Source organism: Coregonus lavaretus, assembly GCF_964263955.1.
Source record: "Coregonus lavaretus genome assembly, chromosome: 10".
NCBI lineage: Eukaryota > Metazoa > Chordata > Actinopteri > Salmoniformes > Salmonidae > Coregonus > Coregonus lavaretus.
The window spans coordinates 1,450,827-1,565,826 of record NC_139997.1 but is presented as its reverse complement, the minus strand read 5'-3'; the positions used below and the strand labels follow the sequence as shown (position 1 = coordinate 1,565,826).

Here is a 115,000-nt window from a genome sequence, read left to right as displayed (position 1 = left end):
CACCCACTGTGAAAGTTGGTGGAGGATCGGTGATGATCTGGGGGTGCTTCAGCAAGGCTGGAATCGGGCAAATTTGTCTTTGTGAAGGACGCATGAATCAAGCCACGTACAAGGTTGTCCTGGAAGAAAACTTGCTTCCTTTTGCTCGGACATTGTTCCCCAACTCTGAGGATTGGTTTTTCCAGCAGGACAATGTGCCATGCCACACTGCCAGGTCAATCAAGGTGTGGATGGAGGACCACCAGATCAAGACCCTGTCATGGCCAGCCCAATCTCCAGACCTGAACCCCATTGAAAACTTCTGGAATGTGATCAAGAGGAAGATGGATGGTCACAAGCCATCAAACAAAGCCAAGCTGCTTGAATTTTTGCGCCAGGAGTGGCATAAAGTCACCCAACATCAATGTGAAAGACTGGTGGAGAGCATGCCAAGATGCATGAAAGCTGTGATTGAAAATCAGGGTTATTCCACCAAATATTGATTTCTGAACTCTTCCTAAGTTAAAACATTAGTATTGTGTTGTTTAAAAATTAACATTAACTTATTTTCTTTGCATTATTCGAGGTCTGACAACACTGCATATTTTTTGTTATTTTGACCAGTTGTCATTTTCTGCAAATAAATGCTCTAAATGAAAATATTTTTATTTGGAATTTGGGAGAAATGTTGTCAGTAGTTTATAGAATAAAACAAAAATGTTATTTTTACCCAAACACATACCTATAAATAGTAAAACCAGAGAAACTGATAATTTTGCAGTGGACTCTTAATTTTTTCCAGAGCTGTATATCAACGAATTGGCGAGGGCACGAGAACAGTCTGCAGCACCCGGCCTCACCCTACTAGAATCTGAAGTCAAATGTCTACTGTTTGCTGATGATCTGGTGCTTCTGTCCCCAACCAAGGAGGGCCTACAGCAGCACTTAGATATTCTGCACAGATTCTGTCAGACCTGGGCCCTGACAGTAAATCTCAGTAAGACAAAAATAATGGTGTTCCAAAAAAGGTCCAGTTGCCAGGACCACAAATACAAATTCCATCTAGATATTGTTGCCCTAGACCACACAAAAAACTATAGATACCTCGGCCTAAACATCAGCGCCACAGGTAACTTCCACAAAGCTGTGAACGATCTGAGAGACAAGGCAAGAAGGGCCTTCTATGCAATCAAAAGGAACATAAAATTCGACATACCAATTAGGATCTGGCTAAAAATACTTGAATCAGTTATAGAACCCATTGCCCTTTATGGTTGTGAGGTCTGGGGTCCGCTCACCAACCAAGAATTCACAAAATGGGACAAACACCAAATTGAGACTCTGCATGCAGAATTCTGCAAAAATATCCTCTGTGTACAACGTAAAACACCAAATAATGCATGCAGAGCAGAATAGGCCGATACCCGCTAATTATCAAAATCCAGAAAAGAGACGTTAAATTCTACAACCACCTAAAAGGAAGCGATTCCCAAACCTTCCATAACAAAGCCATCACCTACAGAGAGATGAACCTGGAGAAGAGTCCCCTAAGCCAGCTGGTCCTGGGGCTCTGTTCACAAACACAGACCCCACAGAGCCCCAGGACAGCAACACAATTAGACCCAACCAAATCATGAGAAAACAAAAAGATAATTACTTGACACATTGGAAAAAAAATTACAAAAAAACAGAGCAAACTAACTTAATACTCCTAACTTCCTGCCAAATGTATGACCATATTAGAGACACATATTTCCCTCAGATTACACCTACCCACAAAGAATTCAAAAACAAATCCATTTTGGATAAACTCCCATATATATTGGGTGAAATACCACAGTGTGCCATCACAGCAGCAATATTTGTGACCTGTTGCCACAAGAAAAGGGCAACCAGTGAAGAACAAACACCATTGTAAATACAACCCATATTTATGTTGATTTATTTTCCCTTTTGTACTTTAACTATTTGCACATCATTATAACACTGTATATAGACATAATATGACATTTAAAATGTCTTTATTATTTTGGAACTTTTGTGAGTGTAACATTTACTGTTCATTTGTTACTGTTTATTTCACTTTTGTTTCTTGTCTATGTCAATTGATTTGGCAATGTTTCCCATGCCAATAATGCCCCTTAAATTGAATTGAGCGAGAGAGAGAGAGACTAGACCCAACCAAATCATGAGAAAACAAAAAGAGAATTACTTGACACATTGGAAAGAACAAACAAAAAAACAGAGCAAACTAGAATGCTATTTGGCCCTAAACAGAGAGTACACAGTGGCAGAATACTTGACCACTGTGACTGACCCAAACTTAAGGAAAGCTTTGACTATGTACAGACTCAGTGAGCATAGCCTTGCTATTGAGAAAGGCCACCGTAGGCAGACCTGGCTCTCAAGAGAAGACAGGCTATGTGCACACTGCCCACAAAATGAGGTGGAAACTGAGCTGCACTTCCTAACCTCCTGCCAAATGTATGACCATATTAGAGACACATATTTCCCTCAGATTACAGCGATCCACAAAGAATTCGAAAACAAACCCAATTTTGATAAACTCCCTTATCTACTGGGTGAAAAATCACAGTGTGCCATCACAGCTGCAAGATTTGTGACCTGTTGCCACAAGAAAAGGGCAACCAGTGAAGAACAAACACCATTGTAAATACAACCCATATTTATTTTTATTTATTTTCCCATTTGTACTTTAACTATTTGCACATTGTTACAACACTGTATATATACATAATATGACATTTGAAATGTCTTTATTCTTTTGAAACTTCTGAGTGTAATGTTTACTGTTAATATTTATTGTTTATTTCACTTTTGTTTACTATCTACTTCACTTGCTTTGGCAATGTTAACACACGTTTCCCATGCCAATAAAGCCCTTAAATTGAAATTGAATTGAAATTGAGAGAGAGAGGGGGGGAGACAAGAGACGTGAGAGAGACAAAGAGGTGAGTGAGAGAGACAGAGAGAGAGAGAGAGAGAGAGAGAGAGAGAGACAAAGAGAGGAGTGAGAGAGAGAGAGAGAGAGAGAGAGAGTGAGAGAGAGAGAGAGAGAGAGAGCGGAATGGGAGGAGAGATAAAAGAGAGGGAGGGTAGGGAGAGAGGGATGTTGTGTGTGTTGAAGACAGATTGACGGAGGAGAGAGAACAGAGATCATACACTGGGGGGAGTGCCCTGTAAGGTACGTCCTTTGTACCTTTAGATACAGGTACATAATTGTACCCCAGTTCATACCTCAGATAGCACCTTTCCTACAGTTCACAGGTACAAAAGCTTTTAGAAAAGGTACATTTTGCCTTTACAGGGAACTACCACAGTTGTCCTCTGTAGCTCAGCTGGTAGAGCACGGCGCTTGTAACGCCAAGGTAGTGGGTTCGATCCCCGGGACCACCCATACACAAAAATGTATGCACGCATGACTGTAAGTCGCTTTGGATAAAAGCGTCTGCTAAATGGCATACTATTATTACAAAGCAAAAAAAAATCTTGACAGTGGCAAAAATGTACAGTAACTTTACCATAGACCACTTAAACTGGTAGAACACTTCCACTCACGGGTGGCCAAAAATCATTGATGGAAACCGTGTCTCTGATTTTCAAGCAGATGTAAGTTTCAGGACTGAGACTGGACCATTCCGGAACACTCAACACCTCCTGGAAAGTCATTCTGGTGTGTCTGGCAATACAATTTGTGTAATTGTCCTGCTGAAAAATAAAACTCTATCCCAGGGTTAGATTTTTTTCAAATGTTTTACTTTCATATTTATTTTGATCCTGACAAACTTCCCAGTCCCTGCAGTGACAAGCATACCCATAACATGATGCTGCCACCACAATACTTTAAAATACAGACGGTTTCACTCTGTGACGTGTTGAGCGATCCTGACTGGTCCAATCACAGTCCTGTCTGAAATTAGCTTGAAATTCAGAGACATGGTTTGAATATTCTATTAATTTGGAAAATGTTCTATAATTTTATTTCACTTTGAAAATGTGAAGTAGGTTGTGTAGATCGGTAGGAAAAATATATAATTTTATCTCTTTTAAGATTAAATTTTTAGGCAGCAAAATGTGAAAACTGTGCAAGGCGTGTGTAGATATGCACTAGGCACTGTACACAAATAAATTTACGACAAACAAGCTGCATTCAGTGGAAACACAAAACCATGTTGCCTTGCTGACAGTAGGGAGGGAGGGAGGGAGGGAGGGAGGGAGGGAGGGAGGGAGGGAGGGAGAGGAAAACAGGGGCATGGTGGGGGAACAGAGGGACAGGGAGGGAGGCTCTAAGGTCCAAATGGCACCCTATTCCCTACAAAGTGCACTACTTTTGACCAGAGGCAGGGAGAGGCTGGTAAGCTAGGAGACCGGGCAGGGAAAGGCAGGGAGGTCAGCTAGCTCCAGTGTCTGTGATATCTATTATTGATGCTGCTAGCTGGACTGGCCCCTTAGTCAGTAACCTGACACCACTGGCCAAACAAAGGCAGACATACACGTCAAACTGGAAAGACGAGCCTCAGCCCAGTCAGGCCTGCTCAGTACAGTTTACCCACCATGCAAGACAAGTGGTTGGGTTTTCACAGCGTGTATTTATTTCCTATGTGTGTGTATGCGTGGGGTTATGGAGGGTGGGGGTATGGGGGGGGTGGGGGGGGTGGGGGGGGTAGGATGGGAGAATTATTCCATGAAAATAAGGTAAGTGTTCATCCCCAATCCCGTAGTATGAGGACAGAGAAGAGGAAGATGAGTCCTATACAGAGATATTAGACAGATAAGAGGAAGATGAGCCACATCAGCTAGCTTTAACATGGAGCCACATCAGCTAGCTTTAACATGGAGCCACATCAGCTAGCTTTAACATGGAGCCACATCAGCTAGCTTTAACATGGAGCCACATCAGCTAGCTTTAACATGGAGCCACATCAGCTCGCTTTAACATGGAGCCACATCAGCTAGCTTTAACATGGAGCCACATCAGCTAGCTTTAACATGGAGCCACATCAGCTAGCTTTAACATGGAGCCACATCAGCTAGCTTTAACATGGAGCCACATCAGCTAGCTTTAACATGGAGCCACATCAGCTAGCTTTAACATGGAGCCACATCAGCTAGCTTTAACATGGAGCCACATCAGATAGCTTTAACATGGAGCCACATCAGATAGCTTTAACATGGAGCCACATCAGCTAGCTTTAACATGGAGCCACATCAGCTAGCTTTAACATGGAGCCACATCAGCTAGCTTTAACATGGAGCCACATCAGCTAGCTTTAACATGGAGCCACATCAGCTAGCTTTAACATGGAGCCACATCAGCTAGCTTTAACATGGAGCCACATCAGCTAGCTTTAACATGGAGCCACATCAGCTAGCTTTAACATGGAGCCACATCAGCTAGCTTTAACATGGAGCCACATCAGCTAGCTTTAACATGGAGCCACATCAGCTAGCTTTAACATGGAGCCACATCAGCTAGCTTTAACATGGAGCCACATCAGCTAGCTTTAACATGGAGCCACATCAGCTAGCTTTAACATGGAGCCACATCAGCTAGCTTGAAGGAGCTTTGGAATCCCAATGACAAGTCTATGTATGTTAACCATAACCCTAACCCTATTTTTTATTTTATTTTATTTCACCTTTATTTAACCAGGTAAGCCAGTTGAGAACAAGTTCTCATTTACAACTGCGACCTGGCCAAGATAAAGCAAAGCAGTGCGATAAAAACAACAACACAGAGTTACATATGGGGTAAAACAAAACAAAGTCAAAAATACAACAATTTTTTTTTTTATATATATATATATATATACAGTGTGTGCAAATGTAGCAAGTAAGGCAATAAATAGGCTATAGTGCAGAATAATTACAATTAGTATTAACACTGGAATGATAGATGTGCAAGAGATGATGTGCAAATAGAGATACTGGGGTACAAATGAGCAAAATAAATAAAAATATAGGGATGAGGTAGTTGGGTGGGCTAATTACAAATGGGCTGTGTTCAGGTGCAGTGATCGGTAAGGTGCTCTGACAACTGATGCTTAAAGTTAGTGAGGGAGATAAGAGTCTCCAGCTTCAGAGATTTTTGCAAATTTGTATTAACCCTAACCCATAAAGCACAAACAGATCCAACAAGCGTCTGCTGTCTGTCGTATCGTAACCAAGGTCAAGCTGAAGGCTCAGGGGAGTAGTACAATGGTGCATCCCAAAGGGCACCCTATTCCCTGTGCAGTGCACTACTTTTGACCATGGCCTGTGGGGTGCCCTTTGAGACGGAGTACTAGGTGTGTGAGAGGGTGGGAGACAGAGACATCTCTAGTCTCTGTTGACAGAACACAATGGGCCCTGGACCTCAACAGTCCTTCAGGGGAGTTATCAACAATTAGACACTATCACACCACCCGAGGCCTACTGCCTAACAACACCATTTACCGACTACCGAGGTCTACTGCCTAACAACACCATGTACCGACTACCGAGGTCTACTGCCTAACAACACCATGTACCGACTACCGAGGCCTACTGCCTAACAACATTTACATTTACGTCATTTAGCAGACGCTCTTATCCAGAGCGACTTACAGTTAGTGCATACATTATTCTTTTTAATTTTCATACCCCATGGGAATCGAACCCACAACCCTGGCGTTGCAAACGCCATGCTCTACCAACTGAGCAACCTCCCTGCCGGCCATTCCCTCCCCTACCCTGGACGACGCTGGGCCAATTGTGCGCCGCCCCATTGGTCTCCCGGTTGCGGCCGGCTACAGCAGAGCCTGGATTCGAACCAGGATCTCTAGTGGCACAGCTAGCACTGCGATGCAGTGCCTTAGACCACTGCGCCACTCGGGAGACACCATGTACCGAGGCCTACACCATGTACCGAGGCCTACTGCCTAACAACACCATGTACCGAGGCCTACTGCCTAACAACACCATGTACCGAGGCCTACTGCCTAACAACACCATAACAACACCATGTACCGAGGCCTACTGCCTAACAACACCATGTACCGAGGCCTACTGCCTAACAACACCATGTACCGAGGCCTACTGCCTAACAACACCATATACCGAGGCCTACTGCCTAACAACACCATGTACCGAGGCCTACTGCCTAACAACACCATGTACCGAGGCCTACTGCCTAACAACACCATGTACCGAGGCCTACTGCCTAACAACACCATGTACCGAGGCCTACTGCCTAACAACACCATGTACTGAGGCCTACTGCCTAACAACACCATGTACCGAGGCCTACTGCCTAACACAGACTAGGGGGTAATAAAGCTCCAGGAGCAGCAGGTCAGGTCATCTGATCCAGAATCAGGCCTGATAGAGGTAGTCAGGTCAGGTCAGGCCTGATAGAGGTAGTCAGGTCAGGTCAGGCCTGATAGAGGTAGTCAGGTCAGGTCAGGCCTGATAGAGGTAGTCAGCTCAGGTCATCTGATCCAGAATCAGGCCTGATAGAGAGGTAGTCAGCTCAGGTCATCTGATCCAGATAGAGGTAGTCAGGTCAGGTCATCTGATCCAGATAGAGGTAGTCAGGTCAGGTCATCTGATCCAGATAGAGGTAGTCAGGTCAGGTCATCTGATCCAGATAGAGGTAGGCAGGTCATCTGATCCAGATAGAGGTAGGCGGGTCATCTGATCCAGATAGAGGTAGGCAGGTCATCTGATCCAGATAGAGGTAGGCGGGTTGACCTGCTTGGTCCTACTGCTGTATTATCTGACCCCAGACCAGATCCTACATTCCAAGGTGGAGGAAGACGCCCCCAAATCCACCTTCACTGAGCTCAGAGCAGAAAGGAACTACATGATTTGAAGAATTGCTGATTCACCAAAAAAACCTTGGCCCCTTTTAGGATGAAGATTAACATGCCGGGTGAGGTTAACATGCCGGGTGAATTAACATGCCGGGTGAAAGAAACTCCAGTTGCAAATCCAAACAACAAGGATGTGTCCCAAATGGCACCCTATTCCCTATATAGTTCACTACTTTTGACCAGAGAATGGCACCCTATTCCCTATATAGTTCACTATTTTTGACCAGAGCCAATTGGGGGTCAGGAGGGGCATAGTGAACTGCCATGACAGTGAGGCCCTTTCTCCTGTCTTCCTTCACCTTGCCAGAGGAGGGAGGACAGGTGCAGACAACACACCTGGGACAAGAGAGAGACAGAGAGAGAGGACACCACAACACCCCCCTCTCTCTCTCTCTCAGTACTGCAGTGAGGCCTGGCACATAGCTGACATTCCACTGATCTGAGCCCTGGGCTGTGGAGAGAGGAGAGAGGGGGAGAGAGGAGAGAGGGGGGAGAGGGGGAGAGAGGAGAGAGGGGAGAGGGGAGAAAGAAGAAGGGGAGAGAGGGGGAGAGAGGAGAGAGGAGAGAGGGGAGAGGGGAGAAAGGAGAAGGGGAGAGAGGGGGAGAGAGGAGAGAGAGGAGAGAGGGGGAGAGAGGAGAGAGGGGGAGAGAGGAGAGAGGGGAGAGAGGGGGAGAGAGGAGAGAGGGGAGAGAGGGGAGAGAGGGGGAGAGGGGAGAGGGGAGAAAGGAGAAGGGGAGAGAGGGGGAGAGAGGAGAAGGGGAGAGAGGGGGGGGAGGGAGAGGGGAAGAGAGGAGAGAGGGGGAGAGAGGAGAGAGGGGAGAGAGGGGGAGAGAGGAGAGAGGGGGAGAGAGGAGAGAGGGGAGAGGGGAGAGGGGAGAGGGGAGAAAGAAGGGGAGAGAGGGGGAGAGAGGGGAAGAGAGGAGAGAGGGGGAGAGAGGGGGAGAGAGGAGAGAGGGGAGAGAGGAGAGAGGGGAGAAAGGAGAAGGGGAGAGAGGGGGAGAGAGGGGGAGAGAGGAGAAGGGGAGAGAGGGGGAGAGAGGAGAGGGGGAAGAGAGGAGAGAGGGGAGAAAGGAGAGAGGGGAGAGAGGGGGAGAGAGGAGAGAGGGGGAGAGAGGAGAGAGGGGAGAGGGGAGAAAGAAGAAGGGGAGAGAGGAGGAGAGAGGGGAAGAGAGGAGAGAGGGGAGAAAGGAGAAGGGGAGAGAGGGGAAGAGAGGAGAGAGGGGGAGAGAGGGGGAGAGAGGGGAGAGAGGAGAGAGGGGAGAAGGGGAGAGAGGGGGAGAGAGGGGGAGAGAGGAGAGAGGGGAGAAAGGAGAAGGGGAGAGAGGGGAGAGAGAGAAGTATCTTGAGTAGCTTAAGGGCACTACACTCTACGCACTGTAAGGAATACAACAGCTGTAGACCTTACAGTGAAATGCTTATTACAAGACCTAACCAACAATACAGTTTTAAGAGAAACAAGTGTTAAGTAAACAATAGATAAGTAACAAATTAAAGCAGTAAAATAACAGTAAAAATATCAATAGCGAGGCTATATACAGGGGGTACCGGTACAGAGTCAATGTGAAATAACAGTAGCGAGGCTATATACAGGGAGTACCGGTACAGAGTCAATGGGAAATAACAGTAGGGAGGCTATATACAGGGGGTACCGGTACAGAGTCAATGGGAAATAACAGTAGGGAGGCTATATACAGGGGGTACCGGTACAGAGTCAATGGGAAATAACAGTAGGGAGGCTATATACAGGGGGTACCGGTACAGAGTCAATGTGAAATAACAGTAGGGAGGCTATATACAGGGAGTACCGGTACAGAGTCAATGTAGTTAGTTGAGGTAATTGCGGTAATATGTACATGTAGGTATAGTTAAAGTGACTATGCATAGATAATAAACAGAGAGTAGCAGCAGCGTAAAAGGGGGGGGGGGGGGGGGGCAATGCAAATAGTCTGGGTAGCCATTTGATTAGATGTTCAGGAGTCTTATGGCTTGGGGGTAGAAGCTGTTGAGAAGCCTTTTGGACCTAGACTTGGCGCGCTCCGGTACCGCTTGCCGGCCGTGCGGTAGCAGAGAGAACAGTCTATGACTTGGGTGGCTGGAGCCTTTGACCATTTTTATGGCCTTCCTCTGACACCGCCTGGTATAGAGATCCTGGATGGCAGGAATCTTGGACGCAGTGATGTTCTGGGCCATACACACTACATTTTACATTTTAGTCATTTAGCAGACGCTCGTATCCAGAGCGACTTACAGTTAGTGAGTGCATACATTTTCATACTGGCCCCCCGTGGGAAACGAACCCACAACCCTGGCGTTGCAAGCGCCATGCTCTACCAACTGAGCTACAGGGGACTCTGTAGTGCCTTGCGGTCGGAGGCCGAGCAGTTGCCATACCAGGCGGTGACGCAACCAGTCAGGATGCTCTGGATGGTGCAGCTGTAGAACTTTTTGAGGATCTGAGGACCCATGCCAAATCCTTTCAGTCTCCTGAGGGGGAATAGGCTTTGTCGTGCCCTCTTCACGACTGTCTTGGTGTGTTTGGACCATGATAGTTTGTTGGTGATGTGGACACCAAGGAACTTGACTCTGTCAACCTGCTCCACTACAGCCCTGTCGGTGAGAATGGGGGCGTGCTCAGTCCTCTTTTTTTCCCCTGTAGTCCACAATCATCTCCTTTGTCTTGGTCACGTTGAGGGAGAGGTTGTTATCCTGGCACCACACGGCCAGGTCTCTGACCTCCTCCCTATAGGCTGTCTCATCGTTGTCGGTGATCAGGCCTACCACTGTTATGTCGTCGGCAAACTTAATGATGGTGTTGGAGTCGTGCCTGGCCATGCAGCCATGGGTGAACAGGGAGTACAGGAGGGGACTGAGCACGCACCCCTGAGGGGCCCCCGTGTTGAGGATCAGCGTGGCGGATGTGTTGTTACCTACCCTTACCACCTGGGGGCGGCCCGTCAGGAAGTCCAGGATCCAGTTGCAGAGGGAGGTGTTTAGTCCCAGGGTTCTTAGCTTAGTGATGAGCTTCGAGGGCACTATGGTGTTGAACGCTGAGCTGTAGTCAATGAATAGCATTCTCACATAGGTGTTCCTACGTATATACAATCCGTTCCAAAAATGTAGCCACTCAAATTACATAGAACTACGCAGAGAGCGACGCAAACAGAGCTCCATGGAACACGGAAGTGGTACAGTACGGAACAGTGGCCCTAGCAGCCTCCCTCTACCCTTCCTCTCTTAGCCTGCTAGCCTAAACACTCTACCCTCCTCTCTTAGCCTGCTAGCCTAAACACTCTACCCTTCTCTCTTAGCCTGCTAGCCTAAACACTCTACCCTTCTCTCTTAGCCTGCTAGCCTAAACACTCTACCCTCCTCTCTTAGCCTGCTAGCCTAAACACTCTACCCTCCTCTCTTAGCCTGCTAGCCTAAACACTCTCCTCTCCTCTCTTAGCCTGCTAGCCTAAACACTCTCCTCTCCTCTCTTAGCCTGCTAGCCTAAACACTCTACCCTCCTCTCTTAGCCTGCTAGCAGCCTCCCTCTACCCTCCTCTCTTAGCCTGCTAGCCTAAACACTCTACCCTCCTCTCTTAGCCTGCTAGCCTAAACACTCTACCCTCCTCTCTTAGCCTGCTAGCCTAAACACTCTACCCTCCTCTCTTAGCCTGCTAGCCTAAACACTCTACCCTTCTCTCTTAGCCTGCTAGCCTAAACACTCTCCTCTCCTCTCTTAGCCTGCTAGCCTAAACACTCTACCCTTCTCTCTTAGCCTGCTAGCCTAAACACTCTACCCTCCTCTCTTAGCCTGCTAGCCTAAACACTCTCCTCTCCTCTCTTAGCCTGCTAGCAGCCTCCCTCTACCCTCCTCTCTTAGCCTGCTAGCCTAAACACTCTCCTCTCCTCTCTTAGCCTGCTAGCAGCCTCCCTCTACCCTCCTCTCTTAGCCTGCTAGCAGCCTCCCTCTCCTCTCTTAGCCTGCTAGCCTAAACACTCTCCTCTCCTCTCTTAGCCTGCTAGCCTAAACACTCTACCCTTCTCTCTTAGCCTGCTAGCCTAAACACTCTACCCTCCTCTCTTAGCCTGCTAGCCTAAACACTCTCCTCTCCTCTCTTAGCCTGCTAGCCTAAACACTCTACCCTCCTCTCTTAGCCTGCTAGCCTAAACACTCTCCTCTCCTCTCTTAGCCTGCTAGCCTAAACACTCTCCTCTCCTCTCTTAGCCTGCTAGCCTAAACACTCTACCCTTCTCTCTTAGCCTGCTAGCCTAAACACTCTCCTCTCCTCTCTTAGCCTGCTAGCCTAAACACTCTACCCTTCTCTCTTAGCCTGCTAGCCTAAACACTCTACCCTTCTCTCTTAGCCTGCTAGCCTAAACACTCTACCCTTCTCTCTTAGCCTGCTAGCCTAAACACTCTACCCTTCTCTCTTAGCCTGCTAGCCTAAACACTCTACCCTTCTCTCTTAGCCTGCTAGCCTAAACACTCTACCCTTCTCTCTTAGCCTGCTAGCCTAAACACTCTACCCTTCTCTCTTAGCCTGCTAGCCTAAACACTCTACCCTTCTCTCTTAGCCTGCTAGCCTAAACACTCTACCCTTCTCTCTTAGCCTGCTAGCCTAAACACTCTACCCTCCTCTCTTAGCCTGCTAGCCTAAACACTCTCCTCTCCTCTCTTAGCCTGCTAGCCTAAACACTCTACCCTTCTCTCTTAGCCTGCTAGCCTAAACACTCTACCCTTCTCTCTTAGCCTGCTAGCCTAAACACTCTACCCTCCTCTCTTAGCCTGCTAGCCTAAACACTCTACCCTTCCTCTCTTAGCCTGCTAGCAGCCTCCCTCTCCTCTCCTCTCTTAGCCTGCTAGCCTAAACACTCTACCCTCCTCTCTTAGCCTGCTAGCAGCCTCCCTCTACCCTTCCTCTCTTAGCCTGCTAGCAGCCTCCCTCTCCTCTCCTCTCTTAGCCTGCTAGCCTAAACACTCTACCCTCCTCTCTTAGCCTGCTAGCCTAAACACTCTCCTCTCCTCTCTTAGCCTGCTAGCCTAAACACTCTACCCTCTCTTAGCCTGCTAGCCTAAACACTCTACCCTCCTCTCTTAGCCTGCTAGCCTAAACACTCTACCCTTCCTCTCTTAGCCTGCTAGCAGCCTCCCTCTCCTCTCCTCTCTTAGCCTGCTAGCCTAAACACTCTCCTCTCCTCTCTTAGCCTGCTAGCCTAAACACTCTACCCTCTCTTAGCCTGCTAGCCTAAACACTCTCCTCTCCTCTCTTAGCCTGCTAGCCTAAACACTGACAGAACAGAATACCAACAGAGAACTAACAATGCTCAGCAGTCAAAATAAAGGTGGGTGAGAACACAACCCTGCCACAATGTAGAAACACAACATGGAGTCCCTGAACACAGCAGTATTGCATGGAGGTGTGTAGATAATGATGTGTTTGATACAAATAATAAGGCCTTATAAATAATGAAAGTCAGTGTGTTCATGGTCGGATCGATTCAAAGCTTGGAAAGAAAGCTTGAGAACTTGGCTGCTGTGACAAGAAGAGAGAGAGAGAGAGAGAAACAACAGGATTTCATAGTCTTATGATTGTGCCATTCTTCACTAACTTAAACAAACGCAAAAGGAAATGTAGAAAGAAAGTTTGTGAAAATAAAGAAAAGTAATTTGAAAATGACATGAGGAGAGACTAATAACTGTAACAGCTGTTTCATGTTTTGGTTAAAAACATCCCCCTGTCAGTCAGTTCCCTGCTCTCAGGAAGTGTCCCAAAAGGCACCCTATTCCCTATGTAGTGCACTACTTTTGAACAGGGCCCTGTATAGGGAATAGGGTGCCATTTGTGATGATGGGACCCGACCAAAGTACTGCACTACATAGGGAATAGGGTGCTATTTGGGCCGCAACACTTGTGTACAAAACCTTAATGTGTTTGGACCCCTGAAAGAGTATCTGCTGTGAAGGCAGCAGCTACTGGGGATCCCTAATTAAAACAAATACTCTGTGATTAATATCTTGCACACATAGCAACATGTTAGGAGGAACACAGTAGCTAAATGCCAAAGCTAAATTATTCTGTGTCACACAAGTAACCATTGTTTTACAGAGAAGATCAATCCTAACACAGTTTCTCAGAGTATAAGTAGCCCAGTGATGTTCTGTCTCAGGCCGGCCGGACACATCCACATACAGTTTTTGATTGAACGTGATAAAAGCTATGCCTAAAGACTTTGAGCTGTCTGTGGACAAAAGCTGACAACAAAATAGGGAAATTATGACTACTAACAGTTGGACAAAAGTCTCCCTTCCTCTTTTTGGTTATGAAGAGAGACGGCACAATTTATGAATAAAGACCCCCACTTTAGAGACGTACAGTTGAAGTCGGAAGTTTACATACACTTAGGTTGGAGTCATTAAAACTCGTTTTTCAACCACTCCACAAATGTCTTGTTAACAAACTATAGTTTTGGCAAGTCGGTTAGGACATCTACGTTGTGCATGACACAAGTAATTTTTCCAACAATTGTTTACAGACAGCTTATTTCACTTATAATTCACTGTATCACAATTCCAGTGGGTCAGAAGTTTACATACACTAAGTTGACTGTGCCTTTAAACAACTTGGAAAATTCCAGAAAATGATGTCATGGCTTTAGAAGCTTCTGATAGGCTCATTGACATAATTTGAGTCAATTGGAGGTGTACCTGTGGATGTATTTCAAGGCCTACCTTCAAACTCAGTGCCTCTTTGCTTGACATCATGGGAAAATCTAAAGAAATCAGCCAAGACCTCAGGAAAAAAAAATGGTAGACCTCCACAAGTGTGGTTCATCCTTCTGAGCAATTTCCAAATGGCTGAAGGTACCACGTTCATCTGTACAAACAATCGTACGCAAGTATAAACACCATGGGACCACGCAGCTGTCATACCGCTCAGGAAAGAGACGCGTTCTGTCTCTTAGAGATTAACGTATTTTGGTGCGAAAAGTGCAAATCAATCCCAGAACAACAGCAAAGGACCTTGTGAAGATGCTGGAGGAAACAGGTACAAAAGTATCTATATAAACAAGTCCTATATCGACATAACCTGAAAGGCCGCTCAGCAAGGAAGAAGCCACTGCTCCAAAACCGCCATAAAAAAGCCAGACTACGGTTTGCAACTGCACATGGGGACAAAGATCATACTTTTTGGACAAATGTCCTCTGGTCTGATGAATCAAAAATAAAACAGTTTGGCCATAATGACCATCGTTATGTTTGGAGGAAAAAGGGGGTTGCTTGCAAGCCAAAGAACACCATCCTAACCGTGATGCACTGGGGGTGGCAGCATCATGCTGTGGAGGTGCTTTGCTGCAGGAGGGACTGCAAAGCCCAGTGGTATTCCCCAACAGTATCAAAGCCATAGACCAGGAAGTAAAGCAGCAGCTCAGATTACTCACTCAGAGTGCACCCTATTCCCCATATACTGTTGATCTAGGGTTTCAAGCTCTGGTTGATTTAAAATGTAATGATATTTAGTGACGTTGAATTGTGTTTAGTTGTCATCGCAACCAAATATCAACATTTGAAGGAGATGTATCTTCTGCTTGGATAGTTCCATCTGAGCCACTGATTTAGTCTGGCGTTAATTCAAGTTTTGTCTACAAATTAATAATTGATATGCTGGATTCACATCTCCATCTCAACCAAAAATCTAAGTGAAAGAATATGACTAAATCAAACCAAACTTTATTTCAAGTGCATTTGAAGTTTGATTTAATGTGAAAACGGTGCAAGGGGTGTGTAGACTTTCATCAGGCACACTAGGTCGTAATCTCATTGATCAACATCTCTACCAAATATGATTCAATTATCCACATTTTAATGGCCCAGTGGCATCCCAGCTCCAGCTCTCTTTCCTGCCTAATCCAACCAGGAAGAGACACAGAGACAAACCAGGAAACAAAACCAGGAAACAGTCACAGCAGCTTCCTGTATCTACAGCTGCAAACATACACAGCAGCCTGTGGGGGGGCTGGGTCATACTGTTCTGTTTATAATGGAAACATACACAGTGTACAGACACATTCCTAACATTGAGTTGCACCCCCCTTTTGCCCTCAGAACAGCCTCAATTTGTTGGGGCATTGGACTCTACAAGGTGTCGAAAGCGTTCCGCGGGGATGCTGGCCCATGTTGTCTCCAATGCTTCCCACAGTTGTGTCAAGTTCGCTGGATGTCCTTTGGGTGGTGGACCATTCTTGATACGCAAAGGAAACTGTTGAGTGTGAAAAACCCAGCAGCGTTGCAGTTCTTGACACACTCAAACCGCTGCGCCTGGCACCTACTACCATACCCCGTTCAAAGGCACTTCAATATTTTGTCTTGCCCATTCACCCTCTGAATGGCACACATACACAATCCATGTCTCAATTGTCTCAAGGCTTAAAAATCCTTCTTTAACCTGTCTCCTCCCCTTCATCTACACTGATTGAAGTGGATTTAACAAGTGACATCAATAAGGGATCATAGCTTTCACCTGGATTCACCTGATCATTCTATGTCATGGAAAGAGCAGGTGTTCCTAATGTTTTGTACACTCAGTGTATAGGACACTACCCATGTAGGGTTAGGGTTAGGGTTAGGGTTAGGGTTAGGGTTAGGGTCATATAGGGCTCCCAATATATGAGGGATCTATGAAATCGTTAACAGCAGAGAGAGTCAGGAATTGCAGTCCCATCAGAGACATGACGGTGCCATCATCACCCAGGGGCCATTTATCAACATCTCCATCTGTCTAGAAGGCTACACAATCACACCCCTCCCACGGACCACACCCCTCCCACGGACCACACCCCTCCCACGGACCACACCCCTCCCACGGACCACACCCCTCCCACGCACCACACCCCTCCCACGGACCACACCCCTCCCAAGACCACACCCCTCCCCAAGACCACACCCCTCCCCCGGACCACACCCCTCCCACGGACCACACCCCTCCCCAAGACCACACCCCTCCCAAGACCACACCCCTCCCACGGACCACACCCCTCCCACGGACCACACCCCTCCCACAGACCACACCCCTCCCACGGACCACACCCTTACTGTTAAACGTAACAGTAGATACATGTTAAAAGAGAACCATCTACTTCTTGTCATTTATTGTCCCACTATAGGTTATGAATGTATTATCTGCAGCACCAGACCTCTGTTCTTTCTGCACTTCACTAACTTTACTTCTGCATCTTACTAACCTGGGATGAGTCCCAGATTGCACCCTATTCCCATACATAGGGCTCTGGTCAAAAGTAGTGCACTATATAGGGAATAGGGTGCCATTTGGGACACAGCCTAACCTAGGGATGAAGGGGCTAAGATCCCATTAACTTGTTCTTCTATATCCACAGGCCCTCACACTGCTACTGTGCTGAGCAGGGCTACAAGGCCACACACAAGATAGCTAGCTACAAGTTTCAAGTGGAGAGACTTAGTATCCAAACAGAGGGTCTAGCTAGCATAGCAGCTTAATTAGGGACAGGACATAGCAGTTTAATTATTGTGTATGAGGGACATAGCAGTTTAATTATTGTGTATGAGGGACATAGCAGTTTAATTATTGTGTATGAGGGACATAGCAGTTTAATTATTGTGTATGAGGGACATAGCAGTTTAATTATTGTGTATGAGGGACATAGCAGTTTAATTATTGTGTATGAGGGACATAGCAGTTTAATTATTGTGTATGAGGGACAGGATATAGCAATTTAATTATTGTGTATGAGGGACATAGCAGTTTAATTATTATGTATGAGGGACATAGCAGTTTAATTATTGTGTATGAGGGACATAGCAGTTTAATTATTGTGTATGAGGGACATAGCAGTTTAATTATTGTGTATGAGGGACAGGATATAGCAGTTTAATTATTGTGTATGAGGGACATAGCAGTTTAATTATTATGTATGAGGGACATAGCAGTTTAATTATTGTGTATGAGGGACATAGCAGTTTAATTATTGTGTATGAGGGACATAGCAGTTTAATTATTGTGTATGAGGGACAGGATATAGCAGTTTAATTATTGTGTATGAGGGACATAGCAGTTTAATTATTGTGTATGAGGGACATAGCAGTTTAATTATTGTGTATGAGGGACATAGCAGTTTAATTATTGTGTATGAGGGACATAGCAGTTTAATTATTGTGTATGAGGGACATAGCAGTTTAATTATTGTGTATGAGGGACATAGCAGTTTAATTATTGTGTATGATGGACATGGCAGTTTAATTATTGTGTATGAGGGACATAGCAGTTTAATTATTGTGTATGAGGGACATAGCAGTTTAATTATTGTGTATGAGGGACAGGATATAGCAGTTTAATTATTGTGTATGAGGGACATAGCAGTTTAATTATTATGTATGAGGGACATAGCAGTTTAATTATTGTGTATGAGGGACATAGCAGTTTAATTATTGTGTATGAGGGACATAGCAGTTTAATTATTGTGTATGAGGGACATAGCAGTTTAATTATTGTGTATGAGGGACATATCAGTTTAATTATTGTGTATGATGGACATAGCAGTTTAATTATTGTGTATGAGGGACATAACAGTTTAATTATTGTGTATGAGGGACATAGCAGTTTAATTATTGTGTATGAGGGACATAGCAGTTTAATTATTGTGTATGAGGGACATAGCAGTTTAATTATTGTGTATGAGGGACATAGCAGTTTAATTATTGTGTATGAGGGACAGGATATAGCAGTTTAATTATTGTGTATGATGGACAGGACATAGCAGTTTAATGATTGTGTATGAGGGACATAGCAGTTTAATGATTGTGTATGAGGGACATAGCAGTTTAATTATTGTGTTTGAGGGACATAGCAGTTTAATTATTGTGTATGAGGGACATAGCAGTTTAATTATTGTGTATGAGGGACATAGCAGTTTAATTATTGTGTATGAGGGACATAGCAGTTTAATTATTGTGTATGATGGACATAGCAGTTTAATTATTGTGTATGAGGGACATAGCAGTTTAATTATTGTGTATGATGGACAGGACATAGCAGTTTAATTATTGTGTATGAGGGACATAGCAGTTTAATTATTGTGTATGAGGGACATAGCAGTTTAATTATTGTGTATGAGGGACATAGCAGTTTAATTATTGTGTATGAGGGACATAGCAGTTTAATTATTGTGTATGAGGGACATAGCAGTTTAATTATTGTGTATGATGGACATAGCAGTTTAATTATTGTGTATGAGGGACATAGCAGTTTAATTATTGTGTATGATGGACAGGACATAGCAGTTTAATTATTGTGTATGAGGGACATAGCAGTTTAATTATTGTGTATGAGGGACATAGCAGTTTAATTCTTGTGTATGAGGGACATAGCAGTTTAATTATTGTGTATGAGGGACATAGCAGTTTAATTATTGTGTATGAGGGACATAGCAGTTTAATTATTGTGTATGAGGGACATAGCAGTTTAATTATTGTGTATGAGGGACATAGCAGTTTAATTATTGTGTATGAGGGACAGGATATAGCAGTTTAATTATTGTGTATGAGGGACATAGCAGTTTAATTATTGTGTATGAGGGACAGGATATAGCAGTATAATTATTGTGTATGAGGGACATAGCAGTTTAATTATTGTGTATGAGGGACATAGCAGTTTAATTATTGTGTATGAGGGACATAGCAGTTTAATTATTGTGTATGAGGGACATAGCAGTTTAATTATTGTGTATGAGGGACATAGCAGTTTAATTATTGTGTATGAGGGACATAGCAGTTTAATTATTGTGTATGAGGGACATAGCAGTTTAATTATTGTGTATGAGGGACAGGATATAGCAGTTTAATTATTGTGTATGAGGGACATAGCAGTTTAATTATTGTGTATGAGGGACATAGCAGTTTAATTATTGTGTATGAGGGATATAGCAGTTTAATTATTGTGTATGAGGGATATAGCAGTTTAATTATTGTGTATGATGGACAGGACATAGCAGTTTAATTATTGTGTATGAGGGACATAGCAGTTTAATTATTGTGTATGAGGGACATAGCAGTTTAATTATTGTGTATGAGGGACAGGATATAGCAGTTTAATTATTGTGTATGAGGGACATAGCAGTTTAATTATTGTGTATGAGGGACATAGCAGTTTAATTATTGTGTATGAGGGACAGGATATAGCAGTTTAATTATTGTGTATGAGGGACATAGCAGTTTAATTATTGTGTATGAGGGACATAGCAGTTTAATTATTGTGTATGAGGGACATAGCAGTTTAATTATTGTGTATGAGGGACAGGATATAGCAGTTTAATTATTGTGTATGAGGGACATAGCAGTTTAATTATTGTGTATGAGGGACATAGCAGTTTAATTATTGTGTATGAGGGACATAGCAGTTTAATTATTGTGTATGAGGGACATAGCAGTTTAATTATTGTGTATGAGGGACATAGCAGTTTAATTATTGTGTATGAGGGACATAGCAGTTTAATTATTGTGTATGAGGGACATAGCAGTTTAATTATTGTGTATGAGGGACAGGATATAGCAGTTTAATTATTGTGTATGAGGGACATAGCAGTTTAATTCTTGTGTATGAGGGACATAGCAGTTTAATTATTGTGTATGAGGGACATAGCAGTTTAATTATTGTGTATGAGGGACATAGCAGTTTAATTATTGTGTATGAGGGACATAGCAGTTTAATTATTGTGTATGAGGGACATAGCAGTTTAATTATTGTGTATGAGGGACATAGCAGTTTAATTATTGTGTATGAGGGACATAGCAATTTAATTATTGTGTATGAGGGACATAGCAGTTTAATTATTGTGTATGAGGGACATAGCAGTTTAATTATTGTGTATGAGGGACATAGCAGTTTAATTATTGTGTATGAGGGACATAGCAGTTTAATTATTGTGTATGAGGGACAGGATATAGCAGTTTAATTATTGTGTATGAGGGACATAGCAGTTTAATTATTGTGTATGAGGGACATAGCAGTTTAATTATTATGTATGAGGGACATAGCAGTTTAATTATTGTGTATGAGGGACATAGCAGTTTAATTATTGTGTATGATGGACATAGCAGTTTAATTATTGTGTATGAGGGACAGGATATAGCAGTTTAATTATTGTGTATGAGGGACATAGCAGTTTAATTATTGTGTATGATGGACATAGCAGTTTAATTATTGTGTATGAGGGACATAGCAGTTTAATTATTGTGTATGAGGGACATAGCAGTTTAATTATTGTGTATGAGGGACAGGATATAGCAGTTTAATTATTGTGTATGAGGGACATAGCAGTTTAATTATTGTGTATGAGGGACATAGCAGTTTAATTATTGTGTATGAGGGACATAGCAGTTTAATTATTGTGTATGAGGGACATAGCAGTTTAATTATTGTGTATGATGGACAGGACATAGCAGTTTAATTATTGTGTATGAGGGACATAGCAGTTTAATTATTATGTATGAGGGACATAGCAGTTTAATTATTGTGTATGAGGGACATAGCAGTTTAATTATTGTGTATGATGGACAGGACATAGCAGTTTAATTATTGTGTATGAGGGACATAGCAGTTTAATTATTATGTATGAGGGACATAGCAGTTTAATTATTGTGTATGAGGGACATAGCAGTTTAATTATTGTGTATGAGGGACAGGATATAGCAGTTTAATTATTGTGTATGAGGGACATAGCAGTTTAATTATTGTGTATGAGGGACATAGCAGTTTAATTATTGTGTATGAGGGACATAGCAGTTTAATTATTGTGTATGAGGGACAATACGGTGTGAGATAACATAGGAATAGTCTGTAGGGTGAATACGGTGTGAGATAACATAGGACTAGTCTGTAGGGTGAATACGGTGTGAGTACGGTGTGAGATAACATAGGACTAGTGTGTAGGGTGAATACGGTGTGAGTACGGTGTGAGATAACATAGGACTAGTCTGTAGGGTGAATACGGTGTGAGTACGGTGTGAGATAACATAGGACTAGTCTGTAGGGTGAATACGGTGTGAGTACGGTGTGAGATAACATAGGACTAGTCTATAGGGTGAATACGGTGTGAGTACGGTGTGAGATAACATAGGACTAGTCTGTAGGGTGAATACGGTGTGAGTACGGTGTGAGATAACATAGGACTAGTGTGTAGGGTGAATACGGTGTAAGATAACATAGGACTAGTGTGTAGGGTGAATACAGTGTGAGATAACTAGAGATAACTAGTGTGTAGGTGTAGGGTGAATAACTGAATGAGTTCGTCAAAAGCCATAGCTGATTGCAGCATATCTTCTATTGCTAAACAGGTTTGTTGGACATTGAATAGTGATATTTACTTCATATTCATTAGTCATTCTTCATATATGCACACTGGACTCCCCCAACACACTAACACACACTACACTGACATTCTGACACACACACACACACTACATACGCTCACACACACACACATACACACACACACACACTACATACGCTCACACACACACACATACACACACACACACACACTACATACGCTCACACACACACACACACTACATACGCTCACACACACACACATACACTACATACGCTCACACACACACACATACACACACACACACACACACACTACATACGCTCACACACACACACACTACATACGCTCACACACACACACATACACTACATACGCTCACACACACACACACACACTACATACGCTCACACACACACATACACACACTACATACGCTCACACACACACACACACACACTACATACGCTCACACACACACACTACATACGCTCACACACACACACTACATACGCTCACACACACATACACACACACTACATACGCTCACACACACATACAAACACACTACATACGCTCACACACACACACACACACACACACTACATACGCTCACACACACATACAAACACACTACATATGCTCACACACACACACATACACACTACATACGCTCACACACACACACACACATGAATAGTGAGGCCAATCACACATAGACAGTCTTCCACACATGCTGCTGCTACTCTGTTTATTATCTATCCTGATTGTCTAGTCACTGTTACCCCTACCTACATGTACAGTGAGGGAAAAAAGTATTTGATCCCCTGCTGATTTTGTACATTTGCCCACTGACAAAGACATGATCAGTCTATAATTTTAATGGTAGGTTTATTTGAACAGTGAGAGACAGAATAACAACAACAAAAATCCAGAAAAACGCATGTCAAAAATGTTCTAAATTGATTTGCATTTTAATGAGGGAAGTAAGTATTTGATCCCTCTGCAAAACATGACTTAGTACTTGGTGGCAAAACCCTTGTTGGCAATCACAGAGGTCAGACGTTTCTTGTAGTTGGCCACCAGGTTTGCACACATCTCAGGAGGGATTTTGTCCCACTCCTCTTGGCAGATCTTCTCCAAGTCATTAAGGTTTCGAGCCTGACGTTTGGCAACTCGAACCTTCAGCTCCCTCCACAGATTTTCTATGGGATTAAGGTCTGGAGACTGGCTAGGCCACTCCAGGACCTTAATGTGCTTCTTCTTGAGCCTCTCCTTTGTTGCCTTGGCTGTGTGTTTTGGGTCATTGTCATGCTGGAATACCCATCCACGACCCATTTTCAATTCACCCCCAAAGTATAATGTTTCCACCTCCATGTTTGACGGTGGGGATGGTGTTCTTGGGGTCATAGGCAGCATTCCTCCTCCTCCAAACACGGCAAGTTGAGTTGATGCCAAAGAGCTCCATTTTGGTCTCATCTGACCAAAACACTTTCACCCAGTTCTCATCTGAATCATTCAGATGTTCATTGGCAAACTTCAGACGGCCTTGTATATGTGCTTTCTTGAGCAGGGGGACCTTGCGGGCGCTGCAGGATTTCAGTCCTTCACAGCGTAGTGTGTTACCAATTGTTTTCTTGGTGACTATGGTCCCAGCTGCCTTGAGATCATTGACAAGATCCTCCCGTGTAGTTCTGGGCTGATTCCTCACCGTTCTCATGATCATTGCAACTCCACGAGGTGAGATCTTGCATGGAGCCCCAGGCCGAGGGAGATTGACAGTTATTTTGTGTTTTTTCCATTTGCGAATAATCGCACCAACTGTTGTCACCTTCTCACCAAGCTGCTTGGCGATGGTCTTGTAGCCCATTCTAGCCTTGTGTAGGTCTACAATCTTGTCCCTAACATCCTTGGAGAGCTCTTTGGTCTTGGCCATGGTGGAGAGTTTGGAATCTGATTGATTGATTGCTTCTGTGGACAGGTGTCTTTTATACAGGTAACAAACTGAGATTAGGAGCACTCCCTCTAAGAGTGTGCTCCTAATCTCAGCTCGTTACCTGTATAAAAGACACCTGGGAGCCAGAAATCTTTCTGATTGAGAGGGGGTCAAATACTTATTCCCCTCATTAAAATGCAAATCTATTTATAACATTTTTGAAATGCGTTTTTCTGGATTTTTTTGTTGTTATTCTGTCTCTCACTGTTCAAATAAACATACCATTAAAATTATAGACTGATCATTTCTTTGTCAGTGGGCAAATGTACAAAATCAGCAGGGGATCAAATACTTTTTTCCTTCATTGTACATATTACCTCAACTACCAACACTGCTGCTACTCTGTTTATTATCTATCCTGATTGACTAGTCACTTTTACCCCTACCTACATGTACATATTACCTCAACTACCAACACTGCTGCTACTCTGTTTATTATCTATCCTGATTGACTAGTCACTTTTACCCCTACCTACATGTACATATTACCTCAACTACCAACACTGCTGCTACTCTGTTTATTATCTATCCTGATTGACTAGTCACTTTTACCCCTACCTACATGTACATATTACCTCAACTACCAACACTGCTGCTACTCTGTTTATTATCTATCCTGATTGACTAGTCACTTTTACCCCTACCTACATGTACATATTACCTCAACTACCAACACTGCTGCTACTCTGTTTATTATCTATCCTGATTGACTAGTCACTTTTACCCCTACCTACATGTACATATTACCTCAACTACCAACACTGCTGCTACTCTGTTTATTATCTATCCTGATTGACTAGTCACTTTTACCCCTACCTACATGTACATATTACCTCAACTACCTCAACTACCTCGTACCCCTGCACATTGACTCTGTACCGGTACTCCTTGTATATAGCCTTGTTATTGGTATTTATTGTGTTACTATTTTCTATTTTTATTTGCAAATGTTCTTACTTTTTAGGGAAAGGGCTCGTAAGTAAGCGTTTCCCCGTGAAGTCTAAACCTGTTGTATTTGGTGCATGTGAATGTGATTTGAGTTGATGTACTGTAGGTTGTGTAAAACATTTATATCTGAGAGTGACTATAACACAGAACAATCCCTGTAAGAGTTATCAGGTTTAATAAACAAGACAGGGCCAAAGTTATCCGGTTTAATAAACAATAAGGGGCCAAAGTTATCAGGTTTAATAAACAATACGGGCCAAAGTTATCAGGTTTAATAGGCAAGACAGGGCCAAAGGGAACTGAACAAAAACTAGTTTGAGCAGTCATTATTCAACCACGGTTCAATATTTGTTCAATATTTAATATTCAAAAGATTTGGTGCAAATTTGTTGGGTTTAACACCTGGCACCAGTGTGTTCATCAGACACAATATGACTTATTTTATAAAGATTAATTTATTTCTGAACTCAAGACTTAACATTAACATACACATGTATCACTGTGCTATGACGACACACATTCTACAATAAATGGACTGTTGTGTTTTGGTTCACATCAAGAGGGGGATGAGGTGGCAAAACCACTAGCCTTCCCACTACGGGGCGGCAGGTATCTTAGTGGTTAAGAGCGTTGTGCCAGTAACCGAAAGGTCTCTGGTTCTAATCCCCGAGCCGACTAAGGCACGTAACCCTAATTGCTCCTGTAAATCGCTCTGGATAAGAGCGTCTACTAAAATGTAAATGTTCTCACACTTTTCAGTATAGGCCTATAGAATAGCCTGCCTTATCACTGATAGTTGTCATACAGTGATTTGTGATGTACAATCACGGAAATCCCCATTGACGAAGCTCACACAACACACCTCGGCTCACTGCACATTGGAATCATCGGCTACATTTAATGCAACTTTTATATCCATATCCTACACGAGTTCCTGTAAGTGGTTTAACTCTAATGGTCCACTTCCACTTCGTTACATTGTTGCATTGTATTTGTTCCATTAGCTCACAAAGAGAGGGGACAGAGGCGAGACACAGAACGCCGTCTTTTGTTTCGGGAAGAGAAGTCAAGGCAGCGTGGCAGACTATTCGAAGTTGGGAGTTGGCATAGAACTGTTACGAATTGTCTTCCCAAACTGTACAGTCACGGTCAACAACTTGGCTATAGCAAGTCGGCTTGTATGATACGAAACAGCGTTACAGGCTATGACTATGTCACTGCTAATTTATTACATGCAGATATTTGTAAATGAATTATAGCGTAGCCTAAACCCAATCCAACTGTTGGATAATTGGGCGTGTGAAGCCTATCTAAAAGTATTTATTAAAATGTTGTAAGGAAATGGTTGGTAGGAAGATTGTATAAAGCTATCACCCAGCCCCCCCCCCCCTTTTCCTCGCACACGAGTTGTAAACAATGATTTAAAATAGCTCCTATTCAGTTGTTAAAACATATTTTTAATACAATGTATATCTATGCTTAGATCACATAATAATTTTACTTTAAGAGTTCTCTTCAAACAGGTTCTAATTATTCTCTAAATGATGCTTTACGTATCAGAGCGTTCTGTTGTTTTCGCGAACAAGACAGAAACGCCCCTTACATATCTTAAAATGGCAGCAAATCTTTAATCTAATGTTCATTTGACTGTGCCTTTGTGAGCTACAGTATTGATAATCATTATGCACGACTAACACGTATATGAAAAGCAACTCAATCACTGAAGGAAAATGTGTTTTCTATCACTTTCTCAAATCAAACTCAGATAATGGAACAGGCAAACACCCATGCGCGGTAAACACACGGGAAATGGGATTTCCTCTACATTCTATAGTTTTTCCAGCGACGTGAAGTCTTTACTTTAATAGAATAAAAACATTAAATCGGTCTAAACACTTTAAAAAGAACCAAAATGTACGGTTTAATTGTCTGAGAGGGGTTTGTTTGCGCCCCCTACCCTCCCCTCCCTTACCGCGTTCAATTCTCTAAATGTTATTCTATCCGTAATAATTCCACACTATAGGCTTCATGAAAACAGTGCGAGGTGTTACGCAAAAAACGTTACATGCGTGTGTGTAATCGGCAAATATTGTAAAGAAAAAAACAACATACCCATCCATTGCACAGAGGAAACAGTGTAGAAAGGACAGTGGACGCTCGGGAAAGTGAGGAAATAGGTTTGGGTGTTGTTACTAGTGCCTGGTATAGCTCTCGCCCCCACAACACAGAAAATGTTCTCTCTCATACGCACAATGGCACGCTTCCTGTTCCTGACGTGAGCACTGAAATACACAGACATGTACAGACGCCTGCCTGCCTCGCTGTACAAAATGGCCTCCCCTCTCAGGCAGCTCCAAAAGAGACGCACCTTTGTCACTTTCAACAACGAACGCGCATCCATGTAGGCCTACACCAATCTGCGCCCTAGCGCGCCATCACCGCGCACGCAGCTTGGATAGAAATAAGTCTAGAATATATCTGTGCCCGCCATGTAAGAGAGATAGAGGGAGAGGTTATCATGTAGGGAAAGATTGGAGTCTAACCACTTGTCTGCTGCACACTAGGAGTTAGTTGAACAGGGATAATCTTGTTCAACGACAGGTATTAATTAATCAAGTTAATGGATCACACTGATCCAAGACTCTCCACTTTATTCAATCTTCCACACTAATTTACCCATGAGAGACACCATACAATCATACCACTTATTCTTATTTGAGGCTTGAAGAAATGGTTTATCAATTATGGTTAAAGCCTATAATAAACATGTATATTAGATAATAAAGGAACAATACACATATCCTGATCACAGGTTGGTACTAACAGGGATGTTGCTATGATCTTGCTTTTGTCTTGCTGTGTGGGTCACACACACACACAGACACACACACAGACACACACACAGAGACACACACACAGACACACACACACATACACACACACACACACACACACAGACACACACACAGAGACACACACACAGACACACACACACATACACACACACACACACACACACACACACACACACACACACACAGACACACACACAGACACACACACACACACACAGACAGTCAATGATAAACATTCAATTCATTTGAGTATGTGTCAGCCATGTACTACTACGTTTAGGCCTAGATCATAGAGGCTGTAGAGGTTGACATGCAGCACAGTGGGCACTGCAGCATGTAGAAACTTGTTGCACCAGTCTGACTAGAAATACAGGAGTCTTGTATACACACGCAATTAGAACACCACTTCAATGCAAGGGAAAGCTAGTCGTCGTCGTCCCCCCCTCCCCTCCCCCCACTCTCTTTCTCTTTCTCTCTCATCCTGTGTGTGTGTGTGTGTGTCTGTGTGTGTGTGTGTGTGTGTCTGTGTGTGTGCCCCACATCACATGGTCACTGCAAGACCATGTGACATTCATTGACATTAATCAGAGGATTGCATTACTTGTATAGCGCTGAAAAATATATTTATTCAGGTTATAGCCTGCCCCACAGGATATCTCGTCCATGAGTTGCTCTATAAACATGGCACACAACCTCCAGCAGAGGGAGCCAGTGCTGAGTGTTTTACATTTTACATTTTAGTCATTTAGCAGACGCTCTGATCCAGAGTGACTTACAGTTAGTGAGTGCATACATTTTCATACTGCTTTGTGTTTCTACCGGCTGATAGCTTATAGGCTTTTTTGATTCATTCATATTTAAAACATGATCTATTGTTCGAATCCCAAAGCCGACTAGGTGAAAAATCTGTCGATGTGCCCTTGAGCAAGGCACTTAATGCTAATTGCTCCCGTAAGTCACTCTGGATAAGCGTGTCTGCTAAATGACTAAAATATAAATGTAAAGTGTAACACATTAATAAACAGTTATGGCTAAAATTGTGAGATAGTCATTCAGTGCTTGCCAAATTGTGAGCCTATTAAGGGAGAGGTCGAAATGTACACAATATTTACCGGAGGAAAGTGGGGGAGGGTCATGCTTTTTAAAATTCAGTCAGGGGGAGGTGTTTAGTATTTTTTATTTATTTATTTTTGGTCCAGGGGAGGGTTATGTAATTTGTAATGAATGAAATGTCATATTGCTCAGGGTTTGAGAATGAGTTGCTTATTACAGTGTTCCTGATTCTGCCCCTCTTCCCTGATTCTCCGCTGGGCCTAGTGTGGTCTCAACAACATGATCCATCCACTAGGCCACCTAAATGATTGGGATCATCTGGTTACCACAAGTCTTTGGAATACATTGAGGTCGTTGACAAAACAGACCATGGAACGCCTTTTCACATTAAGGTCTGCAGTGGGTCTGTGTAAATTGTGGGATTATATTGGAGACAGGTTTATAGCAGTGAATGTGGTCCTCTGAATGTGGTGAATGTGGTCCTCTGTAGCTCAGCTGGTAGAGCACGGCGCTTGTAACGCCAGGGTAGTGGGTTCGATCCCCGGAACCACCCATACAAAAAAAAAAAAAAAAAAAATGTATGCACGCATGACTGTAAGTCGCTTTGGATAAAAGCGTCTGCTAAATGGCATATTATTATTAATGTCATCCAGTACTTAATTTGAGCCGGATCCTGCCGGAACAGGATCCGGCACCTCTCCGTTTTGGACTGTTTTGTTCCAGAACCTATTTGGCCGGATCCGGTACCTCTCCATGCATGACAAATAATTGTCACTTTTTACAATGTAAAAATTCGAATAAAATAGATCAAAGTTCATTCTAGTTGCCTCTTCCTTAATTCTCCTGCCCCCACAAAAAAAAAACGTTATGTGAAAAAGTAGGCTGTGCCTAATATTCTAAGAGTTGATTTGGATTGGTCTGGCGGGTTATGGTTTGCGCAACATTGTAACCTATGTTTGAGACAAACGCATGGCTGTGGGTTTCTCTCACATAACTAGAATGCGATGCAATTTCTATAATCTATCTCTCTCTGTGCTCTGATATACATGAGCCTGCAACTCGCATCTCTCCAGCGTTGCACTTCATCATTTATTTCCTTATAGAATCATAGCATATATATATATATATATATATATATATATATTCGAGGAAAGAAGCACCTTGCTCTTGCTTGCTGGATATGAAATAGGCTACAGCATTCACAATGAACTGCTGGGGAAGTTTGAATGTCGACAGCTTCTCTGGTGTGATGTGATCACATTGGCTGGTGATAAAAAATGAAATAAACGGGAAATCCTCTAGCTAAAGAGACTGGTATTCCGGCTACAACGGCTCTTACATTGTCACTACATGTGAGGAGGAGCAGGTACATTTGCCAAAGTTATAGAATGACTGCTGTCTGTTCAGAAATAAATGAAATCATTCAGAATAGCCTACTACGCCATGAGAAGGCCTAGAATTTAGCCACAGAGGATCAATAGCTTCCTTAAAATATATATCCTAGCTGTGGATTGTATCCCAATAACAAGGCATAGTCTACAGTTGGGAACGCGCCGCAAATCTGTCAGAGAAAAAAACAGACAATGCAGACAAAACAGGCCTTTCGCAATATTTCAAATACAATCGAGGGAAAACACCGGTTGGAAAGCAGATGGCTCCAGCTGAAAAGAGAAGACTCTACGCTGTAGGCTACCAAAATATTTGATCAACTTCCAAATATTGTTTTACAAAAGAGAAAGAGAGAGGCATTTGGCACGAGCGCTGAGTGAGATGCACATGATCATTGGGTGAGTCAGTGAAACTGGAAAGCATTTTTAGGACAATCATTTTCTCATATTGTACAATATGTGTCTCCACACACCTAGATCTGGGCTATTGATGGATTCAGGACAAGGTCGTTTTTATTGATCTCAGATTCTCCGTTCTTCAGTGTCAAAGTAGCCTGCAGTTTCGATCATTTGTGCGGTATTAAAAAAAGATTCTGCCAAAGTCTCCAGTCATGTAAAATGACGTAGATTTGCATGAAATGGGTTTATAAAAGGGAAACATTTCCCCCGAACCTAGGTTACTAAAAATGTTCCCCCACGTGTGTGCAACTTCTGTAAGTGCCTCAACTCTACTGCTCTATGCCACTACGCAAATGCGATGGTTTATTACAGGGGTGCCACTTTGGTTTTAGAAGTGGGGGGGACATAACCTGGTAGGGGGTCTGGGGGGGTCCTTACTTTTTGGGCATCTAAAGCTAATTTCCTGCATTTTTACACAATCCAATATGCCTTTTTAGAACAAAAAGTAAGCAAAAAGGCCCACAGTCATCAAGCTAGGTAAGAGATCGTTATTGAATATGTTTAAGTGATTAATAAGACTGAACTAGATCAAAGGTAATTCAATAGTAAAAAAAAAACAATACATTGCCAAACTGACTAATAAAACTAACATTGCACTGAAAAAACGTAAGAATATCAATCTTCAATCGTTGATTCAGGTCTAGTGTGATGGAGGCAAAAATAATAGCTAACATTAGCAAACTTTTGGCCAGCACTCTCTCGAACGGTACATCAACTGGCGCAAGCTAGCCAAGTTAATTTACTTCTGAAACGGGACAAAACAAAGGTTACAAAACATTTCCATACAAACAACAGCTGTCAGATAGTAATAATAGCCACCTCATATCGCTATCTGACAGATAACTAGAGGCTAGAGCTGTGGTAGCTACTAGCTAGCGTAGCTTATTCATTCACCTCAGTCGAGAGGGGATGAAACGTTAGCTAACGTTACATATCAGCTACAATACTAGCTCAGCACTGCGAATAAACACTAGTTTAGATTTTTCTGTTAAGTTATACAGCAGTTACCTTGCCAGCTACATCAGTCAACTAAAGAGTAACCAGTTTCTGCTCTGCTTGCTTTTACAACTCGACGAAAGAGCGCAACACCTACACATTGAACTATGCTCAAGTCTCCCGTGCTGATCCAGCCAGCCTTTCAGAAGCTTGGCCTTCACACAGCCTACCCGACCGCTCGGAAGCGTCCGTCGCCACTTTTTGTATCACATTGCAATGATAAAACTGGGGGGGGGACAAAAATGCAATTTCAGAATGTGTGTGTGGGGGGGGGGGGGGTGATATGCTGTCAAACACAACCATAACTGACAAATAGTTTAGTAAGATAGTTAGCTAGTTAGTTAGATGAGTTGATAACGTTAGTTAACAGTCGCTCACAGCAAACAGGACTCTCAGTGATGATATAGCTACTTTAACAGGATATGTTAACTAACGTTAGCTTGGTAGATTATAGCCACGTTAAATGTTAGACAGAAATAAAAAGCTAGTATACGTCTATGAAGAACACCAAAGATGCTAAATGTTAGCCTGAGATTCCTTACCATCATCTTTGCCAAGACCACACAAACACAGCAGCCATGCAAACAGTCTTGAGTGGCAACACATTTGCCGAATTAGCTGACACGCCCACTACGGTTGCTCCTCCCACTGCTATTGACACGCCCACTACGGTTGCTCCTCCCACTGCTATTGACACGCCCACTACGGTTGTTCCTCCCACTGCTATTGACACGCCCACTACGGTTGATCCTCCCACTGCTATTGACACGCCCACTACGGTTGATCCTCCCACTGCTATTGACACGCCCACTACGGTTGATCCTCCCACTGCTATTGACACGCCCACTACGGTTGTTCCGCCCACTGCTATTGACACGCCCACTACGGTTGATCCTCCCACTGCTATTGACACGCCCACTACGGTTGTTCCGCCCACTGCTATTGACACGCCCACTACAGTTGATCCTCCCACTGCTATTGACACGCCCACTACGGTTGATCCTCCCACTGCTATTGACACGCCCACTTCCAGACACTCCAAGGATGAAGTTACCCATGACTCGAATTAAGGCATCACGTCAAGATCTGCCCATCTGCACAACGTGCTCGGAATAACGACAATCTCGAACGTGCCAATTATTTGTGTTGACAATGGCCGTGTTCGAAAGGATCAAAACCGTAATGTATTATAGTTAAATTAAAGTTAAATTGTGACTGACTGCTCTACAAATAATTATGAGTAGTTATTTATTTTATTTAAAAAAATGTATTTAACCTTTATTTAACCAGGTAAGCCAGTTGAGAACAAGTTCTCATTTACAACTGCGACCTGGCCAAGATAAAGCAAAGCAGTGCGATAAAAACAACAACACCACAGAGTTACATATGGAATAAACAAAACGTACAGTCAATAACACAATAGAAAATCTATATACAGTGTGTGCAAATGTAGTAAATTATGGAGGTAAGGCAATAAATAGGTCATAGTGCAAAATAATTACAATGTAGTATTACCACTGGAATGATAGATGTGCAGAAGATGATGTGCAAATAGAGATACTGGGGTGCAAATGAGCAAAATAAATAACAATATGGGGATGAGGTAGTTGGGTGGGCTAATTTCAGAATGGCTGTGTACAGGTGCAGTGATCGGTGAGCTGCTCTGACAACTGATGCTTAAAGTTAGTGAGGGAGATAAGTGTCTCCAGCTTCAGAGATTTTTGCAGTTCGTTCCAGTCATTTGCAGCAGAGAACTGGAAGGAATGGCGGCCAAAGGAGGTGTTGGCTTTGGGGATGACCAGTGAGATATACCTGCTGGAGCGCATACTACGGGTGGGTGTTGCTATGGTGACCAATGATCTAAGATAAGGCGGGGATTTGCCTAGAAGAGATTTATAGATGGCCTGGAGCCAGTGGGTTTGGCGATGAATATGTAGTGAGGGCCAGCCAACGAGAGCGTACAGGTCAGAATGGTGGGTAGTATATGGGGCTTTGGTGACAAAACGGATGGCACTGTGATAGACTACATCCAATTTGCTGAGTAGAGTGTTGGAAGCTATTTTGTAAATGACATCGCCGAAGTCAAGGATCGATAGGATAGCCAGTTATACGAGGGCGTTTAGCAGCATGAGTGAAGGAGGCTTTGTTGCGAAATAGGAAGCCGATTCTAGATTTAACTTTGGATTGGAGATTCTTAATGTGAGTCTGGAAGGAGAGTTTACAGTCTAACCAGACACCTAGATATTTGTAGTTGTCCACATACTCTAAGTCAGACCCGCCGAGAGTAGTGATTCTAGTCGGGCGGACGGGTGCAAGCAGCGTTCGATTGAAGAGCATGCATTTAGTTTTACTAGTGTTTAAGAGCAGTTGGAGGCCACGGAAGGAGTGTTGTATGGCATTGAAGCTAGTTTGGAGGTTTGTTAACACAGTGTCCAATGAAGGGCCAGATGTATACAAAATGGTGTCGTCTGCGTAGAGGTGGATCTGAGATTAACCAGCAGCAAGAGCGACATCATTGATATACACAGAGAATAGAGTCGGCCCGAGAATTGAACCCTGTGGCACCCCCATAGAGACTGCCATAGGTCCAGACAACAGGCCCTCATTCATGACGCAAGGCAGATCAGTCTGCAGTCGCCTGCACTGTCAGCTGCAATGTCGAACAACTGACTCATAGCGACATAGAACCGGGATCGAGAAGAAGGTTGTGTGCAAAATCCGAACGAGATTGCAGAGAAAGAAACCAAGTGTTGTAGAGGAGACGAAAATATCAGAGATATAATAATTATGTACACTATATATAGAAAAGTATGTGGATTATTATTATTATATTATTAGGTGGAGGTCGCTTGCTACAATGGTATCTTTAGCCTAGCTTTTAGCTAGCTAGTTAGCTGCTCTGCAGTGCAAGCTAGCTTGACTTGCTATAAAGTTAGAGAAACAAGTTTAGGAAAAAGTAACTAAACAAAACATGTTTTATTGTCACCTTGTATGAAAATATCATATTTTGCAATCTCCCAAAATAAATGCGTTCTCTGACGAGAGACAGGCTCTTCTCCATCTTGCGTTACAAACACTACACTTGTCCATTCAATAGCGGAGCAAGACTTAGTGAATGCATAATGAAATACACTATAAATACAAAAGTGTGTGGACACCCCTTCAAATTAGTGTATTCGGCTATTTCAGCCACAACCGTTGCTGACAGGTGTATAAAATCGAGCACACAGCCATGCAATCGCCATAGACAAACATTGGCAGTAGAATGGCCTTGCTGAAGCGCTCAGTGACTTTCAACACGACACCGTCATAGAATGCCAACTTTCCAACAAGTCAGTTCGTGAACTTTATGCCCTGCTAGAGCTGCCCCGGTCAACTGCAAGTGCTTTTATTGTGAAGTGGAAACGTTTAGGAGCAACAACAACAGCTGCAAAGTGGTGGGCCACACAAGCTCACAGAAAGGGCCCGCGTGCTGAAGCGTGTAGCGCGTAAAAATAATCTGTCCTCGGTTGCAACACTCACTACCGAGTTCCAAACTGCCTCTGAAAGCAACGTCATGGGTTTCCATGGCCGAGCAGCCGCACACAAGCCTCAGACCACCATGCGCAATGCCAAGCGTCGGCTGGAGTGGTGTAAAGCTTGCCGCCATTGGACTCTGGAGCAGTGGAAACGCGTTCTCTGGAGGGATGAATCACGCTTCAACATCTGGCAGTCCGACGGATGAATCTGGGTTTGGCGGATGCCAGAAGAACGCTACCTTCCCCAATGCATAGTGCCAACTGTAAAGTTTGGTGGAGGAGGAATAATGGTCTGGGGCTGTTTTTCATGGTTCAGGGTAGGCCCCTTAGTTCTAGTGAAAGGAAATCTTAACGCTACAGCATACAATGACATTCTAGACGATTCTGTGCTTCCAACTTTGTGGCAACAGTTTGGGGAAGGCCTTTTCCTGTTTCAGCATGACAATGCCCCCGTGCACAAAGCGAGGTCCCTACAGAAATGGTTTGTCGAGATCGGTGTGGAAGAACTTGACTGGCCTGCACAGAGCTCTGACCTCAACCCCATCGAACACCTTTGGGATGGATTGGAACGCCGACTGCGATCCAGGCGTAATCGCCCAACATCAGTGCCCGACCTCACTAATGCTCTTGTGTCTGAATGGAAGCATGTCCCTGCAACAATGTTCCAACATCTAGTGGAAAGCCTTCCCAGAAGAGTGGAGGCTGTTATAGCAGCAAAGGGGGGGACCAACTCCATATTAATGGCCATGATTTTGGAATGAGATTTTCGACGAGCAGGTGTCCACATACTTTTGGTCATGTGGTGTAGATTTTCCATGCAATTTGTTTTGCTTTTTGGATACAAAAATTGTGCTGGGCAATTTAGCTAGCTAGCCAGCCAACTAACGTTACCTATGCTAAATCGTCCAGCAGAATACCAAAAAGAAAACTAGCTAGCTAACTGTCCCATATGGAAAAGTAATACATGACCATATATGGCCTTATACAGTGCCTTCGGAAAGTATTCAGACCCCTTGACTTTTTCCACATTTTGTTACGTTACAGCCTTATTCTAAAATTGATTAAATTGTTTTTTCCCCTCATCAGTCTAAACACAATATCCCATAATGACAAAGCAAAAACAGGTTTTTAGAAATGTTAGAAATGCTAATTTATAAAATATAAAAAACGGAAATATCACATTTACATAGGTATTCAGACCCTTTACTCAGTGCTTTGTTGAAGCACCTTTGGCAGCGATTACAGCCTTGAGTCTTCTTGGGTATGATGCTACAAGCTTGGCACACCTGTATTTGGGGAGTTTCTCCCATTCCTCTCTGCAGATCATTTCAAGCTCTGTCAGATTGGATGAGGAGTGTTGCTGCACAGCTATTTTCAGGTCTCTTTAGAGATGTTCGATCGGGTTCAAGTCCGGGCTCTGGCTGGGCCACTCAAGGACATTCAGAGACTTCTCCCGATGCCACTCCTGCGTTGTCTTGGCTGTGTGCTTAGGGTCGTTGTCCTGTTGGAAGGTGAACCTGTCGTGGAATATTCTAATCAAGTGAGAGAGACTTTGTCATTTCTTCAAACAATCATCTTTATTCAATATCAATTTAATTATTGCAATAATGAAGCTGGTCGACCTCAACCACTCCGAAGTGTGTGTTGCCGAGAGTTTAACCTTTACAGAAAATGCTGGTTCTTATATAGCTGACACTAAAAATGCTTTAGTCATGATTGGTTCCACCCCTCCCATGCAGATCGGGGGCATCATAAGCAACTTTGGGTTTATCGTGTGGCTATCTGCAACTGGTGTTGTTTTAACCCCTAACCTTAGTTTCCCAAATACAAGGATGAACAGATACTATCTTTATCTCGGTTACACCCACCACATCTTGTCTATGGAATGCTGTAGATCAATTGTCAGCGCAAGCTACCTCTAGTGACCATACGTCCAGATTAGCTGCAGGGAGTTAGAGTGGAGACCATAAAAACACAGCATTAGTAGAAAAGAAATGTATTTATTTTTTATTTATTTATTTATAGTATTAATATCAAACAAATCAGGTAAATACGTAATTTTTCTCTCACAAACCTTCGCCCTAGTCTGAGGTCGTGAGCGCTCTGGAGCAGGTTTTCGTCAAGGATCTCTCCGTTCATCTTTGCCTCGGTCCTGACTAGTCTCCCAGTCCCTGCCGCTGAAAAACATCCCCACAGCATGATGCTGCCACCACCGTGCTTCACCGTAGGGATGGTGCCAGGTTTCCTGCAGACGTGACGCTTGGCATTCAGGCCAAATAGTTCAATCTTGGTTTCATCAGAACAGAGAACTTGTTTCTCATGGTCTGAGAGTCTTTAGGTGACTTTTGGCAAACTCCAAGCGGGCTGTCATGTGCCTTTTACTGAGGAGTGGCTTCCGTCTGGCCACTCTAACATAAAGGCCTGATTGGTGGAGTGCTGCAGAGATGGTTGTACTTCTGGAAGGTTCTCCCATCTCCACAGAGGAACTCTAGAGACATTTACATTTACATTTACGTCATTTAGCAGACGCTCTTATCCAGAGCGACTTACAGTTAGTGAATACATATATTTAAAAAAAAATTATACTGGCCCCCCGTGGGAATCGAAACCACAACCCTGGCGTTGCAAACGCCATGCTCTATCAACTGAGCTACATCCCTGCCGGCCATTCCCTCCCCTACCCTGGACGACGCTGGGCCAATTGTGCGCCGCCCATGAGTCTCCCGGTCGGCTGCGACAGAGCCTGGATTCGAACCAGGATCTCTAGTGGCACAGTTAGCACTGCGATGCAGTGCCTTAGACCACTGCCCCACTCAGGAGACTCAGGAGAGCTCTGCCAGAGTGACCATCGGGTTCTTGGTCACCTCCCTGACCAAGGCCCTTCTCCCCCGATTGCTCAGTTTGGCCGGGCGGCCAGCTCTAGGAAGTGTCTTGGTGGCTCCAACCTTATTCCATTTAAGAATGATGGAGGCCAATGTGTTCTTGGGGACCTTCAATGCTGCAGACATCTTTTGGTACCCTTCCCCAGATCTGTGCTTCGACACAATCCTGTCTCGGAGCTCTACGGACAATTCCTTCAACCTCATGGCTTGGTTTTTGCTCTGACATGCCCTGTCAACTGTGGGACCTTATATAGACAGGTGTGTGCCGTTCCAAATCCTGTCCAATCAATTGAATTTACCACAGGTGGGCTCCAATCAAGTTGTAGAAACATCTCAAGGATGATCAATGGAAACAGGATGCACCTGAGCTCAATTTAGAGTCTCATAGCAAAGGGTCTGAATATTTATGTAAATAAGGTATTTCTGTTTTTTATTTTAAATTTCAAACCTTTCTAAAAATACAGTTTTATTTCAGTTTTTTTATTTGTAATACATTTGCAAACATTTCTACAAACCTGTTTTTGCTTTGTCATTATGGGGTATTGTGTTTAGATTGATGCTGAAAATTGTTTATTTAATCAATTTTAGAATAAGGCTATAACGTAACAAAATATGGAAAAAGGGAAGGGGTCTGAATACTTTCCAAATGCACTGTTACGGGAGCATTATTTCAGTGATACTTGTAGTCATGGTAATAAAACATCAGAACAAACGACACAAAACACAAACGTTAATTCAATTGTTTTCTCTCATCGCTTCTCAATTCAAAATAAAACAAAACAAAACTCATTCTGATTGGCTGGGCCTGGCTCCCCAGTGGGGCGCCTCTGCCCAGTCATGTGAAATCCATAGATTAGGGCCTAATTTATTTATTTCAATTGACTGATTTCCTTATATGATCTGTATCTCAGCAAAATCTTTGAAATTGTTGCATGTTGCGTTTATATTTTTGTTCAGTATAGTTAACATCTACAGGTAGGTAGCTAACGTTAGCTAGCTACCTACCTAAAGCAGGCAAATAGCTAGCTAGTTGAACTCAATTGTCTTATCTTCCCTGGACTCTAACCCGGACGCTTATAAGAAATCCCGCTATGCCCTCCGACGAACCATCAAACAGGCAAAGAGTCAATACAGGACTAAGATTGAATCGTACTACACCGGCTCTGACGCTCGTCGGATGTGGCAGGGCTTGCAAACTATTACAGACTACAAAGGGAAGCACAGCCGCAAGCTGCCCAGTGACACGAGCCTACCAGACGAGCTAAATTACTTCTCTGCTCACTTCGAGGCAAGTAACACTGAAACATGCACGAGAGCACCAGCTGTTCCGGATGACTGTGTGATCACGCTCTCCGTAGCCGATGTGAGTAAGACCTTTAAACAGGTCAACATTCACAAGGCCGCAGGGCCAGACGGATTACCAGGACGTGTACTCCGAGCATGCGCTGACCAACTGGCAAGTGTCTTCACTGACATTTTCAACATGTCCCTGTCTGAGTCTGTAATACCAACATGTTTCAAGCAGACCACCATAGTCTCTGTGCCCAAGAACACTAAGGTAGCCTGCCTAAATGACTACCGACCCGTAGCACTGACGTCTGTAGCCATGAAGTGCTTTGAAAGGCTGGTCATGGCTCACATCAACACCATTATCCCAGAAACCCTAGACCCACTCCAATTTGCATATCACCCCAACAGATCCAAAGATAACGCAATCTCTATCGCACTCCACACTGCCCTTTCACACCTGGACAAAAGGAACACCTATGTGAGAATGCTATTCATTGACTACAGCTCAGCGTTCAACACCATAGTGCCCTCGAAGCTCATCACTAAGCTAAGGACCCTGGGACTAAACACCTCCCTCTGCAACTGGATCCTGGACTTCCTGACGGGCCGCCCCCAGGTGGTAAGGGTAGGTAACAACACATCTGCCACGCTGATCCTCAACACAGGGGCCCCTCAGGGGTGCGTGCTCAGTCCCCTCCTGTACTCCCTGTTCACTCATGACTGCATGGCCAGGCACGACTCCAACACCATCATTAAGTTTGCCGACGACACAACAGTGGTAGGCCCGATCACCGACAACAACGAGACAGCCTATAGGGAGGTCAGAGACCTGGCCGTGTGGTGCCAGGACAACAACCTCTCCCTCAACGTGATCAAGACAAAGGAGCTGATCGTGGACTACAGGAAAAGGAAGGCAGAGCGCGCCCCCAGCCACATCGACGGGGCTGTAGTGGAGACGGTCGAGAGCTTCATCCAGGAACTCTATACCAGGCAGTGTCAGAGGAAGGCCCGGAGCGACCAAAAGGCTCCTTAAAACCTGGGACCAAAAGGCTCCTTAAAACCTGAGACCAAAAGGCTCCTTAAAACCTGGGACCAAAAGGCTCCTTAAAACCTGGGACCAAAAGGCTCCTTAAAACCTGGGACCAAAAGGCTCCTTAAAACCTGGGACCAAAAGGCTCCTTAAAACCTGGGACCAAAAGGCTCCTTAAAACCTTTTACTGCAGTTGGCTAAATCAGGGTCACACAGAGTGATTCTTGGTTGTCTCAAACAAATCTACTTTGAAAGTATACACCTCACACACATGGTTATGGACTTAAAGAAATAAGACACCTGTACCATGTCAATATTGAGTTGAAATGTATTACATTTTGACTTTGCATCCCAATATTACACTTTATGTACATCACAGAAGACTGAAATATAACAAAACTGTTTGACATAGAAACACTGGATTTTCGTCTGTTTTATTAATTCTGAAATTCTTACTTACTTTTTTAGAGAGGAGAGTGAGAGTGAGAGTGAGAGGAGAGGAGAGGAGAGGAGAGGAGAGGAGAGGAGAGGAGAGGAGAGGAGAGGGGAGGGGAGGAGAGGAGAGGAGAGGAGAGGAGAGGAGAGGAGAGGAGAGGAGAGGAGAGGAGAGGAGAGGAGAGGAGAGGAGAGGAGAGGAGAGGAGAGGAGAGGAGAGGAGAGGAGAGGAGAGGAGAGGAGAGGAGAGGAGAGGAGAATACAAAAGGAAAATGAGAAGTAAAGTAGAAGTGGAATCTAGTAAATCCAAACCTAGTTCTGATTCTTATTTGGTCAGAGGTTTTGGATCGATGTTGTTACTTGTGAGAACCGTTTGAAGTCTTGATGAAAATTGTGGATGCGTTAGATAAAGTGGGCTTATTTAACATTTTTTTGTGTATCTATGGAACAGAAGGAGCGTGCTCTGCGCCTCAAGAAGATATCAGATTGGAATGTGTCGTGTGTGGATCTTTGAAGCAGGGCGCCTATCAAGGGTGTTATCTCTTGGGTGGCGCTAGAAGTAAATGAAAAGGATATACGTGAAGAATTGGATCAAGTGGTTGGTGCACAGCGACTGATCCGCATGGTGGATGGAGTGAGGAAGCCCTCTCCATCCATTCTAATGTTTTGTGATAAAGAGTCTCTCCCTTCTCACGTGTATTTGGGTTTTATGAGATTCCCTGTGAGAGCCTCCGTGCCCAAACCCATGCAGTGTGATAAATGCAGATAATTTGGTCATGTGTCAAGTGTATGTAGACGGGAGGAGTATCGTATGCCCGCTGAGCCTAAATGCTGCAATTGTGGTGGTGAACATGCACCCGATTTTTCTGAAGTGTCCTGTTAGGGTGACGGAGACGGAGGCGGTGTCCAGAATGTCTCCTATCCGGAGGCGGTGAGAAGAGTGGAAGAAAGGAGTGCAGTTGAAGAACCAATGGTAGCAGGAGTAGAGGCACCAGATGATGTTCCTTGTCAACGGAGGGATCCTGACATGTTGCCTGTTAAGAAGGTGGACTTTGTAGCGTTTATTGCATTGGTTATCGAACTGCGCAGCGCAAACAGACAGGAAATCTGAGAAGATAGGAAGGAGTGTTTTTTGGGAGTCAGGGATTTTACAGCAGAGGAATTACAAGGAATCCTGTCGATAAATGCTTCGTTCTCACAGGCACCTGAGCCTGTGTAGGGATGAGATTTGAACTGTGACTAAAGAAGTGGGAGTTAAAAAAAAAAACGTATGTTTTGTATTTTGTAGGATTTTGTAGGATTGTGTACTTTTGGTGGATAAAGTTGTGTGTGTGTCAACTGTAGGGGTGCCCATGTTGCTGGGGATTGGAAGTGTCCGGTGCGAGAGAGGCAGGTTGAGGTGGCCAGTGAGAGAGAGGCAGGTTGAGGTGGCCAGTGAGAGAGAGGCAGGTTGAGGTGGCCAGTGAGAGAGAGGCAGGTTGAGGTGGCCAGAGTCAGAGTAGTGCAGAAGGTGTCGTATGCTGAGGCAGTGAAGAGAGTAGAGGAGGATGGGTCAAGGGTGAGGGATCCTGAGAGGATCCCAGTGAGTTGTAGATTTGTGTCAGCACAGAGGGATAGGAAAGTATTTATTTTCCCCTTCCTTTTTATTTTTCTATCACAAATGTACCGTGATTGAACATACACTATCGCACAGTAGGTGGCGGCATGCACAAACAAACATGTGCGAACTCCATGATACCCAAGAAGAAGAAGAAGCAGAAGAAGCAGAAGAAGAAAACATCTCTAACTGGGGTAAAGGCCACTTTGCCTCTTTCATGCCGTGGCCAGCAGCTGTTTGACACATTGTTTCCGGCTAGTTTTAGCAAAGTTGGAACCGGTCTTGCTCCTGAACTGAACTGAATTGAATAGTCCGTTCACATACTCTGCATTAAAAACACATCTGCAGAGAAATCTGACGATTCAGAATGTTGCAAAACACAGGGTAAGTAACGTCAGCTAGCTAGCCCGCTAACGTTAGCCTCTTGGCTACATAACATAGTTGTCTAGTTTTCTCCTTCAAGCTTTTCGTAGATGAAGTCGGTGGCTGATTACTTTGCATGTAACTAATTAGCTAAGCTGTGAGCAAAACATATGACGAGCATTACGAAATACTTTTGTCCAGAACTTTGCACAAGCTGTGTTGAAATGTGGTTAACCAGGGTTAGCTTATAAGCAGGTCAGCTGGCTACGCAGTCCAACCAGCCAGACAGTGAACTTTTCTGTTTGTCTTTCACACGCATGATCTTATCCTGTACATATCACCGTTACAATGTGTACCTACTAGTTATGTAACGTTAGCTATGTATTTCAAACAGCTAGACTGAGATTGATTTGACTGGTTGTAAACTTAGCAGGTATTGTATCATGTCACACAAAGATCTGATGGGGAGGGAGTGAGATTCAGGGTAAAGGTCACTGGAGTGAAACAGACCAGGCCGGGGTTTGGGGTTTGAGAAGTCAATGAGAGAATTAAAAAATATATATTCCTTAGTAGTACATTTTCTCGAAATCTAAAGGCACAACCTAGATTCGACCCAATGTCTTAAGCAGTTGAACATGTTATTACTCCAACCTGGTGAAAGTGACAAACTGACACGTTTTAATTTTAGTCAAAAAACAACTTTTATATCGTCTTTGATTTGACGGGCCTGCACATGCGCACTTCGGCGAGAGACGACCTTAACCGTGTTTCTGCGCATGAGCAGTGGTAGCCAAAGTCGCCCATGACATCGCCTACAAGTGTGATCGGGGATTTGTATTGAAGAAGCAGTTTTGGCACATCTTCATACTGTACTGTCTTTGATAACACCTCCTCGTCGTTGAATGAATGACCTCGTCGTATTCTGCTAAATTGTTCCTGGTCCTTGAGTTCTAGCCAGAGTGACCATCTCTTTGTGCTATCATGCCAGCTCCTTTGCTGTCTGACAGACTGGCACGCAGGCAACTTGAATTGAATGAATGAATGAATTGTGTTAAAATCAGTTATATGGAACCCAACCCAACCCAGGTAGACTCTTGGTAGAATTCCACATGTTGCTTTCACTAATTGAGGAGACAAGGATGGAATTACCTCCCGGAAGGTGTTCCGTGTGGATTTATGCTTGATCTTCTCATTTCCTACATCCTGACCTATGTAGTACAATCTAGTGGCAGCGACAGTCCTGAACCTAGCCTCCTAGCCTGCAGAACAACTAGTGGCAGCAACAGTCCTGAACCTAGCCTCCTAGCCTGCAGAACAACTAGTGGCAGCGACAGTCCTGAACCTAGCCTCCTAGCCTGCAGAACAACTAGTGGCAGCGACAGTCCTGAACCTAGCCTCCTAGCCTGCAGAACAACCTAATCTAGTGGCAGCAACAGTCCTGAACCTAGCCTCCTAGCCTGCAGAACAACCTAATCTAGTGGCAGCAACAGTCCTGAACCTAGCCTCCTAGCCTGCAGAACAACTAGTGGCAGCGACAGTCCTGAACCTAGCCTCCTAGCCTGCAGAAGCAGCGACAGTCCTGAACCTAGCCTCCTAGCCTGCAGAAGCAGCAACAGTCCTGAACCTAGCCTCCTAGCCTGCAGAACAACCTAATCTAGTGGCAGCGACAGTCCTGAACCTAGCCTCCTAGCCTGCAGAACAACTAGTGGCAGCAACAGTCCTGAACCTAGCCTCCTAGCCTGCAGAACAACTAGTGGCAGCGACAGTCCTGAACCTAGCCTCCTAGCCTGCAGAACAACTAGTGGCAGCAACAGTCCTGAACCTAGCCTCCTAGCCTGCAGAACAACTAGTGGCAGCAACAGTCCTGAACCTAGCCTCCTAGCCTGCAGAACAACCTAATCTAGTGGCAGTGACAGTCCTGAACCTAGCCTCCTAGCCTGCAGAACCAACAGTCCTGAACCTAGCCTCCTAGCCTGCAGAAGCAGCAACAGTCCTGAACCTAGCCTCCTAGCCTGCAGAACAACTAGTGGCAGCGACAGTCCTGAACCTAGCCTCCTAGCCTGCAGAACCAACAGTCCTGAACCTAGCCTCCTAGCCTGCAGAACCAACAGTCCTGAACCTAGCCTCCTAGCCTCCTAGCCTGCAGAACAACTAGTGGCAGCGACAGTCCTGAACCTAGCCTCCTAGCCTGCAGAACCAACAGTCCTGAACCTAGCCTAGCCTAGCCTCCTAGCCTGCAGAACAACCTATTCCTTTGCTGTGTGTGAATTACAGAAAGCTAGCGGGACAAACCCTGTTCATTACAGGGGCAAGTCGTGGGATTGGGAAAGCCATCGCACTTAAAGCTGCCAGGGACGGTGCCAATGTCGTCATAGCCGCTAAAACCGCACAGGCCCACCCCAAACTACCTGGAACCATCTACACAGCTGCAGAAGAAAGTGAGTACAGCTTGACTTTAGCTTTTTGTTTTGTTTATTATGGCTTTAAGCTTGAAAGGCCTCCTGTAGCTCAGTTGGTAGAGCGTGGCGCTTGCAACGCCAGGGTTGCGGGTTCGATTCCCACGGGAGGGGCCAGTATGAAAAATGTATGCACTCACTAACTGTAAGTCGCTCTGGATAAGAGCGTCTGCTAAATGACTTAAAATGTAAATGTAAAACACGAAATGTTCACAGTTTTGACCGTCCTTTGACACGCAACGTTCTGTTTCTCATCCTTTAGCCCATCCCAGTTTACATTCTTGAGCTTCACGACTGCTAAAGTATGTGATAATAAGTACATTGGTATGTGTTGCTTATTCCTGTGTGTGTTGCTAGTCGAGGCATTGGGAGGCAAAGCGTTGCCTTGTATCGTAGACGTCAGAGATGAGAAGCAGATTGGAGATGCAGTGGAACAGGCCGTGCAGATGTTTGGAGGTGAGCAACAACAACAACAACAACAACAAGCCCCAAATGAATGGAAACGATAAGCACAGAATAACCAAGATAATCAGTCAATTAGACGGTGTTTAATATCGGTTAACACAGAACTAAAGTATTGCGTAATTGGTTGTCTGCTCCATTAAGTTCTGGGTCCATACGTTTTTAGAAGGGATTAAGAGATGCTAGAACCAGGAGCTCCACCCTCTCTGCAAGTTACTGGCCGAATGATCCCCTTCCCAAATTCAAAATATGCTAATACCTGCGAAATCGTGATTTGTCCAAATTTAAATAAGTGACGAAAAACTCGGAACATCGGAACTACAGCTGCTCGCTAGCCAACGCGTTCTGTTCTTTCCTGACCAATTCTACTGTACCAGTTATGTTTACGTAGATCTGTCCATGAGATTAAACTGTACTTATATTTTATTTTATATTTATTGTGGTTTAGGTGTATAGCTGGATCTATATGTCGTGGGACGTGATCTCGACCTTGAAATTAGTCTACTTTTGGAGGTCTGAAAAACATCTGACAGACTTTCATTTATGAATAAAATGTCCCTTTAACATGATACGTCTGTGTCCAGGTATTGATATCCTGGTGAACAATGCCAGTGCCATTAACCTGACGGGAACCCTGGAGACGCCCATGAAGAAAGTGGACCTTATGCTGGGGGTCAACCTCAGAGGAACCTATCTGACGTGAGTTCATTGGCCAAAACATACTAAACAGGATGGCCGGGTCAACTAGGCCTACATCTATGTAACCTTTTGATTGTGTGCTATTTGCAGTCTTGATTTCTTCTAGAAAACTCTTTAAGTATTGGTATTGGTAGCCTAGCGGTTAGAAGAGAGCCAGCAACCGGAGGGGTTGCCAGTTTGAATACCGGGTCTGGTGGATATCATCTTAGTACCTTTGTAATACAGGAATATCAGTTGACTACCTACAGTGAGGGAAAAACAGTATTTGATCCCCTGCTGATTTTGTACGTTTGCCCACTGACAAAGAAATGATCAGTCTGTAATTTTAATGTTAGGTTTATTTGAACAGTGAGAGACAGAATAGCAACAAAAAAATCCAGGAAAACGTATGTCAAAAATGTTATGAATTGATTTGCATTTTAATGAGGGAAATAAGTATTTGACCCCTCTGCAAAACATGACTTAGTACTTGGTGGCAAAACCCTTGTTGGCAATCACAGAGGTCAGACGTTTCTTGTAGTTGGCCACCAGGTTTGCACACATCTCAGGAGGGATTTTGTTCCACTCCTCTTTGCAGATCTTCTCCAAGTCATTAAGGTTTCGAGGCTGGCGTTTGGCAACTCGAACCTTCAGCTCCCTCCACAGATTTTCTATGGGATTAAGGTCTGGAGACTGGCTAGGCCACTCCAGGACCTTAATGTGCTTCTTCTTGAGCCACTTCTTTGTTGCCTTGGCCGGGTGTTTTGGGTCATTGCCATGCTGGAATACCCATCCACGACCCATTTTCAATGCCCTGGCTGAGGGAAGGAGGTTCTCACCCAAGATTTGACGGTACATGGCCCCGTCCATCGTCCCTTTGATGTGGTGAAGTTGTCCTGTCCCCTTAGCAGAAAAACACCCCCAACGCATAATGTTTCCACCTCCATGTTTGACGGTGGGGATGGTGTTCTTGGGGTCATAGGCAGCATTCCTCCTCCTCCAAACACGGCGAGTTGAGTTGATGCCAAAGAGCTCCATTTTGGTCTCATCTGACCACAACACTTTCACCCAGTTCTCCTCTGACTCATTCCGATGTTGGCAAACTTCAGACGGGCATGTATATGTGCTTTCTTGAGCAGGGGGACCTTGCGGGCGCTGCAGGATTTCAGTCCTTCACGCATAGTGTGTTACCAATTGTTTTCTTGGTGACTATGGTCCCAGCTGCCTTGAGATCATTGACAAGATCCTCCCGTGTAGTTCTGGGCTGATTCCTCACCGTTCTCATGATCATTGCAACTCCACGAGGTGAGATCTTGCATGGAGCCCCAGGCCGAGGGAGATTGACAGTTCTTTTGTGTTTTTTCCATTTGCAAATAATCGCACCAACTGTTGTCACCTTCTCACCAAGCTGCTTGGCGATGGTCTTGTAGCCCATTCCAGCCTTGTGTAGGTCAACAATCTTGTCCCTGACATCCTTGGAGAGCTCTTTGGTCTTGGCCATGGTGGAGATTTTGGAATCTGATTGATTGATTGCTTCTGTGGACAGGTGTCTTTTATACAGGTAACAAGCTGAGATTAGGAGCACTCCCTTTAAGAGTGTGCTCCTAATCTCAGCTCGTTACCTGTATAAAAGACACCCGGGAGCCAGAAATCTTTCTGATTGAGAGGGGGTCAAATACTTATTTCCCTCATTAAAATGCAAATCAATTTATAACATTTTTGACATGCGTTTTTCTGGATTTTTTTGTTGTTATTCTGTCTCTCACTGTTCAAATAAACCTACCATTAAAATTATAGACTGATCATTTCTTTGTCAGTGGGCAAATTTACAAAATCAGCAGGGGATCAAATACTTTTTTCCCTCAATATATTTAATACAGGGATATCAGCTGACTACCTTTGTAATACAGGGATATCAGCTTTTAACTGTGACTTGAGGTTAGTAGGGGTGCCAGGTAGGTCATGCCTACCAGAGAAAAGTTTGATTTCTCCTTTTATTTTGTGAGTTGGTCACATATGTCTGTGATGTCTACACCAAGGAAAATAAACTTTCCATAAACCCTTCAAAACATTAGAAATAACTTAAAAACAACTGTTTTTGCATTGGTTGTATTACCAAAATAAATGATCATACACAATAACATCACAATAATCTCAAAATAATATCTTAGGTTCACCTTGTAAATGTCCCGTACCGGTAAATGTCCCGTACCGGTAAATGTCCCGTACCGGTAAATGGTTGAGTGAACCCAACTGACCTCAGTCACGCAATTGTCCATTCATAAAGTAATGCATAACACCGGTCTCATTCATACAATCAGATTGCAATAAACTCCTGTTCCACACACAATAAAGGTTATCAGAAATCTCAGTAATCTTCACCTACAACACATAAACCAACACGGTGTAAATCACGTTAAAACAAATGAAATACCGGTTGTAGTCAGTGGGACAGTCAGTCAATCCAATCCGCCAAAACAGATCTCCAGCGGAGAAAGGCCACGGCGGTAAGTAGTCCAACAATATAAATGAGTAGATCCGATCCTCTCGCGACGCGGCTATAAAGCCCACTTTTTAAATGTAACGAAACAAACGGAGTAAAGGAGCTTCGGAACTGAGGGTTGAAACTTCCTCATTTGCACCACTTCCTCTTTTGCACCCCAACGTTTGCGCAGCTGATGCTGGCTATTTAATAGGGAATTAAAGGGGACGCGCCCCATTGGGAGGAGAAGCACAGACAGTTCAGACAAATTTGGGGCCCATCACACACCCCCTGGAAAAACCGACCAATGCCATGGAAGGCACATATTGGTCTGGGAAACCGAGAAAAGTTTCCTCACTTTCCTCCTCGAAGATATTCATGACTTTGCGGTGTTCACTCTCCTCAGCTGAGGGGTAACGGGCCTTCAAGTGTGAGACTTCTGGGTCTGGGAATACGAGAAAAGTCTCCATCACTTTCCTCTTCGAAGATATTCAGGACCTTACGCTGCTCAATCTCCTCCAATTCCTCAGCCAAGGGGTAATGAGCCTTAAGGCGTGAGACATGGACAACGCACATACAGTTGAAGTCGGAAGTTCACATAGACTTAGGTTGGAGTCATTAAAACTAGTTTTTCAACCACTCCACACATTTCTTGTTAACAAACTACTTTGTGCATGACACAAGTAATTTTTCCAACAATTGTTTACAGACAGATTATTTCACTTATAATTCACTGTATCACAATTCCAGTGGGTCAGAAGATTACATACACTAAATTGACTGTGCCTTTAAACAGCTTGGAAAATTCCAGAAAATGATGTCATGGCGTTAGAAGCTTCTGATAGTCAATTGGAGGTGTACCTGTGGATATATTTCAAGGCCTACCTTCAAACTCAGTGCCTCTTTGCTTGACATCATGGGAAAATCAAAAGAAATCAGCCAAAATCTTATAGAACATTTGTGGGCAGAACTGAAAAAGTGTGTGCGAGCAAGGAGGCCTACAAACCTGACTCAGTTACACCAGCTCTGTCAGGAGGAATGGGCCAAAATTCACCCAACTTATTGTGGGAAGCTTGTGGAAGGCTACCCGGAACATTTGACCCAAGTTAAACAATTTAAAAGCAATGCTACCAAATACTAATTGAGTGTATGTAAACTTCTGACCCACTGGGAATGTGATGAAAGAAATAAGTGATGAAAGAAATAAAAGCGGAAATAAATCATTCTCTTTAAATATATTTGGTTAAGGTGTATGTAAACGTCTGACTTCAACTGTATCTTCACCTGTGTCCTCCTTCACCGCTCAGTAGTTCAGAGGGACCATCTGGTCGTTGCCATTTAGGAGCAAGCTTGGCCGAGAATAATCTTTCAGCTTTTAAGTACGGATGGGAGCGTAGCAACACCCGATCACTGACCTGGAAGTAGCAATGGAGCCGGAGGTGATGGAAGCCGTTTTATGGGCTCCAATTGTGCCTCTTTCTGTGTTTTTTCGCGGCGTTTGCTACTTTGTTTCTGCCACCGTCTCCTATGACTGAAAAATAGCTTCTGAACATCAGAACAGCGATTACTCACCCTGGACTGGACGAATATTTTTTATTTTAACGAATCAGAAGGCAAAATATATACGGCTCCTCCCGGACCAGGCCCAAATCCCGTCATTCGCATGAAGAGGAGAAACTGATACAGGGGTGCAGATCCGGGTGCTTGGTGAGAATTAGTCGGCGAGTGGATAATCCTCCTTTTACCATCCGTCCTACTGGCGAACCTGCAATCACTGGAGAATAAACTGGATGAGCTCCGTTCCAGAATATCCTATCAATGGGACATTTTAAACTGTAATATTTTATGTTTTGGCTGAACAAGGACATGGATAATATACAGTTTGCTGGGTTTTCCGTGCATCAGCAAGACAGAACCGCAACCTCCGGTGAGACGAGGGGTGGTGGTTTGTGTCTCTTTGTCAACAACAGCTGGTGCGTGATCTCTAATATTAAGGAAGTCTCAAGGTTTTTTCTCACCTGAGGTAGAATACCTCATGATAAGCTGTAGACCACACTATTTACCAACAGTTCATCAATTTTTTCGTAGCTGTCTATTTACCACCACAAACTGATGCAGGCACTAAGACCGCACTCAACGAGCTTTAAGGCCATAAGCAAACGAGAATGTTGAATGAATGAGCACAGAAGCGGCGCTCCTAGTACTTTAATGCAGGGAAACTTAAACCCGTTTTACTTTAAAAAACGTCAATACATTTTAGCTCATTTCTACCAGCATGTCACGTGCAACCAGAACAACAACAAAAATACTCTAGACCATCTTTACTCCACACACAGAGACGTGTACAAAGCTCGCCCTCCATTTGGCAAATGTGACCATAATTCTATCCTCCTGATTCCTGCTTACAAGCACAAACTCAAGAAGGAAAGTACCAGTGACTCGCTCGATACGGAAGTGGTCCGATGACGCGGATGCTTTGCTACAGGACTGTTTCTCTAGCACAGACTGGAATATGTTCCGGGATTCATCCGATGGCATTGATGACTACACCACATCAGTCACCAGCTTCATCAATAAGAGGATCGATGACGTCGTCCCCACAGTGACCGTACATACATATCCCAACCAGAAGCCATGGATTACAGGCAACATCCGCACTGAGCTAAAGGCTAGAGCTGCCGCTTTCAAGGAGCGGGACACTAATCCGGATGCTTATAAGAAATCCCGCTATGCCCTCTGACGAACCATCAAACAGGCAAAGCATCAATACAGGACAAAGATCGAATCGTATTACACCGGCTCTGACGCTTGTCGGATGTGGCAGGGCTTGCAAACTATTAAAGATTACAATCGGAAACCCTGCCGCGAGCTGCCCAGTTACGCGAGCCTACCAGACAAACTAAATGCCTTCAATGCTCACTTCGAGGCAAGCAACACTGAACCATGCATGAGAGCACCAGCTGTTCCGGATGACTGTGTGATCACGCTCACCGTAGCCAATGTGAATAAGACCTTTAAACAGGTTAACATTCACAAGGCTGCAAGGCCAGACGGATTGCCAGGATGCGTACTCGGAGCATGCGCTGACCAACTGGAAAGTGTCTTCACTAACAATTTCAACCTCTCCCTGACCGAGTCTGTAATACCTACATGTTTTAAGCAGACCACCATAGTCTCTGTGCCCAAGAAGGCCAAGGTAACCTGCCTAAATGACTACCGCCATGTGGCACTCACGTCTGTTGCCATGAAGTGCTTTGAAAGGCTGGACATGGCTCACATCAACACCATCATCCCAGAAACCCTAGACCCACTCCAATTCGCATACTGCCCCAACAGATCCACAGATTACGCAATCTCCTTTGCACTCCACATTAACCTTTCCCACCTGGACCAAAGGAACACCTACGTGAGAATGCTATTCTTTGATTACAGCGTTCAACACCATAGTGCCCTCAAAGCTCATCACAGCTAAGGACCCTGGGACTAAACACCTCCCTCTGCAACTGGATCCTGGACTTCCTGATGGGATGCCCCCAGGTGGTATGGGTAAGAAACAACATCTGCCACACTGATCCTCAACACAGGGGCCTCTCAGGGGTGCGTGCTTAGTCCCCTCCTGTACTCCCTGTTCACCCACGACTGCTTGGCCACGCATGACTCCAACACCATCATTAAGTTTGCAGACGACACGACGGTGGTAGGCCTGATCATTGACAACGATGAGACAGCCTATAGGGAGGAGGTCAGAGACCTGGCCGTGTGGTGCCAGGACAACAACCTCTCCCTCAATGTGAGCAAGACAAAGGAGCTGATCGTGGACTACAGGAAAAGGGGGGCCGAGCGCGCCCCCATTCTCATCGACGGGGCTGTAGTGGAACAGGTTGAGAGCTTCTAGTTCCTTGGCGTCCACATCACTAACAAACTATCATGGTCTGAACACACCAAGACAGTCGTGAAGAGGGCACGACAACGCCTATTCCCCCTCAGGAGACAGAAAATATTTGGCATGGGTCCTCAGATCCTCAAAAAGTTTGACAGCTGCACCATAGAGAGCATCCTGACTGGTTGCATCACTGGCAACTGCTCGGCATCCGACCTCAAGGCGCTACAGAGGGTAGTGGGTACGGCCCAGTACATCACTGGGGCCCGAGCTTCCTGTCAGAGGAAGGTCCTAAAAATTGTCACACATTCCAGCCACCCTAGTCATAGACTATTCTCTCTGCTGTTGCACGGCAAGCGGTACCGGAGCGCCAAATCTAGGTCCAAAAGGCTCCTTAACAGCTTCTACCCCGAAGCCATAATACTCCTAAACAGTTAATCAAATGGCTACCCAGACTATTTGCATTGACCCCCCCCCCCCCCCCCCTACGTTACTGCGACTCTCTGTTTATTATTATCCATAGTCTCTTTACCCCTACCCACGTGGACGTATTACCTGGACTAACCTGGACCCTCACACATTGTCTGGGTACCTGTATATAGCCTCGTTATTACCTGGTACTTCCTGTATATAGCCTCGTTATTACCTGGTACTTCCTGTATATAGCCTCGTTATTACCTGGTACTTCCTGTATATAGCCTCGTTATTACCTGGTACTTCCTGTATATAGCCTCGTTATTACCTGGTACTTCCTGTATATAGCCTCGTTATTACCTGGTACTTCCCATATATAGCCTCGTTATTACCTGGTACTTCCTGTATATACCCTCGTTATTGTTATTTTATTTTGTTACTTTTTATTTTATTTTTCGTTATTTGATTGTTCCTTTTTTTCGGTCCACCACATCTGAGTTATTCCAACAGCCTTAACTCCTCTGGCTGTTCCAGCTGAGCTCTTCTTATTGCCTGTAAAAGGAGATCATCAGCAGGATTACCAGGGGCTAGCTGTACCGGAGGATTACCAGGGGCTAGCTGTACCGGAGGATTACCAGGGGCTAGCTGTACCGGAGGATTACCAGGGGCTAGCTGTACCGGAGGATTACCAGGGGCTAGCTGTACCGGAGGATTACCAGGGGCTAGCTGTACCGGAGGATTACCAGGGGCTAGCTGTACCGGAGGATTACCAAGGGCTAGCTGTACCGGAGGATTACCAGGGGCTAGCTGTACCGGAGGATGACCAGGGGCTAGCTGTACCGGAGGATTACCAAGGGCTAGCTGTACCGGAGGATTACCAGGGGCTAGCTGTACCGGAGCAACGGCAGAGAAGACCGCCGCACTTGGACCCCAATCATGTAACTTCGTAGTTTCTGCTTGGAAGACATGCTTCTTGCTTTGTGTGGAAACCAGTAGCAATTGTGTGCCATGTCAATCTGGACACCACTGAAGTACATGAAATCAATTCCCAGGTTACGACAGGTTACAGAGGCAGAACTCCATCCGACGACAATGTTTCAACCTGATGAAGACCTAATGGTTGAAAATGTCTTTGCAAGAAACTTTTTTTGTCAACTTGACTAATAAACACTTCTGTCTTTTTCCAAGTTAATTTTGTCTCAATGTATTTGTGCTTTTTTTATTTTATTTTTTTATTCTGACTTTAGATTGACGTGAGCATGCTTTTAATATTTTTTACCTGTATATTGGTTGAACCCTCCTGAAGAAGCCTTTCTGAATAATGTATTTCTGAATTGTTTTCCCAGGTCTAAACTGTGCATCCCACATCTGTTGAAGAGTAAAAACCCTCACATCCTCAACCTCAGCCCACCGCTGAACCTCAACCCCATCTGGTTCAAAAACCACTCAGGTAAGGAAGGCTTCATCCGCTGTCTGGCTGAGGCCTTCTTCCCAAAGTGTGCACTTCCCTTCACTGATTTTAAAAGGAAAATGGCGGGTATAAGAAAAATGGTGGGAACTCCCTCTAGCCCCTGCCTCCACCAATCCAATGCTTTTAGATTTGTGGGATGTAGTGAACAAGTGTACACTTCAGGAGAAAGGAGAGATTGTTGGGACTCACCCTCTATGTTTTCTATGCACCGAGAAAGATCTTGTTTTCAAAATCACCGACTTGTGTTTTAACCTGTTCTTCTTTTTTTTTGATGGTTCCCTTTAGCATACACAATGGCCAAGTATGGCATGTCCATGTGTGTTCTGGGCATGGCTGAGGAGTTCAGAGGGTCCATCGCTGTCAATGCCTTATGGCCCAAGACGGGTACGTGTTGAACGATGCCATTCCACCGTATAACCAGTTTTAACGACCCAGAGTAGACATGAGCAGACTAGTTTGTCAGTTAAATGTCACTTTGTCATCTGGAATCCTATCAGTGCTTTCTAAATAACTTCCTATGTGCGATACGTATGTATTTTGAAGTAATCGAATAAAACTCATTATAAAACGTTATTTCTTCCCTGAATGTTGCGCCCTCTCCTCCAGCCATCCAGACTGCTGCTATGGACATGCTGGGGGGCGCGGACGTGGGAAAGCAGTGTCGTAAAGTTGACATCATGTCAGACGCAGCCTACGCCATCTTCAGTAAGCCTCCCAGCTACACCGGGAACTTTGTCATCGACGAGGAAATTCTGAAGACCGAGGGCATTAAAGACTTCGACATATACGCCGTCGCACCAGGTACAGTAGACCTAGTGGAGACGTACAGTTAAAGTCGGAAGTTCACATAGACTTAGGTCGGAGTCATTAAAACCCGTTTTTTCAACCACTCCACACATTTCTTGTTAACAAACTATAGTTTTGGCAAGTCGGCTTTGTGCATGACACAAGTAATTTTTCCAACAATTGTTTACAGACAGATTATTTCACTTATAATTCACTGTATCACAATTCCAGTGGGTCAGAAGTTTACATACACTAAGTTGACTGTGTCTTTTAAACAGCTTGGAAATTCCAGAAAATGATGCCATGGCTTTAGAAGCTTCTGATAGGCTAATTGACATCATTTGAGTCAATTGGAGGTGTGCCTGTGGATGTATTTCAAGGCCTACCTTTAAACTCAGTGCCTCTTTGCTTGACATCATGGGAAAAATCAAAATAAATCAGACAAGACCTCAGAAAAAAATTGTAGACCTCCACAAGTCTGTTTCATCCTTGGGAGCAATTTCCAAACGCCTGAAGGTACCACGTTGCGAGCTACAGAGGTGTTTGTCAGACCATGAGATGTCCCGAAAATCAGTTTGGCCTATAAACTAGTATGACCACTCTATGGAAAGATCCGACTCTCACGAACACGATGGTGGTCTCCATCTTGTTCTACGACCCCCAACAGGTGTCACGGGACTCGTCTGACGGTAACCAGGACCGGTTTTTAAAATGATTGAAAGTATGGAGGTCGTTTTGTGCCTACCCAAAACATTTGGGATTTGGTACTTAAGGCCAAATTCAATATTATCAAATATTTTTTATATATATATTCTTTTGATACATAAAGGGGTCCTAAAGTTCAAAATCAAATATCTAAATGATCCATGATATGACCATCTTAAAACAATTCCATATGTCAGCTCCCCTCCCCTCCACTCCACCCCAACATCTTAGACTCTCGATCATTTTAAAGATGGTGTGGTTATGGTGTCCACAGAGCATAGATGTGGTAATCAATCAATCAAGCACATTTATTTTATAAAGCCATTTTCACATCAGCAGTTGTCACAAAGTGCTTTACAGATACCCATCCAAGCAATGATGCAGAAGCAGAGTGGAAAAACTTTTTTTTTTTTTTTTTTTTTTTCTTTGATATTTTTATCTTTTTACTGTTTGCGTTATTTTTTTTATTTTATTTTTTTTTTCTCTTTTTTGGGGGGAATGGATCAGCTTAATATTGCAGATATATTGTATCTTCTATCAATGTAATTGCCTGGTCTGCAGAGTGGAAAAACTTGCTTGGAAGGCAGGAACTTAGGATGAAACCTAAAGAGCAACCAGGCTCCGAGGGGTGGCCAGTCTTCTTCTGGCTGTACCGGGTGGTTATGGTAATGGTGTGTCTCTGTGTGACCACAGGTAATGCACTGCTCCCGGACTTCTTCCTGGATGAGGCTGAGGCTCTGGTGCAGAACATGGGGGATCAGGTTGTCATCCCAGTGGTAAAGGGTGACAAACCCAGCGCTGCGTGGGCCACCAGTGGGCCCATAGCGGAAACATTCAATATCATCAAGGGAGTCCTCAACCCTGACATTGTGAAATCCACTGGAGGAGTCTACAAGTTCGACCTGTCTGGTAAGAAACTTATTTTCAGCGTTGTATGAATGTTGTTTGTAATGGTGAACATATAGTGAATATAATGGTGAATATACTCACCGGACAGTTTATTAGGTACACACATCCAGTACCGGGTCAGACCCCTCTTTGTCTCCAGAACAGCCTGAATTCTTCGGGGAATGGATTCTACAAGATGTCGGAAACGTTCCACAGGGATGTTGGTCCATGCTGACACGATGGCATCAGGCAGTTGCTGCAGATTGGACGGCGGTACATTCATGCTGCGAACAGCCCGTTCCATGTCATCCCAAAGATACTCGATTGGGTTGAGGTCTGGGGACTGTGCAGGCCACTCGAGTAAACTGAACTCGCTGTCATGTTCCAGGTAATGATAGGAGTGGAACCCGGTGTGGTCGTCTGCTGCAATAGCCCGTCCGTGACAAGGATCTACGAGTTGTGCGTTCTGAGATGCCGTTCTGTACACCACTGTTGTACTGTGCCGTTATTTGCCTGTTTGTGGCCCGCCTGTTAGCTTACATGATTCTTGTCATTCTCCTTCGACCTCTCTAATAAACCAGCTGTTTTCGCCCACAGGACTGGCGCTGTCTGGGTGTTTTTTGTTTTCGCACCATTCTCGGTAAACCCTAGAAACTGTCGTGCGTGAAAAGCCCAGGAGGGCGGCAGTTTCTGAGATACTGGATTCAGCACCTGGCACAGATCATACCAAGCTCAAAGTAACTTATAGTGTATTCGGAAAGTATTCAGACCCCTTGACTTTTTCCACATTTTGTTACGTTACAGCCTTATTCTAAAATGGATTAAATTGTTTTTTCCCCTCATCAGTCTACACACAATACCCCATAATGACAAAGCAAAGTTTTTGCTAATTTATTAAATATAAAAAACTGAAATATCACATTAACATAAGTATTCAGACCCTTTACTCAGTACTTTGTTGAAGCACCTTTGGCAGCGATTACAGCCTCAAGTCTTCTTGGGTATGACGCTACAAGCTTGGCACACCTGTATTCGGGGAGTTTCTCCCATTCTTCTCTGCAGATCGTCTCAAGCTATGTCAGGTTGGATGGGGAGCGTCGCTGCACAGCTATTTTTAGGTCTCTCCAGAGATGTTCGATCGGTTTCAAGTCGGCTCTGGCTGGGCCACTCAAGGACATTCAGAGACTTGTCCCGAAGCCACTCTTGCATTGTCTTGGCTGTGTGCTTAGGGTTGTTGTCCTGTTGGAAGGTGAACCTTCGCCCCAGTCTGAGGTCCTGAACGCTCTGGAGCAGGTTTTCATCAAGGATCTCTCTGTACTTTGCTCTGTTCATCTTTCTCTCGATCCTGACTAGTCTCCATGTCCCTGCCACTGAAAAACATCCCCACAGCATGATGCTGCCACCACCATGCTTCACCGTAGGGATGGTATTGGCCAGGTGATAAGCGGTGCCTGGTTTTCTCCAGACCTAACGCTTGGCATTCAGGCCAAAGAGTTCAATCGTGGTTTAATAAAATCAAATTATATTTTGCCACATGCACCTTACAGTGAAATGCTTATTTACAAGCCCTAAACCAACAATGCAGTTTTAAGAAAAAAAGTGTTAAGTAAAAAATATAAATAATTAAAGAGCAGCAGTAAAATAAAATAAAAGTAGGGAGGCTATATACAGGGGGGTACCGGTACAGAGTCAATGTTCGGGGGCACCGGTTAGTCGAGGTAATATGTACATGTGGGTAGAGTTAAAGTGACTATTCATAGATAATAAACAGAGTAGCAGCAGCGTAAAAGAGGGGGTGGGGTGGGGTGGGGGGGACAATGCAAATAGTCCGGGTAGCCATGATTAGCTGTTCAGGAGTCTTATGGCTTGGGGGTAGAAGCTGTTAAGAAGCCTTTTGGACCTAGACTTGGCGCTCCGGTACCGCTTGCCGTGCGGTAGCAGAGAGAGCAGTCTATGACTAGGGTGACTGGAGTCTTTTACAATTTTTAGGGCCTTCCTCTGACACCGCCTGGTATAGAGGTCTTGGATGGCAGGAAGCTTGGCCCCAGTGATGTACTGGGCCGTACGCACTACCCTCTGTAGTCATTTAGGCAGGTTATCTATGTGTCCTTGGGCACAGGGACTATTGTGGTCTGCTTGAAACATGTTGGTATTACAGACATAGTCAGGGACATGTTGAAAATGTCAGTGAAGACACCAATTGGTCAGCGCATGCTCGGAGTACACGTCCTGGTAATCCGTCTGGCCCTGCGGCCTTGTGAATGTTGACCTGCTTAAAAGTCTTACTCACATCGGCTACGGAGAGCTTGATCACATAGTCATCCGGAACAGCTGGTGCTCTCATGCATGCTTCAGTGTTGCTTGCCTCGAAGTGAGCATAGAAGTGGTTTAGCTCATCTGGTAGGCTCGTGTCACTGGGCAGCTCGCGTCTGTGCTTCCCTTTTGTAGTCTGTAATAGTTTGCAAGCCCTGCCACATCCAACGAGCGTCGAAGCCGGTGTAGTATGATTCAATCTTAGTCCTGTATTGACTCTTTGCCTGTTTGATGGTTCGTCGGAGGGCATAGCGGGATTTCTTATAAGCGTCCGGGTTAGAGTCCCGCTCCTTGAAAGCGGCAGCTCTACCCTTTAGCTCAGTGCGGATGTTGCCTGTAATCCATGGCTTCTGGTTGGGGTATGTACGTACGGTCACTGTGGGGACGACATCAGCGTTTTCCTGTTTGCACTCAATGAGCTGTATAAGGCCATAAGCAATCTTAGTGGTGGTAAATAGACAGCTATGAAAAATGTTATGCACCAGCTGTTGTTTACAAATACACACAGACCGCCACCCCTTGTCTTACCGGAGTCAGCCGTTCTATCCTGCCGATGTAGCGTATAGCCCGCTAGCTGTATGTTATCCATGTCGTCGTTCAGCCACGACTCGGTGAAACATAAAATATTACAGTTTTTAATGTCCCGTTGGTAGGATATCCGTAATCTTAAGTCGTCCAATTTGTTTTCAAATGATTGAACGTTGGCTAATAGGATTGATGGAAGAGGCAGCTTGCTCGCTCGCCGTCGGATCCTTACAAGGCACCACGACCTACGTCCACGATATCTCTATCTCCTGCGAATGACGGGGATTTGGGCCTTGTCGGGTGTCTGTAGAATATACTTCGCATCCGACTCGTTGAAGAAAGAAATCTTCGTCCAATACGAGGTGAGTAATCGCTGTCCTGATATCCAGACGAGACGGTGGCAGAAACATTATGTACAAAATAAATTACAAATAACGTGAAAAAACACATATTAGCACAATTGGTTAGAGGGCTGTAAAACGGCAGCCATCTCCTCCGGCACCATTCAGACTAGAGAATCTTGTTTCTCATGGTCTGAGTCCTTTAGGGGCCTTTTGGCAAACTCCAAGCGGGCTGTCATGTACCTTTTACTGAGGAGTGGCTTCCGTCTGGCTACTCTACCATAAAGGCCTGATTGGTGAAGTGCTGCAGAGATGGTTGTCATTCTGGAAGGTTCTCCCATCTCCACAGAGGAACTGTAGAGCTCTGTCGGAATGACCATCGGGTTCTTGGTCACCTCCCTGACCAAGGCCCTTCTCCCCCGATTGCTCAGTTTGGCCGGGCGGCCAGCTCTAGGAAGAGTCTTGGTGGTTGCAAACTTCTTCCATTTAAAGAATGATGGAGGCCACTGTTCTTGGGGACCTTCAATGCTGCAGACATTTTCTGGTACCCTTCCCCAGATCTGTGCTTCAACACAATCCTGTCTCCGAGCTCTACGGACAATTCCTTCGACCTCATGGCTTGGGTTTTGCTCTGACATGCACTGTCAACTGTGGGACCTTATAGACAGGTGTGTGCCTTTCCAAATCATGTCCAATCAATTGACTTTACCAGAGGTGGACTCAAATCAAGTTGTACAAACATCTCAAGGATGATCAATGGAAATAGGATGCACCTGAGCTCAATTTCGAGTCTCATTGCAGAGGGTCTAAATACTTATGTAAATAAGGTATTTCTTTTTTTAAATGTTGAATTCATTTTCAGAAATGTCTAAACCTGTTTTCGCTTTGTCATTATGGGGTATTGTGTGTAGATTGATGAGGATTTTTTATTTATTTAATCCATTTTAGAATAAGGCTGTAATGTAACAAAATGTAGAAAAAGGGAAGGGGTATGAGTACTTTCCGACCCTAGGACTGGCAACTAGGTGTTAGGGTAAGTTTACCTATTAACCAAAATCTACTTTTAAACATTTCCAATGTTTTTTAAAGAAAAGTAGAGAGAACATGAAAATGACTTTACTTACAACTGTTCTTAATAAGACTAAAATACCCTTTAAACCCATGGGTGTTCCAAATAAGCCCACCTTATACTCCACTCGCCGTGTTTGGAGGAAGAAGAAGGACGAGTACAACCCCAAGAACACCATCCCAACCATGAAGCATGGAGGTGGAAACATCATTCTTTGGGGATGCTTTTCTGCAAAGGGGACAGGACGACTGCACCATATTGAGGGGAGGATGGATGGGGCCCTCAGTAAGAGCATTGAAGATGGGTCGTGGCTGGGTCTTCCAGTATGACAACGACCCGAAACACACAGCCAGGGCAACTAAGGAGTGGCTCCGTAAGAAGCATCTCAATGTCCTGGAGTGGCCTAGCCAGTCTCCAGACCTGAACCCAATAGAAAATCTTTGGAGGGAGCTGAAAGTCCGTATTGCCCAGCGACAGCCCCGAAACCTGAAGGATCTGGAGAAGGTCTGTATGGAGGAGTGGGCCAAAATCCCTGCTGCAGTGTGTGCAAACCTGGTCAAGACCTACAGGAAACGTATGATCTCTGTAATTGCAAACAAAGCTTTCTGTACCAAATATTAAGTTCTGCTTTTCTGATGTATCAAATACTTATGTCATGCAATAAAATGCAAATTATTTACTTAAAAATCATACAATGTGATTTTCTAGATTTTTGTTTTAGATTCCGTCTCTCACAGTTGAAGTGTACCTATGATAAAAATTACAGACCTCTACATGCGTTGTAAGTAGGAAAACATGCAAAATCGTCAGTGTATCAAATACTTGTTCTCCCCACTGTATACACAATGGACTACAATATTATGTAAGGTTAGTATTGATCATATTGAACAATATTGATTTATCGTGTTATTTATGCTACTGTACCCTTTAAGCCCACCTGAGATAAATGTAAAATATACAGAAATGGCACCTATGTATAACAATACATGGTTCATTTTTGTGTTTGACGAAATACAATGCTATTTCTCTGTAAACAAATTAACAACAGACTTTCAGCATGCTTATAGAGAAGGGCATTCAACATGTACTGCACTGACACAAATGACTGATGATTGGTTGAAAGAAATTGATAGTAAGAAGATTGTGGGAGCTGTACTGTTAGATTTCAGTGCAGCCTTTGATATTATTGACCATAACCTGTTGTTGAGAAAACGTATGTTATGGCTTTTCAACCTCTGCCATATCGTGGATTCAGAGCTATTCTATCTAATAGAACTCAAAGGGTTTTCTTTAATGGAAGCTTCTCTAATGTCAAACGTACAGTGTGGTGTACCGCAGGGCAGCTCTCTAGGCCCTCTACTTTTCTATTTTTACCAATGACCTGCCACTGGCATTAAACAATGCATGTGTGTCCATGTATGCTGATGATTCAACCATATACGTATCAGCAACCACAGCTAATTAAGTCACTTAACAGAGTTATAGTCTGTTTGGAATAGGTGGCCAGTAATAAACTGGTCCTGAACATCTCTAAAACTAAGAGCATTGTATTTGGTACAAATCATTCTGGAATTTCTAGACCTCAGCTGAATCTGGTAATGAATGGTGTGGCTGTTGAACAAGTTGAGGAGACTAAATTACTTAGTTTACAATCTAAGGTAACACCATCATGGTCAAAACATATAGATTAAATGGTTGTAAAGATGGGGAGAGGTCTGTCCATAATAAAGAGATGCTCTCCTTTTTTGACACCACACTCCACAAAGCAAGTCCTGCAGACTCTAGTTTAGTCTGATCTTGATTATTCTCCAGTCGTGTGATCCAGTGCTGCAAGGAAAGACCTAGTTAAGATGCAGCTGGTCCAGAACAGAGCAGGACCTAGTTAAGCTGCAGCTGGCCCAGAACAGAGCAGGACCTAGTTAAGCTGCAGCTGGTCCAGAACAGAGCAGGACCTAGTTAAGCTGCAGCTGGCCCAGAACAGAACAGGACCTAGTTAAGCTGCAGCTGGTCCAGAACAGAGCAGGACCTAGTTAAGCTGCAGCTGGCCCAGAACAGAGCAGGACCTAGTTAAGCTGCAGCTGGCCCAGAACAGAGCGGCACGTCTTGCTCTTCATTGTAATCAGAGGGCTGATATTAATACTATGCATGCCAGTCTCTCTTGGCTAAGAGTTGAGGAGAGATTGACTGCATCACTTATTGTTTTTATAAGAAACATTGTGTTGAAAATTAAAAATTGTTTGCATAGTCAACTTACACACAGCACTGACTCACACGTTTACCCCACCAGACATGCCACCAGGGATATTTTCACAGTCCCCAGGTCCAGAACAAATTCAAGGAAACGTACAGTATTATACAGACCCATGAGTGCAAAGAACTCCCTTCCGTCTTATATAGCGCAAGTGAACAGCAAACCTGGTTTCAAAAAACAAATAAAGCAACACCTCACGGCACAACGCGTCTCCCCCATGTGACCTACTTGTTGCGTGTATGTACTGAAATATATCTGTAACTGATAGATGCACACATCTGTTGCTAATGGGGATTTTAATCAAATCAATTCACAGTATAAAATAAGACAAAATGCATTTTAAAATGTAAGATCACCAGGTGTTGCTACCGTGGGACTGTCACATGCAGGCACAACTGCTAGCATGAAAAACCCACATTTTCAATTGGCAAGAAATTGCATATTTCATGGGCATTAATTAGTATTTGGTGCATATCAGCACATGCATCTCTTAATTTTATGATCACTTATCTGAGCATGTACTCAAAATATTACATGTTTTTCTCTGATAGTCGCCTCCACACAAGCTTTGAAATGGGCCAGTAGTGGGAACTTACACAGAACTGTCAATAACGTAATAATAAAACATCTGATTGGCTTAGAATAAAAACTGTTATGGATATAATAACCACATGAACTGGTTGAAACATTCAAACAGCAGAAAATGTTGATTTTTTTACTTGTTTGAATTCAAAGATGGAAGTGGGCTTAATGGGTAGCTACGCGGGCGTAATGGGAACGTGGCCGTAATGGGAACGTGGCCGTAATGGGAACGTGGCCGTAATGGGAACGTGGCCGTAATGGGAACGTGGGCGTAATGGGAACGTGGCCGTAATGGGTACGTGGCCGTAATGGGTACGTGGCCGTAATGGGAACGTGGCCGTAATGGGAACGTGGGCGTAATGGGTACTTACTCTACTCCCTTGTTTCATTACACTTGGGAGAGAATGCAGGCTACTCTGAAAGTCATTAATGTTTTGTGTTGATGGACTGTCAGTAGGCTCCATTTTGTTGGTGTGTTGGGGAGTCTATAGTAGTGTGTGTCTGTGTGTTCCAGGTGAGAATGCAGGAGTGTGGTTCATTGACATGAAGAACGGAGGGGGCAGTGCAGGTAGCGGAGAGCCCCCTGTCAAAGCTGACGTGGTCATGACCATGGACAGTGCTGACTTCACCAAGATGTTTGCAGGTTAGTGACTGACTGGATAGCTGGGTCGCGTTCATTAGGCACGAAACGGATGAAAACAGAACTGAAACGGGGAGGGAATACCTGCCAGTACCTGGATCGTATTCACCATAGCAAACCATTTTGCAACATTTGGTTCCTAGTGTATATGACTCTTCTGTTTTCTGTTGGCCTGATGAACACGACCCTGTTTGCTTTTCTCATTAATTATTTCTTTGCCACTATAGTTCTCTCAGTAGTGATACACATTGTGCTGCTTTCTTCATGTTGTGGTGCTCTCTCATTAGTAACATGTTGTGGTGCTCTCTCTCATTAGTAACATGTTGTGGTGCTCTCTCATTAGTAACATGTTGTGGTGCTCTCTCTCATTAGTAACATGTTGTGGCGCTCTCTCATTAGTAACATGTTGTGGTGCTCTCTCATTAGTAACATGTTGTGGTGCTCTCTCTCATTAGTAACATGTTGTGGCGCTCTCTCATTAGTAACATGTTGTGGTGCTCTCTCTCATTAGTAACATGTTGTGGCGCTCTCTCATTAGTAACATGTTGTGGTGCTCTCTCTCATTAGTAACATGTTGTGGTGCTCTCTCATTAGTAACATGTTGTGGCGCTCTCTCATTAGTAACATGTTGTGGTGCTCTCTCTCATTAGTAACATGTTGTGGTGCTCTCTCATTAGTAACATGTTGTGGTGCTCTCTCATTAGTAACATGTTGTGGCGCTCTCTCATTAGTAACATGTTGTGGTGCTCTCTCTCATTAGTAACATGTTGTGGCGCTCTCTCATTAGTAACATGTTGTGGTGCTCTCTCTCATTAGTAACATGTTGTGGCGCTCTCTCATTAGTAACATGTTGTGGTGCTCTCTCTCATTAGTAACATGTTGTGGTGCTCTCTCTCATTAGTAACATGTGGTGCTCTCATTAGTAACATGTGGTGCTCTCATTAGTAACATGTTGTGGTGCTCTCTCTCATTAGTAACATGTTGTGGTGTTCTCTCTCATTAGTAACATGTTGTGGTGCTCTCTCTCATTAGTAACATGTTGTGGTGCTCTCTCTCATTAGTAACATGTTGTGGTGCTCTCTCTCATTAGTAACATGTTGTGGTGCTCTCTCTCATTAGTAACATGTTGTGGTGCTCTCTCTCATTAGTAGCATGTTGTGGCGCTCTCTCATTAGTAACATGTTGTGGTGCTCTCTCATTAGTAACATGTTGTGGCGCTCTCTCATTAGTAACATGTTGTGGTGCTCTCTCTCATTAGTAACATGTTGTGGCGCTCTCTCATTAGTAACATGTTGTGGTGCTCTCTCTCATTAGTAACATGTTGTGGTGCTCTCTCATTAGTAACATGTTGTGGTGCTCTCTCATTAGTAACATGTTGTGGCGCTCTCTCATTAGTAACATGTTGTGGTGCTCTCTCTCATTAGTAACATGTTGTGGCGCTCTCTCATTAGTAACATGTTGTGGTGCTCTCTCTCATTAGTAACATGTTGTGGCGCTCTCTCATTAGTAACATGTTGTGGTGCTCTCTCTCATTAGTAACATGTTGTGGTGCTCTCTCTCATTAGTAACATGTGGTGCTCTCATTAGTAACATGTGGTGCTCTCATTAGTAACATGTTGTGGTGCTCTCTCTCATTAGTAACATGTTGTGGTGTTCTCTCTCATTAGTAACATGTTGTGGTGCTCTCTCTCATTAGTAACATGTTGTGGTGCTCTCTCTCATTAGTAACATGTTGTGGTGCTCTCTCTCATTAGTAACATGTTGTGGTGCTCTCTCTCATTAGTAACATGTTGTGGTGCTCTCTCTCATTAGTAGCATGTTGTGGCGCTCTCTCATTAGTAACATGTGGTGCTCTCATTAGTAACATGTGGTGCTCTCATTAGTAACATGTGGTGCTCTCATTAGGAACATGTTGTGGTGCTCTCTCTCATTAGTAACATGTTGTGGTGCTCTCTCATATTAGTAACATGTTGTGGTGCTCTCTCATTAGTAACATGTTGTGGTGCTCTCTCATATTAGTAACATGTTGTGGTGCTCTCCCTCCAGGCAAACTAAAGCCCACCATGGCCTTCATGTCAGGGAAGCTGAGGATTAAAGGAGACATGACCCTGGCTATCAAGATGGAGAAGATGATGTCCATGATGAAGAAGTCTAAACTCTAAATTATAACTGTGAGAATGGCTGTGTCTGAAAGGGCACCCTATTCACTTATTTGGTGCCTTCAAGACAACTGGGAACTCAACAAAAATCATATCAGACTGTTTAAAATCCTGATGGTGAGATCTTCAGGTCAGAGAATTCGGAGCTCTGGGATGATGCCCAAAGTTGGATGATCGAAAGATTCTTTTCCCAGTCTGAGCTGGGGTTTTTTCCAGAGTTCCCAGTTGTCTTGAACGCACTGAATTCGGACATTGTAGATGTCCAAGTTCCGAGTTGTCTAAAATAGTGCACTATAGAGGGAATAGTGTGCCATTGGGACATACCCAGAATGTCTAATGAATGTGCAGTTTTCTTCCTCTAAATGGGTGTAATAAAGAATGAACTGTCCACCTCCTTTTCTAACATGCGGTTTCTAATAAACCAGTTGCTCTAATTGTACTTATGTTCTGTTCGTAGTCATGGACACATTGTTCAGTCAATTCTTGGACACTCGTGTGTGTGTGTGTGTGTCACTGGATAAGCGCGTCTGCTAAATGAATACAATTTTTTTAAAATTACAAAATAGGAAATACAGTAGAAATTATTAATGTTATGTCAAGTATGACTGTTTAAATATAATATGGATAGTGGCTTAGTGGAGCAGTTCAAATCAGTAGTGTGTAATGGAACAGTAGTGTAGCACACGCCCGTCGCTATGGGCGGGCCATAGGGGGCCGGGCCCGCCCCCCCATAATGACTTGAGGTCTGGCGACGGGGTCTGGTGTAGCACCACCCAATAATGACTTGAGGTCTGGCGACGGGGTCTGGTGTAGCACCACCCAATAATGACTTGAGGTCTGGCGACGGGGTCTGGTGTAGCACCACCCCATAATGACTTGGGGTCTGGCGACGGGGTCTGGTGTAGCACCACCCAATAATGACTTGGGGTCTGGCGACGGGGTCTGGTGTAGCACCACCCCATAATGACTTGGGGTCTGGCGACGGGGTCTGGTGTAGCACCACCCAATAATGACTTGGGGTCTGGCGACGGGGTCTGGTGTAGCACCACCCAATAATGACTTGGGGTCTGGCGACGGGGTCTGGTGTAGCACCACCCAATAATGACTTGGGGTCTGGCGACGGGGTCTGGTGTAGCACCACCCAATAATGACTTGGGGTCTGGCGACGGGGTCTGGTGTAGCACCACCCAATAATGACTTGGGGTCTGGCGACGGGGTCTGGTGTAGCACCACCCAATAATGACTTGGGGTCTGGCGACGGGGTCTGGTGTAGCACCACCCAATAATGACTTGGGGTCTGGCGACGGGGTCTGGTGTAGCACCACCCATCACTACTCACTTCTGCGCAGCTGATGCTGGCTATTTAATAGGGAATTAAACCCCATCAGTAGGAGAAGCACTGATTATAATACCCGTGATATGGAAGTAAACTTGGAGTCCAGTGACGTGTTGTGTGGTCCTCCCACTACGACTGTATTGTTGACTATAGGTTATGAACTTTACAGGGTGGTGAAAGTGCATAAAGAAATATTGAGGGTCTTATTCTGGTGACGTGATAATCGATGTGGCTGCTGTCCGACGAATAAAAAAAAAGATCGCTCTTATCCATGATTTCGTTATGTAGGTAGACGCTGTTGAGCAGTTGGATAGAGTGTCAAGACCATAGTGGGCACGTTTGCTATATAAAACGCAAAAGTCTTGGTGACAAAACAATCAGTAGAGTTGAAAATATGGTGGAAACCCATTTAACTTTGTATTTTTTATTTGGTACATTTGAATTTAACCGCGAACGTTATTTTTTATGTTCCCTACGTCATCACGCATCGACTTTTATCTGCAGTAAGTCAGTTTGATGGAAACACATCTCTGGTGGGAAAATGCGCATATTATTTTATGCAGATTTTAGAATATCAACCATGAACATCTGTCGCAAATTGTATGGAAAACTAGCTAATGCTGTTTAAAAAATATATATAATAATAAAAAAAATATTATATATATACACACACACACACACACAGTGAGGGAAAAAAGTATTTGATCCCCTGCTGATTTTGTACGTTTGCCCACTGACAAAGAAATGATCAGTCTATAATTTTAATGGTAGGTTTATTTGAACAATGAGAGACAGAATAACAACAAATAAATCCAGAAAAACGCATGTCAAAAATGTTATAAATTGATTTACATTTTAATGAGGGAAATAAGTATTTGACCCCCTCAATCAGAAAGATTTCTGGCTCCCGGGTGTCTTTTATACAGGTAACGAGCTGAGATTAGGAGCACACTCTTAAAGGGAGTGCTCCTAATCTCAGTTTGTTACCTGTATAAAATACACCTGTCCACAGAAGCAATCAATCAGATTCCAAACTCTCCACCATGGCCAAGACCAAAGAGCTCTCCAAGGATGTCAGGGACAAGATTGTAGACCTACACAAGGCTGGAATGGGCTACAAGACCATCGCCAAGCAGCTTGGTGAGAAGGTGACAACAGGTGCGATTATTCGCAAATGGAAGAAACACAAAAGTACTGTCAATCTCCCTCGGCCTGGGGCTCCATGCAAGATCTCACCTCGTGAAGTTGCAATGATCATGAAAACGGTGAGGAATCAGCCCAGAACTACACGGGAGGATCTTGTCAATGATCTCAAGGCAGCTGGGACCATAGTCAGCAAGAAAACAATTGGTAACACACTACGCGTGAAGGACTGAAATCCTGCAGCGCCTGCAAGGTCCCCCTGCTCAAGAAAGCACATATACATGCTCGGCTGAAGTTTGCCAATAAACATCTGAATGATTCAGAGGAGAACTGGGTGAGTGTGTTGTGGTCAGACGAGACCAAAATGGAGCTCTTTGGCATTAACTCAACTCGCTGTGTTTGGAGGAGGAGGAATGCTGCCTATGACCCCAAGAACACCATCCCCACCGTCAAACATGGAGGTGGAAACATTATGCTTTGGGGGTGGTTTTCTGCTAAAGGGACAAGACAACTTCACCGCGTCAAAGGGACGATGGACGGGGCCATGTACCGTCAAATCTTGGGTGAGAACCTCCTTCCCTCAGCCAGAGCATTGAAAATTGGTCGTGGATGGGTATTCCAGCATGACAATGACCCAAAACACACGGCCAAGGCAACAAAGGAGTGGCTCAAGAAGAAGCACATTAAGGTCCTGGAGTGGCCTAGCCAGTCTCCAGACCTTAATCCCATAGAACATCTGTGGAGGGAGCTGAAGGTTCGAGTTGCCAAACGTCAGCCTCAACCTTAAGGACTTGGAGAAGATCTGCAAAGAGGAGTGGGACAAAATCCCTCCTGAGATGTGTGCAAACCTGGTGGCCAACTACAAGAAACATCTGACCTCTGTGATTGCCAACAAGGGTTTTGCCACCAAATACTAAGTCATGTTTTGTAGAGGGGTCAAATACTTATTTCCCTCATTAAAATGCAAATCAATTGATAACATTTTTGACATGCGTTTTTCTGGATTTCTTTGTTGTTATTCTGTCTCTCACTGTTCAAATAAACCTACCATTGAAATTATAGACTGATCATTTCTTTGTCAGTGGGCAAACGTACAAAATCAGCAGGGGATCAAATACTTTTTTCCCCTCACTGTGTGTGTGTGTATATGTATGTGTATATAAATATATACACACACACACATATCCTGTTTGGCATGTCTCCTGTGATGCAATTTACAGCAGCACTGATAGATGTGTTGACATGACAACGACCCTTCCGCCCCTTTTGTTCCATGCTGGCTGAAGACCTAGCTAGCCAGTAACTAGCTAACACCAGACAGATGAAGACCTAGCTAGCCAGTAACTAGCTAACACCAGACAGATGGAGACATAGCTAGCCAGTAACTAGCTAACACCAGACAGATGAAGACCTAGCTAGCCAGTAACTAGCTAACACCAGATACAGATGAAGACCTAGCTAGCCAGTAACTAGCTAACACCAGACAGATGAAGACCTAGCTAGCCAGTAACTAGCTAACACCAGACAGATGGAGACATAGCTAGCCAGTAACTAGCTAACACCAGACAGATGAAGACCTAGCTAGCCAGTAACTAGCTAACACCAGATACAGATGAAGACCTAGCTAGCCAGTAACTAGCTAACACCAGATACAGATGAAGACCTAGCTAGCCAGTAACTAGCTAACACCAGATACAGATGAAGACCTAGCTAGCCAGTAACTAGCTAACACCAGACAGATGAAGACCTAGCTAGCCAGTAACTAGCTAACACCAGATACAGATGAAGACCTAGCTAGCCAGTAACTAGCTAACACCAGATACAGATGAAGACCTAGCTAGCCAGTAACTAGCTAACACCAGACACAGATGAAGACCTAGCTAGCCAGTAACTAGCTAACACCAGACAGATGAAGACCTAGCTAGCCAGTAACTAGCTAACACCAGACACAGATGAAGACCTAGCTAGCCAGTAACTAGCTAACACCAGACACAGATGAAGACCTAGCTAGCCAGTAACTAGCTAACACCAGACAGATGAAGACCTAGCTAGCCAGTAACTAGCTAACACCAGACAGATGAAGACCTAGCTAGCCAGTAACTAGCTAACACCAGACAGATGAAGACCTAGCTAGCCAGTAACTAGCTAACACCAGATACAGATGAAGACCTAGCTAGCCAGTAACTAGCTAACACCAGACAGATGAAAACCTAGCTAGCCAGTAACTAGCTAACACCAGAGACAGATGAAGACCTAGCTAGCCAGTAACTAGCTAACACCAGATACAGATGAAGACCTAGCTAGCCAGTAACTAGCTAACACCAGACATATGAAGACCTAGCTAGCCAGTAACTAGCTAACACCAGACACAGATGAAGACCTAGCTAGCCAGTAACTAGCTAACACCAGACAGATGAAGACCTAGCTAGCCAGTAACTAGCTAACACCAGACAGATGAAGACCTAGCTAGCCAGTAACTAGCTAACACCAGACAGATGAAGACCTAGCTAGCCAGTAACTAGCTAACACCAGACACAGATGAAAGTGGAAACATAAGTATCTTTGCCATAGATGAGTAGGGTAAACTTTTAATCATATTTGCTGACACCCTACAGTCAAGTTGTGGCACCAGTAGAGTAGCTATCTAGTTCAGTGCATTCAGAAAGTATTCAGACCCCTTCCCTCCTTCCACATTTTGTTAATTTCAATCTACACACAATACCCCATAATGACAAAATGAAAACAGGTTTTTAGAAATGTTTGCACATTTATAAAAAATAGGGAAAAAATAGCTTATTTACATAAGTATTCCGACGTAACGTAACAAAATGCAGAGAAAGTCATGGGGTCTGAATACTTTCTGAATGCACTGTATAAACCACGCCCCGCTGCAAACATGCCTTCTCTGATGTTGGTTACAAGGTGGTACTTATTTCAATTAGGTAAGAGAATATCAAAGTAACCAATGTGTTACCTGACTGTGTAGACATCACGTGTAAAGGAACCAATGTGTTACCTGACTGTGTAGACATCACGTGTAAAGGAGACAATGTGTTACCTGACTCTGTGTAGACATCACGTGTAAAGGAACCAGAGTCAGGAAACACATTGTCTCCTTTACATGTGACGTATACACAGTCAGGTAACACATTGTGTAGACATCACGTGTATAGGAGACAGAGTCAAGTAACACATTGGTTCCTTTACACGTGATGTCCACACAGAGTCAGGTAACACATTGGTTCCTCCGTGGTGTCATCTGCTTCATGGCCCTCATACAACTCCACCAGCTCCATCCCAGGGCTGAGATTTGACGGGGGTGTCGCTATACAAGATGAACCTCCAGCAGAGGATAATCTAATAAGTAATCTAGGTAATTTAAATGGATTTTTATTTGGATTTCATGTAATGGACATTCACAAAATAGTCAAAATTGGTGAAGTGAAATGAAAAAAATACCTAGTTTCAAAAAATTATACAAAATAAATAACGGAAAAGTGGTGCGTGCATATGTATTCACCTCCTTTGCTATGAAGCCCCTAAATAAGATCTGGTGCAACCAATTACCTTCAGAAGTCACATAATTAGCTAAATAAAGTCCACCTGTGTGCAATCTAAGTGTCACATGATCTGTCACATGATCTCAGTATATATACACCTGTTCTGAAAGGCCCCAGAGTCTGCAACACCACTAAGCAAGGGGCACCACCAAGCAAGCGGCACCATGAAGTCCAAGGAGATCTCCAAACAGGTCAGGGACAAAGTTGTTGAGAAGTACAGATCAGGGTTGGGTTATAAAAAAAATATCAGAAACTTTGAACATCCCACGGAGCACCATTAAATCCATTATTAAAAAATGGAAAGAATATGGCACCACAACAAACCTGCCAAGAAAGGCCGCCCACCAAAACTCACGGACCAGGCAAGGAGGGCATTAATCAGAGAGGCAACAAAGAGACCAAAGATAACCCTGAAGGAGCTGCAAAGCTCCACAGCGGAGATTGGAGTATCTGTCCATAGGACTACTTTAAGCCATACACTCCACAGAGCTGCGCTTTACGGAAGAGTGGCCAGAAAAAAGACATTGCTTAAAGAAAGAAATAAGAAAACATTTTTGGTGTTCGCCAAAAGCCATGTGGGAGACTCCCCAAACATATGGAAGAAGGTACTCTGGTCAGATGAGACTAAAATTTAGCTTTTTGGCCATCAAGGACAACGCTATGTCTGGCGCAAACCCAACACCTCTCATCACCCCGAGAACACCATCCCCACAGTGAAGCATGGTGGTGGCAGCATCATGCTGTGGGGATGTTTTTCATCGGCAGGGACTGGGAAACTGGTCAGAATTGAAGGAATGATGAATGGCGCTAAATACAGGGAAATTCTTGAGGGAAACCTGTTTCAGTCTTCCAGAGATACCTTCACCCTCCAGCAGAGGATCATCTCCATACGGTCAACATTCACCCTCCAGCAGAGGATCATCTCCATACGGTCTACCTTCACCCTCCAGCAGAGGATCATCTCCATACGGTCTACCTTCACCCTCCAGCAGAGGATCATCTGCATACGGTCTACCTTCACCCTCCAGCAGAGGATCATCTCCATACGGTCAACCTTCACCCTCCAGCAGAGGATCATCTCCATACGGTCAACCTTCACCCTCCAGCAGAGGATCATCTGCATACGGTCTACCTTCACCCTCCAGCAGAGGATCATCTCCATACGGTCAACCTTCACCCTCCAGCAGTGGATCATCTCCATACGGTCAACCTTCACCCTCCAGCAGAGGATCATCTCCATACAGTCTACCTTCACCCTCCAGCAGAAGATCATCTCCATACAGTCTACCTTCACCTGTCACTTCCTCTCTGGGTTTTGCTGCTCTCCAGCTGCTTGTGGTTGAGGCCTCTTCTCTTCCTATCCTTCCTCCTCTTCTTCCTGTCCTTTCTCGTTCCAGTGTCCAGGGACTGGAGGAGTTATCAGGTCATATTGACTAGGCTCATTCACTACAAATGGACACGGTGCAACCTTTGGTTGGTAGGTAGGCTGCTGGCAGGCTTCGGCTGCGGTAAAGCAAAGCAAAGTCAGCCAGTGCTCATGGTTCTCAAAGGGGAAGTGAAATGATAGGATACAATGACTTTGTTCATGATCATGCGTGCCGCAAATGACATGTAACTAGACTGAACAAAAATATAAACGCAACATGTGAAGTGTTGGTTCCATGTCTCATGAGCTGAAATAAAAGATCCCAGAAATGTTCCATACGCACAAAAAGCTTATTACTCTCAAATGTTGTGCACAAATGTGTTTACATCCCTGTTATTGAGCATTTCTCCTTTGCCAAGATAATACACCTGACAGGTGTGGCATATCAAGAAGCTGATTAAACACCATGATCATTACACAGGTGCACCTTGTGCTGGGGACAATAAAAGGCAACTCTAAAATGTGCAGTTTTGTCACAACACAATGCCACAGATATCTCAAGTTGAGGGAGTGTGCAATTGGCATGCTGACTACAGGAATGTCCACTAGAGCTGTTGCCAGAGAATTCAATGTTCATTTCTCTACCATAAGCCGCATCTAACGTCGTTTTAGAGAATTTGGCAGTACGTCCAACTGGCCTCACAAATGCATTTTGTTTGTTAGGGGTGCCAGGTAGGTTGTGCCTACCAGAGAAAATATTGGTTTCTCCTTTTTGTTTGAGAGTGAGTCCCGTCCGTTCTACACCAATACAAAGGACTCATGTAAAAGTCAGAATGGAGATACAAGTTTCATAAACCCTTAAAACATTGGAAATAACTTCCAAACCACTGTTCTTTTGCGTTTGTTGGATTATCACAATAAACACACAATCAATGTCACAAAACAATAAAATAACCTTGGTTCACTGGTAAATGAGTGCAGTGAACTCAAATGACCTTAATCGCGCAGTGTTTGTCCGTTCATAAAGTGTAGTCAGTCTCAGTCATACAATCAAAATCTCAAACTCTTTTACCACACAACCATAAAGAGCATCAACTCTCAGTAGTCTTCAACTACAACTCACCACATAAATCAACACGGTATAAATCACACCAACAAAAAAAATAGATACCGTATGCAAAAGGATGGTGGGGGTTCTTGCAGGAACCTAACTGCCCAACTGCAACATTTGGATTTGAATTTGAGATGACAGCAGGTGCAGACGCTTAACTGAAAAATGGAAAGATCTCAATGTAAGGTAAGGTTTCTCCCTTGTATGATCTAAATTTAACATTTACATAATTTAGCAGACGCTCTTATCCAGAGTGACTTACATTACATTTACCAGGCACGAGCTACAGGACATTTACCAGTGAACCAAGGATGTTATTGTTTTGTGACATTGATTGTGTGATAATCCCCCTATTGATGAGGGGATTGGCGGTTTTGTATTCCCTGGACTCTAGTGAGTAGACTGGACCCTGGTTTTATGGACACACAATCAATCGTTTTGCCTGTACTGTGTAATATTTGTACCGTATATAGTGTCCAATGGCTTCATTTTAAGTCGTTTGACGTTATTTGTCAGGCCAAAATGCATTTTTTTGGCATAGGTCAAGGCTGGCCTTGGGCTGATTTAAATATGTAAAAGGCAACAACTGGCTCTTCATCATTAGGTTAATCTAGGTCGTTAACAGGTATGCCAGTCCATCACCTATAGGCCTACAGTGTATTGCATTGGGACCAATGGAGTGGGTGGAGTAGAAAGTGTTGCTGGGCAAATATAGACCTCAGTCCCCCAAGAAATAACACCATATGTGGATTCTACAGACCCTAGTGAGTAATCCCAACCCCACTTTTCCTTCAGCACCTACCTACAATAGTATTCTCTCTATAAACCAATATATACTTAATAAACAGTGTATTGCATTGGGGGCATTTATTTGACCTAGGAAGATGTTTTAAAACCCACATTTAAATGTCACTTAAATATGAACAAATATGAACAAATATGATAATTGTTGATGTTTAGACAATCGTTTTTCAAAATCCATAATTGTAATAAAGGTTAATGACACTCTTTCTACTATTAAAAAGGGGGGACTTTTATTTAGAACATTTTCGAAATTCCGTGACCCGGAAGTACCTTTTCTTAGTGTTGCTGATGAGACGCTGGTGCTGACCAGACGCCAGTAATATTAAATAGTAACAAAGGTCGAAATGGAACAGCAACATCTGAAGGAAGAAGGTAATTAGCTCATATATTTACTAGCTAATGTTTCACTCTTTGGCCTTTCGTCCCATGGTTAGCTAGCTAACTAGCTAAAGTTTACTAGCTATTAAGCTAAGTTGCCTTCAAGTGATAGCTAGCGAGGCTAACGTTAGCTATATAAACCAGACTACATTATGAATTTGGCAGGAAAACGTGGTAACGTTAGTCTAGAATCTGTTCCAAATGTTTAAATTGCCAACGCTCAGATTATTCATCAAGTATGCTAACTTGCTAATGGCCTAGAAGATATTAATACAAATAATATTCTGGTGCATTAAAGCATTAAAGTTGCAATATGTAACTTTTTGGGCGACCTGACCAAATTCACATAGAAATGTGAGTTATAAATCGGTAATTCTCATTGAAAGCAAGTCTAAAGGTCTTTTCACTTATAGTTGTCTTTAAAATAACCAATCTCAGTCCTCTTTAAAGTGAACTCAGGGGTAAAGCAGCAAAATAACTCGGTTCTCACTGCATTCACACTGCCCTTGAATGAGGACTCAACTCTTTTGCCAGTTCACTTCACCTATTTTGAGATCCGAGTCTTTGCATTCACATTGTTATGTGGCACCAGTGTGAGGGGTTTATGGCAGGGGAAACGGTGTTGCAGTAGTCTAGTGTGTGGTGCGGAATTAATGACAAGCGAACCTGGGGAGCTTTGTGTTCACTTTGTCCTAAAAAAGGGAACCAGACCGCGGAATTCAAGCGAACCGAACTCAGACCACCTCTCCAGATTGTCTCAGTTTGGTTCGCTCCGGGGGCTCTTGAGGGTTCTGAGTTCCTTTGGAGTGTTCACACAGGTCAAAAAAATTAAGTGAACCACACTGTGTTCACAAAAATGGTCTTAAAGGGACCAAGTGTGAGAACATCCAGAGAAAGCGGTAGATCTGTTCTATGCGCAATATTTCTATATTTCCCATTCTTACATTTCGTTTTTGCGTCTTTTACTTTTGGTTTTGTACACCAGCTTCAAACACAATATTTTGGGTTATGGAAAATATATTTCACAGTGGTTTAGATGGTACAATGATTCTCCACGTTATAGTTGCATGTTTTGTCACATAAACTGAAATTAGGTGAACTTTTAGAATTTTTGTAACCAGGAAATGTATCTTTAAGGCTAAGTTCATCTATAGAACCTTAGTAGAAGCATCGTTAAATCTCAGAGCTGTTTCCCAAAACCATCTTTATTAACGTTGCACTTGAAAACGCGCCTGTTTTAACGGCTGTGTGGGTACGATTATTAAAAAATATATATATTGAAGGTTTTCAATTTTGATTTAATTTTTCAAAACATTAAATGTACTATGCATTATGTGGGTTGAATGCTATAACACAGAATAAAACGATTAATAAAAGTCCCATGAATGTAGTGACTGCCCATAACTGCATATCACTTACTAACATTAATACAATATTTCAGTTGTTGTGTATATTACATTTGTTTATTAGATGACTTTATTATTTCATTCCAAGTCATCATCTCATCTCTATAGAGCTGCTGCCTGTACTGTCTGACAAAATCACAATTTTAGTAGTTCTTCAAAGTAAATGAGGCATACTTGTATGACTGCTGAATATCAATCACTTAGATCATGTATTTTCAGGTAGAGATACATCGGGAAGCAACAGCTGCTTTACGGTTGCGCATTCTTCGGGTCTCTTCCGTAGCAGGCGTAAAAGACCGGACAAGTAGATGCGCAATGGATTATGGTCATTGTAGTTAATTACCATGTTTTAATGCGCTAAACTATGTAGAATATTGGCCTGTTGGAAACTACAACTCCCTACTACATCTCACAGTTCCGGCTGGATCTGATTAATCTCTAGAGAAACTGTGAGATGTGCGCGTTGAGCTCACAGAAGAAAAAACCAGAACGAAATGGCATTCAAATAATTGAACCAATGTTGGTCAATTAGTTGTTTAAAAGCCCCCAAAATAACTGACATTTCAGATCATCTCTCAGCACTAGATGTGTTTTTTTTGCCCTCCCGCATCACTTTATACACAGAAGATCTCTGCTAAACATAGGTGGTGTATATTCAGTATAGCTGACAAGACGATGCTTCGATGGGGCAGAAGTCGGCGAGTTGTGATTCTGGATGGCCAGATAGCTACCAACGATGACAGGAAACTGCCATGTGGGGAATCGTAACTCACTCGTTTCATCTTGTTCTTGATACCATGTCTTGTTTTGATGTGTTTTTGACTGATTTCATGTCAATGCTAATATGGCAAAATTCACTAGCTGGCTAACGAACAACTGTAACTATGTATTTGAGACAAGTGCGCATTGTGCAAATATATTTGTTTTCAACAAACATTGGAGACTAAATACAGTTTACATGTTGTCAACAATCTAAGCCAACCTTGTCTATGTTGAGCACAAGTCGGTGTTGTTGCTGAACAACCACCCCTCTATAGAATCACATGGTTTATCCGTCTCTCTGTGACCACTGATCACTTCAGAACAAAGTGGACTACAAATACAAAGTTGCCAATGTCCTTGCAATTGATACAAACAAGTGACATGAAATTATGCTTCAAATGAAAACTGAGATGACTGCAGTATAAACAGTAGGCTATAGACCTATTTCAATCATTGAAATACATTTCATGTTCAATAAATTGAGTTATATTTACCTACTTGTAGGCTACTATCTGTAATTTGTCTCAATATATTTCATGTGTAGCCTAACGTGCGCAATATTGTGCCAAATCTGTGATTAAGTGAATTTTTATTGGGTAAGCATTAGAATAAGCCGCCTCAATATTTGCAGCCGTAGGTGGTAATATCTCTCTAGGACCTGGTCTGCCTTCAGTATTGTGAAATAATTCTAATGTTGGTAAGATTTGAATGGAGAAAGTCGATCCGAGAGCAGCGCTCCCTTTCTTCCGATCCTCTCAGTATCGACACATGCTCCAACGACGCACTTAGCGACCGTTCTCGGCGTGGTGTTTTGGGAAACGCATGTTACAACTTCGGCCGTTGTAGGAAAGATGCATCGTTAAAACGCTCGTAAGCCTAAGTTCCATCGCTATGGGAAACCACCGGGCCCAGGTCACCAAACACTGGAGTATGCATCCCTTTAGCTAGCTCATTCATAGACCTTTAGCTAGCTCATTCATAGACATTTAGCTAACTCGTTCATAGACATTTAGCTAGCTCATTCATAGACATTTAGCTAACTCGTTCATAGACATTTAGCTAGCTCATTCATAGACATTTAGCTAACTCGTTCATAGACATTTAGCTAGCTCGTTCATAGACATTTAGCTAGCTCGTTCATAGACATTTAGCTAGCTCGTTCATAGACCTTTAGCTAGCTCGTTCATAGACCTAAAGCTAGCTCATTCATAGACCTTAACATGCATCGCTTGAGGTAAGGTTTTGGAAACGTATCTTTCATATCAGCGAGAATTAATTTCCCAAAAACAAAAGGTTAAATTACTACACACCTTTACAGGACCTGGTTGGCCAACTGTTGAAGATACTGTAGCCTGGAGTGAGATTTCCTATCGTGAATGTCATTGGCTCCACCCCGTGGTCACACTCCCCCATGAAAAAAAAAAAAAAATCAGTTTTAAAGCTAATTTCCTGCAATTCTACATATTGTCACATGGCTTAGGCCCATGACCAGGGCAGAATGAAAATGTTAAAAAATCACAGGTCCGGTGTATTCAGGATTGTTTTAAAGTTGAATACACTCAACTCGACAACTTGGTTTGAAGTTACTTTTAGATTATGGGCATGGAATTTAGGTATGCTAACTGATTTTTTTGGGGTTAGAAAATGCTCATAACCATAGGATGGATTGCAGTCTCTCAAACTTTGGGTGAACTAACCCTCTAAAATAGGACCGTAGAAAATCCTGCCTAGAGGTTGGCCTCCAAGAGTGTTGGCCTCCAAGAGTGTTGGCCTCCAAGAGTGTTGGCCTCCAAGAGTGTTGGCCACCTCTGATCTATGTTTCCCAAATACTGAGGGGTTTGAATATGTTCATGTGACATTCTACGAATTACCCCACATTTTAAGAAAATTCTAATAAATATCAATCATCAGGTGGTTGAGGCTGATCTTACTCAACAAAGGCAAGATCTTTCGCATTTCTGCCTAACGTTTCTGGCTAGCAGCTTGTGCACAATACTAAAATGACAAAACGGGATATTTGAGGCAAGGGGCATTTCAATGTAGCCTGTTCTCATTTTATGACTTGGCCTATATTCAACACTGTCCGTAAAATGCTTACAAAAATACATAGCCCTCATTGAACTTTTTAATTGTATTTATTTTGAAAGGCACAAGTTGGCATATCAGATTTCAAATAGCCTAATTACACCAGCAACATGGGTAAGAAGTTAAATAATCAAAGTATGGGGAATAACAGTAGTGTTCTTGCTGAGATAAGCACACTAAGTAATTATTGTATATTTTAGCCCATTGACTTACATCAGCTATTGTGAAAGACCAAATAAACTAAAGAGAGAAAATAGCCTAAATCTGCCCCTACACCCAACCCAAATTATCTTTCAATGTATTGTCCCCCCACTACAACCAGTTAGACATTTGGGTTCACAATCTGTTTTGGGGTACAATAAGGTTCATAATGCGGTGACATAAATCAGGTCACCAGAATCCCTGCTGAACGTTGCCTTTTCATTGCTACAGTTATCAGGTCACCAGAATCCCTGCTGAACGTTGCCTTTTCATTGCTACAGCCTTATGAATGTAGTGCTAAATTGCCAAATGACCAAAGGAGGTGAATAATAATGGATCTGGGCTCATGCAAGTCAATCACTAGTAGTAGACTATATTATCACATGATGTCATAATCACTAGTAGTAGACTATATTATCACATAATGTCATAATCACTAGTAGTAGACTATATTATCATTATGATGTCATAATCACTAGTAGTAGACTATATTATCATTATGATGTCATAATCACTAGTAGTAGACTATATTATCATTATGATGTCATAATCACTAGTAGTAGACTATATTATCATTATGATGTCATAATCATTAGTAGTAGACTATATTATCATTATGATGTCATAATCACTAGTAGTAGACTATATTATCACATGATGTCATAATCACTAGTAGTAGACTATATTATCACATGATGTCATAATCACTAGTAGTAGACTATATTATCATTATGATGTCATAATCACTAGTAGTAGACTATATTATCACATGATGTCATAATCACTAGTAGTAAACTATATTATCATTATGATGTCATAATCACTAGTAGTAGACTACATTATCACATGATGTCATAATCACTAGTAGTAGACTATATTATCACATGATGTCATAATCACTAGTAGTAGACTATATTATCATTATGATGTCATAATCACTAGTAGTAGACTACATTATCACATGATGTCATAATCACTAGTAGTAGACTATATTATCACATGATGTCATAATCACTAGTAGTAGACTATATTATCATTATGATGTCATAATCACTAGTAGTAGACTACATTATCACATGATGTCATAATCACTAGTAGTAGACTATATTATCACATGATGTCATAATCACTAGTAGTAGACTATATTATAATTATGATGTCATAATCACTAGTAGTAGACTACATTATCACATGATGTCATAATCACTAGTAGTAGACTATATTATCACATGATGTCATAATCACTAGTAGTAGACTATATTATCATTATGATGTCATAATCACTAGTAGTAGACTACATTATCACATGATGTCATAATCACTAGTAGTAGACTATATTATCACATGATGTCATAATCACTAGTAGTAGACTACATTATCACATGATGTCATAATCACTAGTAGTAGACTATATTATCACATTATGTCATAATCACTAGTAGTAGACTATATTATCATTATGATGTCATAATCACTAGTAGTAGACTACATTATCACATGATGTCATAATCACTAGTAGTAGACTATATTATCACATGATGTCATAATCACTAGTAGTAGACTATATTATCACATGATGTCATAATCACTAGTAGTAGACTACATTATCACATGATGTCATAATCACTAGTAGTAGACTATATTATCACATGATGTCATAATCACTAGTAGTAGACTACATTATCACATGATGTCATAATCACTAGTAGTAGACTATATTATCACATGATGTCATAATCACTAGTAGTAGACTATATTATCACATTATGTCATAATCACTAGTAGTAGACTATATTATCATTATGATGTCATAATCACTAGTAGTAGACTACATTATCACATGATGTCATAATCACTAGTAGTAGACTATATTATCACATGATGTCATAATCACTAGTAGTAGACTATATTATCACATTATGTCATAATCACTAGTAGTAGACTATATTATCACATGATGTCATAATCACTAGTAGTAGACTATATTATCACATGATGTCATAATCACTAGTAGTAGACTATATTATCACATTATGTCATAATCACTAGTAGTAGACTATATTATCACATGATGTCATAATCACTAGTAGTAGACTATATTATCACATGATGTCATAATCACTGGTAGTAGACTATATTATCACATGATGTCATAAGGAAGATTTTTGTGACAGGGACAGGAGTGACCGCAAATTAATTTGATGACAATTATGTGTACAAAACAGCTCTACAAGTCGCGGTGCTCAGCGGAGAACGGACGTGCCGGTCCAGTCTGCCGTGCTCAGCGGAGAACGAAAGGGCCGGTCCAGTCTGCCGTGCTCAGCGGAGAACGAAAGGGCCGGTCCAGTCTGCCGTGCTCAGCGGAGAACGAAAGGGCCGGTCCAGTCTGCCGTGGTGCACTCCACTCTAGCCTTTTCGGTAGAAATGGGCTTCCAATCTCCTTGGTCCCCGACCTTTACTAAACTAATCACAAGCTTCAGTCTGCTGTGGTTCACAGCGCGGTTGCAGGAAAATTATGGATCTCCTGTGCTTGACTTAGGCAGGAGCTCACCAGGACTGAGTACCGGCACCTCAAATTTTCTACTGCTTGAGTTCCTTTTATAGAATATTAGCTCAAAAAAATGCGTGGAGTTCCTGCCCCTAAATATAAACAGTATCGGGACCCAAAATGAGTACTGGCACCTATTTCAGTCTAAGTCAAGCACTGTGAATCTCCCCGGTGAAGCTGTTACAATGCTTGTGATGTAGAATTGCAAGCGCATCAGGGTTTCCGTTAGGAAAATGTGTTTCCAGACATTTGAACGGCAACATTTTAATTTACCGGACATTCGAGAAATTTACCGGACCAATATGCATTGGGTGCGTGACCTGATTAGGGTGTCCACCCACGGCGCTCAGGACAGAAATCACGTTTTAGAATATGGTAATTCATATTAACAGAACATGCAAGTCGAGGATATAACGATGTGCGGTCATTCTTACAGAATTCTGATGCGCACTTTGAACATGTTAGAATAACAGTCCCCATTTACTTTCCCTCCTCCAACAAGACGAGTAACGAACAGCTAAATCACCAGCCTATTGTCAATCTACTATAGTAGAAACGTTTAGACCACCTATTCTATTGGTCAGCTTGTCAAGAAAGAAATGGCCTATTCCAAACCGACTCTGGGACAGTTGTGGGACGATAGATCCCTAATTCATACAACCAGTCGGCCTCGGCTACGTAATAAAAAATAAAATAAAAAAAACGTTAAAAAGCAACGAGTCTGAATCAACAGATCAGAACGTTTAGCGTAAAATGTTGATCAACTATTATTTCTTCGCATTATAAGCGCAGCAATGCGCACAAGCAGTAGACTACACGTGAATGTCCGTCCCATAATGCAGTTAGCTGGAAAACACTGTTGTCAAAAGGCCGCTGCACATGCCAGCAGTTTCATGTGACAAATATCCGTTAGAAATGTTGAGAGGAGATCTAATAGGCTACTTGGAAGCAAGGTAAGACATGCCTCATAATATGAAGGAAAACGTTCAGGTTTGAAACGTGTTAAGTATGTTTTCAAAATGCATACTGCCTCCAGCTCGTTGCAAAGTGGTGTGTGTGAAGCGCTGATGAAGCCTGCCTTCCGTTGCCGTTTGATGCCAGATTTAAAACACCTGGGAACTCGGAAAATCTCCGACTTCCGACATCAGTACGTTCAAGACATCCTCGAAACTGGGGGAAAAAAATAGCTCAGACTGGGGAAAAAAACATATTTTGAACGTTCATCCAACTCGGAATTCCAACTCGGGAACTCTGGCCTCTTTCTAGAGCTCCGACCTGAAGATCCGTGACGTCGTGATTTGACCTGGTATTTTCCCAGTTGTCTTTGAAAGCACCACAAGATGAATGATGCAGCAGATCTCCTGCTGTCTGACAGGTTTTCCACTCCAAGGCTCTGTATCTGTATGCTTTTATGTATGTGATAAATAAGAGACGAAGTGAATATACTGGACATGAGCTTTAATTCCACTACATTATGCAAATGAACCTATAGACCGATAAGCATGACCAGTCAAATGTATTTCTATTGGCTGGTATTTCCATCAGTCAAGAGGCAATAAGGTATTATTTCACAATGGGATTTTCTCTTCTCCCAGATAATTGGCCTGTGGCAATTTTATTTATCGGCTTTTCATTTATTTTTTTATCTGACAGAAGCCGGCTATTACCAGCTAACGGCCAAAGAGCCGTATTTTCATGTCATCCAACAAGTCTAAACGACCTGGCGTTTGTTTAATGGCATTGGGTTGTGGGTTGTAACCGGTGCTATGATCAGATGGCATGGAAATACAGCTCTCTGGCTATGCACACCAGTGGTGCGTTTTGCTTCAAATTAAAGATGGCATCTGCAGAAAAATATGGTGGTAGATCTTTGATGTGATGGGGCTATTTTGCTTCCACTGGGGGCCCTTGTTAAGGTCAACGGCATCATGAACTTGACCCAGTACCGGGACAGTTTTAGCCATAAACCTGGTTGCCTCTGCCAGGAGGCTGAAACTTGGCCGCAAGTGGATCTTCCAGAAAGACAATAACACCAAGCACACATAAAAATGAACGAAGAAATGGTTAATTGACCACAACATTTTACATTTGACAATAGCCAAGTCTCCAGACTTGAACCCCATTTAAAACCTGTAGTTTGAATTGAAGAGGGCAGTCGATGGATATAAAGGATCTGAAGGGATTCTAGAATGGTCTAAAATCCGCCTAGATGGGGGGCCTCTTCATTATTTTTTAAAATTCCGCCATGCCTGGCTGACCGCGCCCATTGCCACGCCCCACCCTGCCACGCCCACCACCTAAGCCCCTTTTTGAACCAGGAAAAACCCTGCTATTGAAAACGGGTGGCCCAAAATTTTTTGCCTATCTTTTTTTTTTAGAAATAAATATATTACTTCTTAAACAAAATATTTTTCTCTGATCAATTGTATTAGTGTAATTGTCCCTTGTTTGGAGCATACAGCAGGATTTGGATGATTTATTATGATTTGGATGATGATTATTATTATAATTTTTTTGCTCATCGTTATCAAAGGTGCCAATCATTTTGGACCTGAGCATGGATGTCTCCTTTTCAGAATGGGTGTCTCCTCTAGGTCGTCCTCTGCCCCCAGCGTCTCTGCGTCTTTTGGTTCCTCCACTGCGGCTGGTGTCTGCAGCTCTATGGCAGGTGGTTCAGCGGAGAGACGTCGTGGACTACGGCTTGGTGGAGGAGTTTGTCACCACTGTGTTGGACATAGTCCCAGATCTGATGAGTTACAGAGAGAAAGTCCAACTCCTCATGGGTCTGAGAGCACAGGTGAGCGATATGGGGGGGGGGGGGGCTGATGGGTGGAGAGTGTGAAGGGAGGGATGAGACTCAGGAGAACGTCTTGTTTCAACACCGGGGGGGTCACTTCATTAGATGCATGTCGTTTGGTTATAATCTGGGTAATTCTATATGACATAATTAGCCTGTCAACTAGGCTATACAGTGTTGTATTGCTATAGAAATTGGTATAGTCCCATGAAAAAGTATTCTCCCACTTGCACATTTGTCATATTTTCTGAAACATGATGCGTCTACCACCATGATTGAAATTAGGAATGGTTCCATAGGAAAAGGTTAATCTCTGCTGCAGTCAATATGCTGTTTATTTTTTGCTGGCCCACCCACCAGTCTAATTTGATTGAATTCTTAAAAATCTTTTACTTTTACTCCATCAGTTGGTTCTGGAGTTGTGTCGCTCAGATCAACTAGCCGACCGTGACACCGTCCAGCCGCACCTGAACAGGATGAAGACCTGTATCATCACTCATGGGGACAACAAGGTGAGTGCCACTCGGGTGACAGAACTTGGATCTGATCTGTGGAGAACGGAAACCAAATTTAGAACGGATAAATGGTTGGTTACGTGCGCTTGTGGAGCGTGTAATTGGCTAACGCATCCCATTGGCCCGTCAAAAGTTCAACTCACCTGAACTTTTCGTCTGTGAAAATGGGTGGAAATTGAATGGATAAGGACGTGTCATCTCCGCTGACCATCACCATAGGACTCCCATTGAGAAAGCATCGGAAATCCCAGATACGGATAAAATCACCGGGCCAGTTTGGCTGCGGCCTAACTCTGCTGGTGTTCTATATGGTGGTTAATACCAAACCATAGAGAGAGAACGAGGCCTTATCTGGGCCATGATGCAGGTTGAGGTTTATTGTCATGGGTCTTGTCCTGGAGGCAGAGCTGAGTGATTTCCCCTTAGATAGGCCAGCTGCAAAGTCAAAATTGAAAACAAAAAATTTGCTTTTTGGGCATAATTGAAGGTTAGGTATTAGGAGTGTGGTTAGATTGTATGACTTTATGGCTGTTCCAGCCAGTGAGCTCTCCGCAGAGCTGCCTCCAGACCAAGAGGTTAATGTTTACCGCTATCTGCAGTGCTAGAGTCCTGAACTAGCTATTGTGTCATTCATTTGTTGTGGTCAGCAGATTGGCGTTGAGAAGGGCTGTGCTTTTACACCGGTCGGTTTTTCCTCTGTATCTCTCTGCTTCAAACACCTGCACAGAGCCTCTGAGCGCCGCCCTCTGCTTTACAGCTGTTCGTTTTCAACATAGAGGAAGAGGCTCATTTTTGTATTTGTTTAAATGGTTGAGTCCTGAACTAAATTGTGTGCGTGAAAGAGGCCACTAGATGGCAGTGATAAAATGGCTTAAAGCCATTATCGAACCATAGACAACCCAGTTTGAAGAAGACAATGCTCTGATCATCGGCTGGTAGCGATCAATCCATAGGAATCCACACCCAGTTGGCTACTTAAAAATGGTGGAAGCCTTCAAATAGCATTATCCAGGTTATATCCATCCAGAGCCCTCTTTGTCTCTATGGTTTTTCAAATCAAAACAGCAGTCTCAACCCCTCAGGTGGAAAAGTATTGTGATAACCAGTGATGTAATGGTCAAACAAATAGGTGGGTCAATGGTAAGGTAATGCTCCCTTTACATTCAAGGCATTGTTCCACAAAAGTTGGGTGAAGGCTTGTGCAAAATTAGAGAGGTGGGTCAACCTCGTTCACACGGCTCACGTCATACTCCACAGTCTGATAAAGACCTCGTTCACACGGCTCACGTCGTACTCCACAGTCTGATAAAGACCTCGTTCACACGGCTCACGTCGTACTCCATAGTCTGATAAAGACCTCGTTCACACGGCTCACGTCGTACTCCATAGTCTGATAAAGACCTCGTTCACACGGCTCACGTCGTACTCCATAGTCTGATAAAGACCTCGTTCACACGGCTCACGTCGTACTCCATAGTCTGATAAAGACCTCGTTCACACGGCTCACGTCGTACTCCACAGTCTGATAAAGACCTCGTTCACACGGCTCACGTCGTACTCCATAGTCTGATAAAGACCTCGTTCACACGGCTCACGTCGTACTCCACAGTCTGATAAAGAGGAAGGTTGCAGAATTTAAAGGTTGGTGTTAAACATTCTGATTGGTTTCATCCTTCCAACTAAAAGTCCCAGTACGACATATCACTTTACATTTGGATTTGGGGATTTGAGTAAAAGTAAAGATACCTTTTAATAGAAAATGACTCAAGTAAAAGTGAAAGTCACCCAGTAAAATACTACTTGAGTAAAAGTAAAAGTATTTGGTTTTAAAACTACTTAAGTATCAAAAGTAAATGTAATTGCTCAAATATACTTAAGTATAAAAAGTAATAATTCCTTATATTAAGCAAACCAGACGGCACCATTACATATTTATTTATTGTTAGTTACGGATAGCCAGGGGCACACTCCAACACTCAGGCATAATTTACAAACGTGTGTTTAGTGAGTCCGCCAGATCAGAGGCAGTAGGGATGACCAGGGATGTTCTCTTGATTAGTGCGTGAATTCAACTATTTTCCTGTCCCGCTAAGCATTCAAAATGTAACGAGTACTTTTGGGTGTCAGGGGAAAATGTATGGAGTAAAAAGTACATTATTTTCTTTAAGAATGTAGTGAAGTAAAAGTAAAAGTTGTCAAAAATATAAATAGTAAAGTACAGATACCACAAAAAAACTACTTAAGTAGTACTTTAAAGTATTTTTACTTAAGTACTTTACATCACTGCATGTTGGAAAATGTTAAGAGGAGCACTACAGGAGAAGAGGAGCACTACAGGAGAAGAGGAGCACTACAGGAGAAGAGGAGCACTACAGGAGAAGAGGAGCACTACAGGAGTAAAGCCACTGTCCACATTGTATTACTTCGTTGGTTACAGCGAGCAAAGACGACTGTCACCATCAATCATAGTTAACAAGTTTTAATGTTCTTTCGCCATTACCACACATACACCACAGGTGTTGTAAAAGAGTGTCGTAAAACATTAGTCAAAACCACATCAATACATCTTCCTTTTTTTCACAGACGTGTATATACACATTTCATCAACAAGCAATGTCCATTCACAAATACCAATTCAAACATCCTCACTACTGTCAGACTCCCAGTACCTGGTGTCAGAGAAACATCCCCACTTGTTCTCCTTTCTTTGTCCTGTGTGTCCAGTGGCAGCATGACTGTGTGTCCAGTGGCAGCATGACTGTGTGTCCAGTGGCAGCATGACTGTGTGTCCAGTGGCAGCATGACTGTGTGTCCAGTGGCAGCATGACTGTGTGTCCAGTGGCAGTATGACTGTGTGTCCAGTGGCAGCATGACTGTGTGTCCAGTGGCAGCATGACTGTGTGTCCAGTGGCAGTATGACTGTGTGTCCAGCATGACTGTGTGTCCAGTGGCAGCATGACTGTGTGTCCAGTGGCAGCATGACTGTGTGTCCAGTGGCAGCATGACTGTGTGTCCAGTGGCAGCATGACTGTGTGTCCAGCATGACTGTGTGTCCAGTGGCAGCATGACTGTGTGTCCAGTGGCAGCATGACTGTGTGTCCAGTGGCAGCATGACTGTGTGTCCAGTGGCAGCATGACTGTGTGTCCAGTGGCAGCATGACTGTGTGTCCAGTGGCAGTATGACTGTGTGTCCAGTGGCAGCATGACTGTGTGTCCAGTGGCAGCATGACTGTGTGTCCAGTGGCAGTATGACTGTGTGTCCAGCATGACTGTGTGTCCAGTGGCAGCATGACTGTGTGTCCAGTGGCAGCATGACTGTGTGTCCAGTGGCAGCATGACTGTGTGTCCAGTGGCAGTATGACTGTGTGTCCAGCATGACTGTGTGTCCAGTGGCAGCATGACTGTGTGTCCAGTGGCAGTATGACTGTGTGTCCAGTGGCAGCATGACTGTGTGTCCAGTGGCAGCATGACTGTGTGTCCAGTGGCAGCATGACTGTGTGTCCAGTGGCAGCATGACTGTGTGTCCAGTGGCAGCATGACTGTGTGTCCAGTGGCAGCATGACTGTGTGTCCAGCATGACTGTGTGTCCAGTGGCAGCATGACTGTGTGTCTAGTGGCAGTATGACTGTGTGTCCAGTGGCAGTATGACTGTGTGTCCAGTGGCAGCATGACTGTGTGTCCAGTGGCAGCATGACTGTGTGTCCAGTGGCAGTATGACTGTGTGTCCAGTGGCAGCATGACTGTGTCTCCAGTGGCAGTATGACTGTGTGTCCAGTGGCAGTATGACTGTGTGTCCAGTGGCAGTATGACTGTGTGTCCAGTGGCAGTATGACTGTGTGTCCAGTGGCAGTATGACTGTGTGTCCAGTGGCAGTATGACTGTGTGTCCAGTGGCAGCATGACTGTGTGTCCAGTGGCAGCATGACTGTGTGTCCCGTGGCAGTATGACTGTGTGTGTCCAGTGGCAGTATGACTGTGTGTCCAGTGGCAGCATGACTGTGTGTCCAGTGGCAGCATGACTGTGTGTCCAGTGGCAGTATGACTGTGTGTCCAGTGGCAGTATGACTGTGTGTCCAGTGGCAGCATGACTGTGTGTCCAGTGGCAGCATGACTGTGTGTCCAGTGGCAGCATGACTGTGTGTCCAGTGGCAGCATGACTGTGTGTCCAGTGGCAGCATGACTGTGTGTCCAGTGGCAGCATGACTGTGTGTCCAGTGGCAGCATGACTGTGTGTCCAGTGGCAGCATGACTGTGTGTCCAGTGGCAGCATGACTGTGTGTCCAGCATGACTGTGTGTCCAGTGGCAGCATGACTGTGTGTCTAGTGGCAGTATGACTGTGTGTCCAGTGGCAGTATGACTGTGTGTCCAGTGGCAGCATGACTGTGTGTCCAGTGGCAGCATGACTGTGTGTCCAGTGGCAGCATGACTGTGTCTCCAGTGGCAGTATGACTGTGTGTCCAGTGGCAGTATGACTGTGTGTCCAGTGGCAGTATGACTGTGTGTCCAGTGGCAGTATGACTGTGTGTCCAGTGGCAGTATGACTGTGTGTCCAGTGGCAGTATGACTGTGTGTCCAGTGGCAGCATGACTGTGTGTCCAGTGGCAGCATGACTGTGTGTCCCGTGGCAGTATGACTGTGTGTGTCCAGTGGCAGTATGACTGTGTGTCCAGTGGCAGCATGACTGTGTGTCCAGTGGCAGCATGACTGTGTGTCCAGTGGCAGTATGACTGTGTGTCCAGTGGCAGTATGACTGTGTGTCCAGTGGCAGCATGACTGTGTGTCCAGTGGCAGCATGACTGTGTGTCCAGTGGCAGCATGACTGTGTGTCCAGTGGCAGCATGACTGTGTGTCCAGTGGCAGCATGACTGTGTGTCCAGTGGCAGCATGACTGTGTGTCCAGTGGCAGCATGACTGTGTGTCCAGTGGCAGTATGACTGTCCTGAGTGTCCTCAAACTTCTCCTGTGTCAAAAGGCTTTGTCTATTGCGCCAATACACAGCCCCATCTTCTGTTCTGACTGTATATGACCGAGGCACAACCTCCAAGACAGTAACCTTTCTATCCCATGAATCCAGACTCCGAAATCTAACCACATTCTTAGCTGCCAATGGTGGCAACACTGTAGGAGTTTTATCATAGTAGATTTTAGTTTTGCCTTCAACTGCAGGGCCCTGTCCTGCACAGCTGACGGGCAGTCATTCCTGCAGAGGCCAGGCCACATTTCAAGGGCGCTGCTCTGTAAGACAATACAGTCAAGTATGGATCAGTCCGACTGTGTGCTGCCTTGTTTAAGAGTCTCTTCACGATTTGCACCTTTTTCAGCCTTTCTGTTACTTTTAGGATATAGAGGATATGTCTGAAGTCATAATGCTCTGCAAAATCACTGCAAGCAAACTGGGGTGCATTATCAGAAACCGAAAAAGTAAAAATAATTTAAAGTACTACTTAAGTATTTGTTTTTGGTATCTGTACTTTACTATTTATATTTTTGACAACTTTTACTTCACTACATTGCTAAACGATATATACATATTCCCTGACATTTTTTATGCTTAGCAGGACAGGAAAATTGTCAAATTCACGCACTTATCAAGAGAACATCCCTGGTCATCCCTACTGCCTCTGATCTGGACTCACTAAACACACAAGCTTAATTTATAAATGATGTCTGAGTGTTGGAGCGTGCTCCTGGCTATCAGTAAATTAAATAAAAGCAAAGAAATGGTGCAGTGTGGTTTGCTTAATATAAGAAATGAGAAATGCTTTATACTTTAACTTTTGATACTTAAGTATATTTTAGCAATTACATTTACTTTTGATACTTAAGTATATTTAAAACCAAATACTTTTAGACTTTTACTCAAGTAGTATTTTCTGGGTGACTCACTTTTACTTGAGTCATTTTCTATTAAGGTATCTTTACTTTTACTCAAGTATGACAATTTTGTACTATCCTTACTTTCACTCAAGTATGACAATTTAGTACTATCATTACTTTCACTCAAGTATGACAATTTAGTACTATCCTTACTTTCACTCAAGTATGAGAATGTAGTACTTTTTCCACCTCTGACTATGGTTGCTCAATGTCAGAATGTATATTTTGCCAATAAAGATCAGGCTGTTCAGCTAAAATAAAGACATACCTTGAAATGAACAATGACATTAATCTGAATTGGTATTTGACCATTTTTATTTCTGTGAAAACGCTTGCTTCTGTAGATCGCTTGCTAGCTAGCTAGCTAGCGTATTCCATTCCCAAACACCATGCTAGATCCGTGTGAGCGGGCCACTTAGTTTTGCATTGCCCAGTGCACTTAGATAGCCGGCTACCTTTTTTGTTTTGTATCATCTACTAGCAACATATGATAACTCTTTTGGGCGCTAGTACCTACTGAACCTGATTGACCTCCATCACTGAAGCGGGCCACTGCCATGTCGTAGTAACACAGTGGACTTGGAGCCTACATTCACTGGGGGCACGGAACCGATTTTTTTTAAATATTTTTTTTAGCCTCAGCTTCATGGTGAATCAACTCTTCCGCTGTTGGTAGCCATCGTAGTCATTTGGGACCAAACGAAAACCGTCTGTCCGCCACATCCTCACGAAGCGGTCCCACTTTCTTCTCGCATTTCGGCCAAAACATGCTACAGTTGCTGTAGTGCCTCCGGCAGGCCGTTCCCTACTTGATGTCAAAGCTGCAATGTATCGTTGGTTTAGGAGTTTTTCATAAACGTAATTTTAAAATTGTGAAAATATTGAAATATTAACTTTTGCATAAAATACCATTTTAGGTGGAATATCATCAATCTACGTTGTTAGATTTGTGGAAATATATCGTGCAACCTGCCCTTTTAACCTCGCAAGCCGCCTGATCTTGCTGCAAGCTCGTGAGATCAGGCGGCTTGCGAGGCTGTGGTTAACCAGGCAAGGTTTTATATGCTGGTTTCGTTGATTCGTTGTGTTATCCATACTTGCTGTAGATTTCTGATCCTGAGGTGGAGGCATCAGAATCAAACTTCCTGAAGCTGATTCAAACGCTGCTGGAAGACCCCTTTGAGAGAGAACACTTCTTTCAGGTCAGTAGCTGATGATGATGATGATGATGATGAACAAGGAGGATGATGAAGCCAAAGGAATTGAATGACAAGGCAGTATTCAATGTTTTAGATTTAAAAGCACTGACATTCTCGACTTGTTTGGTTGGTTGTTTTCTTAGAAAGTGTTTCCAGAGGAATTTGGGCCGAAGTATGACTCAGCACTGAAGACTCTGGTGTGGGAGTTCCTCTCCAGCCTGGAGAAGCTGCTTCCAACACCAACCCTTCAACAGGTACCACCGTGACCTCAGACTGAGGGTAACCTTTATACGTCAGGGTTATACCAAACAGGGTTATACCAAACAGGGTTATACCAAACAGGGTTATACCAAACAGGGACTTTGCACAAATGCAAAAATGTCCATTCATTGGCTGAATAGATGCATAAATACATATTTTAATCTATACTATTATGTGTTTTATACCAGTCATGCATATTGTCAGCATCCTGGAAAAACTATATTTTCATAATCTTATTAATGAAAGTTCATTAGGTGTTTTGAAATACTTTTTATTTTTTGTCCAAGAGTCATAAAGTGAGAAACAAGGTTTTTTCTAGGACAACAAGGTTGTGATATTTTAGAACTGGGATCCATTGTCGTGCCGTTCTCTTTCTATCAGACTGCATCGTGTTTCCTACCTGACCCCTCTGTCCTGATGGAGTGTGTGCAGTCTGTGAGTCACCCTCAGTCTTTGAGGACCCTTCTCCAGTACCACACCAAGCCTTCTCCAGGACCACATGTAGAGGCCAATGGTAGGCGAAGTAGACTTTGAAAATGAAGTGAAGTTAATTTTAGAATGTCAATGGTTTTTATGGTTGACTGACTTTTCCTCTTCTCCCCGACCTCAGCTCTGTCTGGAGACGACCACATCCTCTCCTCGCCGCCTCCCTCTCCCCTAGAGACCGTGGAATCATCCACTGACCAAGCTGACCCAGAGATCCAATCAGAACCCGTACAGGGATTCATGACCATTCAAAGGCCTGCATCATCTGACATTGAGTCAGAAATGACACCGTCGTTGGAATACAGGGAGAGCGGACGGGGGATGAATTTAGACCGCTCTGCAAATGTTGACATTTTGCCTTTGAATGAAGCGGTGGAGCCTGCTTTTGTAAACAAGGAAACTGCAGAGAGAAACGTTAATGATGGGACACTTGACAAAGAGTCAGCAGAAGAGTGGAAAATGGATGAAGCTTTTCTCCGCCTTCATACTGACAGTGGGCTGAAAATCCAAGGAAGAGTTTGCAGCCAACCGGAGGTGCAAGACATTTCTAGTTTATCTACTTCCGGTCGGCTCCGTCAGCCCATAGTGCTGCTGCAGAGACTTGACGTGACTGATATGCTGTTACCAGAGGTCTCTTCAACACAGAGGAGAGAGAGGCTTCAGCTTGACAAAGTGGGATCCCAAGGACCGAGAGGAGGACGGGTCATATCACAAAAGAGTGAGAGGAATGTCAACGGAGAGCCCTCGGATAGTAAGCCTCAGTGTTCTCTGGTCCCTGGCCCGTCACATACGAAGGGTCAGCCTAAAATAAGCAAGCGTGTCAAAATATGCTCCTTTTGTGGGAAAACTTTCAGGGAAGCAAAAGATTTGACAGCACACATGAGAACTCACACGGAGCAGAGCCCTCGCCTGATTGGACAAGACTTTGACTTACAGGATGGGGTGGCAGTTCAACCAGAAGAGGATAACATGTCCGCCGCATCTTCGGAGGATTGGACGGAGACGCCCCAAGACACTTTACCCCAGAGAAGACGCGTGAAAAGCCAACATGGTAAACCAAGACAGTCTTCCAAAGTCAGCAAATGCTCCCTGTGTGACCGGACCTTCAGTAAGGTGGCACACTCGAGACAGCACATGAGATACACTCATGGTAAGCTCCTGTGCCTCAACTGTGGGGAAGGTTTTGAGAACTCAGATTTTGAGAAACATAAAGAAGAGTGCTTGAAGACAAAGAAACGTCTCTCTTGCCCTCTGTGCGGTGACACCTTTGAACTCTCTGAGCCAAACGAGGACGTGAACCAACAGAGACTTCCAAGAGAGGCTCACCCAGACGCAAGCACGCTTTTAGCAGCAGTAGAAAATGTGGAGATGGAGATACCTCTTCCCTCAAACGCTACACCCCAGAACCCAACAACCTCCAATGCTCTGCCATTTCAGTTAGCTAATAATTACAGAACGTGCCTTTTGTGTAAGGAAGCGTTTGATAATGGAGACGACCTGAGAATGCATCTGAAATGTCAACATGATGTACTTCCTTACCCGTGCTTTAAATGTGGGGAGAGCTTCCAAAGCACATGTGATTGGCAGAAACACTTAAACGAGTGTTCGGGACAAAACATTCCAGACTTCAGAAAGTGTCCGGGGTGCAGGACAAGGACTTGTCAATATACACAGCAGGGAATGACAAGTCAGGAAGTGAACTTTAAACGACACCAGACGCACTGGCCACTACATACAGAGGAAAATGAGATCCCACAGTCCGGCAGCACAGACGTTGACTTCTCAAATGACTCTCAGCAACACCAGCCAAACCAATCAGTCAATCAATCAAACTTATTTGTAAAGGACTTTTCCAATCAGCAAACTGCTCTTACAGTAAGCCGGCCTAGACCCCAAAGGGCAAAAGAGTGTGATGAGATTAACTTTCAGAGACGGCAAGACTTGAGTGAGGAAGTCAGTCCACGCCAACACCTAAGGGAGGTTGATCCAGCAGATGGAAGCACAAGGGGTAATGGGATAGAGACTCCCCAGACCCACAGTACTGAACCCCAGAACCCAACAACCTGCGACGCTTCCCCCACTCTGCCCCGCGGTGTGGATTTAGATTCTAGAACGTGTCACGTGTGCTCAAAGAGTTTCCGTAGGAAACAATCCCTGACTTTGCATCTGAGACGTCACGGTGAGGGGGCCATTAAGTGTCCCATATGTTCAAAGTGCTTTGGTCGCAACAGGGATTTAAAGTTTCACCTGGCCAACAAAACAGGCTGTGGGCCGATGCGCCGTAATCGTAGCGTCGTAATCGTTCCCACAAAAGACACGCCGGTCTTCACCTGCTCTGATTGTCTGCAACAATTCACGAGCGAAAATAAACTGAAATTACACACGGTATGTCACACGGGAAAAGGGTTCTCCTGTAGTTTTTGTGGCAGAATGTTTGCCGAACATAATTATTTAGAAGTTCATATTCGTTCTCATACTTACAGGCCTTATCTATGTGATATGTGTGGTAAGGATTTCCCATCTCAGTCTGTATTGGAATCACACCAACGGGTACACACAGAGGAGCGCCCATTCTGTTGCACAGACTGTGGAAAACGTTTTAAAGATAAGGGTACCCTGAAACAACATCGAATGATTCACACAGGAGAGCGGCCGTTTGCCTGCGCTCTTTGTCAACTACGCTTCAGAACGAATAGACATCTAAAACGACACATGATGTTCCACACAGGGGAAAGGCCTTATAAATGTCCAGTTTGTGGGAAGGGCTACACGCAGAAAAGCGATATGAGGCAACATCAGGCTTCGTGTTCCTAGTTGTCTTGGGGCTCAGAGTTATAAGATACGAGTTCTGCAGCTACTCTTATCTGTCAGCATTCGGACTCATTCACTCTCTTATGTTGTGTTCGTGACATGTTGTAAATTCGTAAATACCAGCATACGACTAGGAAATGTCCACTTGAACGCCCCTCCAACTGCTAATTACTAGTGGGAAACTCGTTTATCATCTCTGAGCTCCGACTTCTCCCAACTCTGAGGTCACTAAAAAGTATTTAGTACGACATGAATGGCCTCCCGAGGGGCGCAGCGGTCTGAGGCTCTGCATCGCAGTGCTTGAGGCGTCACTACAGATCTGGGTTCGATCCCGGGCTGTGTCGCAGCCGGCCGCGGTCGGGAGACCCATGAGGCGATGCAGAATTGGCCCAGCATCGTCAGGGTTAGGGGAGGGTTTGGCCGGCCAGGATGTCCTTGTCCCATCGCGCTCTAGCGACTCCTGTGGCTGGCCGGGCGCCTGCAAGCTGACCTCGGTCGCCAGTTGTACGGTGTTTCCTCCGACACATTGGTGCGGCTGGCTTCCGGGTTAAGTGAGCAGTGTGTCAAGAAGCAGTGCGGCTTGGCAGGTTCGTGTTTCGGAGGACGCGTGGCTCTCGACCTTCGCCTCTCCCGAGTCCGTACGGGAGTTGCAGCGATGGGACAAGACTGTAACTACCAATTGGATATCACGAAATTGGGGCGAAAAAGGGGTAAAAAGTACATGAATTGTTTGATTTCTTTATGATGCACAATTTGTCGATGGTTGTCTTATGAGAACAATCCATAACTTTGTGGGAGGAGATAAATATCTGAATAGAGCCCTAGTCATTTTTATTTGGGATATACAGTGCATTCGGTATTCAGACCCCTTCACTTAGTACTTTGTTGAAGCACCTTTGGCAGCAATTATAGCCTTGAGTCTTCTTGGGTATGATGCTACAAGCTTGGCACACTTGTATTTGGGGAGTTTCTCCCTTCCTTCTCTGCAAATCCTCTCAAGCTCTGTCAGGTTGGATGGGGAGCGTCGCTGCACAGCTATTTTCAGGTCTCTCCAGAGATGTTAGATCGGGTTCAAGTCCGGGCTCTGGCTGGGCCACTCAAGGACATTCAGAGACTTGTCCCGAAGCCACTCCTGCGTTGTCTTGGCTGTGTCCTTAGGGTCCTTGTCATGTTGGAAGGTGAACCTTCGCCCCAGTCTGAGGTCCTGAGTGCTCTGGAGCAGGATTTCATCAAGGATCTCTCTGTACTTTGCTCCATTCATCTTTCCCTCGATCCTGACTAGTCTCCCAGTCCCTGCCGCTGAAAAACATCCCCACAGCATGACGCTGCCACCCCCATGCTTCACCGTAGGGATTGTGCCAGGTTTCCTCCAGACGTGACGCCTGGCATTAAGGCCAAAGAGTTCAATCTTGGTTTCATCAGACCAGATAATCTTGTTTCTTATGGTCTGAGAGTCCTTTAGGTGTCTTTTGGCAAACTCCAAGCGGGCTGTCATGTGCCTTTTTACTGAGGAGTGGCTACATTTGATAACATTACTGGTGGAGGGCTCTTATCAACAGACTAAAGACATATACTTTTTTTACAAAATAAAAAAAGACGGAGTTAATTTTGAATTCTCCCTATTGAATTAATGTAGAAAATGTCAAATATTTTTGTGAGTTGAAAAAGGTTTATTTTTAATGTTACTCAAACTCCTCAGCTGTAAAACAGCCCTTATAGTCTTTAGAAACTGCAAATATAAGTCTACAATAATGTTAATAAACAGAACAGAAACCCATGCATTGTCCTCAATGTTTTTCATCCTTCCATTTTGTATATGGTACAACACAAATTGTTCTACAATGATGATGGCCTATCCCAGTAATGAACGGTTAAACGCGTAAATTAATAATTTTGTCATCTCTCCCCAAATGTCTTAGTGAAAAGGAGTCTAAAAGAGGTTCTGAATTTATATCCATTGTACAGAAATTATTTTTTGTACAGTGTTTTTATTTGCTTTGTCTTGTTGTTGTTGTTGTTGTTGGGGTTCCAATAGTCATGTCAATTTACACAGTTAATACCACATGTACCCGTAGGCTGCCACTCCAAAAAAGAAATATCCATACCGAGAAATTATCATATTGATCACACAGGATTCTGTCATAATAAAATTGGTAAATAAGACAAACAAAGAGGTGTGCCTCCACCCCCAACTCCCCATCCCATTCCCCCAACTCCCCATCCCATTCCCCCAACTCCCCATCCCATTCCCCCAACTCCCCATCCCATTCCCCCAACTCCCCATCTCATTCCCCCAACTCCCCATCCCATTCCCCCAACTCCCCATCCCATTCCCCCAACTCCCCATCTCATTCCCCCAACTCCCCATCTCATTCCCCCAACTCCCCATCCCATTCCCCCAACTCCCCATCCCATTCCCCCCCAACTCCCCATCCCATTCCCCCAACTCCCCATCTCATTCCCCCAACTCCCCATCCCATTCCCCCAACTCCCCATCCCATTCCCCCAACTCCCCATCCCATTCCCCCAACTCCCCATCCCATTCCCCCAACTCCCCATCCCATCCCATTCCCCCAACTCCCCATCCCATTCCCCCAACTCCCCATCCCATTCCCCCAACTCCCCATCCCATTCCCCCAACTCCCCATCCTCGTCAGCCCAACATCACCCCCAACTCCCCATCCCATTCCCCCCCCAACTCCCCATCCCATTCCCCCCCCAACTCCCCATCCTACCCCCCCCCAACTCCCCATCCCATCCCCCCCCCCAACTCCCCATCCCATTCCCCTCAACTCCCCATCCCCGCCAGCCCAACATCACCCCCAACTCCCCATCCCATTCCCCCCCAACTCCCCATTCCCCCCCAACTCCCCATCCCATTCCCCCCCAACTCCCCATCCCATTCCCCCCCAACTCCCCATCCCATTCCCCCCCAACTCCCCATTCCCCCCCAACTCCCCCCAACTCCCCATCCCATTCCTCCAGCCCAACATGTCTCCATCCATAACACTTTGTATTCAGGACAAAAAGTGAATTTCTTTGCCACATTTTTTGCAGTATTACGTTAGTGCCTTATTGCATTTAGGATGCATGTTTTGGAATATTTGTATTCTTCCTTTTCACTTTAGTATTGTGGAGAAGATGGCTGCCGTTTTACAGCCCTCTAACCAATTGTACTATTATGTGTGTTTCCGCGTTATTTGTAATTTTTTTTGTACATAATGTTTCTGCCATCGTCTCTTATAACCAAAAAGAGCTTCTGGATATCAGAACAGCGATTACTCACCTCGTATTGGACTAATAATTTTTCCAAATCCAAGGCCCAAATCCCCGTCATTCGCATGAGGAAGAAACTGAGATATCGTGGACATAGGTCGGGGTGCCTTGTAAGGATCCGACGGCGAGCGAGTAAACTGCCGCTCCCATCAATCCTATTAGCCAATCTTCCATCATTGGAAAATAAATTGGATGACCTAAGATTACGGTTATCCTACCAACGGGACATTAACTGTAATATCTTATGTTTCACCGAGTCGTGGCTGAACGACGACATGGACAACATACAGCTAGCGGGCTATACGCTACATCGGCAGGATAGAACGGCTGACTCCGGTAAGACAAGGGGTGGCGGTCTGTGTATATTTGTAAACAACAGCTGGTGCACAAAATCAAATACTAAGGAAGTCTCGAGGTTTTGCTCGCCTGAGGTAGAGTATAATAATAATAATAATAATATAATAATATGCCATTTAGCAGACGCTTTTATCCAAAGCGACTTACAGTCATGCGTGCATACATTTTTTTGAATGGGTGGTCCCGGGGATCGAACCCACTACCTTGGCGTTACAAGCGCCGTGCTCTACCAGCTGAGCTACAGAAGATAAGCTGTAGACCACATTATTTACCAAGAGAGTTTTCATCTATATTCTTTATAGCTGTCTATTTACCACCACAAACCAATGCTGGCATTAAGATTGCACTGAATGAGCTGTATAAGGCCATAAGTCAACAGGAAAACGCTCATCCAGAGGCAGCGCTCCTAGTGGCCGGGGACTTTAATGCAGGGAAACTTAAATCCGTTCTACCTAATTTCTACCAGCATGTTAAATGTGTAACCAGAGGAAAAAAAACTCTAGACCACCTTTACTCCACACACAGAGACGCATACAAAGCTCTCCCTCGCCCTCCATTTGGAAAATCTGACCATAACTCTATCCTCCTGATTTCTGCTTATAAGCAAAAACTAAAGCAGGAAGCACCAGTGACTCAGTTAATAAAAAAGTGGTCAGATGACGCAGATGCTAAGCTACGGGACTGTTTTGCTAGCACAGACTGGAACATGTTCCGGGATTCTTCAGATAGCATTGAGGAGTACACCACATCAGTCACTGGCTTCATCAATAAGTGCATCGATGATGTCGTCCCCACAGTGACCGTACGTACATACCCCAACCAGAAGCCATGGATTACAGGCAACATCCGCACTGAGCTAAAGGGTAGAGCCGCCGCTTTCAAGGAGCGGGACTCTAACCCGGACGCTTATAATAAATCCCGCTATGCCCTCCGACAAACCATCAAACAGGCAAAGAGTCAATACAGGACTAAGATTGAATCGTACTACACCGGCTTCGAAGCTCGTTGGATGTCGCAGGGCTTGCAAACTATTACAGACTACAAAGGGAAGCACAGCCGCGAGCTGCCCAGTGACACAAGCATACCAGACGAGCTAAATCACTTCTATGCTCGCTTCGAGGCAAGCAACACTGAAGCATGCATGAGAGCACCAGCTGTTCCGGATGACTATGTGATAAAGCTCTCCGTAGCCGATGTGAGTAAGACTTTTAAGCAGGTCAACATTCACAAGGCCGCAGGGCCAGACGGATTACCAGGATGTGTACTCCGAGCATGTGCTGACCAACTGGCAAGTGTCTTCACTGACATTTTCAACATGTCCCTGACTGAGTCTGTAATACCAACATGTTTCAAGCAGACCACCATAGTCCCCGTGCCCAAGGACACTAAGATAACCTGCCTAAATGACTACCAACCCGTAGCACTGACTTCTGTAGCCATGAAGTGCTTTGAAAGGCTGGTCATGGCTCACATCAACACCATTATTCCAGAAACCCTAGACCCACTCCAATTTGCATACTGCTCCAACAGATCCACAGATGATGCAATCTCTATTGCACTCCACACTGCCCTTTCCCACCTGGACAAGAGGAACACCTACGTGAGAATGCTATTCATTGACTACAGCTCAGCATTCAACACCATAGTGCCCTCAAAGCTCATCACTAAGCTAAGGATCCTGGGACTAAACACCTCCCTCTGCAACTGGATCCTGGACTTCCTGACGGGCTGCCCCCAGGTGGTAAGGGTAGGTAACAACACATCTGCCACACTGATCCTCAACACGGGGGCCCCTCAGGGGTGCCCCTCAGGGGTGCGTGCTCAGTCCCCTCCTGTACTCCCTGTTCACCCATGACTGCATGGCCAGGCACGACTCCAACACCATCATTAAGTTTGCCGACGACACAACAGTGGTAGGCCTGATCACGACAAAGCATTAAACTCTGTAACTGTTTTAAAGTCACCATTGGCCTCATGGTGAAATCCCTGAGCAGTTTCCTTCCTCTCCGGCAACTGAGTTAGGAAGGACGCCTGTATCTTTGTAGTGACTGGGTGTATTGATACACCATCCAAAGTGTAATTAATAACTTCACCATGGTCAAAGGGATATTCAATGTCTGCTTTTTTTTTATTTTTTACCCATCTACTAATATTTGCCCTTCTTTGGCGAGGCATTGAGCAACATCCCTGGTCTTTGTGGTTAAATTTGTGCTTGAAATGTACTACTAGAATGAGTGTCCTTACAGATAATTGTATGTGCGGGGTACAGAGATGGGGTAGTTATTCAAAAATCATGTTAAACACTATCATTGAACAGAATGAGTCCATGCAATTTATTATGCGATTTGTTAAGCACACTTTAATTCTGAACTTATTTTAGGCTTGCCATAACAAATGGGTTGAATACTTATTGACTCAAGACATTTCAGCTTTTAAATGTATTAATTTTTAAAATGTTCTACAAACAAAATTCCACTTTTACTGTATTGTGTGTAGGTTGTAAAATAAATGTTTTAATTCAGGCTGTAACACAACACAATGTGGAAAAAGTAAAGGGGTGTGAATACTTTCTGGTTACTGCGCCTGGAAATACATTTTGAAGTTTGGGACGGATAGTCCTACGTCGTTCCCTCTTTGCAAGTTTGTTCATTTTTATCAGGGCTCGCTTACATTTTAGTCATTTAGCAGACACTCTTATCCAGAGTGAGTGCATACATTTTTTAAAAACTTTTTTTTTATACTGGCCCCCCGTGGGAATCGAACCCACAACCCTGGCGTTGCAAGCGCCATGGTCTACCAACTGAGCTACCTTGCCATATCAATTTTGAAACGGCACTGGATTTGATCCCATTAGCCAGAAGGGGGAGACATGGGAAGCATTGAACTACAGAAATTCAGCCGTGGCAATGTATTTATTTTGACAATAGATATTCTACAGGTTAAAGCAAATTTGATATTATTCCATCTACTGAGGTCGGATTGATTTGAGCCTTCTGTTAAAGTTTCTGGCAATGGTTTTATCTAAGGAAGGAAATATATCTACTCCCAAATATTTAAAATGGGAAACGACTGGGATTCCATAAGTAAAGATGTAGTCCTCCATCGGGGTCTTGAGGCAGTAGGGCAGATTTGGTTAGATTTCTTTTATTACTTGAGATGGAGCGTAGTTGAATTTGTCTATGATCTTCAAAGCTTTTTGGAGGGATTGAGATACATTGTTTAGATAAAGTAAGATATCGTCGGTGTACAATGAGATGACGTGATTCGTAGAATTGAGAGATGTAATTTCTTTCGATTGTCGAATTGCCAATAAAAATAGCAGTTGTGAGATGGTATCACCTTGCCTGCTACTTGTAGTTATTCTGAGTAGAACAGAGCAGGTACAGCCTGTTATAACTATGGCTGAGGGACTGAGGGATTGGCAAATAGCATTTTTAATCATATTAATGAAATTGGAGCCAATTCCCATATGTTCCAAGACAGACCAGAGTTATGACCATTCTAGTCTATCAGATAATACAGCCCAAGGACCTGGTGTTTCTGAGGAAGCATCTAAGATGTGTAAAAGTTGACGGATGATATCCGAGGTTAATCGTTTTTTTTTTTAACAAACCCGCTTTGGTCCAGAAGTACCAATTTGGGTAAGTACGTTTTCGAAAACGGGACTACATAATTTTTGAAAATAGTTTAATGTGTTTATCAATGATTGTGGGCGATGTTTTTTTTGGTGTTTAAAAAAAAATAAAATCTAAATTTGAGCTCTTACATCCATTCATCATTTCAACTGACAGTGGACCTAATTGGTTCCAAAATGTTAAATAGACCTCAGGAGGAATACCGCCACAACATTTACATTTAAGTCATTTAGCAGACGCTCTTATCCAGAGCGACTTACAGTTTAGTCACAATATTATTATACTTTTGTATTTATTTTTTATTTTTCATACCCCCTGTGGGAATCGAACCCACAACCCTGGCGTTGCAAACGCCATGCTCTATCAACTGAGCTAGGTGATTTACAACTGATTTATAACTGAGCCAGGTGATTTACAACTGAGCTAGGTGATTTACAACTGATTTACAACTGAGCCAGGTGATTTACCTTTACTCATGTTATCCAAAGCCCTTTTGAGTTCATGGATTTGGCCTCCCCGATAGGCTCATATGGCAAATTTATATTTTCTTGATGAAAGAAAATAGAGTAGATACACTACAGTGCATTCGGAAAGTATTCAGACCCCTTGACTTTTTCCACATTTTGTTTGGTTACAGCCTTATTCTAAAATTTATTACATTTATTTTTTTCCCCTCATTAATCTACACACAATACCCCATAATGACAAAGCAAAAACTGGTTTTCAGAAATTTTATTTAAAATAAAAAACTGAAATATAATATTTACATAAGTATTCAAACCTGTTACTCAGTATTTTGTTGAAGCACCTTTGGCAGCGATTACAGCCTCGAGTTTTCTTGGGTATGACGCTACAAGCTTGGCACACCTGTATTTGGGGAGTTTCTCCCATTCTTCTCTGCAGAGGAAACCTGGCACCATCCCTACGGTGAAGCATGGTGGTGGCAGCATCATGCTGTGGGGATGTTTTTCAGTGGCAGGGACTGGGAGACTAGTCAGGATCGAGGCAAAGATGAACAGAGCAAAGTACAGCGATATCCTTGATGAAAACCTGCTCCAGAGCGCTCAGGACCTCAGACTGGGGTGAATGTTCACCTTCCAACAGGACAAAGTCTCTCTCACTTGATTAGAATATTCCACGACAGGTTCACCTTCCAACAGGACAACGGCCCTAAGCACACAGCCAAGACAACGCAGGAGTGGCTTTGGGACAAGTCTCTGAATGTCCTTGAGTGGCCCAGCCAGAACCCGGACTTGAACCCAATCGAACATCTCTGGAGAGACCTGACAATAGCTGTGCAGCAACACTCCCCATCCAACCTGACAAAGCTTGAGAGGATCTGCAGAGAAGAATGGGAGAAACTCCCCAAATACAGGTGTGCCAAGCTTGTAGCGTCATACCCAAGAAGACTCAAGGCTGTAATCGCTGCCAAAGGTGCTTCAACAAAGTACAGAGTAAAGGGTCTGAATACTTATGTAAATGTGGTATTTCCAGGTTTTTTTTAAATATAGAAATTAGCAAAAATGTCTAAAAACCTGTTTTTGCTTTGTCATTATGGGTTATTGTATGTAGATTGATAAGGGGAAAAAACAATTTAATCAATTTTAGAATAAGGCTGTAACCTAACAGAATGTGGAAAAAGTAAAGGGGGCTGAATACTTTTCGAAGGCACTGTATATACAAAGTATGTGGATATCCCTTCAAATTAGTGGATTTGGCTATTTCAGCCACACTTGTTGCTGACAGGTGTATAAAATCGAGCACACAGCCATGCAATGTCCATAGAAAAACATTGGCAGTAGAATGGCCTTACTGAAGAGCTCAGTGACTTTCAACGTGGCACCGTCATTGGATGCCACCTTTCCAAAAAGTCAGTTAATAAAATTTCTGCCCTGCTAGAGCTGCCCCGGTCAACTGTAAAGGCTGTTATTGTGAAGTGGAAACGTCTAGGAGCAACAACGGCTCAGCCGCGAAGTGGTAGGCCACACAAGCTCACAGAATGGGACCAACGAGTGCTGAAGGGTGTAGCGTTTAAAGATTGTCTGTCCTCGGTTGCAACACTCACTACCGAGTTCCAAACTGCCTCTGGAAGCAATGTCAGCCCAATAACTGTTCGTCAGGAGCTTCATGAAATGGGTTTCCATGGCCGAGCAGCCGCACCAAGCCTAAGATCACCATGCGCAATGCCAAGCGTCGGCTGGAGTGGTTTAAAGCTCGCCGCCATTGGACTCTGGAGCAGTGGAAACGCGTTCTCTGGAGTGATGAATCACGCTTCACCATCTGGCAGTCTGACGGACAAATCTGGGTTTGGCGGAGACTTTTGGTAGTGTAGTGTATTTCTGTCATGCTGCTTTGTTGACAAGTTAACTCCATCCACCCCCCGCATTCAGCCAATCAGCAGCCGCCACTGCATTGGCTTTAATACTCTGATTGGTTAGAGATGATCCGATCGCTGATGACTTTGTTTTGTGAAACACCCCTAATTTTGACGTCATCACAAATGACTTCATGAGCTAGGTTTCCGTCCAATGTCAATAGATGCGGTAAAGAAGTAAATCGTACTCGACCAAAAACATTGGAATAGCCATGGATTCGCGTGGGGGAAAGATCCCAAATCTCCCCTACATGTAGGCTATTGTTTCAGGCCTGCTAACTTTTGAAGAAAGCAAATCTCACTCCAAGTTATGGGAATTTGATTGCCCCCTGGCACAACCCCTAGACAGAAAATGTTACTGTTTTAACGCTAATTTCCTGCAATTCTACGTATTTTGACATGGGTTAGGTGTAAGACCAGGGTGAAAAATTGGATGCTTTGAACATTAAATTAATACTCAATTGGACGACTTTGTTACTTTGAGAATTTTTTTGGGGGGGATTCAATTTAAAGTAACATTTTAATATTAATGGTTGACGGCAGTGGGTAACCAAATCATATATTGCAGTCTCCTTGTCCATAGACTGCTTTCAAGGTAAGGACGCAACCATTTTGTAATTTTGGTGAACAATCTCTTTAAAATAGGGCTGGAAGAAAATCCTGCTTGCTCTCCAGGAGGGTTGGCCTCCCCTGATGCGTGCTGGGTGTTTGAAAAATCTAATGAATATCAATATTCAGGTGGTTTATGCCTATTAGTTGAAGATCCCTGCCTTCTTCTTAATCTACACAGACACAATATGATATGAGTTGTGAATCCCCCTACCGTCTCTACCTAGCATGGGCACAATACTAAAATGTCAAAAAATTATATTTGATTCCTGAAGCATTTACTATCCAATTCTTATTTGTATGACTTATTCAAAACTGTCCATGAATGGCTGCAAAAATACATAGCCTCGTAATTCATTTTCAAAGACAAGTAGGCATATGAGATTTCAAATATGAGATTACACTGGCAACACTGGGAAGAAGCGGAATAATAAGTGTGGGGAATAACAGCAGTTTTCTTGCTGACAATCACAGTAATTACCCTATATTTTAGCCAATTGTTAAGAATGAGAATTGTTCCACTGATCAGACTAAATAAAGTAAATAAATAAAATCTCCTGAAGACTAGATTACATTAATCTGCTCCTACACCCTAACCTCCTGAAGACTAGATCACATTAATCTGCTCCTACACCCTTTTTTTTATTATTGTCCCCCCTCTAGAATCAAACGTACACTTTTGGGTTCACAATCTGTTTGACAAAAGGATTTTAATAGTTACAAATCAGGTCACCAAACGTCCTGCTAAAACATCCCATAGGTCTGTTTGCTGCTGCCTTTTTCGTTGTCACAGCCTAAACTCAGCAGAGAACGTTCTCCACTCTGTTCTTTCTCTCTGCGTTGTTGGGAAGCGCTGTAAGGAAGCGTTTCACTGTTAGTCTACACCCGTGTCGACGAAGCATGTGACAAATAACATTTGATTTGATTGGACTTTACACAGATATGGGTGTCTTAGCCCTTATTGCAGGACTTTGACTGTGGGAGGTCACCTTCCCAGTCAGGCTGTGTGTATTGAACATTCTTATTGAACTTATTGCAGGAATTTAAATTAATTTACTGTTGTGTTGAAAAACAAAATAATGTTCAATATAATTATTGACAGTAAAGGACACTACATTTAACATTTTAGTCATTTAGCAGACGCTCTTATCCAGAGCGACTTACAGGAGCAATTAGGGTTAAGTGCCTTGCTCAAGGGCACATCGACAGATTTTTCACCTAGTCGGCTCGGGGATTAGAACCAGCGACCTTTCGGTTACTGGCACAATGCTCTTAACCACTAAGCTACCTACCACTAAAGGGTAAAGTAGTGTTGTTGTATAATTTTTGTTTTTTTTACATAACTGCAAACTTCAAGCAGTAGGCCAGGGCATTCAAGGAGTTGGTTTGATGGTGCCCGCTGATGTAATAGGCTTAATGTGGTTGATTTCACACTGTTTTTTAGAGTCCCACAATAAGAGCTAACACAATCATATTTGTGTAAATTCTACATAGTTGTTCTGTGGGTGCCACTGAGTTTGCTGATACCCCATGTCATGGGTGTACCATTTCTAGTTTAGCCTGTAAAGTGCATATTAGTATGCCCCCAATGCAATTCTAATATATAGTGCGATTTCAACAGCTTTTTCTGTTTTATTGACAATCATTTATTTCATTTTAAATAATGTAACAACATTACACAACCTTTTTTTGTTGTTGTTGCCTTATCTAGTCCAAAAATGGCTTGATTCCACCGTTTGTATCACTTTCAATGGGGGACTTTTATTTTGAAGGCAAACCTCAAATCCCCCTATTGTGGCTTGATTCACACAGGTCCAGTTACTTTAATAATAATAAATAATAATATGCCATTTAGCAGACGCTTTTATCCAAAGCGACTTACAGTCATGCGTGCATACATTTTTTTTTGTGTATGGGTGGTCCCGGGGATCGAACCCACTACCTTCTTTATGTTTTGGGGGGAAATTATCTGGCCAGACGCCATCTAGTCGGAGTTGTGTTTTCTTGCCTTGACTGCTGTATTGCAATAGTAATATTAGCCAAAATAATTATTTCCTTTACGTTAGAAGACATATGAAGTGTGTCTCCGGTGTAAAGGTAAGTGTTCTTCTGACAACACAAAGAGGTGTCTTTTTGTTCTATGACCTGAGTCTGTCTGATCATCATTGCCAGCCAGGTTAGCAGGTTGATTGCTAACGCTATACCTTGCTACCTACCTAGCTAGTTGACCATTTTAAACATTCAGCTAAGTAGTGATAAAAAAAAAAAAAAAACCTTAACTAGAGAAGTGGCGAGATTGATAGCTCACGGGTCCTTCAAACGTTAGCAGGCGAGAGTCATGGTTAGCTGACTGCTGAATAATTGCTAACTGCAGAGTCATTATCGTCGGCTACAGTAGATAACGAAATTCAAAGCCATATTAGCATTGACATAGTCAACCATCAAGACAATTTATATAATAGATCAGGCCATTCTCAGCCTGCTGTGTTGTGGTCTTGTCTTTACTGTCTTCAGGCTGCGAGCTGACTGGTTTCATAATTCACCTCCAATCACCAGGATCATGTGTTTGGGGTTTGAAATGGCTTTACTGTTTTGAAAGATTGTGTTGGAGCCTGGTTTAATGTATAGACAAGACCCACACAAATGTGATTGTTTACTCTGAGTACTATAGGCTACCTTCGATGCAACCAAGATATTTTTTACATTGTGCTGGACTCTCTTGGTTGCGAAAAATGGAGACAGAAAATAACCCTAATACAATATAACTGGCTACACCAAAAAACACGTTTCCTGTCTACAAAGGCAAATCTATACTGAACAAAAATATAAACGCAACAATTTCAACGATTTTACTGAGTTACAGTTCATATAAGGAAATCAGTCAATTGAAATAAATTCATTAGGCCCTAATCTATGGATTTCACATGACTGGGCAGGGGCTCAGCCATGGGTGGGCCTGGGAGGGCATAGGCCCACCCACTGGGGAGCCAGGCCCAGCTAATCAATTAGTTTTTTCCTCACAAAGGGCTTTATTACAGACCAAAATACTCCTCAGTTTCATCAGCTGTCCGGGTGGGGTGTCTCAGACGATCCCGCAGGTGAAGAAGCCGGATGTGCAGGTCCTGGGATGGCGTGGTTACACGTGGTCTGCGGGTCTTCTTGATATGCCACACCTGTCAGGTGGATGGATTATTTTGGCAAAGGAGAAATGCTCACTAACAGGGATGTAAACAAATTTGTGCACAAACGAAATACGCTTTTTGTGCGTATGGAACATTTCTAGGATCTTTTATTTAACGTCATTATATTTTTGTTCAGTGTAGTAGTGACTTATCTCATGACTTCAGAACCAACTCTGAAGAAGGCAGATTTTGCCGTTTTAATTTTCAGTAGCTCTCTGAATGCATGTACATACAGTGTGTATTGCACTAATAAATCCTGCAATTTGGCTTTTTTCACTCAATGTCATAGTCGAGTAAGTACAATCACAGACGCCACAATGGAGGACAGACGCCACAATGGAGGACAGACGCCACATTTATTCAGTTGTATTTTTTGTTGCGACCATCGGTGGCAGCGCTGAGCCCATTCTACGGGAACTCTGTCTTTTTCAGCCACTAAAGATGTAGAAGAAGCGAGTATCAGGTGGAAAATGTCAGTAGTACTCGTTGGAATAGATGGATTGGTTGTTAAGCAACAAAAACCGACGCGTGCACAACTATGGGACAAAACAGACGGTTTTGGCTTAGCTAGATTGTTGACATGTAAACTATATTTAGTCTCCAATGTAATACTTTTGCACAATGAATACTTGTCTCTCAAATACATTGTTACAGTTGTTGGTTAGCTAGTGAACTTTAGCCATATTAGCATTGACATGAAATAAGTCAACGCCTCAAAACAAGACATGGTATCAAGAACAAGAGTAACGATTCCCCACATGGCAGTTTCCTGCTTCCTGTCATTGTTGGTAGCTGTCTGGCCATCCAGAATCACAACAACTAAGACTTCTGGCCCACTGATGCGTGCGCATCGTTTTCCTGACGTTGTGAGCTAACCCATCTATGGACCAACCTGAATAAAACCTGGTTTTAAAATGCATTTTTTTGATAGTGAGGGACACATTTCACTTTTAAGGCTAATAAGTTGAGTTCTTAAAGATTGTAGATTTGCCTTTGTAGACAGGAAACATTTTTTTGGGTGAAGCCGGTAATATTGTACTAGGGTTATTTTCTGTCTCCACGTCCCTAATTTTTGGCAACCAAGAGTCTAGCACAATGTAAAAACTATTTTTTGCATCAAAGCTAACCCACGCTAGCCTGAGTGCCAGTCTGTGCTATCTTGCCATCTGTTTGTCACCCATTGACTTGACAAGGACAATGATGGTGTTGACAAGAGCACAAACCGTTCTGGCACTCAGGCTACCCACCCCCTAATATGAATAACCAATATACAATTTTTCAGCAGAGGAAACGGCTCCAACTCGTTATGGAAGACTGCTTGCACACGTCTTCAGTGAAACTGTCTAAGTTGGTCCGATGGGCCCACAGTCACGGCACCATCTGTGCTCTCATCCCGAACCTCAAACACCTGCTCACTGAGGGGTCCCACGGGAACCTGACCGCCATGTGGGGGTGCAGCGCGGGCCACGCCTACCACTGGCCCCTCAACGTCACCTGCAAGATGGGCCCGAAGGTGGGCATTTCTGTCTCTGCAAATGTATATATACACTGAGTGTCCAGAGCGTTCCACAGAGATGCTGGCCCATGTTGACTCTAATGCTTCCCACAGTTGTTTCAAGTTGTCTGGATGTCCTTTGGGTGGTGGGCCATTTTTCATACACACGGGAAACAGTTGAGCGTGAAAAACCCAGCAGCCTTTGCAGTTCGTGACACACACAAACCGCTGCGCCTGGCACCTACTACCATACCCCGTTCAAAGTCACTTCAATATTTTGTCTTGCCTTGGATTCAACTGGTCAGTCTGTCTTGAAAAGAGCAGGTGTTCTTAATGTTTTGTACACTCAGTGTATATGTCCTCACTTTATATAGTATGTTATGCAGTTTCTGATCGTGTTCTGATCTAACTATCTCTACTGTATGTAGATAATAGGTACATTCCTGTCTACAGTGCATTCGGAAAGTATTCAGACCCCTTGACTTTTCCCACATTTTGTTACGTTACAGCCTTATTCTAAAATTGATTAAATTGTTTTTTTCCCCCTCATCAATCGACACACAATACCCGATATTGACAAAGCAAAAACAGGTTTTTAGAAATTGTTAAAAATGTATTAAAAATAAAAAACAGATAGTACATTTACATAAGTATTCAGACCCTTTACTCAGTGCTTTGTTGAAGCACCTTTGGCAGCGATTACAGCCTCGAGTCTTCTTGAGTATGACGCTACAAGCTTGGCACACCTGTATTTGGGGAGTTTCTCCCATTCTTCTCTGCAGATCCGCTCAAACTCTGTCAGGCTGGATGGGGAGCATCGCTGCACAGCTATTTTCAGGTCTCTCCAGAGATGTTCAATCGGGTTCAAGTCCGGGCTCTGGCTGGGCCACTCAAGGACATTCAGAGACTTGTCCCGAAGCCACTCCTTTGTTGTCTTGGCTGTGTGCTTAGGGTTGTTGTCCAGTTGGATGGTGAACCTTCGCCCCAGTCTGAGGTCCTGAGCGCTCTGGAGCAGGTTTTCATCAAGGATCTCTCTGTACTTTGCTCTGTTAATCTTTCCCTCAATCCTGACAGTCTCCCAGTCCCTGCCACTGAAAAACATCCCCACAGCATGATGCTGCCACCACCATGCTTCACCGTAGGGATGGTGCCAGGTTTCCTCCAGACGTGGCGCTTGGCATTCAGGCCAAAGAGTTCAATCTTGGTTTCATCAGACCAGAGAATCTTGTTTCTCATGGTCTAAGAGTCTTTTAGGTGCCTTTTGGCAAACTCCAAGCAGGCTGTCATGTGCCTTTTTACTGAGGAGTGGCTTCTGTCTGGCCACTCTACCATAAAGGCCTGATTGGTGGAAAGCTGCAGAGATGGTTGTTCTTCTGGAAGGTTCTCCCATCTCCACAGAGGAACTCTGGAGCTCTGTTAGAGTGTCCATTGGGTTCTTGGTCACCTCCCTGACCGAGGCCCTTCTCCCCCGATTGCTCAGTTTGTCCGGGCGGCCAGTTCTAGGAAGAGTTTTGGTGGTTCCAAACTTCTTCCATTTAAGAATGATGGAGGCCACTTTGTTCTTGGGGACCTTCAATGATGCAGAAATGTTTTGGTACCCTTCCCCAGATCTGTGCCTCGACACAATCCTGTCTCGGAGCTCTACGGACAATTCCTTCGACATCACGGCTTGGTTTTTGCTCTGACATGCAATGTCAACTGTGGGACCTTATATAGACAGGTGTGTGCCTTTCCAAATCATGTCCAATCAATTGAATTTACCACAGGTGGACTCCAATCAAGTTGTAGAAACATCTGAAGGATGATCAATGGAAACAGGATGCACCTGAGCTCAATTTCGAGTCTAATAGCAAAGGGTCTGAATACTTATGTAAATAACCTGTTCGCTTTGTCATTATGTGGTATTGTGTGTAGATTGAGGAAAAAAATGTATTTAATCCATTTTATAATAAGGATGTAACGTAACAAAATGTGGAAATAGGGAAGCGGTCTGAATACTTTCAGAAGGCACTGTATTGTTGTCTGCATGATTCCATCAAGTCAAATTCCTGGTACATGTAAATGCTGAATAAAGGTGATTCTGATTCTGAAGGAGCGAGGTGGCTGCTACCAAGACAGCCGCAGCATCAACTCAGACAGCCTCAGTCTCCAGGGAGGGACCTCTGCCTGCCAGAGCAGCCCAGGAGGAGAGAGGTTTCTGGGCCTCTCCAGCCAAGCCAAGTGGGGCGACAGCAGCCAGACCCGGGACTCCTGCGACTTCTCCAACTGCAGCGACGATAACACTGAGGCGGACGACAGCAACCTGTTTGATATTGTCTGTGAGTCCTCAGCC

At 43.7% G+C, this 115,000-nt stretch overlaps 3 protein-coding genes across 3 annotated transcripts in view; all 3 read left to right on the top strand.

Annotated features, from left to right (window-relative positions):
* The first annotated feature begins 42,780 nt into the window (after nt 1-42,780).
* On the top strand, nt 42,781-67,533 carry LOC311136631 (hydroxysteroid dehydrogenase-like protein 2). Its single transcript, XM_084170826.1, has 10 exons — nt 42,781-43,013; nt 45,267-45,430; nt 45,806-45,904; nt 46,495-46,609; nt 54,711-54,814; nt 55,121-55,219; nt 55,442-55,636; nt 57,020-57,235; nt 64,810-64,938; nt 66,982-67,533. The coding sequence occupies exons 1-10, from the start codon at nt 42,997-42,999 to the stop codon at nt 67,095-67,097; spliced, it is 1,254 nt and encodes a 417-aa protein (XP_084026952.1). The 5' UTR covers nt 42,781-42,996; the 3' UTR covers nt 67,098-67,533.
* A 9,177-nt stretch (nt 67,534-76,710) lies between these two features.
* LOC311136094 (uncharacterized protein) lies at nt 76,711-99,510 on the top strand. Its single transcript, XM_084170177.1, has 7 exons — nt 76,711-76,786; nt 86,389-86,591; nt 86,999-87,103; nt 94,090-94,185; nt 94,326-94,436; nt 94,825-94,957; nt 95,054-99,510. The coding sequence occupies exons 1-7, from the start codon at nt 76,759-76,761 to the stop codon at nt 97,741-97,743; spliced, it is 3,366 nt and encodes a 1,121-aa protein (XP_084026303.1). The 5' UTR covers nt 76,711-76,758; the 3' UTR covers nt 97,744-99,510.
* Nucleotides 99,511-109,981: 10,471 nt separating this feature from the next.
* The window catches only part of LOC311135787 (uncharacterized protein), a gene marked incomplete at its 3' end in the record, with an annotated part of 23,445 nt that continues 18,426 nt past the window's right edge, over nt 109,982-115,000 (top strand). The window contains exons 1-3 of the mRNA XM_084169829.1: nt 109,982-110,088; nt 112,459-112,686; nt 114,761-115,000. The exon at nt 114,761-115,000 is cut by the window's right edge and continues 610 nt beyond it. Of these exons, the coding sequence (XP_084025955.1) occupies nt 110,065-110,088; nt 112,459-112,686; nt 114,761-115,000 (492 nt within the window). The 5' untranslated portion in view covers nt 109,982-110,064. The remainder of the gene's footprint in view (nt 110,089-112,458; nt 112,687-114,760) is intronic.

Bases quoted from the DNA above. Each gene is read 5' to 3' on its own strand.
- LOC311136631 (XM_084170826.1), top strand. The intron at 45,905-46,494 runs GTGAGCAACAAC...GTCTGTGTCCAG, and splicing joins GGCCGTGCAGATGTTTGGAG to GTATTGATATCCTGGTGAAC. The intron at 57,236-64,809 runs GTAAGAAACTTA...TGTGTGTTCCAG, and splicing joins CTACAAGTTCGACCTGTCTG to GTGAGAATGCAGGAGTGTGG.
- LOC311136094 (XM_084170177.1), top strand. From the start codon at position 76,759: ATGGAACAGCAACATCTGAAGGAAGAAG. The intron at 87,104-94,089 runs GTGAGTGCCACT...TACTTGCTGTAG, and splicing joins TCACTCATGGGGACAACAAG to ATTTCTGATCCTGAGGTGGA. The intron at 94,958-95,053 runs GTAGGCGAAGTA...CCCCGACCTCAG, and splicing joins ACCACATGTAGAGGCCAATG to CTCTGTCTGGAGACGACCAC.